This window comes from Macaca nemestrina, chromosome 13 (genome assembly GCF_043159975.1).
Source record: "Macaca nemestrina isolate mMacNem1 chromosome 13, mMacNem.hap1, whole genome shotgun sequence".
Classification (NCBI taxonomy): Eukaryota; Metazoa; Chordata; class Mammalia; order Primates; family Cercopithecidae; genus Macaca; species Macaca nemestrina.
In genome coordinates this window covers 114,156,006-114,300,184 of record NC_092137.1, presented here as the reverse complement: position 1 = coordinate 114,300,184, position 144,179 = coordinate 114,156,006, and the positions used below count along the sequence as shown (strand labels likewise).

At 40.7% G+C, this 144,179-nt stretch overlaps 2 long non-coding RNA genes, 1 other non-coding gene and 1 pseudogene across 4 annotated transcripts in view; 3 read left to right on the top strand and 1 right to left on the bottom strand.

Moving 5' to 3' along the window:
- LOC105490149 (uncharacterized) overlaps positions 1–575 on the top strand; it is a 57,757-nt gene extending 57,182 nt beyond the window's left edge. For both annotated transcript variants that reach the window (XR_011612080.1, XR_011612079.1), the window contains one exon: positions 1–575. This exon is cut by the window's left edge and continues 8,960 nt beyond it. This is a non-coding gene — a long non-coding RNA (uncharacterized lncRNA).
- A 41,383-nt stretch (positions 576–41,958) lies between these two features.
- LOC112428108 (small nucleolar RNA U3) lies at positions 41,959–42,166 on the top strand. Its single transcript, XR_003020002.2, has one exon. It is a non-coding gene; the product is annotated as a small nucleolar RNA U3 (small nucleolar RNA).
- Positions 42,167–78,889: 36,723 nt separating this feature from the next.
- Positions 78,890–79,982, top strand: LOC105490151 (glyceraldehyde-3-phosphate dehydrogenase pseudogene; annotated as a pseudogene).
- A 30,194-nt stretch (positions 79,983–110,176) lies between these two features.
- LOC139357964 (uncharacterized) lies at positions 110,177–119,965 on the bottom strand. The gene is made up of 3 exons (XR_011612078.1): positions 119,018–119,965; positions 111,306–111,531; positions 110,177–110,876 (listed from the first exon to the last, which is right to left on the bottom strand). It is a non-coding gene; the product is annotated as an uncharacterized lncRNA (long non-coding RNA).
- Positions 119,966–144,179: the final 24,214 nt, after the last annotated feature.

Genomic DNA, 144,179 nt, shown 5'->3' with positions numbered 1-144,179 from the left:
CACGGTGAAATCTCATCTCTACTAAAATTATAAAAAATAGCCAGGCATGGTGGCGGGCACGTGTAATCCCAGCTACTTGGGAGGCTGAGGCAGGGGAATTACTTGAACCCAAGAGGCAGAGTTTGCAGTAAGCCAACGTCAGGCCACTGCACTCCAGCCTTAGCAACAGAGCAAGACTCTGTCTCAAAAAATAATGATAATTAAAAAATTCAACGGCTACTGTCAATCTTGTAATAAATGTGTTTAATTTATAACATTTATTGTAATTTCTAATATATTTGGAACTAGTTTTACTGCAATTCTTTTCTTTGTACCTTTTTCTTTACTTCTAATGCTAATTCATTTGATAAAGCTTTATATATTTCTCTTTTAAATTAACCTCAGAATATTAACTACAAATGTTTCTGATAAGATCAATGGTTATTTGATGTCTCTATTTCCTTTCTGAAAAAGACAGGAGACTTAGCTCACGTTAACTATACACTGAACAGCAATCTGTTTTACATTAAACGGTGTTCTGACACACAAAGTGTGTTTGTCAATTACGTTATTGGTTTTATTATTTTTTTTTTCCATCCAACTCCTCTCAATTTTATTTTTCTTCTTGGAGAAGTCATTAGGAATTTTTTTCAATTAGGTCTGTAAGTATTAAACCCTATCTTCACACTTCTGAATTTTAAAAAATATTTCTCTTTTTATTTGTTAATAAATTAGCTGGTTATCGAATTTAGGGTTGATAGTACTGAAGAAATCCAACCATCGTCTTCTGGTATCATTTATTGCCAGTAAGAAGCTACCTGTTGAACTTAAGTTAAACTATCTTTCCTTCCTGGTGGTCTCTTTTATGTGATTCTGTTTCACTGTGATATCTCTAAATGAAGATTTATTTTCTCCTTATTTGAAAGTTTTTGGTTTTGTTTTTTTAAGGGCATTTTTAATCTAAGGACACATCTCTTTAATCAATGATGAAAAATTTTTAGCCATCATTTTATCTAATATTACTTCACCATTTCTTCTTTTTTCTTTTTCTGGAAGTCCTGTTTGACCTACTTTAGAGCCTTTTGACCTATCTTCTACAAGTTCATACATTTACATTTATATAAATATATATATTTTTTCTTCACAGTAAATTAATTATAGAAATAGAGAGAGAATATCTATCTACCTATATCTCTGTATGTATGTATATATATATACATGTATGGGTACATAGAAATAGATGATAGATAGAGAGATAGATAGATAGATAGATAGATAGATAATAGATGATACAAAGATAGGAGTAATCTGAATGAAATCCTCAGTACTATCTCTCAATTTTATATTCCCTTGTGAATGTGTCCAATATAGAATTTATTTCAATTTAGTATTTTTTGTGAATTACTACTTTTTTGCCCCAAGATTTCCAACTTATTTTACACAAATACATTTTGTTTAATTTCTGTCTTTTGCAATGTATTATTCTTGTTACACATGTTGTTCTTTTATTTATTTTACTTTGATTCATAAACATACTGAAATCTTTTCCAGCATTGTCCTATTATTTTGATTTTCATCTATAGTGAATTTATATTTGGATTGTTGGTATCTTGGCTCTCTTTCTTAGCACTAGGATTCTGGTTTTTTTCTGGTTTGTTTGTTGTTTTCTTGAGACAGGTCTCACTCTGTCACCCTGGATGGAGTGCAATTGTGCAATCACAGCTCACTGCAATCTTGATCTGCCAGACTTAAACGCTCCTCCCACCTCAGCCTCCCAAGTAGCTGGGACTACAGGTGCACACCACCATGCCAGACTACAATTTTATTTTTTATGGAGATGTGGTCTCACCATGTTGCCCAGACTGATCTCAAACTCTTGAGCTCAAACAGTCCTCAGTCCTTGGCTTCCCAAAATGCTAGGATTACAGGCATGAACCATTGTGCCTGGCCTAGAATTCTTTAACACAGTTTGAAATTTTGATTTGTAGATCATCTGTAAAATATTTGATTTTATTGTGTGCCGTTCACCCCTTTCCTGCTCTTTCTTAGGGCAGAACATTTTTTTGGTTTTGTTTTTTGTTTTTGGCATTCTAAGTGACATCCCTGGAACCTTGACTCCAGGACCAGTGTTACAGTGGTCAAAGGAGTTTCTTGCCTTGCAATGGTATTTGAAATACTCTTTTCAGGGAATGGCTGCTCCTGGTTCTTGATACTAGACTGGTGCCAATGTCTTCCTTCTTTTTGAGCATACAGCTTCACGTGACCATAGTCCCTGAGAGTAGCAGGGACCAGGTTTTCCCCTTTTATTTCACCAACCTGGGAGATCCACTCTAGACCTTTCTCAAGCAGTAATCCCAGTTTTCCGCCCCTCATTTGCTTGAAGTATCTTTGGGCCCTGTTATCTGCAGTAGCAAAATTTTGTTCATTCTTACACACTTCAGATGAGAAGTCCAATAGGAATCCCAATTAGCCGGAGAACTTTGCATTTACGTTTCTTTGCCGGTCTGCTAGAAGACTTACCTTGTTATTGAGCAATTTTCTCTTTGAGCTTTTTCTTTTTTTTTTCTATCACTGATAGACATTTGTTTGTGTGGCTTCAGCGACACTGAAGTTCAGAGTAGCAGCTCTGCAGTCAGGCTGTTTCAGTTCAAATCTCAGCTTAATCACACGCAACCTACATGAACCTGGGAAAATTACTCAATCTCTGTTTATCTCACCTTCCTCAACTATAAAATGGAAATAATTATTGCTGCAAGATTAAACGAGATCACACCTACAAAGCACTAAAACACCATAAGTGGTCATTGCATGCTAGCTGTGATATTGAGAACACAATTAGGCCACAGTCTTGACACAGAAGTTTGATAGCACAGAATTTCAGTCATAAAAAAGAGAGAAATCCCATCACTTGTGGCAACATGGACGAACCTGGAGGATGTTATGTTAAATGAAATAAGCCAGGCATAAAAAAAACCAAGTATACTATTTCATTCATAAGTGGAATCTAAAGAATTTGCTCTCATAGAAGTGGAGAGTAAGATGATGGTTACCAGAGGCTGGGAAGGATAAGGTGGAAGAGGGCATGGGGAGACATCGGCCAGTGGTACAAAGTTACAGTTAGAGAGGAAGAATAACTTCCGGTGTTCTATCAGTTCTATTGCACAGTAGGGTAGGGTGATGATAGTTAACAATAATGTATTGTATATTTCAAAATAGCTAAAAGAGAGGATTCATCACAAAGAAATAATAAATGTATGAGGTGATGGATATGTTAAGTACCCTGATTTGAATTTTTATACAGTATATACATGTACTGAAACATCACACTGCACCCCATAAATATGTACAATGATTATGTGTCAATTAAAAACAAAAATAAAAGAAGAATTTGTTAAGGAAAGCACAAAAGAAAGCAAGTACCAGAGAGAAAAAGATTACTTTTCTGATATTAATTTTTCCATTTTTTTCCTAATGCATATATCCCTACATAGTTTTTTTCTTCTATACTGCCAATGCTAGCAATTTGTATAGTTTGGTATATCATTTCGTAGATACTTTCTATGTAATCTGATTTTCTTTTTTAGCAATATATTATGAGCTTATTCCTAATAGATGAAAATAAGACTAAAATAACTGTTTTCGCTATTGTTAATAGCACTATTTGAATATTTGGCGACATACAATCAGGACATTTGAGGTAGTATTCTTTTGAAAGTGACATAACAGGATCTGTTTCAAGACGTATGAAACATACTGACAAAATTATCTTACAAAACATTTTTCACTTTATAATTCTACATTTCAACTTCCAATTCTCCCATCTCAAAATATCTTAAGATGAGAGTAAATCTTGAGATCAACAAAATGAAAATACAAGCAAAAGGCAAAATAGAACCCTGAGGAGTTAGCACTGTTGAAAATCAATAATGCTCTGTCCCGTTCCTGCCTATAGTTGCAGAAATACAACAGTGCTGGAGTAGTACTTGACAGCAATAAATCTGTTTTCACATGAAGGGGAAAAAATTGTTTCATAATTAATTAAGATGTGAAATTTCTCCACTTTTCAAATTAAGAATGTAGTGCGGCTTTGTCCAATAGAACTTTGTGTAATGATGGAACTGTTTTACATCTATGCTGTCTAGCATGGTAACCACATGTAGCTAGTGAGCAGTTAAGACATGGCCAATGCTATTAAATTGTTTATTATATTTAAGTTTAAAGAATTAAAATGTAATCAGCCACATGTGTCTAATGCCTACCATCACGAACAGCTCAGCAGACTCAGAGTGTTAATGAAACAAGCAAGAGATTAACATCAACAACAGGTAGAAGTCATTTTTGATAAGATAATAGAACTTTTAACGTATTTTAATAAATCAAATAAATAATCAAGTGATTTATGATATAAAACAATACTTAATCATTCTTCAATGTACCATGTCTCCCCAAAAAATACTTTCTCCCCCTAAAATACTACATAGCATTCATACTGGTGCTCTTTCTGACTTATATTTTTAGGAACAAGAAGAAAGTAATGAAAAAGCAAAATGATAGAGTGGATTTATTAAGAGATTACACATTTCATCCCATAGGTTACGTAATAATATGACTCCCAAGTCAGGATAAAACTCACTTTTAGTATAGTTGATTTATTATGGTAAATATGTATATACAATAGATTCACAGTTTACTTAGAGGTTAGGATTTTAGCCCAAGTGAAAACCAAGATAATCTAAAGAACATTGAAAAAATGTTCTTTACATCCACTATAAAATAATGTATGGTACTAACTCTCAATACATTTTCTACATTGACTAGAACTGGTTGGTTGTATATTATTTGACAAGAAGACTTGTGTTTTTATTTGAGGATGAGATAGTTTTTTTATTTTGAATTATTATTTGATTTTCTTCCCATATAATTCCATTTTAAACCAACAAGTAAGCAAATTGCCTTGTTTATTAATATTACCTAAAGACCTGGGTCCACTGTTTGTGTGTTTCTCCATTCCACCCATGCTGTTGACTTATCCCTTGTAAAACAATTTCACAATTCTCAACTGTTCTTTGTTTCTTCCAATTAGTGTTTGTGCTTTCCCATTTCTCTAGTGTGAGATTGCCATTGTACCATATTTGACACATGTTGCTTTCATTTCTCCTGTCATCATCCATGGTCTGAGAACTGATATATTCGAGAATTGCTTTTTTACTGTTTGCCTGCCTTCTTCCCACAAGTCTTCTGCAATATGACTTTCTCTCCCCTGCAGTCAGAATACAGTGAGTAATTGCAAAAGACCCTTCTGGAATCAGAACTGTTCCTGTCACCAATCCTCTGGAGAGTTTCTGGCTCTGAAGGAAACACCTGACTGCAATCCCAGTTTGTTCCGACCATCATATGGTCCACGCTTTTGTACACAGACTGAAGCTGCAGATGGGAGGACAAAGCTTCATATTAATATGGACCCTGTAGCAGTTTTTGAATCATGTTGAACATGTTTGGAAAGTCAAGTATACCTTTATTTCTAAGTCCTTTTTCCTAAGCACCCAAAATGTGTTTTGATGCATTACCATCTTTGTATCCTACTTTCCTAACGTTTCTTTTTGAAGGGAGAGTGAGGGGTAATATGTACTTGTGAATAACACATACATATTTGTGTATCCCACCTCAACTGAAAAACTTGCGATCATTTCTCTTCCACATCCCTTTTCTGTTGAAGTCATCTAGTAAAACGATTTTGCCACAGGAGGCCCCCAAAATTTGTCAGTTGATCCAATGGATACACTTTTGAATTCTCACTACAAACCAGGTCATGGAGATAAAACAGCACATGGTTACTGCATGAAGTCATTCACAGACATCTCGCAGGCTGGGAATGACACAAGGAATGCTGGAGTCAAAAACCACTATCAATGTTTTGCAGTATTAAAGGATCAAGAGTCAAGTCCATAGACATAACTTAGAGGGCGTCTACTAACCAATCCTCTCTCTCCCATACCTCTAAGCACTCAAGTTGATAAGGGTTCTAGGATCGTTAGAAGAAAATCAGTTGGAAAAGAATCCAAGTCCACAAATAGCATGGCTAGCTAAGCAAGCCCATCTTCCAAGTCCACAAATAGCATGGCTAGCTAGCTAAGTGTCCTTAGACCTTAGTATCTGTACCAAAAAAAAAAAAAAAAATGCAACCAAACCTTATATTTATATTATCACTGTTGCTCTTTCTGGGAATTACAGCTCAACCAAACAACTTCCTATCTCTGCAACCTCTGGTAATTTACTTTATCTCTCAGAATTGGTTTTCTCGTAGACTTGCTATAAGGATTAAATGAGATAGTCCTTATGATATGCCCAGAGTAAGAGCTTAATAAATGAGTATTGTTCTTGCTGATGCTGCTGATAATAGTGATGGTGGTTTGACATCTTCTACATGAGCAAAGGAACTCTGTGGGGTTCAACAGAAGTTGAAAAGTAGACACTGACAATGGGCTTGTTGTGCCTTATCACCAACAACACAGAAGAACTTGATGCTTTGCCTGGCAGCACAGAGGGTCAAACGTGAAACTGCGCCAGGAGCTGGAAGGCTCAGGTGGAGGTAGAAGAGGACCAGAAGGCAGATTTGGGCAAGGGAGTGTGATTTAAAGCCAGGTGAGGACGGCAGACTTCCCTAGAGATGACAGCGTCTCGGCTGGCTGATGGCATCTCCGCTTATACCCTGGTCCCCTAGAGCTCCTCACCAAAGCCTAGATCCCAGGCCCAAACTCAACCTGGGTGGTCAGAAGAGTGCAGGGCCTCTCCCTTCACTCCTTGGGCCCAAGAAGAGGGGAGGAGCCTTTACTGAGGCTGAGAAGAGTGCTGGTATCTTCTACCCAGATGTGAACTTTATAACAAATATGTTGTTTAGATTAGGTGGCTGAATGATTCTTGGTTTCCCTAGCTCCATGTTGAGAATGTGTCAGATCACTCATAACTGGCAGGTATCTGTGTAACAGTCCTCAAGAAGGAGCAGGTATTATTGTGCACATTGAGGAAAAGGGCTGTGAAGGGCAGCTGTGTTAAACCATTCACCTCTGGTCCTGCAATTAGTCCTCCACAGAGCTGGGTCTGGAATGAGGTCATCGTAAGTCCTTCTTCTGATCTTTCCTGTGGCGACTACTGTCACTTCTTCAATTAAAGCTTGCAATAATTTTTCCTAGCCTAACGATAAGCAAAACAATCATTCAAGAGCCAATAAAATAGGGAAAGGCAAGTCAAGAGGATGGTAACCATTTAAATATAAGCCATATTTAGATATTTTAAACCAAGTAATGTGCTAGCAAAACATTTCCTATGCATGCCTTAATTAAGCAAAGATGCAGGGAGGCCCTAAAATCCTATATCTTGCAGTCCACTTTTACTGGAATAAACAAAAAGCTCTTATTAGCCAAATTTCCTTAGTCAAGAAGCAGAAGCGTCATGTCAATGAAGTTAACTGTTAAGAACAAAGTATTTTAACCTCACATTGTCATTCAGGAAAGAATTTTGAGTACTCTTTTTAAAAAAAATTGGCAGTTGTCATTTAATATATGATGTGATCTAAAAGCATATTATTTTTTAATGTTACCTAGGAGATTTCATCAGCTTCATGACACTCTTAATCTTTGGTATAATTGTCTAAATTGATAGAACATCTTTTATTTAACTGATGGAGGCACTGCCTGCCCTTTTATAAGTCAAGTAAACAGGTCTCTGAGTTCTCACTTCCTTTGTCTCGCTTAAAAAAAAAAAAAAAAAAAAAAGCCTTCCCAAAACTCTCTGATAATGATAAAAAGTGGCATTGTTTTAAAAGATAAGAAGCACCCAAATTATTTTCTCTCTGACCTTTGTAGGTTCCAGGACAAGCAGCTTCTGTGAGTAAAATAGTTAAAGCTTTTTCTCAACAATGGATACCTGACATTGTTCCCTAAGAAAAGAATATATTGTTCCTGATAAGGAAAGTTATTAAGCCCTCATCTTTGCTCAAAAAACAATTTAACAAAAATAAAGTTGGGGAGTATTTTAAGATTTCTGAGGAAAAATTTGAAAGAAAGGAAGGAAAAATACCATAGATTACATTATCTGTAGGTGCTCATGGAGTTTTATATACTGTGCCTTATTGAAGCAATCTAAGATAGGTTTCAAGGATAATTCTTGGCAACCTTTTGACACAAGCAGAACATTTACATAGCTAAAGTTTAATGCGTTAAAAGTTTTGTGAAAAGAATTATTAGGAGAGTGAAACAGAAAAATCACAGTTTAAATTTTGTATACAATGTGTTACTCATGCTTCAACCTCTGAAACTGGCTATTTCTTAAATTGAGGAGCTCAGTTTCAGATGCCATCTCATTCTGAACTTAAATTTACATGTTTTTGGTTTAAAAAAAAAAAGTTACCAGCAGTTGTTCAGAGAGGCAGCATGCATTCAAAGGCTAATTCACTGGCCATGAGCTCCCATTATCATTTTTTTCTGGGGTTTCAAAACAAACAAGCATGATCTATGTATTCTTGCAGGTTGCAATGTCTGTAACAACAATATGACACTGTTGTCACCAATTCTTAAGGAACTATGAACTAAATAGCTGTGAAGGCAAAGCGATGATAATAAAACCTCTTCCCTTTACCAAAAAAGTTGGTATTGCTTTTGCGGTGGTTTTTGCCCCAGCTGGAGGTGCAGTCTATAGTCAGGGAAAAGGCCTGAAGTATATTAGAGCCACATAAAAGGAAGCACACATTGACAAATAATAAGATTCATTAAGGAAAATAATGGAAGAGGCAGTAATAGTCATTAGCTCTAGAATTCATAACTCTTCTGATTTCTCATTCACAACCAGCTTTGTGGTATGCCACAGTTTTTAATAGTCTAGCAGCTTTTTTTATTCTTCTTTTAAAAGATGATTGGCTTTGAATGCTAGAATATGCAAATATACATAAAAGACTGACTTTACTGACCATTTCTTTGTGTTTGGGTATATATTTCTGTATGGCATAATATTTCCACTTGCACTGGTTTCCTGGCATGAAAATGTTTATTGCGCTCATTAGCTAAGAGGGTATCGGCACCGGTCCAATGAACACAGATCTGCCTTCTGATTTCAGCCATTAAATTGCAATGGGATTCACAGGCTTAACATTGTGGGTGTGAGAATAATAAAATGGAACTCCATCTTTAGCCCAGTTACCATGGATGCAGTTAAAGGTCATAGTGGCAGCTGCTAACTAGTTGCCTTTTGAGCTGTGTTTCCCCTCCTGCTCTGTGTTTTCGAGCACTTTCCTTTCTATGGGTCTGCCGTGGAATACCTTCACCTACTTTGGTGACACACTAACCTCTTCTTTAAGACAACGGGCTCCTTCTTTTCAAGACAATGGTTGCCATGGACCTTCTCTTGTATCTATGTGTCATGGATATGATATAGAAGCAGCAGGCAAAAGCCTTAATAAAAATACAAATTGTGGTTCCTTCTGCATCCTGAATTACTTTCTCATTCTCTGCACACCGGTCTACATTCCCAACCAAAAAAAAAAAAAAAGTGTATAGTAAATTCCCATCTCCGTTTAAACTGGTAATGGGTTCAGGCACTGATGCATTCACAACGTGAAACATCAACTTCTTCTTCATTCGGCCCAAAGTCCTAGGAGTTAATTCCCTGTACTGCATGAGGTGTCAGGGTAATTACCGCTGATCAGCCCTATTTCTCCGCGCGCTGCCCGCTCCTCGGGCCCCCTGTTTACTGATGCACCACCACAGCAGCACGGAGCTTTCATTCAGGCACGCTTCTTAACCGAAAGGGTTTGGACAATGTCGGATTTTCAAAGAGAAGTGGGGGAAAAAAATTAAAAGTAGCCAAGCAAAATAAAGTGCATGGTAAGAAACCTGAAAGCAGTACAAAATATTTCCTGATGTCAACACTTCATTTCAATAGATCTTAAAACTCCTATTCATTTCCAGTGAAGGTACTGTGAGCCTTGCCATGAGCAACCTGACTGCGTGATCATATTTTGAAATATCTGGGGAACATATACCTTTAAAACGCCATTTTGGAAAAACATATTCTTTTTTGTTCTGTTTAGAAATAAGTCCCAACCATGTAGCTATATATGCCAGAACACAAAAAAAAAAAAAAGGAAAAAAAAAAAAAACTTACCAAAAAAACGTTGTGCCCCTCTGTTTTAAACATACATTTATATAACTTGTCATTTCATAAAAATAAATTAAGTATTATATGAGCCAAATGTTTCAATTCCACACAAGAGTGGTTTCTGGGACTCTTGGCAGGATGCCACTATATTCATTTTTATTTCAGACACAATGTGAAGTCTTTAATTTTAATATACTTTGTAACTATAATGGTTATAAGGCATATACTGTACTAATTCATCCTCATCCTTTCCTAGTCCTGGGGAGATTTCACTGAGGAACAGGAAGAGTTGTTGATTTCATGTCTCTTTCAGACTTTAAAATGTTGTAGAAGAGTGGCCTGGGGTTCAGGGAAAGCAGAAAGAGAGAGAACTGGTCATTGGGCACTCGGCTCGGTGCCCTAAATGCTGGATGTGGAGTTGGCTCTCCTCCTTCCTAGTCCCTGGTCTCTGAGTTCAAGTGATGGCCAAGTAGAAAGGCGAAGAGTGGAAGACTTTGCTGCCGCCTGGGGCTCTTCCCCAGCTCCTGAGTTCCTGCTCTGGCAACAATTCAGCTGAAACAAGAAGATTATTGGCGAGTCAGCTGACGGGAGCCTCTCTGACACTGCCCCATGTGATAGCAGCATGGGCACGGGCCAAATTCTTCTCCACAGCTCCTTTATTCTCTGAAACCCCACTGGCCAGGAGTCAGAGAACCAAGCAGGGACAAGAACACTGTAGGAGAATCTGGCCCCATTTAATCTGCAATACCCTGCCGGAAAAAAAAGGAGAGGCTGATCCCCAGTAAGAGGGAACAGAGTAAAACTGACAAATACATATGTAAATCAATTAATCCCCAGTGATCGTCCTGAGGTTTCCTGGTGACCTCGGAAGCAGAGTGGTATTTCTTCATTAAAGGGGCTGGGTGGAGGTGGCGAGAGAGAGAAGTAATTTTCATAGTCTGTACCACTGTATTATTGGGAACACCAGAATAACATGTTTCAAGCGATCACGGGGACTTCAGCTCTACTCTTCCTCTGCCACACTCCTAATCAGAGAATTTCTTCCTGTGCCTTGTTTACTGTTGATATTTTCTGGCTGATTGGAGAGGAATGACATTTTGACAATTTACTGTAGCAGTAAGCACTGTACAAACAAAAGGTGCTGATGAAAACTGGAACCCATTATTATGTAAATGATGGCTGAGTAACACAGACTCCATCTCCCAGTCACCATCATTGAGACCAGTTTTACTCAATGATAATAATTTTCATGATTGCAGACTTCAGAGTGATCAGAAATATGCTTTAGCTGTTGCATTTATCTACTGCTGGTACTTGACCCTTAATTAAATTCTGAAACTTTTTTATATAATAAAGTAAAATACAGCTGACACTTCTGTTCAAACAAAGAGGCTCAAACGCAGATCCACCAAATAAGATAAAGGTATTTCAGACTTACCTCGCAGTATTTATAGTAAACATGGATTGTACAGTGTATTTTGAAAGGGAGCTTAAAGTTTAAAATGCAGATGTGTGTTTTCAAGTAATTTCAATTCTGTACTTCGGCTCTGCTCTCCTTAAATGATGCTGAATCTCTGCGAGCTCATCTTGGACACGTCATAATAAAAAAAAATCTGCTTAAAAGACATTTAAATGTGCTCTGAAAATAAGTTCTGTGGGTTCTTTAAACCTTCCATCTTAATATCTAGACTATTCAAAGTGAGTCTTCAAAACTATGGCACTTATGAAGATCCACACAGCTTAGTAAGCTATTGCACCGAGTTTTGTAAAGGAATATTTTCGTCATAAATTTGTTCTTGTCTTAAAAAGAGAAAGCCAAGGCAAATTTTAAAGCAGCATTTTGACTTTAATGAAAAATTGATTGGCTAAAACAGATGTCAGACTGAAACTACAAAGAGGCCAGGCATTATGCAGGTATCAGCTGCTTTGTTAAGAATGGCTGACAGTGAGGAGACTTTGGCTAATGTGCTCTTATTCCCTTTAAACCCTGCCAATGCTCCAGAGCATTTATTTACCTTGGAGTTTCCTCCCTCTTTCAGGGCAGGAAGAAAGATCTTCATTTAGAATATATTAATAAATACAAGTCAGCTTAAAGGGGCAACAGTGTGAGCCCGGTTTTTAATATTTCCTTAGATATAACCCTTTCTAACCAGGCAGCTCACGGAGCCAATGAGCTAAGAAGGTAATTACTTAAGTGGATTTCATGAAGAGTAGAAAGATGATTGTGCCACATTAAATAACAATTGTGTCCTTAATGATGTGTTGGGCTATAAGGCAAACATCCCTCCACCATCACAGGCAGGCGCTCCAGCGTACCTTTCTAATGACTCCGGTGGCTCCCGTCCCCCTGCTAGGATGTGGGGCTTTCAGAGCCTATGTAAACACTAAGTGAGCTGGTATATTTTTTTAAACTGCAGTGCCTGCAGCTGCGTGGTCATTGATAAATTGGCTATGAATTGCTGAAATACTTCATATGAATATAAACATTGTTGTAGTTTTGTAGCTTTAAGAAAGACAGAAATGTACTTGACTTGAGAGAGAAGACGGCAGTTCCAGAGCACAGCCTTCCAGAAAGTTCCTTCTCTGTTGTGTGTGAAGGATCTATTTTCACAAAATCCAGCGAGGTGGACTCAAAAAGTGTGAGGGGGGTGAGAATGCGGTAGAGATAAATCATTATTTAAAAAAATTAAAGATTAAATAAAATGTAACTTAGCGTTTAAGTATCTATCTTAAACAGAAGCAGGAAATAATATTACAGCATATTAGATTTTATTGCTTCAGAATGTGTAGTATTCTGGATGTCCATGTCCACTCGACTTTGTGTAGAAACAGTAAAGAAAGACCACCGTAATAAATATATCCAGCACCCGAGTTAGGATTCACATTAGCTGCCACCTAACCTTAGAGGAAGAATTTTCACAGTGATGTAAACTTGAGACATGAAAAGGATAATTAATCCATGACTATAAATGTTCCTGTCTGCCCTTGGATGTTGTTATAATGACTATTTCCCCCAGAGCCCATAAGAGTACCTCTTTGTGGACATGCGTCCTGACTCTCTAGTCATTTACTCTCTGACGTTAACATTAACAAATTTGAATGTGAGAGACGTGATTCAAATAAAATGCACAGTCCAAATGTTGAGAAAGTACTTTCCACTAAATCCTAGCAAGTTCTTTAGTATCGTACCCATTTCAGAGAACAGAGAAATAACATACCTAAAATTGGAAAACTCTTCCGGTCCTTGACTGTAAGCTATATTGTGGGAATTGAAATGAACAAATCTCTTACCTCTTTGTTTTATTTAGGGAATGAAGACATTTGGAGAAGAAGCGATTACTGAAAGGAGACTCCTGGGCTGGAGGAAAACTGTGATCTATAGTTCATGTTGACAGATATTGTGTTTTTGGTCCTAGATCTGACTTTTGAAATGACTTCTCACAAATTCAAGTTTAGCAATCATGAGTAAAGTACCCAGGATGTGCTAAGCATCTAGCTTTGCAGATAGAAGAACACTTACTGTTTCTGAGCATGGGAGGGAATAGAAGTTCCTGGGTCCTGGCCTCACCTCATCAGGCACTGCAAATTTGACGCCTCCTTCCTGTTCACAGCAGACCTTTAGGATAGGGTGTTAGATGCCACCAAATAGCTGCATAACTCACCCACTTTGTCAGAGCCTGGGTCTAAGCCGGGTCTGACAGACTCCAAAGCAAGCCCCGTTTACAGCATGACTGGGATCCAGTGGGTAAGACCAACCTGTCAATGCCCAAGTACAGATGCAATAATAGCGCTTCAACAGATTGTTGCAAGCCCCTCGTGAAGTATGCCAAACTCCAGCGCAGATGGTAACAAAGGTTACTTTTCACCTCCAACCTCCAATATCCTTTCTTTTTTTCTTTTTCTTTTTCTTTTTCTTTTTTTTTTTTTTTTTTTTTTTTTTTTTTTTGAGATAGAGTCTCCTCTGTCGCCCAGGCTGGAGTGCAACGGTGCAATCCCAGCTCACTGCAACCTCCACCTCCTGGGTTCGAGCGATTCTCCCGCCTCAGCCTCCCGAGTAACTGGGATTACAGGCACCCACCATCATGCCCAGCTAATTTTTGTATTTTTGTAGAGATGGGGTTTCACCATGTTGGCCAGGCTGGTCTGGAACTCCTGGTCTCAGGTGATCTGCCTGCCTCGGCCTCCCAAAGTGCTGGGATTACAAGTGTGAGGCACCATGACCGGCCCCAATATTCTTTCATACTAGACACTGTGTAAGCTAATTATTCAGCAAGTATTTTGCACTGAACTCTAAATAGGCAAGTATTTTGTGTCCATTTTACAGACAAGAGGAATAAAATAGGTAAAGTATTTCCCCAAAGCTGTGATAAATGAATCCCATAGCTAGAAATGGCAGAAAACCCATGGACACTTGCATGGGTAGTGGATGTCTGCCTTACCTTGGCACAATGCCTGGTCCTCACATATCATTTCAGTGACATTGCCAAATGGGAGAAACCATGTCTGGTACATGGGACACAGGCTCCCTCAAACTATCTTGAATGCATTTTTTTCAGGGGAGAAAATCCATTTGAATAAGAACAGCTAGTTACAGCTTATTAAGTGCCAGACACTGTTCAAAGTGTTTGATGTATATTAACTTCTCAAAACCACTCTATAAGTTAGGTACGATGCTTTCCATCTCCATTTTACAGATGAGGAAACTGAGCCGTCAAAACTAAGTGACTTGCTTGAAGCCATACAGCTGGGGAGAAGAAGACCAGGATCTGAACTCAGCTGAACCTCCCAAGCCTGGGCCACTGAACCATTTCACCTCTTGGAAAAACTTAATGGTCAGAGTGGCCCACCCAGTTCATGGACAGCATGGAGGTAATGAGCTTTGATCCAAAAATTATTGTGCATTGACTGAGCATTTATTCTTTTAAGACAGTATATTTGGATGCCTTTGCATGTACAGAATTCAAATTAATAATAATGTCCACAAAAGTTGCCCTGTATTTTTATGCTGAAATACAATAAAATGTCAACTTGGTTCCAGTGACCTTTATACCGTACATATTATGTTTAATGTAGTTCTGTATTGTAGCTAAATGTATTATCTAACTCGTTGATGCCAATAAGCTGATGCATATGAAAGATACCTGGAAAAAAAATTATCTTATCAAAACACTTCAGAGGAAGCCACAAAAGTATGATGACAAAATATCAGAGGAAGATATAAAATTGGGGGTAGGTGAAGTCATGCTTTGCAGCATTTGCTCACGATATTTGAGAAAGTAACGTTTTCTGTCTTTTAAATGATTTCTGAATTTCTGTAACAGTGCTGCTGTTTTCTCGGTCAACCTTGCTGGATAGCCCGGTTTTCCTTTGCAGTTTGCAGAGCATGTGGCAGGACTATAGGCCTGTTTTATCTCTTTCTCACATAGCCCTCTGACAGAGAATCTGCAGAGGTCATCCCTCACCTCTAGAGCTGGTCTTGTCCCCAGCGCCCACGTGTGCTCTGTGGCTCAGAATGGTCTACAGGGCCTTCCAAATCCAAGGACAGGGTAAAGGTTTGCAGTTTATGTTTTTAATTTTTAGTCCATATTTACTGAGCTACCGAGGTGTGCCCAGCACTGTGCACACACTGATCCCTCCATGGAGCATGGTTGGAAATTTCCAGAGCAGCCCCTTTCTCTGAACACAGTGAGACAGCTCACTGGCTGATAGTCCCCCAAGGCAAACGTGACGATGGCCCCTTCAAGACTCTAACAAGAGCCCTGGGCTTCTGCATACATGACATTAAAGGCATTTTCTTTTTTTTCTTCTTTTTACTTTTTTTTTTTTTTTTTTTTTTTTTGAGGTGGAGTCTCACTCTGTTGCCCAGGCTGGAGTGCAGTGGTGCAATCTCAGCTCACTGCAACCTCCACCTCCTGGGTTGAAGCGATTCTCCTGCCTCAGCCTGCCAAGTAGCTGGGACTACAGGCACCTGCCACCACGCCCAGCTAATTTTTTGTATTTTTAGTAGAGACAGGTTTCACCATGTTAGCGAGGATGGTCTCGATCTCCTGACCTCGTGATCCGCCCGCCTCGGCCTCCCAAAGTGCTGGGATTACAGGCACCAGCCACTGCGACTGACCTATTTTCTTACACAATAGTTCTACTGGGGTTTCCCAGGCTGCAGACACAGAACCTGAGCTTATGGGGCAGGAGACTGAGTGAGGATACCTATGGGGACCCACATGGAGGAAGGAATGGGAACAAGGCAGGACTGGGAGGGAGAAGCCGGCCTCAAAAGAGTCCAGCTGACCTTGCGGAGCTCTGGAGATAAAGGCCCTTCAATGCGGTCCCCAGCTGAGACAAGGGGGTTAGGTCTTTATTCCCCTACACTAACCAAAGTCTGATATAGGATTCCTCAGGAAGAGGCGCTAGGCTGCTCTCTCCAGCCAGGGACCTGTTCAGGAGAGGCTGGCAGCTGATCTGCTACTGCCATGACCAGCAGCTGATGGAAGGAGTGTTTGAGTCCTAACAAGATGTGGAGAGCCCAACACAATATCCACTAAACGCTCCATGTCTTATCTTAAACCCAGAATCGTGTGCCATCTATATTATTAAATAGAAGGCAAAGAAATCCAGAGAACTAGCAACTCTCAAAAAAGACAAGATCTTAGAGGTATCCAAGTTTAGTGTCCCCAAAGGTAGAAATTACTCCTACAATGCCCTAGCAGTGAATCAGCTCTTTGTACACCTCTAGCGACAGGAGCTCACCATTGGGAACCTCTAGTTGTTATGTGGTTTTTACTTATATCTTCTAGGTGGAAATTGCACTTTGATAACAGTAACTGTATTGACAAATTACGGTCAACGTATTAAAACTGGGAAAGAGTTAGTATGGTTGTGCAAAATAATTTGGACCTCGGACTGAAATAATGGAGCAGATATTAATCATTTCCTTTAACTTATTTTACAAGATGTTTTCCACTAAGTAGTCAGAGTAATCTTTTTTAAATGAAAGTCAGATTAAATTTTTTTTAGACTCAAAGCTCTCCACAATTGGAAAGTAGCTCATACTACTCACCCTGGCTTACGAGCCCCTCTGGTCTGGAGCCTGACTCCGGGTCAGCCCTCATCTCACACCCACCACTCACCCTTCAGCCCCTTTGCCACCGCCACATGGGCCTTTCTGGTGCTCTCCAGATGCCCCCACCTCATTCTGCTACAGGACTTTGCACTTGATGGGAAGCCTGGCTTGGTGGTCTCCTTCAAGACCTTTGTAAGCTTCCATTCAAATGCCAAGTTTTCAGAAGGGCTTCCCTGCCACACCCCATCTCAGAAGAGCTCCTGAGTCTCTTGACCTCTCGTGCTGCTTGCTTTCTCTTCACAGCTCTTATTAATTTCTAATAAGAAAGATTTATGTGTGCATGTTTGAGTGCATGTGTGTTACATATATACACACATATATACATATACGCGTACATACATATACATACAGACATGTATAGATATACACACATATACATATATGTACATATTCACATATGTATGTGTATCTAGTTGACCTTTGAACAATGAAAAGGTTAGGGCCACTAACCCTCCTCAGTCCAAAAGCCATCTACAACTTTTTACTCTCCAAAAACTTAACTACTAATAGCCTATTGATGGCCAGAAGCCTTGCTAATAACATAGTCAATTAACACATATTTTGTGTGTCATATGTATTATATATTATATCTTACAGTAAAAAAAAAGCTACAGAAAAAATGTTATTAAGAAAATCATAAGGACGAGAAAATAACATTTACCATTCATTAAGTGGAAGTGGATCATCATAAAGGTCTTCATCCTTGTAGTCTTCACATTCAGTAGGCTGCTTGGGAGGAGGAAGAGGAGGAGTGGGTCTTGCTATCTCAGGAGCGGCAGAGGTGGAAGAAAGTCCATCTGTAAGTGGACCTGTGAACTTCAAACCTGTGATGCTCAAGGGTCAACTGTGTAATAAAAATGTGTGCATGTATGTTGAACACATACCATGTTCACCACTACATCTCTAAGCTTCTAGAACATTCCTGACACATAGTAGCATCAAATAAATATTTGTTGGGTGAAGACATTAATGAATGGCACCAGTGAACACATAGAAGTTTGCTTAAAATGTATGGATAACGCAGTTTGCAAGTTACCGATTTTTTTTTTTTTTTTTTTTTTTTTTTGAGGCAGAGTTTTGCTCTGTCGCCCCAGGCTAGAGTGCAGTGGCGTGATCTTGGCCCACTCAAGCTCCGCCTGCCAGGTTCACACCATTCTCCTGCCTCAGCCTCCCAAGTAGCTGGGACTACAGGTGCCCGCCACCATGCCTGGCTAATTTTTTGTATTTTTAGTAGAGACAGGGTTTCACCATGTTAGCCAGGATGGTCTCTATCTCCTGACCTCGTGATCCGCCTGCCTCGGCCTCCCAAAGTGCTGGGATTACAGGTGTGAGCCAGCACACCTGACCAAGTTACTGAAATTTTTAAGAAGGGGATGAGAATAAACATCAGCTAAAATAAAATAATCTAATGAATGGAAGCAAACATTATTTTTGTGCTGAGCTATAGTCCAGGAGAAGAGCATTTATATCACAGTTCCTTTCTAGGCACCTTGAAGACAGGGATCATGTTTCATTCCAGTTGCATTCTCCAAACCGCCAGCATGGCACCTTAAATTATTAGGCACCCACTAGCTGTTTGTTGAATTTAATTGATTTGGCCAGTTTAACCTCATGATCAAGACAGAAGACCACAGTCCCCTGATGCTGTTATGAATGCAGAAGGATAGTGTGTTCCAAGTGTCAGTATGTCTTTTTCTAGATTGTCTTTAATACTATTAGACTAGTGTACCAATTTTCCTCAGTATGTATAAGTAGACCCATGAAAAAAACCTTCAATATTGCATTGCTATTTAAGAGGATTTGCTAACTTTCATAGGAATGAAAGGCCCATTGAGTGGAACTCAGAAGGACTAGCCCATCAACAACATTTTATGGGGTGGACTCTTCTCAGCCCCATCGTGGACAGAGGTGTTGCTTTCATGCTTCAGAGGATGGCTCAGGACACACTTGACTGTTGGAGGGAGGCATGTGGGAGTCTGGCTGGGTTCCTTCATTTTAGTTTGGTGAACCAGCCACTCGACCTCCTTAGGAGAAGCTGGTATCATGTGTCTGGAAGCAAATAAATGACTGACTCTGACATTCCCCTTTTAGGATAAACTGCTTCCCTAGAAATCCTCTCCAGTATCCTTGCCTCCACGACTTTGGGACACGTTGACCATGAGGAGGAGCTGGTCAATGATGGACAGGAGTCCAGATTAGCAGAGATGTGGTAATAAGGATACCGACGCGTAAATACTTGAAATATCCAATAGGAAGCATTCCACCTTTGTGCAAATGTGAACCACATCTCACCAAGTTCAGGCCAAGGCTGCCACCAGTGACGTTTTGAAAGAGAAAAAAAAAAAAAAAGGTAGAGGAGAGAAACAGAGAAGCAAGGGTTGCAGAAGAGAGCAGAGGCCGCAAAAACAGCAGCAACGTGTCCCGTGTATTCTGTTTCCTTGTAAAGCTACGAAGCACGTTAAGGAGACACTTCATTTTTTGAGGATTCATGTTCTTGTTTATATTATAACAAACACGACGCATGTTCTTTCTAAAAATTTAGGCAATGCATTCATGCACATAAAAGTAAAACAAAATCACCTGTAATCCTACCACACACAGATCAGCACTTGTTCATCTTTTCACAGGGATCCTAAGAATATCCTTTTCTCTATAGAATATAGTTAATTTCTGTTACCTAATAACTAACTGGTAACCATTTTAAAATTGTTCAGTTTTACATTATGCTAGAAAAAAGGAGCCATCACTCTAGATGACATTTCTGTATATTGGTTCATTCATTCAATAAGGATGTTTTAAGTACCTACTATGTTCCAAGAAGTATGCTGTTTGCTGGTGTTACACAATGAAACACATCATTCTTGTTCTCATGCAGTTCAGTGAGAAAGGAAAGTGATTACAGTTCAGTGAATTATAATTCAGTGAGTAGGAGCATCTTGCTTAGCTAGAGACCAAGATTTTCAAAAGACATAATAAATGAACTTGGTACTGATGAGTAAAAGTCAGTTAATAAGAACAAAGTTGGGAGACAGGAACAGGGACGGGTTAAGAGTCAACATGGTGCATTTACGAACAGACAGGAGGTCCAGAGAGTTGGAGCTCAGGATGTGGGAAACAAAATAGTGGAGGTTGGCAGAGGGTGGTTCCTGCAAAAATACACAGACTGTGTCAGCCATGGGACTTGGAGTGCTGACAAGGCCTTATGGGCATTTGTTAAGAGGACTGTAGGTGCCGTGTAAAGGAGGGGTTGGGAAGCCCACATGGTCAGAAGCTCCTGGAGGACCCAGAATGGCAGGAAGCATGTCAGGAGCTCCACAGAGGTGAGAGTGAGGAACAAGAGGAGGCGAGAGCTGGCTGGGAAAGGGAAGGGTCAGCATCAGCTGTCGAGGTATGGGGTAGTCCAGGATACAGGACTCATCCTTCTGGGGAAAATGGCTGACAAGACTGGGAACGCCCAAGCACCAGCTCAGTGGAGAAGCAGACAACAAACTAAGGAAAGGAAGTCAGAATTTAGTCACCAGAACTGTGCTCTAGAACAGGAGTCAACAACAATGTGGGATTTGGTGGTTATGTAGAGGTTTGAGGCAAAACCAAGACAAATGAGACACCAGGCATATAGTAGCAAGCCTACTCCCCCACTCCTGACTTCCTTCTCAGAACGTCCACCTTCAGAAAACTACTTCACAGGTGCAGAGGACCCCAAGGTTTTCTTTGTTTCACTACTCGCACTTCACCTAAGTCCATCCAAGGTGTTTGCTCTTTTCCTGCCCTTTTCTCTCTCTTCCCCTCCTCCCTGTTCTTGCTCACTCTCTCTCTCTCTCTCACACACACACACATACTTAGAATGACTTTCTCCTCTCCTTCATGATGCCAGCTCCTGCCTAGATTTTGTAGAGAACAATCTTTTCCTATTCTCTATCTTCGTTTCACGTATATGCCACAGAGGAGTCTCACCCCTTTCTCCGGGAATGAGACCTGCTGTGATGCGTCTGTATCATGGAAGGCTATGGTAAGGACGACATGAGTTTGGAAGGGTCCCTGGAAATATTGCCAAAGCTACACATAGACACACATGTGCACACGTACACACAAGTCTTGGTCTGTGTTGCATCTTTTAAAATTAAACCTATGTTTCTACAAGCATCAGCATTTTAGACCAAACTTTTTAAAGGATCTGTTAGTCAATTTTATCACCTTATTATTTTTCTACTTGGTTTAACTTATCAGCATGGCAACCATGCTGACATTTGGCTTATTTCCTTAGTGTACCTAGCATTTCAGCAATGCAGTTGCTGTGTATTAAACAGACTTTCATAGGTTAAATCTAGACTGTAATGACAAGTTGTAATAAATTCCTTTGGAAAAATGTAATCTGAGATCCCAAGCAACGAACTTCAAATGAGCATATAGAAGTTACTTACTCATAATTGGGAGTTTCCTGAATAGAGAACAGATATAGATAGATGTAAATATATCTAGATAGAACTCTAAATGTGATAGAACTCTAAATATCGTTGTGTTGTAGCTAAAGATAATGTTCCACAGCAGGAAAAATGAGCACATTCATCAATTATCCACATGTTTAACATCAGTTACAAAAATCTAATCATTAGTTGAAGAAAACCTTATGTCTCAATCAGAAAAATGTCTATAGGAACACTGTTTACTGAATTTAGATTATTGGAATAAATGGCAAAAATAGAAGTCAAACCAGCTTGTGAATTCTAAACCTAATTTCATTTGCTGATGGCCACTTTCAACAGTGGAGTATCTGTAAGCGAAATTAAAGCTAACAAACAAAAATCAGAAGAAAGCACAATTAATTAATTTGCAAATTTGTTCTTTCCTGCCACAGATCAATTTTGAGGCATAAATACCACAAGCAGGAATTTAGAAAAACATGTCTCAAAATATATTCTTTAAAAGATTAGTGCCCTACAAGATATTAACAGTTGTTCTATTAAAAAGAAAGAAAAAAAAAAACTCAGCCAAGTAGATTTGGGCACGCCGAAAATCACAGTTAAACAGGTTTCCTTTCTCTAGAAATTCTCACAGGTTTTACTATACTGACATGCATTGTGAATTTCTGAGGAGTAACATTATTTCTCAGACTTCTTTGTGCCTCAACAACTAGTAGTAGTGCTTTATAACTCACATGGCAGGAAGGTTAGGCTCAGATTGGGAAGGTCTTTCAAAATAGGTGAAAATCCTGATTGGTTTAAACTGCACTATGGGCCAGAAATCAGTATCAGCATGCCCAGGTGTCCAGAAGGGATTCGCCAGAGCTTTGTTATAAATGCAAGTTCTGAAACAAGGGATACATACAGCCAGCAGTCATAATACCTATGCCTTCCAAACAAATGTATGGGGAAAAAAATTAAGAAAAGCTCCCCAGAGCTGCCATTTTTCAAAGCACTATGTTCGAGAAGTGGGAGGGCGGCTGGGGGACAGTAGGGAGGGATCTCTACAGCACCAAAGGTGACTAAGGGGACTGAACAGCAAACGTTAATATGCTTGTGTTCATGGGCACCTTGGAGGGATGGGTCAATCTAGCCCCAATTGTGGAAATCTCCTCAGACATTCAACGTAAACTGCTATGGCGATTGGTCTTTCCCTCTGAAGGCTAGACCCTTATTGCTTTATAATGACAGTACTTTATATTTTGAATCAATATTTAATTCATTTATGCTAACCCCAAAAGCTGAAAGTACTGTCGGAGTTGGCAAGGGGACTCTAAATTTATGTTCTAATTACCTGAACGTTTCATCAAAAAGTAGACACGGTGTCTGTGGTTTAGGACTTTGAAATAAACCCTATATAAAGAAAAAAATAAATGCCAGGTACATAGAGCTCATTCATGCCCGTGTTTATGGTCTCTCTACCTGCAAAAAGGAAAGATTCTGTGAAGATGTAGTGTGGAGAAATCGACGCAGTTCTCTTGTTCATCAGATTAAGCCAGTGCATATTTTATTCCACAAAACATAAAATTGGGGTGTGGCTCCTTGAATTTAGGAGGTTTTTCTTTTGGCATGCATAACTTTTCTGAATTGATAAGTGAAGATATCACATGGGAAAGAAAGTTTACAGAAGAAATTCAGTAGAAATTTTTTTTTACGTTTGTAAACTCAAGTATTATGAATTAAACTTTAAAAGGCACCACTTTTTAGAAAAGAAATGTAAAACTACTGCTAATGATGATATCATTAGTGTACAATCAGAATAGTTTTTCAGCGCTTTACTGTAACGATTCAGTGAAATCAATGAGATTATTCCTATTCCATCAAAACCTTGACTTCTTAATACCAAAGCCAGAAAATAGAAGTTAACCATAGTTTGGGTTCTCCTGGAGCCCTTACATTGGTCAATGTGTGGGACACATGGCTCAGCCTAAGCTGGTCACATGCCCAGCCTAGAGCACAACAACCCCAGGGACAGATGTGACAGGAAAGTGGAAGGTCGTTAACGGTTTCATCCCCATTATTGTAGGCCCAAAACCCACCCTTATGATGCACTCTGCTCTAAGAGGGCTAGAAAACCAGTATCTTTCATAGTAATGACTTCCAGTTTACAGCCTTCATTTGTTATATTTCCTCAATAGCTGTTGTGTTGAGATTAACTGCATAAATGGTCTGCAGCTGTCTGTTATGAATTAAGGGAGTTTAATCAAAGTATTTCTAATGTACAGCATAATGATAATACATGGGGGAAGTACTATTTAAGAGATAATGATGGCTTCAGAAGATCACTGTTGTAATGTTTAGTGCATATGCCTTCAGCATTGAATTTGTTGTTGTTCTGAATATGCTTAATGGATCACTGAAAAGCTGCCTAATGCGGGATTGTTTGATGGGGCTGACAGAGCTGGAATTAGCCCATTGCTGTTTACTGCATACAGCCATTAAGATTAATTGCTGCCAGATAATTTTGACTGTTTTTATCTTCTGGAAAAAGTGTCACTAATGGGTTTATAAATTGGTTCACTATTACTAATAGTAAGGCCAGTGTAACACAATAGAATGTCAGCTAATTCTAAAGATAAAGGTAAAAAAGTATAAAGTACTATATGGCTTGCTAGTTTTAAGGGATACTGTTATCTAATAACAGACAGACTGATATATGATGCTCATTAATGCTATTTCCTCAGCTTTGGGTTGAACCTAATAGATGCTAATAAAGTCTTATTTGATGTCCCATTAAAAAGCTCAGTCTGTTTTCTGCATTAATACCCAGTGCTGTTTATCACATCTTTGATGACTAAAACCCAAATTCCAATCTGTTTCATAACCAAGCTTTTTCTGAGAGTCTTTGTCCCTATTTTGGTTTTTCTATACCTGAAATGTATACAACCAAATCTGAGAAGAATTAATGAAGCATATAAATTTATAATGATGATATATAGTGTGTAAGTTACCTATGAAGTTTACAATTCAAGCATTTTTATATAATGTCTAGACAAGCTTCTAGAAATACTGTATTGTCTTTCTAACCATTGTTTAGGGATTATTTGCAATTGAATACAATTTTGAATATATAGGTAATTTAGCTTAGTGGTGATAAAAACACTTCACATACTTAAATCTTAACAGATTATAGGATTTAAAAATTCTAAGCATATTTCCCTCAAGGAAGTTTAATTGATATAATTATTTTTAAGTGATGCGATTCTGGTAGATTATCCATGGAGCCTTAGACATCACTGGGACGTAACCAACCCAACTTCTTGCATTGGTTTGTAGAAGATGTTTAACGTATCAATCTGAGTTTTGCCAGTTTACCACAATGTATCATAAAATTCCTTGTGCTTTGAGTTTCAAATATATTCTTTACTTCTGAGAGTGCTAAAAATAAACAGAAAAAATATGAACCAGACAGATAGACAGACAGTGAATATTTAACCATGTAGAAGAAAGCACTAATTCATGAGTACTGAAGGTGTTCTTTCCTCAAGAATGGATATTGTAAATTGTGAAGTGTTTCTTTTGTGAAATCAAAAAGCATATTTATATCTTTTACTTGAAGATGTTTTATATTGCACTGAAAAGTTTTACATTTAGGAATATCTGAACTCTTGAAGCATATGTAAAATAATATCTGACAGATTATTTTCCCCCCTTTTTCTTTGGTGGTATGGTGGAAGAGGAGGGAAGAAAACCTATGTATTGTAAGTCATATTCTTCTATGGAGTGAAGGCTAATGTAAGTTTTAAGAAAGTGCTTTTTTTTGCGGGAGGACGGAGTCTCGCTCTGTCGCCCAGGCTGGAGTGCAGTGGCCAGATCTCAGCTCACTACAAGCTCCATCTCCCGGGTTCACGCCATTCTCTTGCCTCAGCCTCCTGAGTAGCTGGGACTACAGACGCCCGCCACCTCGCCCGGCTAGTTTTTTGTATTTTTAGTAGAGACGGGGTTTCACCGTGTTAGCCAGAATGGTCTCGATCTCCTGACCTTGTGATCCGCCTGTCTCGGCCTCCCAAAGTGCTGGGATTACAGGCTTGAGCCACCATGCCCGGCCTAAGAAAGTGCTTTTTAAAAAAAAATCATTTTATTTTATGATCTTGCTCTAAAGGGAAGTAAAGTCAGATGCTGAATTGCACACATTTTTTTCTCTTTCATATTTTCAATATTGAACTTAATTTCAATATTTAACATAAAACAATAAGTACACTTTCTCCACATCAGTGATTTGGGTGGTGTTTGTGAGGAGCCTGCATTCTTTGGAAGGAAGACCTTTCGGATGACCCGACCAGTCCTCCTCTTCGGACTCTGGATGCTGGCGAAGCAGGTGAGTGACAGCCTGCCTCCCTCTGGGTGCCACACGGCCCTTGCTTAGAGCGCAGCATTGAGATATGGAAATGCCTGGGGTTTCTCAGCAGCATTTTAGCACACAAAGAGCTCCTTCATCAACTTTTAGCAGTGTCTAGTCATACATCCTGGCTATATATAAAGACATTTTCCACTCAAGAAAAACCTAGTTTTATTATTTAACCTAGTTTTATAATAATAAAACCTAGTTTTATTATTTATTATTATAAACCACCTCTGGATGGTTTCCTCAACCCACCCAAAATAGAAGATATTTCTGAGCTCCTTCACCTACGTGGGTACCCAGGGACTATGGCTGCAGAGAGTAGAATGATAGACATGGGAGACCTGGAAGAGAGGGAGTGCAGGGGGCAGACGATGAGGAATGACTTATTGAGTATAATATACATTATTTGGGTGATGAATATACTAAAAACTCAGACTTCATCACCATACAATATACTCCTGTAACAAAATTGCTTTGGTACCCCTTAAATTTATACAAAAAAAACCCACCAAAACATTGCAATGCATCTTTGTATCTTTGTGGTTACAGATGTTTTAAAAAGCATGTACATACCTCCTTCCCTGACTTCCCATCTCTTTCAGAGCCAAGAATGCCTGGCTTTGGGAAACCTTTTTTTAGAGAGAGATAGGGTCTCACGCCCTCCCAGGCTGATCTCAAACCGCTGACTCCCAGAGATCCTCCCACCTTGGCCTCTCAAATTGCTGAAATTAGGGCATGAGTCACTGAACCAGGCCTTGGGCCTTTCAAATGGAATAATAGTAACAAAAAAACTAACGTAAGCCTGAATATTTCCTTAGTTATTAGATGGTTTACATTTGTAGGTTTGACAAAATGAAAAACAACCCTCATGGTACTCTGTTGAAAGAAAGAAAGAAAGAAAGAAAGAAAGAAAGAAAGAAAGAAAGAAAGAAAGAAAGAAAGAAAGAAAGAAAGAAAGAAAGAAAGAAAGAAAGAAGGAAGGAAGGAAGGAAGGAAGGAAGGAAGGAAGGAAGGAAGGAAGGAAGGAAGGAAGGAAAGAGAAGGGAAGGGAAGGGAAGGGAAGGAAGGAAGGAAGGAAGGAAGGAAGGAAGGAAGGAAGGAAGGAAGGAAGGAAGGAAGGAAGGAAGGAGGGAGGGAGGGAGGGAAGGAAGGAAGAAAACAGAGGCAAGGGAGAAAGGAAACAGGGAGGGAGGGAGGGAAGGAAGGAAGGAGAGAAAGAAAGAAAAAGAAAGAAAAAGAAAGAGAAGAAAGAAAGATCAAGAGAGACAGAGAAAGAAACAGAAAGAAAGATAGAAGAAAGAGAAAGAAAGAAAGAAAGAAAGAGAAAGAAAGAAAGAAAGAAAGAAAGAAAGAAAGAAAGAAAGAAAGAAAGAAAGAAAGAAAGAAAAAGAGAGAGAGAGGGAGGGAGGGAGGGAGAAGGAAGGAAGGAAGGAAGGAAGGAAGGAGAGAAAGAAAGAAAAAGAAAGAAGAAGGAAAGATCAAGAGAGACAGAGAAAGAAAGAAACAGAAAGAAGAAAGAGAAAGGAGGAAAGAAAAAGAAAGAAAGAAAGAAAGAAAGAAAGAAAGAAAGAAAGAAAGAAAGAAAGAAAGAAAGAAAGAAAGAAAGAAAGAAAGAAAAAAGGAAGGAAGGAAACTGAATATTTCAAGATGGCTTCCCTTCTAGCGCAATGTGGATGGCACCCCATCAGGGTAAATGGAGGAGCAGAGTGAGGAGATGACAGGAGTGAGAAAGTGAATTAATTCTGAAAGTACATCCCTGTTGGGATCTGGGGGAGAAGAACAGGAGACTCTCCTGAATCTAATGATGGGGAAAATGCTGCTTCAATTTAGCCTCAGTAAGTCCCAAAGCTTAAAACTCCCTAAGTTTGTTCAACTCGACAACAGAGAGGAAAGTTGCACCAGCAGGTACTTAAGGACTCTTCCCAATGTGGAGGTGGAACCAGGATCCTGCGACTGTAGGCACACAATCACTGGTGCTGGGAAGTAGCTGTATCTGCAGCATCCCCTTGACATCTGCCTCATTTCAATAATTTCCAGCCATTGAACCTCTGTCTGAATGAGCATTAGGAAACAGGCATGTTTGGATACTAATTTGAGCCTCTTTCTCTCTCCAATCTCTCTCCAGTTTGAATTTTATGCTTGTGAAAGGGCTCTGTTGATGATTTTGATGTCTGCAGCTTTCCATCCGTATGACCAGACACATTCTCACCAGCTCCATATATCAAGATGAGGAGGGGAGACCTGGTAGCTTTTCCTTCTGTTAACTGCTGGCATCAGTAGAGTGATGCAGACATTTCTCTATTAAGAACTGAGCTGAGACTGAAGCTTCATTTTGTATGAGACTGTGCAGAGGTCATCTGAAGTCTCTCCCAGGTGAGGTTATTATGATCCTGGATTTGAAACTGTGACCTACTGGTTTGCCAGATGCCAAGAACAAATGCTCTGAAATTGATTTGCCATAAGACATGATGAGCTGCTCTAGCTTGCCTGGGAAGAGTGGAATATTAACCTGTGGGTGAGACTCCTTCTTGCTACCTATCAGCTTTGCCACTGCTCTGATCGAGAAACGTCTTGGGAGCAGAGTTGGTAAGAGTGAATCAGACTATCTGCCAGCATAGGACTCGTGGTACCTGCTTGTTCGATCCCTCATTTCCATCCCCTCTATCCTTTGCCTATTGTCAGTCATTGTGGTTGATCCATTCAGAAGAATCGTGAATATTCATAGCCATCTTAATTTACTAATATATATTCACTAATGTCAGAGATCTGTACATGTGATTCCTGAGCTTATTACAGTAACAAGTTTCTCCAATGCTACTGGGCATATTCTTCATGTCTTTCTTTCCAGACTACTGACTCAATTTAAGATTACATCCTTTGCTCCTTTGTGTGTATTGCATTTGCCCTGTAAAACTCATTCCCTTCATATTGTAGGACATCTAAAGACATGGGGGGCATTCCAAGAGTAGTCACAAGATGTGTCTGATGCTGTTCTTTTAACGTGATTCACTCTTCCTTTGATCTGTGAAACTTCCTAGCATTCTGTCATGGCTATTGGGGTCCTGGGAGAGAAAGTTGGAACCTGCTTAAGTATTAATTGGTGTAGGATGATTTTTCTCCGCATCACACTCAGGCTGCTACCTCTGCAGTACAGTGTGCACCACTTCTTGCTGCATCACTGAGGAAAGAAATAGTAAATTAAGTAGGTTTTTAAATTGCCCATTGAATTCACATCATTAAATAATGCTATAAGAAATTCTTAAGCGGAGACAAGTAGGAGAATTAAAATGCTATAAATTATGCCTGGGAGGGGCAGCGGGGTGTTAAACTCTTGTTTTGCCCTTTGTTCTGGCCACAAAGCACCCACAGCCAGGGATGGTTCTGCCCACTGCTTAACAATAAGTACCTGGGAGGAAGCGTGACCCCTGAGTGCCCCCAAAAGGGGGATTATTGTAACAGCATTTAGCTCATCTCCAGAAACTGGTGAAAAATACCTCTGCATCATTCAGGTTACACTTGTCCCCAGGGAGCCATTAAGGTTTCCTTCTTTCCCTCTTACTGCTGCCTGGTATTTTCCATTCCCCAGTTCCTTTCCTGTCCAGCAGCAAGGAAGTGGGAAAGGAACAGTGCTCATCTGGCATATAAGGTAATTCCCTGTATCATTCACCCTCAAATGTCAGGAAAGTTGCAGCTACACCTGGTCATTGGTATTTTTCTCTATCGTTATTCTTGATCGTGCCATCCTGTCTCTTTGGCTAATGTTTGTCCAAATATTCTCATTTTCCAACCAGTCTGTAAACGTTATAAAAACAAGGACAGTTCTGTTTTCAAAGCACTGTACTTCAGTACCTAAAACAGTGCCTGGCCCATAAATAGTGCTCTGGTTACCCAAGGCTGTGTGACAAATACCATAATGTAGTAGTTTTTTTTTTGTTTTTTGTTTTGAGACGGAGTCTCGCTCTGTCGCCCAGGCTGGAGTGCAGTGGCCGGATCTCAGCTCACTGCAAGCTCCGCCTCCCGGGTTCACGCCATTCTCCTGCCTCAGCCTCCCGAGTAGCTGGGACTACAGGCGCCCGCCACCTCGCCCAGCTAGTTTTTTTTTGTATTTTTTTTAGTAGAGACGGGGTTTCACCGTGTTAGCCAGGATGGTCTCGATCTCCCGACCTCGTGATCTGCCCGTCTCGGCCTCCCAAAGTGCTGGGATTACAGGCTTGAGCCACCGTGCCCGGCCAATGTAGTAGTTTTAACAACAGCAATCGTCTTATTGTCTTGAACAATTCCTATGGGTTAGGAACTAGAAAAGGCCTAATTTTTGACCCATAGTCTCAGTGGTTCTGCCTCAGGGTCTCTAATGCAACTGCTAGAGATATAACAGGGATTTTCTGAACATCTTCTCTGTTGCATAGTCTCCAGGTCTTTCATTGTGGTCCCTCTTCATGTGACTAGTTGAGCTTCCTTACAGCATGGCCACCTGACGGCAGGAGGACTATCTACATGACTGCTGAAGGCTTTGAGACCAAGCGTTTTAGCAGCAAAGTAGATGCTATGAAGCCTTTAGTGACCTGGCCTTGGAAGTCACACACCATAATTTTCACTGCAATCTCAAGTTACAAGTGAGTCACAAGCCTACCTAGATTCAAAGACGGGGGAATTCGACTTTAGTTCCTGATGTTCGTGTGGCAGGATTTTAGAAGCACATGGGTTACTGGAGATATTGTTGTGACCATCTTTGGAAAATACAAGAGTGTCCAACCTTGTTTGTTTAAAAAGTAAATAAATGCCTTCTGAATGATTTCTCCATCTCTCCTACTGCAGATTTCCTCTGACCTCAGTTTTCAAATAGCTGTATTTTCATTCCATTACTGGAAACTGCATTATATCCTTTTTTTGAATGGCCCTTTGTATTCTACCAATTCAGCTCTTTTATAGACTATCTTCATAAAATATCAGTTCTTGAAATTTTCTTCAAGCCATGTGCTTTCTCTCTCTGACTTACCTATATTCCTCTGTTGAGCTTAAATTTCTGTACTTTGTCTTAAGGATGAGTCTTGAAAATTCAATACACCCTCCTCACCTCAGTGATCATGTTACATCCCATCTCTACCATAATGAAAATCATTTCCTTTAAGATTTTAGAAATTTTCTCTTTGTTGATAATTTTCAGTTTTCTGTTTTCAAGTCTGAGCTCTCCTAAGGAAACAATTTGGTATCTCTGTTTACGTCTTCATAAGCTAACCAGACTCAATTAATTCCAATGTAGCGTAACTGCACTAAACTATTTTCTTCATAAACTTTTCTTCTTTCTCCACTTCTAAAGAAGGTTGCTTTGAATAAGAATTGTACAATTCCTTATACAGCCATGTTCAGAGCGGCATTATTCACAACTGCCAAAGGCAGAAGCATCCCAAGTATCCATCAATGGATGAATGGATAAACAAAATATAGTGTATATGGTGGAATGAAATACCATTCAGCTCTTAAAAGGAGGGAAATTTTGACACGTGCTACAACATGAAAGAACCTTAAGGATATTACACTAGTGAAATAAGCCAGTCACAAAAGTATAAATATTATATAATTCCATTTATACGAAGTACCTAGAATAGTCAAATTAATGGAGATAAAAATAGAACTATGACTGGCAGGGGCTGGTGGAGGGAAGAATGTGGGGCTATTATTTATTGAGAATAAAGTTTCAGTTTTGCAACATGAGGAAGTTCTGAAGATGGATGGTGATGATAGTCGTACAGCAAGATGAATGTAATCAACACTCCCGAACTGTACACTTAACAATGGCTAAGGTGGCGAATTTTATGTCATAGGTAATCTACCACAATTTTTTAAACTTCTTTTTTAAAAATTGCTCAGTTTTTTTTTTGTTGTTGTTTGTTTGTTTGTTTTACTTTTTCTAGCCAATATCTTTAAACCAAAATCAGTTCTACTGAAGCAGTCAGCCTACTTGTAAGAAACTTATTAGTGTAATAATTGGAATTGCTCAGATTTAAGGTAAAGAATAACAGAAGGTTTCAACTTTTCTAAGTAGAAAATATCTTTATTGGATAGCCTGTAATCATTCCTCTTACACACACACGAGCACATACACATATACACCCTTCACAGTGTAAGGCATATTTTGTTAAGGAAGGTCTTTGATTCAGGTATATGATTGGCTATGATTTTAGTAAGTATTTTGCGTATTGTATCCCATTAAATCCTCACATTAACCTTATAAGAAAAGTACTACTATGGTCTAATTTTATTTATTTTATCTTATTTTTTTGAGACAGGGTCTCACTCTGTCACCCAGGCTAGAAAGCAGTGACACAAACACATCTCACAGCAACCTTGAACTCCTGGCCTCAAGCAACCTTCTCACCTCAGCCTTCCTAAGTACCAGGATTATAGGCATGAGTCACCGCACCCAGTCGTATGATCTCATTTTAATAAGAGAAAGTGCAACTGAGAGTAACAAAGTTACTTAATACAGAGAAATTGAGGTTAGAGGTAGTATTTGAACCCAGGTACCCAGCCCCAGACCTTTCCCTTCTTGACATTCTACTTAAATGTCACCTGCTAACTATGAGATGTTCTATGTGGAAATGTGGAAATTGCTCTGAGGTTGGAAACAGGACACTCGGGCTCCAGTCCAGGCTCTGTCCCAAATGGCTAAATCACTTTGTGCTTGGCATTTAATGCTCAACTGAGACTCAGTTTCTCCATCCATAAAATGGTAAATCTATTTACTTTAAAACCTATTTTGAAAATCAAAATCAAAATTAAATAATATAAGTACTATATATTAAATAATATGAGTACTATGTATTTATATATATAAATACAAGTACTATATATGCTCATTATCAAGTGAGCAAATATGACCCATTGTTATCATGATGAGGTAAACAGTAGGTGATAAACAGATGAAACATCTCTAATCCAGACAGCATAATAGGGAGAAGAAGATGCCAGAAGTAAGAGACAGGGAAGAGGTTGTATTGCAGCTGATGGTCTGTTTAGTGAGAGTTACAAGATGGGATGTGTGTATATAAGTAATTCTTAAGGACAATGCATATCAGAGAAATTCCTGCAAGCTCTTCCTTCACAAATCTTGAAGCAAGAATGTAAAGAATATAAAATTGTGATCCTGCTTAGGAGGAGAAACAAATTTAGGTCGTCACACACACACACACACACACACACATATATATATATATATATATTCAGATCATTTTATATGCATCTGCATTTGCAAGCTCACCATGTCTTTTTAATAGCAAGGAGGGGGAGGAGGAAAGGCAAGTGACAAAGAGTTGGTTCCTAAAGTGAAGAAGTGGATCAATCCATGAATGTTTTCAAAAAATATTTCAATAAAATACATGAGTTCTGCTTCCACAATGGATGATTTTCAGCAACTTGTCCCTGAAACAGTCAGTTGGTGGGTCTTCATGAGTTCTCCCAGAAGCAGAAGCTGAGACAAGAATGTGAAAGCAAATTATTTACTAAGGGGTAATCTAGGAAGAACTGTCAGGACTAGGGGGAAGTGAAGCAGTCTAACACAGGGAACACTTGTGAGCAGGAGAACAATGTAGGATCTGAGTGGAAGTCTGCTGGAGACCTCAATGAATCTATATATAATACACCTCAGTTATTCCTTTTATCCACCTGGTCTTTTCTGCTGCCATTAATATCTGGAAGGTCTCACTATCTTCACTTGGTTCTCTGCTCTTCCAGTGTTTACATAGCCAATTCCCTTTATTAAATACCCTCTACTTAAAATACCTAGAATGGGACCAACTCGAGCAGTACCAACCCCTTCTCCACAGAGATGTTGACCCTGATTATCAACCTGCAGAACCAATGACAGCATCAGTCTCCCTCCAGACATCGTGAGAGATTTATTTACTTAATAAATTACTTTTTGTGTGTGTGAGAAAATTATTAATCTGCTTTATTCACTTAATCTGATATGATTGAGGATTTATTTTACTCATAAGGAACTATGTAATCAGTTCTTTCCATTCATTAATTTATTTACATATTTTTAGCATTTTGCATGATAGACTGTCCTCATCCAGTTCATTGACTGAGCAAGTATTTGCTTTCTAATGAGTCCTATACTATCCACCCATCGTGGAGTCTAGACTGTAAGAGAGATAGACATCTCAAGAGTTTATTTCTGCTTTTACTTTTCTTTGAAACAAACTGAGCTGTTGTGTTCCATGTAACTCCACACTGTCTTGGACCAGGTGCATGTTCCTCTTGTGTTGAATCACTGCAGCTCAAGAGCCAACTCAAGCCACACAAGCACATTTAAGGACTGCACCACATTCACTGACATTCAATTGGCCAATGTAAATTATGTGACCATACTCAACACAAATGGGGCTGAAAAGTATTTTGTTCACAAAGGGGTTGAAAAGTATTTTGTTCACAAAGGGAGAGGAAAGAATGTGCTAAAAAGTAATTCTCAAATTTTAACATGCATCAGAGTTCCCTGGGAGGCTTGCTAAACCAGATTGTGGGTCCCCATTCCCAAAGCTTCTCATTCAATAGGTTTGGAGTGGTACCCCACAATTTACATTTCTAACAAATTCCCTGTTGATGCTGATGCTGCTGGTCCAGGGACTAAACTTTGAGTATCATTGGCCTAACCTATCACTTTAGTCTTGATACCTATCACAGTAGGTATCTAGAGATGCCATGCAATATCCAAGAGAAAGTCGGGGACAAAAGAGTGTAAAATGTGACATAAACGAAAAACAAAAATGATTAGTCTTGTGAATAGTCCTTATGAAAAAATGCAAAAGGATCTTGGTTTAATTAGGCGAAAGTAGAGTAGAAAACCCAGTAACAGTCTTAAAGTGTGCATTAGAATATAAGCGGCTGTTTTTTGGAGGACAGGAATAGAGTTAAAATGCATCAAGATATTTAAGTTAGCCATGAGCACGAACAGCCCATTTGCAAGGCTGTTGACATGGCAGGTACACCAAAGAGACCTAGAATATCAGAATTAGATCATTTAAGGCATAAACAGTTACCATCGTGTTATTATTTGACTTTTGTCCTACCCTGGTGCAAAACTGGGATCATCTCTGAGGGTCACTTTGGTCCCATAATTTGGTAAAGCCGGGTATGAGGATGGGAGAAAATGCAGTTAAGAAGGAGACAGAGGGATCCTGAGGAATGAATGCCTTCTTTATTGGCAAATGTATTAAAAGATGTTACCAACAAAGTTTTCATAAAAGCAAACATTTCCTAATCGTGCTGTCACCCTTAAAGCATGATGAATCTTACCCCATCAGGGAGTCAACTTTTGTGGGGAGACTAGAAAAAGCATCAAACTGAATGTCACAAGACCTAGCATGAGCCTAGGTTCGGCCACATTTGTGTTGGTTGGTTAATTATCTTAATCTTTTGGAGTTTCGGGTTTCTTGTCGATAAAATGGATATAAGAATACCAACACTAATAAAAGAGAAAGAGTTTTGCAAACCATAAAGTGCTATTCGAATGCTGGCATTGGGATGGCTCAGAAGCAGTGACCAGGAGCAGACCCGTCCATCTCAGCATGCCTTGCGGGGCATTATGGGAGTGCTTTCCAAGTTGGAATTTCAAGTGTCACTGTGAGGACGGTTTGTGTTTTGAATATCAGACAGTAGGCCGGGCGCGGTGGCTCAAGCCTGTAATCCCAGCACTTTGGGAGGCCGAGACGGGTGGATCACGAGGTCAGGAGATCGAGACCATCTTGGCTAACACGGTGAAACCCCGTCTCTACTAAAAAATACAAAAAACTAGCCGGGCGAGGTGGCGGGCACCTGTAGTCCCAGCTACTCGGGAGGCTGAGGCAGGAGAATGGCGTAAACCCGGGAGGCAGAGCTTGCGGTGAGCTGAGATCCGGCCACTGCACTCCAGCCTGGGCGACAGAGCGAGACTCCATCTCAAAAAAAAAAAAGAATATCAGACAGTAAAAGTTCAGTTCAGTTCATTGCACTCTCAGTTCAGGACGTATTATGAAAATCGATAGGTACAAGACCTTCCTCTTGTCTAATCTCATGCTTTTTTCTTCAACTCCATTCCCAATCCCAGCTTCCCCTCCCCACTCTCACTCAGTTTGGTATACGTCTTTGCTATGCACACATGTTTGAAATAGAGAGAGCATGTATTTATTTATGTGTGGCGGAGATACCGCACTTTATATCTCACTCTGGGTTTTACTCAACACTGTGCTTTGGTTTCTTCTGTCTATCCATTTAACATTATGCACCTCTAGTGACTACTATACTGGTAATTCTTTTTTAATTAGATTCTTGACATATGGTAATAAACTTTTTATTTTGCCAATTAAGGATATAAGACAAACAAATGTCTATTATCTACTCTTCCTATCATTCCATCAAAAAGGGTATTTTAGCATCAAAAATTGGATAAGGATAAAATCTCAAACTAAAGGATAGTTTTTTATGGTGAATACTTCGGGACCATCTAGATTTGTGGGAAACCTCATCCATTTCTCTCATTTGTGGAACAGTGAAGCTTTATCATGGGCTGGAAATAGAAAAACATCAGAGGAAAATATTTCTGTACCGTGCCATATAGTCATAGTTTAGACGTTGTGGGCCCAGAGTCAGCTTCAAGGCCATGAGAACTATGCAGTTGCACAAAGCCCCACACTTTAGAAGGGCCGTTTGCTTGGTTGAATGTTCTACTGTTACTGTTTCAAAATTCTTAATAATTTATGAACTGGAGGCCCTGCATTTTCATTTTGTTCAGGGCCTCAGTTCTCTGTAGGTCAGATAACCTCTGCTACAACCACTCCTCTCTGCCACGGGAGCACAGACACAGCCATAGACAGCATGCAAACAAATGAGAGTGGCTACATTCCATCAAAATTTTACTTCCAAATATAGGCAGCGGGCTGGATCTGGCCTGTGAGCCACAGTTTGCTGGCCCCTGGCTTAGAGCACAGGCTGTGGAGTAAGCAGCCTAGATTCAAATACTGATGCCAGGACTGCGGCTGCGTGACACCTGGTCATTTACTTAACCTTCTCCAATTGCTACTTGCCCCATTTCTAACTGTGGGGTAATATTGTAAGTCTACCTCTGGGGCTGCTGTCAGAATTAGCCCAATGATGTATGTAAACCGCCTAGTACCCTCCAGTACAAACTTCCTAGAACTACTCTCATTTCTACTCTTACTGTCCTCCAGCATCACCTCTCTGCCAGTCCTGATGCTGGGTTATTTACATATTCCAACCCGTCTGTCTTTCTGGTAATCTTCCAAATTCCGTATCAGAGGAAGCCGAAAGTGTGTGGATCGTTCACCATTTCCTCCCTTTCCAAGTAGATGTTTTTGGCTAAAATTAGCAACAGTGTTCAATAAACCAGATGCGATCTCTCACCCAGGGTTCTGGAATTTGGTGCCGAGTACACACTTTCATCAGATGTCCCCAGTGCTGGGCTGGTCAGAGGTACAATCACTCCCTCTCTAAGTAAGTTGATTCTGCAACACATGCGCACTTTCAGCCTCAGGCATTCAGGTGTTCTCACACACTTGCCGTGGTATCAACCTTCTCTCTGTCCATCATTAAAAATAATACAAGTGACTGCTCAAGGAAATCAGAGAGGATGCAAACAAATGGAAAAACACTCCATGCTCATGGTTAGGAAGAATCAATATCATGAAGGTGGTCATACAACCCAAAGTAATTTAGATTCAGTAGTATTCCCATTAAATTACCATTGACATTCTTCACAGAACTAGAAAAAAAAGAACTTTAAAATCCATATGGAACCAAAAAAGAGCCCATATATCCAAGACAATCCTAAAAAAAGAACAAAGCTGGAGGCATCATGCCACCCAACTTCAAACCATACTACAAGGCTACAGTAACCAAAACAGCATAGTACTGGTACCAAAACAGACACATAGATCAATGGAACAGAGCAGAGCACTCAGAAATAAGACCACATGTCTACAACCATCTCATTTTTGACAAACCTGACAAAAACAAGCAATGGAGGAAGGATTCCCTATTTAATAAATGGTGTTGGGAGAACTGGCTAGTCATATGCAGAAAATTGAAACTAGACCCCTTCCTTGCACTTTATATAAAAATACCTCAAGATGGTTTGAAGGCTTAAATGTAAAACCAAAAACTATAAAATCCCTAGAAGAAAATCTAGGCAATACTATTCAGGACATAGGCAAGGGCAAATATTTCATGATGAAGATGCCAAAAGGAATTGCAACAAAAGCTAAAATTGACAAATTTGATCTAATTAAACTAAAGAGCCTCGACACAGCAAAAGAAACTATCATCACAGTGAGCAGACAACTCACAGAATGAAAGAAAATTGTTACAATCTATCCATCTAACAAAGGTCTAATACCCAGAATCTACAAGGAATTTAAACAAACTTACTAGAAAAAAAAAACCAAACAAACTCATTAAAAAGTGGGCAAAGGACATGAACAGACACTTCTCAAAAGAAGAAATTTATGTGGCCAGCAAACATATGAAAAAAGCTCAACATCACGGATCATTAGAGAAATGCAAATCAAACCACAATGAGATACCATCTCACACCAGACAGAATAGGTGATTATTAAAAAGTCAAGAAACAACAGATGCTGGCAAGGCTGCAGAGAAATAGGAACACTTTTACACTGTTGGTGGGAATGTAAATTAGTTCAACCATTGTGGAAGACAGTGTGGAGATTCTTCAAAGACCTAGAACCAGAAATGCCATTTGACCCAGCAATTCCATTACTGGATATATACCCAAAGGAATATAAATCATTCTATCATAATGATACATGGACACGTATGTTCATTGCAGCACTATTCACAATAGCAAATACATGGGATCCATCTAAATGCCCATCAATGATAGACTGGATAAGAAAAACGTGGTACATATACACCATGGAATACTATACAGCCATAAAAAGAAATGAGATCATATCCTTTGCAGGAACATGGATGGAGCTCGAAGCCATTATCTTCAGCAGACTAACGCAGGAATAGAAAACCAAACACTGCATGTTCTCACTTATGAGTGGGAGCTGAACGATGTGAATACATGGACATAGGGAGGGCAACAACACACAGTGGGGTAAGCATCTTCCTGTGTGCTTGTTAACCACTTGGGTATGTTCTTTGGAGAAATGTCTATTTGGATGTTTTTTCAAATAGCAAATAACTCTAAAAGAGAATGAGGATCTGTATCATAATGTAGTTGAAAGGTTATTTGGGAGGGTGGTTGCGGGGAGGTGGGAGAGCATCAGGAAAAATAGCTAATGTATGCTGGGGTTAATACCTAGATGATGGATTGATAGGTACAGCAAACCACCATCACACGTTTACCTATGGAGCAAACCTGCACATCCTGCACATGTATCTCCATACGTAAAATAAAATAAAATTTTTAAAATAAAATTAAAACAATATAAGTGACTTCTTACCTAGAGTAGGCTCTACAGTAAGTATGTTTTTGGAGTTTTTTTCTCCCTTATCTTCTTTACCGAGTTAAGGCCACACATCTTAGGCTTTGAGTCACATATACCTAAAATCTAAACAAAATTGAAAATATTCCCCAAAGTGGAAAAACTGCACTTGTACACACACACACACACACACACACACACACACACACATATGCACACATTTTTTTACCTAAAATTTCAGGGGCTTAAAGATTCTCTGAGGATCAGTCACAACCACTAAAGATCTGTCTATGAAAACAGATGAATCCCTATCCGGGGGAATTTCAACACTTTACTTGTTGAGGTATCAGAATCACGAGTTGTATCTATGCTCGCTAGAGTACCTGACAGGGAAGAAGTACATTCATAAAAGTGTGAATTAACTAAGGTGAATTCCTAGGCATCTTGAAATCCTTTTAGGACCTAGGGATGATGAATGAATGGCTTGTGGAAAAGCAGCACGTCAGCCATCCATTAGGATAGCTTTGCGTTCCCTTGGTGAGCACATCTATACGGATGGTTCTTCCGGTTACTTTCAGGGTAGTGAGTTTTGCTTTGGAAAATGTGATTGATGTGGCTGTGCCTCCATGCACACATCATTAGTCTGTGGCGGGTAAGCTCAGATGGTCAGAGCACTGTGCTAATGAGGCGAAGGTTAGGGGTTCAGTGCCCATGTGGGCTACTTAGCTTTTGTCTCATTCATGTCCCCAGACTACTCCCAACATAGGCCACCTGTCTTGAAGATGTGTATCTGTAGTCAGGGGGAGGAGCCATGTGCAAGCATTTGGCTGGATCACTACAAATCTATCATGACTCTGGGAAATCAACCGCTGCATGAGATCTCGGCAGTTGGTGAGGGAACTCACCTTCATTTAAAAGGGACAGGAAGCATAATTCTCAACGCACACATGGTCTCAATGCAGTGGATTTTGTGAATAACATGTTAAACTGTCACTTAATTTTACATCCCTAGAAAATAGGTAACCAAGTGACATGATGTTTGACAAAAGAGTGGTGAGGTGCCCCTGACTTCACGAAATGTGGATATTTACTTACATATAGAGGGGTGTGCAGTAGCACTCATGCTGCAGAAAATTCATTTCACAAAAACAACTACAGATGCTCTTGAATTATTTAATAGGCTAATCTTCAATTAAGTGTTATCAAAATAATAGTTGAATTCAACAAAACTTTTCATCTTCATATTTCTTTAATAGAACGAGGCACATGTTTGCATCCGAAACTTCCTCACTTACCCTCAGTTTGGGTAAAAGCACTATGATCTGACACCAGCCAGGGGTCAGGAAGTAACCCTTAGGTCCTCCCTGACCCTCAGGCTCTTTGTCTCCCAGAACTACAGGAAGCCAAGAGGTTTTGTTTTAACTCCTTCGTGGCTCTCGTGTCTATCCCTCCCTCATTCTTACTATCATGATTTCAGCTCAAACCCTGGTTACTTCCTTACTGGACCACTAGAGCACACAGCTAACTAATCTTTCGTCTTCCCTTATCACTGAGGATAATTTCTGAGGGCGAGCTTTACAATCCGACTACCTGTGTTCCAACCCAAAATCTACCATTTACTCTCTATGTGACTTTTAGCCTGTGCCTTTGTTTTTGTTCACCTGTAAATTGGGGACAAAAATAACAACAGGCTCATGGGATTTTTGTGATGATGTAAATTGGTTAATTTTATAAAAGGTGCTTAGAAAACTGCCTGGAATATAATATGCACTTAATAAATGTTATCTGCTATTATTATTGCTAATTAATTAATCATTATCATCATTTCTATATGTACTACAGGGACTGACTCAAGGTGTACTGTTCTAAATCCCACCGTAAGGCTTCCTCATCAAGTTACCTACCTTCTAATTGAGTATCCTCATCAGCTGAAATGTTTACTCACATAGAGGTAATGACAGTGTCTGCATTAGAGGATTTGGTCAAGATTAAATTAGCTATTGCAATGGAGTGCTGAGGACAACAGCTGGCACGTTTAAAATGCTTGCTAAATGTATACAAGTGCACAAGTTCTGTTTTATTAATATAAACCAACACCTATGTCACTCTCTTGTTTCCAGTTATGTGATGTAAGGTAAGACTATTCTTCTAGGGATCATTTCTTTGTTTTTTATTTTGTTTTGAGATGGAGTCTTGCTCTGTCCCCCAGGCTGGAGTGCAGTGGTGCGATCTCGGCTCACTGCAACCTCCGCTCCCGGGTTCACGCCATTCTCCTGCCTCAGTTGGAACTACAGGTGCCCGCCACCACAACCCGGCTACTTTTTTTTTTTTTTTTTTTTTTTTTTTTTTTTTAGTAGAGATGAGGTTTCACCGTGTTAGCCAGGATGGTCTCAATCTCCTGACCTCATGATCCGCCCGCCTCGGTCTCCCAAAGTGCTGGGATTACAGGTGTGAGCCACCGTGCCCGGCCAGGATCATTTCTGTAGTTCAGTACCAGAGACGTTTCTCTGACAGTGTGGAGCACCAGAAACCACAAGAAGGAGGCACAGCAATCTCTCCTGAGCGTGGAGCCTGCTCTAAGTGTTGTTTTGTTGCAGCTGCTGTTTGCCATTGATGATAGTTCTCTTCTTTCAGGAGAGTAAGAAGGAGAGGATGCAGCCTGAGTGGTTTCCATTAGGACTTTGAAAAAAAAAATCATATAATATTTCCTCATTGAATATAGACATTGTTCCCAACATGTTAGAAGCTAAGAAACCCTTTGTCACGTAACAAATTTCAAGTAGCTGTAAATGCTCTAAATACCTATGTGAGACTTCAGCAACATAGCAGACCCAGCTAATGTAGAGAAGTCCACCTCTTGATATAAATGTATAAATACATTTAAAACAAGTAACACTGCACAAGCAAATTCAAAAGACAAAAAGAACCCTGCCAGTACTAGAATCTCAAAGCTCATGCAAAGCTAGAGCAGAGGCCACCACTGCTCACAAAACTATCTTCCCTGATAACAGACCCTAGGGCTTGGGGCTGTGACTTTAACCACACTGGAACAGGTGAGAAAACTTCTCACTTGAACTAGGTGGAGAGCTGGAATAACTTTTATTTTTTTTCTTTTTCTTTTTTTTTTTTAGGCAGAGTTTCACTCTTGTTGCCCAGGCTGGCCCTTCCTTCCTTCCTTTCTTCCTTCCCTCCTCCCTCCCTTCCTTCCTTCCTTCCTTCCTTCCTTCCTTCCTTCCTTCCTTCCTTCCTTCCTTCCTTCCTTCCTTCCTTCCTTCCTTCCTTTCTTTTTGCCCTCCCTCCCTCCCTTCCTTTCTTCCTTTCTTTTTGATGGACTATGGCTCTTGTCACCAGGCTGGAGTGCCATGGCATGATCCTGGGTCACTGCAACTTCGGCCTCCCAGGTTCAAGTGCTTCTCCTGCCTCAGCCTCCCAAGTAGATGGGATTACAGGCATGCACCACCACGCCTGACTAATTCCTTGTATTTAGTAGAGACGGGGTTTCACCATGTTGGTCAGGCTGGTCTCAAACTCCTGACCTCAGGTGATCCACCCACCTCGGCCTCCCAAAGTGCTGGGATTACAGGTGTGCGCCATGGCGTCTAGCCCTGGAATAGCTATTTTTATAAAGCCAAGACAGTCCAGGTCACACAAAGAGAAATTAACTCCACTCACCAACCTAGGGAAACAGCAATGTAACTTTCTCCCTGCTGACAGCTATAAAAGAGAAAAAGGTCTCCTGCAAGAAATCAGAACACCAATTTTGTGCCATGAGTGCATGGGAAGATCAAATTTATATTATTATCCAGGTGTATGGGAGCCTTAAGTGGGATTTTATCTGTAATATGAAATTCCAATAAATCTAAAAAAAGAAAAGGAAAGCTGCTTTGTACAGACAACTATGCAACTGGGGTGGTGGCATATGACTCCTCCCACACAAAATAACCCACCAGATACAAATCATAACCACAGAACAAGAAATATGCAAAAAAGCTGGCACTTTTAATAACAAATTTTAAAACCATCTAGAAACTAAAATTATGGTCATTAATATGTTTAAAAACATTGGATAGGTTAAGCAGCAGATTAGATAAAGCTGACAAAAGACTCAATAAACTGGAACACAATTCTGAGAAAAATCCCTCAAAATGCAGCACAAATAAATACAAAATGTAAAGTGTCAAAAGAGTTAAGCAACAGAAATAATGTCTCATATTCATCTAATAAATCCACCAAGTAAAAGAATATTTGAAGAAAAAATTATTGATAATTTTGCAGAACTGAAAAAAATCAGATTAGAGAAGTGCCCCAATTCCCAAACAAGTAAAAATAAATCTATACCTAGACACGTCGAAATGAAATTAGAAAAAATAAAAACAAAGGAAATATCTTGAAGAGAATTAGAAAAAAATAGAAATTACTCACAAAGGAAGCACATGGTGCTGACTACAGGTATCTCTTCATCTATCATAAAGGCCAGAAAAAAGTAGAAGAACTTGTTAACCTACAGGCAGTTAAACTGTTATTTACAAGTAAAAGTAAAATAAAGATTTAGAGAGTATAGCATTCATAGACTGTGATTCAAGAAACACTAAAAAAAGATATTGAACAGAAACTGAATAGGCTGGACACAATGGTTCATGACTGTAATCCGAGCACTTTGAGAGGCCAAGGTGAGTGGATCACCTGGGGTCACGAGTTCTAGACCAGCATGGCCAACATGGTGAAATCCCATCTCTACTAAAAATACAAAAAAATTAGCTGGGCATGGTGGCACACACCTGTAATCCCAGCTACTCAGGAAGCTGAGGCAGGAGAATCGCTTGGGCCTGGGAGGCAAAGGTTGCAATGACCCGGGATCATGCCACTGCACTCCAGCCTGGGTGACAAGAGCAAAACTCCAAAGAAAGAAAGGAAGGAAGAAAGAAAGAAAGAAAGGAAAGAAAGGAAAGAAAAGAAAAAGAAAAGAAGGAAGGAAAGAAGGAAAGAAGGAAGGAAGGAAGGAAGGAAGGAAGGAAGGAAGGAAGGAAGGAAGGAAGGAAGGAAGGAAGGAGGGAAGGAAGGAAAAGTGAATTGCAAGAGACTGATGATTTTGAAAATTTATAAACATAAATGAATCTAAACTGACTTATTAAGAAAAATTAAGTGACATGTATCTGTAGTCCCAGCTACTCGGGAGGCTGAGGCAGGAGAATCGCTTGAACCGAGGAGGCGAAGGTTGCAGTGAGCCGAGATGGTGCCACTGCACTCCGGCCTGGAGACAGAGCAAGACTCTGTCAAAAAAAAAGAAAAGAAAAGAAAGAAAAAGAAAAATTAAAGGTATATCTAAACTTGGAAAGCTTAAAAACAAGGACTCAAAATCCCATTCAACAATAGCATAGAAAAAAAAGAGGGGACAATAAGAACTAAAGGATTTAGTTCCTCTTGGAGAGAGCAGAAATGTTGATAAGCTTAGACTCTCCACATCAAAAGTGCTTGTTAAAGTGTAAGGGTATTGGCTGGGCGTGGTGGCTCACACCTGTAATCCCAGCACTTTGGGAGACCTAGGCGGGTGGATCACCTAAGGTCAGGAGTTCAAGACCAGTCTGGCCAACATGGCAAAACCCTATCTCTACTAAAAGGACAAAAAAATAATTAGCTGGGCGTGGGCACCTGTAATCCCAGCTACTCAGGAGCCTGAGACAGGAGAATCACTTGAACCTAGGAGGCAGAGGTTGCAGTGAGCCGAGATTGAGCCACTGCATCCAGCCTAGACAACCGAGTGAGACTCCATCTCAATACTACTACTACTACTACTACTACTAATAATAATAATATAAAGGTATTGCAGAACCAGGATTTGGGGGACCTGAATCTTATATAATCTGGGGAACTTACATTATTTTCTCTTAAGGAAAGAATAAAAAACTATTTTAAAATTTTCAAATTTTACAAAAACATCTGAGCCACATTGCTATGTCTTAGAGGAGGACCATGTATGTAAGGGGCCAGAAGGCTATATACTTCCTTAGCTAAATCTAGCTGTAGTGCAACTTTTAGAAAAACCAAAATAAAATGCTTAAACCATGTTCCAATCCAAGAAGGAGGTGAGAGGATAAAAATAAAGAAATGCTATCAAACTAATAAATTTTTTTTTAAAAAAAGAAAAAGTAAACAAAGTCACTGAAAATTGAAAACATAAAATAACATAGTATAAAATGTCCAAATAAACCAGTAATTCTAATAAAAAATTAATGAGCTAAATGTTCAACTTAATAAGTTAGAAAAATTATAAAAGAAGTCCAAAGAAATAGAAGGAAAAAATAAAAAGATAACAGATATTAATGAACTAGAAAATACAGAAATAATAATGAGGATGAAGAAAACTGAGATTAGTAACTATTCTTTCTAAGTAAATTCCTGACATTTAAGGAGAATTGGATAATTTTCACAAACAAGGCCTCTCACTTCCTGGGTTGCCAAAACATTAAGAAGAGTTTGTTAAGTTTGAAATTCTTCTAATTTTTTCTTCCCTCATGGATCTCATATCTTACAACTCTTGTCACACAGGCAAATTTGCAAATTTCAGTCAACCAACCATAAAAATCGTTTCTACTTGTTTCCATTGAGTGATACTTTCAGGCCTCACATCAGTCCAAAATCCTGAGGTCTGGGTTACCTTTTATCTTTTTGATGAGCCCTGGGTAGAAGAAGCAGGTACTTTTTAGACTGGGCAATAAGAAACTGGAAGTCACAGCTGTGTAGGGGGCATTGTATTTTTATTGCCTGCTCCCCAGGGCTGTGTTTCACAGCTACCCAGAATAGAGGTGTGACACTTAAATAACAAATTTTTGATTAGAAAGAACAGGAGCAAGCTTCTCAGCCTGACTGTTCGCATTTCTTTTGCTTCTTCTTCATTTTCTTTTATTTTCTGTTTATCATCTGTCTTGTGTTTAATCAGATGGGTATACGCATAAATCACAGGATACAGTTTGGCACTAAATGGCCTCTGAAAGGATCATAGCTACGCCTTCAAACTGATTCATATCTAAAGTGCCCCCAAAAAGTTGCCAGTGTGCTCCACCCTGAATTCTAAAATAGAGGCACTCCTTGGAAAAGGGGAATCTCTTTCACTGCCTAGTCATTTCAGTCTGAGGAGAGACAGCCCCCAGTGGACCACAAGCCAGGAACTGTATGCAGCACATTAAGAAAATCCTCCAAAATGCAAACCAAAAAAAAAAATATTTTTTCATCATCAGAAAAAAAAGTGAAAGAAGGAATTAGATGGGGAAAAATGGATCTTCCTCTCTCAGCCTCAGAATGTCAGTTGAAGCTCGGAAGTACTCTTTTATTACACAGATAATTCAAAGCAAGAAATCTCCTGTCAGGATAAGGACAGCCGCTGGGCTGAACAGGGCAACAAGTTTGGGTCACCTCCACGGCCTTGCTGCTCCACAGGTGAATGTGGCCTGAAATAAAGGTATAAATTATCAGCATGGCGCATGGGACTTAGCCTTCCAATGCCCCTCCATTAACCTTCCACCCTCCTCCTGCCTGCAATCACCCTGTGGAAAAAAAGGTCCCCGTGTGACCTGGCAGAAGGTAACACAAATGTTTCACTGACTTTCGAATTAAGAAAGGTAAAAAAAAAAAAAAAAAAAAAAAATCCTAACTGTGGCATATAAAAGACACAGCAATTTAGGGTTTGGTTGTTTCCTATGGAAGGTGTGTGATTTTTTCACTCCCCTTCTATTTTTTGCTTTAAAAAAAATAATTGTTAAGTTTTTCAACATTGTGGCCTTAGGAGGTAATTTGCTAAATAGGACAAAATTAGCTGATTTTTGGACCATTTAAAAGAACATTTCTTTTGAAAGCATATAAAATGTATTAAAGCAATCTTCGGAGTCTTTACCCCTGCTTGAGATTTTAATTTACTCCGAGCTAATAAATTATCCCCCCTCTCAGAAGCTATTGAAAATTTTCAGTTAAATCCTTTTTAAATTTTAATGTGTTCAATTGAATCCTGGGCAATTTAGACATACACACTCACAGCTTGGGGTGGTCAGCTCACCAAGGCAAGACTGAAAAGGGGTCAGATTAACGTGAACCCCTCTGCCCCCTGGGATTACCAAGGTGATATGAACGAATGCGATTTCCCCCCACACATACAGGTCTGATGGTTGGATAATTACTTCTCCACAACAGCGTTTAACAAATGCCCCTATTTGAAGGCCAAGACCATTTTCTCTGCAGCTGGAGGAAGCTGCAGCACAGGCAGGAGGAGGTGGAAGCCAGGAGGGGTGGATGGAAGTGGGGAGGGAAGAAGAAGGGAGCAGGAAGCCGGGTGGCTCTAATCAGAGAAGGCAACGGCAGCGCCGGGATCTGGGTCACTTTGGTCGTAGGGTTTGCTGAAGCACAAAGGCTCACTTCATCTCAGGCAGGGCTCTGCGTTACCTCTGCACACTTATCAGAAATATTTTTTCAGGCTATCAATTATTATATTTGAACATTGCATCCCGGCTCTGGGGAGCCCTTAGCAAGCTGTAGCAAAAATCAATCCAGTTTTACAACTTTTACCTTGGCAGAGCTCCAGCCCTTTATCTACGTTACCCATAATTTAAAGATGCCATATCTCTTTCCGTGGCACAGATATATTCCCAAGTATGACATGTCCTTGATAAACAACAATAATTTTTTAAAGTTTGTACTAGTTAGTCTGGGTAGGGTTAACTTTCATGGAAGTTGCAGGCATCACCATGGTCATTCCTTCTTGTCAATAATAATCATTACAGCAGTGGTTAGCAATACTAATTGCTTTGTCTTCCTTTGCTTCTCCTTTCCATAATCTCTGGTATATATGACTCTGGCCATGAGCACTGATGTGATTGATCATATTGAAGAACCCCTTGCATTAAAAAAAAAAAAAAAACTCACCAATTGGAAACAGAATCTGAGTCTTACTTGGAAAAATATTTGAAGGCTTCCATACGGTTGTGAACACATGACCTTGACCTTGCCTCTTTCCTTGATGCATGGGGGAGGTGGCACTGAGGACAGAGAGAATATACTCTCTTGTTAGCTGGGGGTACTTATGTGTGGACTAAGGGGATTGGCCATGTGGCTGGCACCTTGAGAGAGGTTATGTATCAAATCCAGAGTGGCAAGATTGAAGAAGACATGGTGCTTCTCAGGGAAAAATTTACTACCTTTCGTAAGGTGAGAAGTTAGAGCTGAGGTTGCTGTTCTCACATGTGGCCAAGTTTGTGTAGGTGGCAAAAATGATCATCTAGTCTGGCCTTCAGAGGATCCGTATAGAAAAAAAGAAGAAAATAAGAAGGTTTACCTTAGAGCCACATTTTGAAAAGATTTTTTTAATGTGAGTGTATTTTAGATGTCACCAGTATCTCAATCTCTTTGGTAAATCTTCATGTATAGATAAACCAGTGATCAGATAGGTTGGTTTTCAGATTACTTATTTTGTACTTGTGCTAGTTCCAAATGTGTTTTATGTGCTTTTTGTGCATCTCATTTCTGCAAGTTCCCTTAGAGCATTTAGCCAGAGGCTGATACAATCCTCTTTCTATCTTTGAGTAGTTCTCCACCAAATGTTTTGATAACTGTAGCTGCTGTGAAATCAAAGTAGAACAGACATCAAATGAAAAATAAATGTTCAGAACCCACAATTTTAAAAACCGGCAAATTAAGAACTTAATGTTTCTCCCATCAGTCCATCAATCTATCCATCCATCATTCATTTAGCCATTCTGGTTCTCAGATGAGAAAAGAAAGCTCATATATGAAATTTCCACTTATAGATTCTCAGGAAGTTTCAAAATAGTACAGAGAAGTCTCATATACCCTTCATCCAGTTTCCTCCAATGGTTACATCTTATATAATTATACCACAATATCAAAACCAGGAAATTCACCATGGCACAACATAAATGTATGATTCTATGTCATTTTTTCATAGTACTCATGATATTCATGTAACCACAATCAAGATATAAACTATTCCATCACCACCAACCTCTTTCCTCTTTACAGTCATATCAGCCCCTGTCACTCATTAACAACCACTAATATTTGTTTTGTTTTGTTTTCAATTTTGTATATCATTATTTTTGTGTATTTCCTATACAAAGTTGGATTGTATTTTTATTCAGTCTCCAACCTCTGTCTTTTAGTTTGTGTATTTAGAGCATTTACATCTAATGTATTTGTTGATACAGTAAAGCTTAAGTCTGCTGTTTTCTGTTTGTTCCCTGTTTGTTTTTTTCCTGCTTTCCTGTGGATCACTTGAACGTTTTTAGAATTCCATTTTGGTTTATCTATAGTGTTTTTGGGTATACAGCTTTGTAATTTTCTAGTAGTTGCTTTAGATATTTCCACGTTTATAACTCATCAAAGTCTAATGGCGTCAACTATTTCTTCTCTTCTGGGACTTCAGTGACACAAATGTTAGTTTTTTACTACGGTTGCACATTTTCCTGAGGCTCTGGGACACCCCACTCTCCACCTCCCTCCCCCCAACCAACCCCAGACAGTCTCTTTTATCTGTATTTTTCAGCTTGGGTAATATCTAGTTATCTATCTATCTTTAAGCTCAACAGACTCATCTGTCTTCTTCATCAGCTGTTGAGTTCATTCATTGAGTTTTTAAATTTCAGTTTGTATATTTTTCAATTCCAAAATATCCATTTTCTTCTTCTGTATATTTCTATTTTTTCTGCTGATACTTTCTCATTTTCATTTGTTCCAAGCATGTTTGTAATTCCTCACTGAAGAAGTTTTATATGGCTGTTTTTAAACCTTTGTCAAATAATTCTAGAATTTGTGTCATCTCCACATTAGTAAATGCTCATTTTCTTTTCTCTTTCAATTTATAATCTTTCTAATACTTTTCTATGTGACCTTCTATTAAAACCTGGAAACATTAGGTATCATATTATATGACTTCCTCTTTTATTTGAATTTTGTGTTTTAGCAGGCCTCCTTGACATGGCTCTGGCTGAGCACAGGGGAGCACTGCCTTGTTACTACCAGGAGGATTGAAAGTCTAGGCTCACCAGTTGGCCTCCTTTGACACCTGAAAGGAAGGGACTTCTTTTTAGTACTGGGAAGGGTGTTAATGCTGAGAGATCTACCCATTAGCCTATCTTGACCCTATCCTGGCTAGGAGGGACAAAGTTACCTGTTTACTACTCCCCAAGTATCCCTCACTGACACCAAAGTGGGCGGAAGGATCACCTTGCTGCTCATCAAGCAGTGAGAGCCTTGATGTTCGGTCGCATCTTCCCTGACACTACCCCAGGGAAGGGGAAGAGGCGTCCCCTTTCTGGGTGGGAGTGCTCCCTGAGTAGTCTCCACTGACAGCACATGGGTTGGGAGTGGGTCATTTTCCCTTGGGGTGAGTGGGATTCATTACCACCAGTGGGATGAAATTTCAAGTTCCCTTGGCCTTGTCTGATGCAGCCAGAGTTGAGTGAGGAGCGGACATCTTACCACAGCCTTGTGAAGGTGGAAGTCTAGACTCCCCTCACTCAGACTCTGCTGGTAGGAGGAGTGGGGCACCAGCTTCCCTGAGGTGCTTTCTGGAGCAGAACCTTTATTGTCTAAAGGTTTTCTGTTTGACTAGGCTAGGCTGCCCTTTTCTTGGTCTTTTAGCTTTTCTTGGGACTTTTTTGGTCTATCCCCACTCTTGTTTCCAGGTTGCTGGCTTCTCCAGTATCCAGGCTGGGATATCGTAGGCAAAAAGAAAACTCAGATAACTCACTGACATGTCATTTCTTGGTTTCCATAGTCCTGGGCCACTCTGACCTCTGTCCACCTTGCAGAGTTCTTGTGTTTGTTTCTTCCACGGTGTCCATGGCTTTTAGTGGCTCTCAGCAGAGGACAAGGGGAAAGGACATCTACTCCATCTCCCCGGAAGTGAAAGTTTTTTTAATGTCTTCTTAAATTAATATATGGTATAAAAGAAGACTTTTACCCATGACGGTTCTATGGCTAGATGTATCAGTAGGCAAATGAGTCATTTTTCTCAGGTATTGAACTTTACCACATAAGTAGCATTTGTGTTCATTAAAATTTGAAAGCAAATATCAACAACAAAGTTCTGATGATAACTGCCTCATTTTAATATTTATGTAGAACTTGCTGCATTATAAATGTTGAGTTATGCTATTATCCCTGTCTATCCTGGCTTTTAATAAACGTAAAATCTGGCAAATATTACCACATCTATTCCTTATTTACCTTTGAACTTAAGAATAGAGAAGGTATTTCCTCATTAAAGCTTGAAACATGTCTATTTTGTGAGTAGAATCTCTACAGAATCTATTTACCTATCTCTCTCCCACTACCAAAATATTCTCCCTGACCTGTTCTGTCTTCATCATTTTTGTAAATGCAGATAAAAATAAAATTATTCACATACTCATAGCTATGAAAAAGCAATGAAATAAAGAGTTGTTTTTTATCTGCTTTTAATTATATGAAAAAGAGAAGCTAAAAGAAAGAATTTCTTTTTAAGTGAGGGTAAGTCTGAGGGATAGATGGCAAGGGAAGAAAAAGAACAAGAAGGAAAAGGAGAGGTCATCAGAGAAGTTATGGAAGATTTGCTGTGAGGCCATGTTAAAATATTTCTTCATGATAAGACCTAGAATTTCACATATTAAGACACTTCCAAATCTAGCGTTTCAAATGATGAATTCCTTTTTAGCTAATAACTCCTAGTTAAATTCAGACTCGACTTAGGTGCCTTTATTTGAGAACCTAGTATATTCATTGGGACCGTGTCATCATTGGGCACCTGGCACACTGATGCATGTATTTGACTGGAGAATGAAATCCAGCAGAGGGGATGCCACCCATGATGGGACCCTGAAGTAAACACTTTCTGAAGGGCATCACTCTATGGAGATTCCAGGAGAAAATACACCCTTACTTAGATACACACACACAGCATTCCCAACATACATGTTCACATGTAGTTATTCTAATCAGAAGTTTAGGTATAATATTTCAAACTTCTCTCAAATAAGTGGGTCAAAGAATGGCAAGAGTAATATCTGAGAACTGTAGAAGTGGCAAATCCATTTCAATTCACAGGTGAGTGGCAACCGTTCGATAGAGGCTACTGGGTGTGCTACTTTCAGGATTCTGAGGCAAGAACAGGAAAAATATGCTATTGCCTAGATGTTTAAATCCCCTGCCCCCAAATTTCTATGTTGAAATCCTAACCCCCAAAGTGATGGTATTAGGAGGTGGGGCCTTTGGGGGCTGATTAACTCATGGAAGTGGAACCCTAACGAATGGGATTAGTACCCTTATACAAGAGGCCCCAAAGATCTCCCTCACCCCTGCTGCCATGTGAGGACACAGCAAGAAGGCACCACCTATGAACCGGGAAAATGATCCTCACTAGACACCATACGGGCCAGCACCTTGATCTTGGACTTCCAGGTTCCAGAACCGTGAGAAATATTTTTTGTGTGTGATGGGGGCGGGGGATCGAGACGGAGTCTTGCTCTGTCGCCCAGGCTGGAGTGCAGAGGCGCAATCTCAGCTCACCACAACCTCCACCTCCCAGGCTCAAGCGATTCTCCTGCCTCAACGCACCAATTAGCTGGGATTACAAGTGCGCATCACTACTGCCTGGCTAATTTTTGTATTATTAGTAGAGATGGGGTTTCACCATGTTGGCCAGGCTGGTCTTGAACTCCAGACCTCAAATGATCCACCTGCCTTGGTCTCTCAAAGTGTCGGGATTACAGGCATGGGCCACCATGCCCAGCCATAGTGTTTTTGTTATAGTAGCCTAAACAGACTAAGATGGGGTATCATGGGAGGGGCAGGTGGAACCATGGATGCTGTGGCATGTCATAACGTAAAGTATTTGAAATGAGGAGAGCCGTAACTTGCTGAGTATAAAAAGGAGGCCTGAGGCTGGGCTCGGTGGCTCACGCCTGTAATCCCTGCACTTTGGGAGGCCAAGGCGGGCAGATCACCTGAGGTCAGGAGGGCCTTCAAAACTAGCCTGGCCAACATGGCAAAAACCCGTCTCTACTAAAAATACAAAAATTAGCCGGGCATGGTGGAAGGCACCTGTAATCACAGCTACTCGGGAGCCTGAGGCAGGAGAATAACTTGAACCCCGGAGGCGGAGGTTACAGTGAGCCGAGATCATGCCATTGCACTCCAGCCTGGGTGACAGAGCGAGACTCTCTCAAAAAAGAAAAAAGAAAAAAAACGAGGCCTGGCACACTCACACTCTGATTGCTCTGATACCCTGGTGAAGGCAGCCTGGTGTGGTGCTCAGTGGTCTGGCTGTGGAGCCAAACTACATAGGCGTTCAAGTCTGGACCCCACCATTTACACAGCGTGTGACTGTGGGCAAGACCTAACCTCTCCAGGCCTCCTTGTTCTGAAGGGTAACAGAGAATGATGATAATGATAATTTTCTCCAAACATTGTGAGAATTGAACAACTTAAGTGGATACAGCACTGACATATAATAAGGATGACGTAAATACACATTTTTAGAATGTCTATTATGACTTTGAGTAGTTTCCTAAAATGTTCATTATGTCTTTTAGCAAGAGAAATAATGCTAGGATTGAAATTTGAATTTTTCAGAAAATAGAGAGAATGGTGAACAAAGAGCTGTGACATAGCTCTCTCCTCCTGGAGACGGGCCTCACCCAGCCACAGCCCACCAACCGCACGAGTGTTTCTTGTAGAGGAACCAACTGGAGAGGCTGAAGATGAGATGACCGAACAGGAGAAGCAGTAGGTGTCGCCGTCGGCAATGGGGGAATGGAGAGGGCTGGTGGGATGTGTCTTGCCCCACCTCTGGTTGCTGCTCCAGGACAGTGCTAAGGAGAAAGAAACAGCAGTGCTGCAAAGCCCCCGGCCTCTACTTCTCCTGGGCTCTCCCAAGGGCAGGATGCCTGGCGTCCCTGCACCTGTGAAACGGAGTATGAGAGGAGCCACTCACCTCCAACAATGGCGGGCCACAGTCTTCTGCTGGTTTTCCTTACAGCATTGAACACCAAGACCTAGCATCATAAATGACAAACAAGTCCATTGGATGGAGCACGGTGCTGCCAAGGCCAAGCAGAGTCTTTGGTTCACAGATACTTCAATGAGCTCTGCACCGTCAGCCAACTGTTCCACAGACCCTGCCAGCCTCTTTACAAGTGTGTTAAGGATAATCTATTACCATTGCCAGAAAGACCCTTGGGAGCGCAGACTCAGGACCACTACTTGTAGAGAGAAGGGTATGAATGACACTGTGACTTAGGCCTCTGTTGTCCTGCAGTATGTAACAGCTATCTGTTCTATCACTGACTACAGCACACTTGGCATTAGTCTTTTCGCTCAAATTTTTAAAAATATTTTCTACTTTTATTTTAGAGTCTCAAAATTCACTGAATACCAGTTACATATAGAACACAATGCTGCTTCTCTCGAGAACAACAAAATCATGTAAGAAAAAGTGAAGAGAGGAGGGGAGGAGAGGGAGGGAAGAGGGGAGAGAAATGGCTAATGGAAAGAGAGGAATGAGGTATCAGGGAAAGAAAAGAGGAAAAGAAAGAGTGAAAGAGGCAGAGAACGTTTGCTACCTACTGTGTGACAGTTGCTGCATTTTTCTTTTTTTTTTTGAGAAGGAGTCTTGCTCTGTTGCCCAGGCTGGAGTGCGGTGGCACAATCTCGGCTCACTGCAAGCTCTGCCTCCTGGGTTCATGCCATTCTCCTGCCTCAGCTTCTCAAGTAGCTGGGACTACAGGCATCCACCACCATGCCTGGCTAATTTTTTGTACTTTTTAGTAGAGACAAGGTTTCAACATGTTAGCCAGGATGGTCTCGATCTCCTGACCTCATGATCCTCCCACCTCGGCCTCCCAAAGTGCTGGGATTACAGGCGTGAGCCACCACGCCTGGCCTTTTTTTTGTTTTTTAACATGCCATTTCTTTTCATCCTTGCACCAACTGTATGGGTACAAAGTGCTCTAACAATTTACATGTGAGAGAGGCGGATGCTCAGATGAAAAAGAGGGGAATGATGAACATGCGCAAAACTGTAAATGGGCATTTTCCACCTGTGGGGCTTGAGGCAGAGATGGAAAGCACCTGGGTCGGGGTCAGTAGCCGGGTTCTGGTGGGCTGTCTGGTAGATGAGCTGGGTAAGGCTGGCAAGTCAAGGGATGGCCCTTGGCCTCTGTTCCTTGTGGATTCGTCTACCAGGTGGACAGACGAGAGGCCCTTTTCCTCGGCTACCGTGACATATTAGAACAAACTGCATCCAACTGCCCTAGGTACAACCTGCAACACATGAGGCACAGAATGGCCACCACCACCTGCCGTCCCCGTACCTCCTGAAGATGCATAGGTCTGCAGCCTCTGGACAGGCTGAGTCCTTCCGGATCCAACAGTTTGGTAGACAGACTCCAAATGACAGCTTTTCTCCCTAATACATACACCAAATCCATTTGCCCTCAGACCCTGAAGTACTCACTTCATTCTGAATGGAGCATCTGAAATAATTTAACCCCCAAAGCCTTCCCGAAGACTCTTTAACTTCCTGTGCTAATACACCAAGTATTCAGCTCTTTCAAAGAGGCATGTAAACAAGCTCAAGTCTTCCGATAGACCTCCAGGAAACTGGGTTAGATAAAACTAAGGGTTTAAAAAAAGGTAGACATCTGACCTCAAGTTAAGAAAAGGGCCCAGAGCTACACCCCTGTGATGTTGAGTACAGGCTGAGGTTTCTGTGGAAACTGAAGACATTCCGGGGTGATATTGATGCTGCGTTCAATCAGGTGAATTGAGTCTGTGGCATTCAAAAGTGGTAGAACCTTTCTATAACGTGATGACACTAACAGACAAAAAAGGAATCAATTCTCAGAATATGCCTGCAATTTTCTTCCCCCTTTTCTTTTTCCCCTTTGAGAAATGAGATGAACTTTGTTCACTTATGAGAAAACGTTGGCTGGGTGCCGTGGCTCATGCCTGTAATCCCAGAACTTCGGGAGGCCAAGGTGGGCGGATCACCTGAAGTCAGGAGTTTGAGACCAGCCAGGCCAATAGGGTGAAACACTGTCTTTACTGAAAATACAAAAATTAGCCGGGCATGGTGGCGGACACCTGTAATCCCAGCTGCTCGGGAGGCTGAGGCAGGAGAATTGCTGGAGCCCGGGAGACAGAGGTTGCTGCGAGCTGAGATCGTGCCACTACACTCCAGCCTGGGCAACAGAGCGAGACTGTCTCAAAAAAGAAAAAAAAGGAAAAAGAAAAAGTTGTCAGCCCAAGTCCACGTGCCATCTCGGAAGGGCTGTGTGCCCAATCCTATGCCATCTTCTCATCCCTGGTACCCACTACACAGACCACAGTCCCTCCTCTGCAAGGATTTGGGTGGAGCAGCCTGGGCTCCAGGCAGAAGTGTGGCTGCGGGAAGCAGAGGCCTGGAGCCTGTCCACTGCACCTGGAAAGTTCTCACTGGGCGGCACTTCATGTTTGTGCTGTGACTAGTCCAGAGCAGAGAGCTGCAAATGTGGGCACTTAGCACTTCAAAGTGCTACAGGCTTAGTTCTTAAATTTGGGACTCTGGGGAAAGTGGTGGGAGAAAAATAAACAACGGTGCGCAGGAGCTGGGATTTTTGGACAGCCAGGTATGTGGCCCAAGGCAGAGAAGGGAAGGCAGGGGCTGAGGTAGCCCACAGGAGCCCTCACCAGGCAGAACGGGAGATGGTCCCATTGGCTGTCACCCTAAGAAGCTGAATGCTTCAAGAAGAGAAAGGTAAAGTGCTGGTCACTTTTGTTATGGAGCTGGTGGTGAGTGCTGTGCTGATGGAAAGAGGCCCCAGAGTCTAAGGGGTGCCCATGTGGCCAAGGTGACTCTTTGAACTATTCCAGACCATTGACAAGGCTCTCAGGCTCCCAGCGGCCGCAGGCAGCCTGCACTCCCACTCCATCCGTCTTTCTCTCTCCCATTCTTAGACAGCTCTCTTCTCCCTCCATTTAGCTTTGTTCTCCCAAGACAAGTGCATAGCATGGGGGTTCTGTGATTCCTCACATGGGCAAGTTGAGTCCCTCAAACAGAAGGAACACAGTGACGTGATTTCAGGGACTAAATGGCCTTTGGGGAAGAAAAACATCTAAACAATAATCGTACTGGATTTGTGCTACAATCAAAAGGTAAAGAATCTTTCTTAAAATCCATCAGAAACCCTTAGCACACCTAGACTGAATGACACAGCACCCGGTACATACAGGAAGGCAAGGGTGAAAATCCAGATGTTTGTCACTGATGTCAAACACCTGTGTTTGGCCATTGAAGTAATTGATCAAATTTTTATCTGAGTATTTGATCTCATGAAAATAAAGCATAAAGCAAACTATAAGAAAATTACATATTCAAATTCTAAAATTTTTTCTCATTGATTATTTTGTAGAAACTTAGGCAGAGGCCGGGCGCGGTGGCTCAAGCCTGTAATCCCAGCACTTTGGGAGGCCGAGACGGGCGGATCACAAGGTCAGGAGATCGAGACCATCCTGGCTAACACGGTGAAACCCCGTCTCTACTAAAAAATACAAAAACCTAGCCGGGCGAGGTGGCGGGCGCCTGTAGTCCCAGCTACTCAGGAGGCTGAGGCAGGAGAATGGCGTGAACCCGGGAGGCGGAGCTTGCAGTGAGCTGAGATCCGGCCACTGCACTCCAGGCTGGGCGACAAAGCAAGACTCTGTCTCAACAAAAAAAAAAAAAAAAAAAAAAAAAAAAAGAAACTTAGGCAGAGTAAGAATGCATTACAGAAGTTCTAAAAATTTTAGTAATTTAGATTTTTCTTAATAATAAAATTATGTTGGGGGAATTCCAAATTTTCCTTACTCAAGAAGACACATTAAAATTTCTATCCAAAAGTTATAATATTGAGCTTAAATTCAAAAAGCATATCTCTTGTGCCCCACACAAAATTTCCAGCCAGGAGAACAGTGCAATTGATATCACCCCTTATCATGCTTTGAAATCATCAGTGAGATGTTAGCAGTAAAAATGAGTTATTTGGCATTGTAAAATGTATATTGAGAGTTAAATGAATGCAAAGTAGAAATCATTTATCATTATCAAATAGTATTTTGTTTAACCTCTTTGCCACCTTACACCTTCAAAGTTAACCTATGTTTATTAAACAAATACATTATTGACACCAAAAAAAAAGTTTAAAGGGATTTGTATCATGACAAATATAATTCAAGCATTTCTGGGACCCAGGAATGTGGGGGCATTTGTTAATGACAGCGACATCATCCTTAATTGAATTTTCAAGCTTTTCTTATCATAATATCACTATCAAATATAAAAGAAACTCAAAATTTTTCTAAGCTTTTACATTTGTGGTCTATGAGAGAAAAATTAAGGGTGTATGTTCAATTAAACGTAAGGAAAAGCAAAGTTTTGATCTGATTATATTGTTTATTCAAAAAATGCATTTAATCAACAAGCATGCATTTAAACAGATAAAAAATCCAAGTTGTCTTCTTTCAAATCTCCAGAGTTGTAATTGTATATACCATTCTTCCATGGTGGCACAGTAAGTGCCATACATTTTCTTTAAGATCAAGGTATATTCTTGTCTGGTTTTACTCAATATTTGACCAGAGGAAGTAAATTTATTTTTATGGAGAATAGCCCGTGATAAACCTCTCCTAATAACCCTAGACCTTTCTTTTCTTAGAAGGGGTTTTCCTGCCGGTTCTCCACAACTAGACTACCCCGTCAGCAATCCTGAAGGACGGGAGACCACCGAGTGGATGGAGGTTAAGAACAGAAGAAACTGGGACAGCCGTTGCCTTGTGCCAATCCCTATGCACCTGCTAAATAGGCTGACATGTTTGGACGAAGCAGCCCAATTTGCATTTGTCACCAGAGTGAGACATTAGCAGTGTGAATATTGAGAGGGACAGATGTGCCCCAGCAGGACTGCCACCTCAGACAGCCTGCTGTGCTCCCAACACAGGAGGCTGCCAGCCCAGGGGACGCCCCCTTGCCTCCGAGGAGCCCATGGCACTGCCAGACACAGCAGAAGAATAGGACATATGTCCTTCTTCAAGGTCCTGGGGTCCTGGCTAATGGATGGGGGACAAATTAGCTGGTGCCCCATTGTGTGCTAAATCCACGGTCCTTGGGGATTGCTTTCTATCTTTTAAATATCATGCCCCTCATCCTTTCTAACTCCCCATCCCTACCCTTCCTGTGTTCTTGAGAGATGCACCAGACTTGACTCTTCTCAGTTTCTGAGTTTCTTGTAAATCTTAAAAAAAAAAAAATGCAGCCCAATTAAGTACAGTATTGAGTGGCTGGTATTATTCCCTGGTAGATTCTTAGATACTACATCTGATTTTCTCTGTAAGTACATTTTCATTATAAGACAAGAATTTTACACTAAACTGAATTAGGATTCCTAATCTGTAATATTTTTTATGCAACCTTATGATTTAAGGCAGGGATCAGCAAACTTTCTCCAGAGGGCCAGTGGTAAATTGTTAGGCTTTGTATGTCTCCTTCACAACGATTCAACTCTGCTGCTGTATTGAGATGGCATCAGTGAATGGGCATGCTGTGTGCCAACAAAACTTTATTTACAGAGACAGGCAGTGGGCCAGATTTCTCCCACCAGCCAGTTTGTTGAACCCTGGTTTAGGACGAAAAGATTACCCAGAAGCTAAATGCACAGTTTTCAGAATGTTGTCCTGGTTTGAAGACACAGATGACACAGCACGTCATATAGCAGAAAAACAAGGGTTTACACCTCTGGGTCTGACCTCTGTTCCTTCCCTCATAGATGAATGACTTTGGCAAAGGCACTCACCCTCTCCACAATTATAAAATGAGGTTGTGGCCTTCTCCCAGGTGCTGGCTTGCTGTCAGGATAAATGAAATGGTGTTTTACAAGTTTGGTGCAGTGTAAGAAAACAGGAAATACACAGTAAACATTAGTCCCTCCAAACTCTCTGAGAGATTTTTCACTGTCCCCCACCCTGATCCTAAAACCCTTCCCTGCACCCTCCAAGTCTCCTCCTCCTTTCCTGACTACTCCATCAGTCTCTTCCAAGTTTTCTAATTTCTTCTCCTCTGGACAAGGTTTGTGAGTATTCTCAAAGGTTCTGGCCTCAGCCCTTCTCTTTCTCCTTAGGTGAAGATACCATTGGGAAGGAAAATCTTTACTTTCTCAGTTTAAGTACTCAGGGACTGTGAATTAAACTGACCAAACAAAAGTTAGCAAGAAAAAAGATTTGTATTCATGTACAAACGGACATGAGAGTTCACAAAAAAGTGTGAGAGAGTTAACAGTAGTGCCTACTCTTGGGCCAGGTGGCACTGAGGGCCTCACTCTCAGCAGCCCATTGTTCCCTCCCCAGGCATCGTACTGACAGTGCTCAGGAAGGGAAGGATGAAATGTGTGACTGCATGTGCAGGCAGGTTGTAAAAACTAGAAAGATGGGGTGAAAAAACATGAATTTTGGTGACCTTTTGCGGCCCAGATCAGACGACTTGTCATGAGATCTGTTTACTCAAAAGGGATAAATCAGGCCGGGCATGGTGGCTCACGTCTGTAATCCCAGCTCTTTGGGAGGCTGAGGCAGGCAGATCGCTTGAGCTCAGAAATTCAAGACCGGCCTGGGCAACATGGAGAAACCCCATCTCTACAAAAAATACAAAACCAGCTGGGCGTGGTGGCATGAGCCTGTAGTCTCAACTACCTGGGAGGCAGAGGCAGGACAGTCGCCTGGGCCCAAGAGGTGGAGGTGGCAGTGAGCCAAGATAGCACCATTGCATTCCAGCTTGGGCAATAGAGTGAGACCCTGTGTCAAAAAGGAGAAAGAGAAGAAGAAGAAGAAGAAGAAGAAGAAGAAGAAGAAGAAGAAGAAGAAGAAGAAGAAGAAGGAGAAGGAGAAGGAGAAGGAGAAGGAGAAGGAGAAGGAGAAGGAGAAGGAGAAGGAGGAGGAGGAGGAGGAGGAGGAGGAGGAGGAGGAGGAGGAGAAGGAGAAGGAGAAGGAGAAGGAGAGGAAGAGGAAGAAGGAGGAGGAGGAGGAGGAGGGAGGAGGAGGAGGAGGAGGGAGGAGGGAGGGGAGGGGGAGGGAGGGGGATGGAGGGAAGGGGGAGGGGGAGGAGGGGAAGGGGAAGGGGAAGGAGAGGAGAAGGAGAAGGAAGAAAGAAGAAGGAAGAAGAAGCAGGAGGAGGAGGGGAGGAGGAAGAGGAGGAGGAGGAGGAGGAGAAGGAGGAAGAAATAATCAAGATTACAGTTTGTAGTAGGGATCTCCACCAAAAAAAGTATATAAAGGTCTCAGCTCTCAGCACTGTTGCATTAAGGATTAAGCTTCCAACATAAGAACTTTGGGGGACACATTTAAACCATAGTATTTCACCCATGGACCCCAATATTCATGCTTTTCTCACATGCAAAGAACATTCATGTCAGCCCAGTAGTCCCAAATGTCTTAACTCTCTCCAGTATCAACTCAAAGGTCCACAGTCTCATCTAAATTAAATGTGGATAAGACTCAAGGCACAATTCACCCCGAGGCAAATTCCTGTCCACCGGTGAGCCTGTGAAATTAGCAAGTCATGTGCTTGCAAAATACAACGGTAGGCAAAGCATAGGATACATTCCCATTCCAAAAGAGGGAAATCAGCAAGAAGAAAGGGGTAGCTGGTCCGAAGTAAGTCTAAAATCCAACAGGGAAAACAATATTAAGTCTCAAAGCTGGAGAATAATCTCCATTGACTCTCTGTCTCAAATCCTGGGCACATTGGACTTTCCTGGGTTCAGTCCACCCTGAAGTTCTCATGGGTTGGACCCTCATGTCTGCAACTCTCCAAGGCTGATGCCACAGCTGGTAGCTCTGCAGTTCTGCTCTTCCCTCCATTATAAATTCCGTCTTTACGTCTCGTTTCTCCTACATCTTACTGCATGTGGTTAAAAGCAGCCATGGAGTTCCTTCAATATTTTGCTTGGAAATATCTTCTGCCACACATCCTAGTCCATTGCTCTTAAATTCCCCCTTTCTAAACCCCAGGACACAGACACAATTCCACCAAATGCTTTCCTACATTATAGCAAAAATGGCCTTGACTCCGGTTTCCAATACCTTGTTCCTCAGTTCCGTCCGAGATCTCTTCAGAATAGCCTTTACCATCTGTATATCTACCAACATTCTCATCGTGACCACTTGAGGAATCTCTAAGAAGTTCTAGACTTTCCCTACATATCTTATGTTCTGAGCTATCCCCAGAATTGCCTTTAATGCTCCATTCACCACAGTCGGCTTTTTCACACCTGCTTCTCCATATTCTTCCAGTCTCTGCCCCATTACCCAGTTAAAAAGCTACTTCCATGTTTTCAGGTATTTATTATAGCAACAGCCCTACTTCTTGGTACCAGTTTTCTGTCTTAGTCCATTTTGTATTGCTATAACAGAATACCTGAGACTGGGGAATGTGTAAAGAACGGGGATTTATTTATTGCAGTTCTGGAGGCTGGGGAGCCCAAGGTCAAGCGACTCCCAATCTAATAAAGCCTTCTTGCTGCGTCATCCCATGCTGGCAGGTGGAAGGGCAAGAGTGCATGTATGCAAGAAGGGAAGGGATTTAGACTCACCCTTGTATCAGGGACCCACTCCTATGATAACAAGCCCACTACCAAGATAACGAATTAATCCATTCATGAGGGTAGAACCCTCACTACTTAATTACCTCTTAAAGTTCCCACCTCTCAACACCGTTGCACTGGGGATTAAGTCTCCAACACATGAACTTTAGGGGACATGTTCAAACCATAGCAGGAGCCATCGGCAAACCAGAAAGTAGTCCCTCATGAGACACCAGATCTGCCCATATCTTGTTCTTGGACTTCCAGCTTCCAGAACTATGAGAATAAATGTTCACTGTTTAAGCCATCCAGTCTAGGGTACTCTCGTTACAGCAGCCCAAGCTAAGGCAAAAATTGGTTTCATTCTCTGAACTGAGATTTGTGAAGCCACGGGGTCTTCAGTCCCCCTCATAGCTTCATCCCACTTATAGAAAATGCAGAAAGGGTACCACAGAAAGCAAGGTGTCCCCAAAGTTGCCAGGGACTCTGTGGTTCATGAACCTACACTTCAGGGAGCCTGAGACCTGCTGCCTTTTGACCATTTGGGGAAGGCGTGACTGAGACTGGACATGAGCAAACCCAGGGATGCTTTCAGAGAAGCCCCGACCATTTGCCTCACACAGGCTTAGCACAAGGAATCAGTCAGTGTGTGCTGTACAGTGTTATCCACACAGGTGAGAACATCTGGGAAATCCCAGAAATCTCATGTCTTACTCACATGCCCAGCAACAAGTATAGAAAAGGTAACCCTGGTCAGACACTATAGGGGAGAAAGATGTTTCTCAGAGAAACTCAAAAAGAAAGTACCCCTCCAGATAGGTTTTACTGAAAAAAAAAAAAAATACTTGATGGAAAAAAAAAAAAAGTAGTTATCTCCATGGGAATTTCTGAAGAGAATAAAGGATTTCACACTTCTCTATGGTTTGAACCTTTTGCTGTAGCCCTGAGATCTGCACTGTGGTTGTGGGCCCATTCTTGGATTTTTTTTTTTAGGTCGAATTGCCCAGGCTGGAGTGCAGTGGCACAATTTTGGTCTCCCGCCCCCTGGGTTCAAGAAATTCTCCTGCCTCAGCCTCCCAAGTAGCTGGGATTACAGGTATGCGCCACCATGCCCTGCTAATTTACTAATTTTTAGTAGAGACGGGCTTTCACCATGTTGGCCGGGCTGATCTCAAACTCCTGACCTCAGGTGATCGGCCCACCTCAGCCTCCCAAAGTGTGGGATTACAGGCATGAGCCACCACCACCACGCCAGGCCACATTATTGGATTTGATTAACCTCTTTGATATGTAAAAAAGTTGAAACCTTTCTTGTAAACACTAAAGAGGAGAGGCAAAGGGTAACCAGGGAGGTCTGTGTGAGCCCTTCCACTGAGACACATTTTGCCTACAAGTCTGAATGGTTACAAATGAAAGAACAACGTATTTGGAAACAGAGAAAAAAAATATTTTTAAAGGGAATTAAGTGAAAAACAAGAGATAATCAGGTTTCATTGAATGAACGCTTCTAATCACCTAGAACCTAGTAGACTCAAGCAAAAGCAATCTTGCAGAGACTGGTAAGCAGCAATACTATAATAACTGAATGACTTACTGACCAACTCTCGTGGAATCTTTTTGGTATACGGATGATATAAAACCTTATCTTGCCGGATGCAGTAGCTCATGCCTGTAATCCCAGCACTCTGGGAGGCTGAGGCGGGTGGATCGCCTGAGGTCAGGAGTTCGAGACCAGCCTGGCCAACATGGCAAAACCCCATCTCTACCAAAAGATACAAAATTTAGCTGGGCATGGTGGCACACTTCTGTAACCCCAGCTACATAGGAGGTTGAGACTGGAGAACTGCTCGAACCTGGGAGGCGGAGGTTGCAGTGAGCAAAGATCACACCACTGCACTCCAGCCTGGGCAATAGAGTAAGACTCCGTCTCCTTGTCTTTAAAGGGAATTTGATTTAATTAGTGAATCCAGACTAACACAAGAAGGAAAAGGCATAAATAAAACTCTTTAGTCTGCAAATAGAGGGAAACACATTAACAGCATTGAATGTCTATGTAGGCAAATCCCTGAAGACATATAAGAAGAAAATTGAGAAATATCAACCCAGACTCCTCTGAAGGTGGAGGAGTGGACAAGATTCTTCTCAAAATCTCTCCCAGGTGTGCAGAGCTAATGACTTGAGGGCTCAGGCACCTGAGAAATTCGGAGGGTTCAGGATAGGCGAACTCTGTTTTAAAACCTTAATATGTGAAAGGTCAGGTGTAGTTAAAAAGATTAACTAGTGAATATTCACTCAACAGTAAGATTTCACTTTAAAAAAGCATGAATACAGAATCACTTTTAAAACCCTCAAGTGCATTTAAAATATGATCCAATTTCCAGAAATTGGAGAACATATTCTTTCAGTAAAGGAATCTATTCATGTGTATAAATTACAGATACTGTTTCTGCATAGATGCTATTTTTAACAAGCATGCAAAAAAAAATCCTACATAGGACAATAATTTTCCTTCTTGTGCTGCTTTGGTGTGTTTATATGAGTGAATGAGCAACTGAATAAACTTGGCTTTCGTAAGTATAGATTTAAATATTAGTGATTCATATTGGACCCTATATTCAGTTATTACTACTGTCATGGAAGATGTATTCCTACTCCAGGAGGGAAAGCAAGCTCTAAAATAAAGTGCCTGGAAAATAAAGTGTCTACTTCTCTCTGTGATTTTTTTCCTCCAAATAGCCAGGAACAGAAGCTGAAGGATTTGAGTAGTCTTTCTTCTACTTCCTTTCTTTTTTCCTGAAACCATTTGATGAAAAAGACTAAGCTGAAATCATTGTAAATTGCATTGTTCACGAAGAAGCTATCACTCTTTTTTACTGGCATGGGAAGCCAACCTACCAAAGCTTCCAACAGCAATCTGGAGAATAATTCAAACACGGGAACTGCCAGTGGAGATGTACCTGCCTATGGTTTTGTCCACAAATGAAGAGAAATGGTGAGGTGGGTGATTACCCAACAATCTGAATTCCAGAAAACAGTCCAGGTTCTTCACATGCAGACCATCAGCTTTGCTAATCAACAAAATTGCATGACCTAAAAAAATCAGCTTAATCACGGCTTTGTCTCCTCTCTGTCTGCCTGCAAAAACCCAAACTTCATATTCAAGGATTCCTGAATACATTACCCTAGCCCAAAAAAGTCAAGTTGGTATTAAGCAGAACCCACATTTACAGAATTCTTGCAGCTCCCCAATGAAATGAGTGCTGAGTCTCACAGCGGTAGCTTTCAGAATGCCAAAAATTTTGCATAATAAGAATTCATTTTTGGTGCTCACACTGAGTGGTAAACCTGAAAAGAAGGAACTCAACTATTTTGAAAGCTCAAACATTGTTCAGAAATATGTAGCTTTTCAAACTTGGGAACTGAGCCTGAAATGCTTAGGAGAAAATGGGAGGTGAAGGACAAAGACCTTGGGTAGAGGGTTAGGCTCATAGAGAGGTAGAATTCCTGACATCCCACGGTCTCGGCATGCTCTCGTGGGTTTACACCATATGGCACATGCATATACATGCCACATCTGATGCTGACTGTTGTGCACATACATGCGCATTTGTGTGTACTCTGCACATGAGTGTTATTGTATGTGCATGCATATACTACATATGTAAACTTTGCTGTTGTTTCAATGTTTTCCACTTAAGACAATATGACATGCTTCGGTAACCCTGACTCCTTTTGGGATGTGAAGAACTGTGACTTCAGTTAAAGTCATAGAGAGTGATAACGTGGCATGCCAGGAAAACAGCAGCATTGGCCCTGAGGTCATCCCTTTCAAAAATGCCCAAGCAACGGAAAACGTGGCATCTCATTTCCTGGGCATATGGCATTAGTACTCATGAGCAAAATGTAATGCTTTATTTGAAGATATCAGTGGATTTTGAGGCAATGTTTCTCTTTTGCAATTGCTTGCTTATAGGTGCTTCCCTGAGAGCCAGGGATCTCCAAGGAAAACATAATTAAGGATAAAAAAATCAATTCTCCCGCTTTCCAATGCTATCTTACATTCATAAAGCATTGATATCAGATCTGACTAACATGCTTTGGGTTTTAGTTCCATTTATTCTTGCTAATTTTCTAATTTCTAGGAGAAATAAAGCATTTTAAACAGATCCAGGGCATCCCATGAAACTCTACGGTTAAATATAAATGAATTGAGGGCTCACGGTCATATCTGCCTATAAATCACTGCACGTAGTCAAAAAAGAGAATAAGACTTTATGGGCAAAGCAGGTGAAAAAATTATTGAAGATATCTAATATTTACATTTTTACTCGCTAGCAATTAGTTTTTAGGATCCAATAATGCTTAAATGATATCCTTTTGCTAACTGAACACTGATTTATGAAAGGACTTTTTAAACATGTGTAAGATTTTTTTCATGGTATCTTTTGGAATATTGTTTTGTTTATTTGTATGATGATTGCTTTGTTTTTGTTTGTTGGCTTAGAAAGGAACTGAGAGCCCACATATAATTTCCAGGTTATATCTATTAATTCAAAAGTGATCTGTGTAGTATTAATTACATTTTGTATCTTAATATGTTTAGTGACTTTTTTAAATAGATCAAAGATGCAAAAATTTTAGCAAACTAGTGCCCTCATTAAAACTGAGTTATTTATAGGGTTCTATACATCATCAAAAGACAGTCTCGTTTCAGAGTCAAAGTGGACTATGGGACAAGAGAAGACCTTCCCTTTCCTGGATCCAATGTGTGCACATGTGAAGCCACAAGAACTCTGGGAATGCCCAAAGCCTAAGGCTCTTCACAGTCTACATCTTTGTTCTTTTTTGGAATTTTGTGTAAGGACAAACACTTCAAAATGGGAGGCACAAAACCAAACAAGGATTTTCCCTGGGATTTTAGATCAAACAGACAGGGACTCATCTCTGTTTTAAAACACAAGTGGCCAAATTTTAAAATAAGTATGCATGAGTCTATTTGCGTATGTGAATTTGCCTGCCCTGTTTTGTGCGATGCATGACATCCTCTCTGGATGCAAAGAGCAACAGACACCATAGGAACCCTTCTGTTCCCTGAGCCCTGACTCTGAACATTGAGTCCCATCCCTTCAGGAATGCCCAACTGCGATTATTTCTGGAAACTTTTCTTTTGCCTATTTACCTCTCTGGCAAATCAAGGCTACCAGCTGCTAAATTTCAAATAAATAAATAAATTGCCTGATTGTGGACTAGCAGGAACCTGAGAATATCCACTGTAATCACAGAGTCCCAGAAGTATAGTTTGATCGGCATGGTTTTAGATACTTTAAGAAACAGCGCTTTCATCATCAACCGGCAGGTAAGTTACCCCAATTTACACAATGCCAATGAATGAGCCTGAGTAATGAACAGAGTTGACCATGGTCAAGCTCTGTTTGAATAACTGTTGCAAGACTTTTGTTGCAAGACTTTAATTTGAGCTACATTCCTGCCATCTAATGGCATTTACTTAGAGATGCCAAATTTTGTAACCTACCACCATATACCTTCAAAACCTATTTCAAGGCTGATTTAGCCTTAAATTTTATTCCTAACTGCATGCTTTTAGCTTATAATTAGCAGAATGGCTCTTCTTCAGCTTTGATATTTACTCACAGATACCTAAATCATTATCGGTACCTAAATCATGGTCACTAAAGCATGCTTCCGTATGCGATCAATCATTACCAGACAAAATCTGCATATCACCCGACCCTGGTCACTGTCCCAAATGCACTGGAGATTTCCATAACTAAATAGAAAATATCAAATATCTAAATCCAGGAGTAGTAAAACATTCTTCACAGAAGAAAATTCTAAATATAGTTTCTACCCCATTTCATTTGTGAACTTCATGTCTATTACGTATTTCAGTACATTTATTATTGCTAGACAGTGCCACCTAAAAAAAACCAGATGATCCACAGTGGCTTACATAGTGCATTTAATCACCTGAATACCTCAATGAAAAACACAAACTGAGATTGGTTTTTCATAGTCATTTAATATTTAAGTATTGTTGATTCTCAAGCAAGCTCACAATTCTAGTAATCTCCTCCAACTATCTCCAGCTACCTCCAGCATTTCTCATTTAAACTTCAAAGTTCCCCTCCTTTATCTCTACAACTCATTAGCTACCATCATTCTAATGTTTTGCACTTGTATTACCCCTTTTGCCCAAATGTTTTATAAGCATCATCCCATTTATCCTCACAAATGCTCCTTTTAACAAAATCCAACATTAGCAATGTATGATGAAGAATTATAATAAATAATCAACATTAAATACCTTCTTGTCAAAATAAGTGGAAAAGGACATTTTGCAGTTCAGGACTCCTGATTTTTATTGTTTATTCATGTACTCACTAATTTGCAAAATTCTGTAATCCACAATGGGTTCCCCTGTCATTAGTGCTAATTAGCGGAATTCTACTGTACTAATAAATCAACATTATCCAAACATGGTGCTTGGAGATGTGGTTATAATACATTCTTGCATATGAATTTTTAAAATTAGGGCCAGGCGTGGTGGCTCACGCCTGTATTCCCAGCACTTTGGAAGGCCAAAGCGGGTGGATTACAAGATCAGGAGTTCAAGACCAACCTGGCCAATATGGTGAAATCCCGCGTCTACTAAAAAAAAATACAAAAATTAGCTGGGCGTGGTGGCACGTGCCCATAGTCCCAGGCTGAGGCAGGAGCAGGTTGAGATTACGCCATTGCGCTCTAGTCTGGGACAGAGTGAGACTCTGTCTCAAAAAAAAAAAAAAAAAAGAAAGAAAGAAAAGAAAAAAAAAAAACTAGATGGTCACCACTGCAGTCCTGATTTTTACTGATAAGATTTGTATGTAGATCCTTCTACAGCTGGGTTTTTATAGAGAGAGCTTGCGTGTCTTTAATGATTGCATATTCATTCCAAGTCAGACACATTCTGTATAAGGAATAACGGGACTTAGGGCAGAAAGGGACAGCTAGTATCACATTGTTGAGTAGTAAAGGAACTTCCTCAAAGTCACACTGTTAGTGTGAAAGCCCTGCTGGAACTCAGGTGTTCTCACACTCACTCAGATCTCCTTCCAACACATCAAATTGGCCACCTGTGTCAAAAGTGTGAACACACAACTTCAGTAAAGTCTTATTTTTCATATGCTTGCACATGCCCATGATCCCCCTCTGGGTCCATTCATTTCTGTCTTCCATCCCATAATCTTTAATAGTCCCCATCCTACCAACCTCATACCCTCTGCAACATTGGTTGCTCAACCCTTTGGTTGCTCAGGTGTGAACTGTGTGCTTCCTTTTCATATAATATTGCATGTATTTTTTTCTGGTAAGAACGTTAAGTTGATTACATTAGATCTCATGTTTGGTATGTACCTCAGCTCTCCTAGGCATTTGTCTGACCTAGGATCCATTTATTGAACAGTATACCTTTCTTTTAACCTCACATCATCATTTAATTACAATAGACAAAAATGGTTTTCTTCATCAGTCAGCATGATGGAAGGTTATATGGTCACTGACCCACATCTGTACAGCTGTTTCTGTGCTCTTTGCAATGCCTAGCTCCCTATCTGTCCAGTAATGGCCCATAACCAATCAGTGCAAATGCTTTTTGACTGTGTAGTTATTCTACAATAAATAAAATGTAACAGTAGCCATGAGAGACCTGGTATTTTTCTCCCTCTTTACAAGAGAATGAGTGTCACAGGAATGTTCCTAGATCACAACAGTAGCAGATCATTCAATGCCAGAGAACCAATCGAGAGGTCAGTGGCTCTTCCTCACCGGATAATCTAAAATCAGGGGACGGTTTTCCCTTTGAAATGGGAGTGAAAATTTTCTAGGTGATCTTCCAAGGTCCTTTTTTTTTTTTTTTTTTTTTTTTTTTTTGAGACGGAGTCTCGCTCTGTCGCCCAGGCTGGAGTGCAGTGGCTGGATCTCAGCTCACTGCAAGCTCCGCTTCCCGGGTTCACGCCATTCTCCTGCCTCAGCCTCCCGAGTAGCTGGGACTACAGGCGCCCGCCACCTCGCCCGGCTAGTTTTTTGTATTTTTAGTAGAGACGGGGTTTCACCATGTTAGCCAGGATGGTCTCGATCTCCTGACCTTGTGATCCGCCCATCTCGGCCTCCCAAAGTGCTGGGATTACAGGCTTGAGCCACCGCGCCCGGCCCCAAGGTCCTTTTAAGTTCTGTGATTCTTTGATTCCCTCAGCAGTTCCTTTGAATTGTAATTTCTCCCAAATTTTTGTGATCTCAAAACTGAACGTACATTTATATTCATGAATGAATATTCAACGTATCTGTGCACAGTGCATTGAAAAAAAATAGTGTATAATTTTAGTATCCCTATACTATACAAAGGGTACTCAGAATCTTACTAATAAAGGCATTGGCATCCTTCACTACTCTGTAATCTAAGATGGAAGAACTGTCTGGTTTCTGTTAAGGCTGTATAAATTTAAAAAGATGGCAAGATTGCATTTGGGCAAGTACCCTGAAGTTTGGCTGCTTATTCAAATCTTGTGCAAATTTCTATAAGCTGCTAAATTGGTCTGGAGCGAGGAATTAGCCTGCAAATATTATGGACCTTGGCAAGCTGTTTTCATCTGCTGTTTTTCTTATGAGATTATAAGATAAATATTAAGGTGGCTCAATGAAATGAGAAAGTGCTGGGAGACTCACCCATGGCCAGGTAGAAGAAATGATTGATTCAAAATTGGTCATATTTGATTTCGAATTAAATATATTGTAGTGGATATGCCAAATATAAAACTTTATCTTGGAAAGTATGGTATGTTTCTCAAATTATTTAATATTGAAGAGGTGGGGATGATTTTGCAGAAGGAAATTCTTGATTAGAGAAAGGTTCTGATAGGCTTTAAGATTTCATCTGAAACTTCTAAAATCTACTAAAGAGTCCTAATGTGTGTCTGTGTGAGTGCTGGGTTGTGGGGTCTTGGAGAATTGGGTATGGTTTGTTGTGTCTTTTCATCGTGGGTTTTGACATATCAATATTCTTCCTAATGTTGACTACCTAAGCTGAAAGTAGCTAGAAAATGATATAAAAGAGAAGGATTCCATTGGTGTACTTATAGCACATTTTTAAAGAAGTTATTGTATTAAATGAATTTGACCATAGACTTACTCTTATTTATAGAAATAATGGCCCAGCCTTATTTTGGCAATGAGAAACATAACAAATATAATATCTCAAATATTTATCAACCACTGCACTTCATCTGGCTTTCTTCTTGTTTCATAAAGTGACAATTCTATCACTAGATATCAATTATAACTTGTGCCATTATCAACAAAGTCGTATAGAAAAATTCATTCTCTGAAGATGAATACCTAGGTAAAGCAAACTGTCGTGGAGAATAATCGCACTAAATTTTCCCAGGCGACTTGTGTAAATTCCAAAAATTCATATTGATTTCACCTACTCCTTGAACAATGAAAAGCACAGACAGCTGGTTGCAGAGATTCGGAACATAATTACAATTAGTAATTACTATGTTGTTTCTAAACAGGAAGTTCAAGGGGAAGATCTTGGATGCTCACAGTATTTAGCTACAAGATTTTTTTTCATCATTTTAAGTCGTGAAAAAAGTCATTGATGGATTGCCTCGTGAAAACCAAAACTGCATCTCATTGCAAAAGAAGACATAACTCCAGCTCCGAATCTCCTGCAGAAGGAAGCAAAAAGGAAGCATTGCAAACAGAAAACTGTGTGTTGGAGTGTGCACAGGAGCCTGAATTTCTAAAAGATAAACACTTTGAATTTTCTAGGAGGTTTATCAATTGCAACTATAATATGTAATGTATGGCTCACTAGATGCAATTCAGCCCTGACTGCTTACCATGCGGAAATATTGCAAATAAATCCTTTACTAGCTATCCTCTATCATTGTGCTGCTATAAATATTGTTTGTCCAGCCGTGCATGTTACAATGGAAAATACTGTATTTCAGCAAGTTGACCTAGGGCAGTGGTCCTCAACAAGGGTCAGTTTTGCCCCCTGCGTGACAATTGTCAATGTCTGGAAACATTTTTGTTTGTAGTGACTGGTGGGGAAGGAGAGGGGACACCAGCACCCAGCAGTTAGAGACCAGGTGTGCTGCTGAACATCCTACAAGGCACTGGACAGTCTCCACAACCAAGAATCGCTGGCCCAACACATCAAGGATGCCAAATTTCAGGAACCCTGAGTTAGAGTGAACCGGGACAGTTGCCAGTGTCTGCTAATACATTTCTCAGGTGTCAATAGTCCAAATAAAAGTCTGTCACCTGGATGCTGAAAGACAGCATTCTGAAGGCATGACCAGTGAGAGAGTCTCGGGGGTCCCTTACAGTGGGGTGCAGCTGGATGGAAATTGGCCTGAAGCACAAATCCCTTTTGTCTCTCCCTATTTATCATCATCATCATTACTTTTTTACTTTGGTTAGCAGATGTTTCTTTAGTGCTCTGACATCCTTTTTAATTTGCACATTTATTAATTTGGCTGGCTGAGAGCAGAGTTCTCTACCTGCTGCATCGTCCCTGTACCTTGGAGATGGTGGCATCCACATAAAGTGTTGCCCCGGCCCACCGTCCATCACTAGGAAGCAGTTTTAACCCATAGCATCTTTACATGGGATCACCTGATGACCAGTGCAATTTTGGCTTTTCTGCTATCTCACACTCCCAGTGAAAGGAACTGATTGCTCTTGAGTCCATTTACTCGTCCACTCTAGGGGGAATTGTTTGGATTCTAGCATATACCCTCCCGACATCCCATTTATAGCTGTGACAAAGAGGTAAGCAATTAATCAGACATCCCTCCTAACAATACTGACCTGCCAGCATTCAAATGCTTTAATTAAAATCGCCTCACAATATATGCCAGGGGTAACAGGCGAGCACTGTCTCCACCAGGCAGGATGCTGCTCTCCTCATCAGCCCTGAAGCAAGCACGGCATTACGGATGACCCTCGCACGGGACCTTCAGTGAGAAAGGAAGGAAGTCTCCTGGGACGGCTTGTGCCTGCTGCGGCTCACCTTCAAAAGTAGACTCTGTTCCTATCATGTTTTCAGAGGCTTTAGTATAAAAGGATGCACCCAGTGCAGAAATTTCCTCCACCCTTTCATTCTCGTCTTTTTTCTCTTTCTTTCTTTTCTGAAACTTGCACAGTGATGAGCCAGATTGCCCCCAGCAGTGTTAGGCTGAAATCACCTTTGCCGCTTTAAAAATAAAATGCCAGTGCCACTTCGGGATCTAAAATTTTTAAATATCAGTAAGCACGGAAAAAGCTGGATTTTTTTTTTCCCTTTCAGTGTTAACTCACCCTTGTGACAGGTTTTAGCCTCTTGATATTCATGCCTGCTCCCCAGTAGTTCTGTTCTAGCTTTCTTGTATACAGTAATATCAGGATTTTACAATCAATGAGGGTGCATTGAATTTATAGAGTTAGACTGGTTTGGAGAATTTGGAAAGATGGTCGACCATTCATTTTTATTACACTTAAATAATTTTTAGAGGTTAGTGTATAATTTCATTGAAAGGTGTCAGCATTGTTTGAAACACACACCATGCCCAGTATTCTCTCCTTGATTAACAGTACTTCTGTATTTATCCTTTGCCTCCATTGCCTATTTTTTAACTGTTAATATGGGCATGAAGATTACTTCTCAACATCCACATAAGCCAAGTAACTTAAAAGGATTCGAATTCTGCATGTCCCTCGCTCACTGTCCTCCACCTTGAGTTTAAGTATTATTTCCTCTTTCACTTCTATCCAAAATTCGCTTAACACATCCTTATGCAAAGTCTGTTTAAAGAGTTAGTCTTATTTCCAAATGCTCCACTACAGCAGCTGCCTGGCAGTGTTAATATTGGACTTTCAGTTGATTTTCAACACCTCACGTGCCTTTTTCTATAAATCTAAATCCTTAATGTCTTTTTTCTCATTTCTCCCCCAAGGCGCCCTCAAAACTTGTGATCTTTGTGAATCCAATAAAAAGTGCTTTCATAGTTTATCCTTCTTTCCACATGTGACCCCTCCATATTTGGGGCATCTGTGGAGAGGTGGCTATGTCCCTGGTGCCCTCAAGAATGGAGTGCTGTCTGTACTCACCTTCCCCAGACACCCGGTCTGAGTCCTCTCTAGCCTCCAGGAAGGGAAGCCTCCCCTCACTTTGTTTATCCACCCCTCTCTCAGGGCTCTGCATATGGTGAACTTCCGCCTCCACTCAACAGCCCATCACACCCTTTCTTTTTCATATCCTGTCCCCTTTCAAGTTTGTGTTCTTTTTCCTTTGAAGGACACTGATACTTCCCACGATGGTTTTCAAGTTGGAAAGATGAAACTTAAAACTTTCCTTCATTTCCCCCCCTCACCCTCTCTACTTCCCTTCTGTGTATATTAAAATAATCTCTTTCTGTCTGCCTACCTCTCTCTCTCTCACACACACACACACACACACACACACACACACACACACACGCAAGTAATTCCTGCCAGGAGGTAAGGTTCAGAGAGAAGGACAACTGTCTTTTCATCACATCAGCCTGATTATCGTAATAAGACCGTGGGCAACCTCAACAGAGAGTACATAGATCCAGTAGGCCACAGCCAAATATAATTTAATTATTTCTAACAGGAAATAAGAATCTCAACAAGACTGTTTGACACAGAGAAATCATGTCCTTCTCCAAAGTTTTATTTTTCTCTTCACTCTCTCCATTATTTCCTCCTAATTCTCTTTAGTCCAATATGCTCTTAAAATGTTTTCTAGAAGGTATTTGTGATAGTCAGGCTTCTCCAGAGAAACAGTACAAATAGGACATGTATATATAAAGAGATTTATTTTAAAGAATTCGCTTGCATGATTATGGAAGTGTAGGACTTTCTCCTTAGCTCAGCTGAAAATGGAGCCCTTTCACACAACCATGAAAAATCCTAGGCTCGCAGACACTTTGAAGGATGAGAAAAACGGAATTTATTGGGAAAAAAGGAAAAAAAGGGAAACAAGGACTCTCTACAAAGCCAGAGTACTGCTAGTGCACTTTCCACCTCACAGATTGAATCCCAGGTACTACCGGGGGAAGAGGAGGGTCAGGCTCCTCCTCCCTGCAAAGGTGTGAACTGCCCCAGGCTGCACCCCAGTGCGTGTTCCTCCCAGTTCCCAGGCTGGTCAGAGGTTATCCAGGGACCCCTTTATACTTGGCTGTCTCAGAAGCTTGATAAATCTAAAGTCTGCAGGGTAGGTTGGCAGGCTGGAGACCCAGTGAAGAGCTATCTCTACTAAAAATACAAAAATTAGTCGGGCGTGGTGGTGGGCGCCTGTAATACCAGTTACTCAAGAGGCTGAGACAAGGGAGTCACTTGAACGCAGGAGGCGGAGGTTGCAGTGAGCTGAGATCGTGCCTACTGCACTCCAGCCTGGGTGACAGAGCAAGACTCTCTCTCAAAAAAAAAAAAGAAAAGCAAAAAAGGAAAAAGAAAAGAAAAAAAAAGAGTAAAACAATTAAATTCATGGACATAGAGAGTAGAAGGACAGTTACCACAGGCTGGGAAGGTTAGTAGCTGGGAGGTAGGGATAGTTAGTGGGTACAAGGAAATAGAAACAATGAATAAGACTTAGTATTCGATAGCATAACAGGGTGACTACAGTCAAAAATAATTTAATTGTACATTTTAAAATAACTAAAAGTATAATTGGATTGTTTATAACACAAAGGATAAATGCTTGAGGGGATGGATACCCCATTTACCCTGATGGGATTATAACTCCTTGCATGCCTGTATCAAAGTATCTCATGGACTCCCTAAATATACACACCTACTATGTATCTACATGATTTTTTAATAAAAAGTAATGCTAAAAGAAAAGTGAAAATAAAATAAACAACAACAAAAATGTACATACTTTAATTTAAAAATACGTCATTGCTAAAAGAATCGGAAAATTGGTGCCAATAGACTTGATTGACACAAGGTTGCCACAAACCTCAGATTTGTCAAAAACACAGCATCTGCACAGCACAATAAAGTGAAGCGCGCTAAAACAGGGTGTGCCTGTGATTTGCTTGAGATGCAGCCTTTTTAATCCATGACCCCAAGCCACAAAATGTTAGGACCATCATTTATTTTATCCATCCCATAGAAGCACATTTACTTTAGGTTTTATAAAATATGATTGGAAAGTTCTTAAGCCTACCTATGGGGTAACAGAAAGTCTTGGTTTTCAACACCTTACCTCTATCAGCATACAGAGCCAGAACTGATTGGAGTGCTTTCAGGCTATAAAATTTTCCTAAGTGGTACTTTGTTGAAAAAAGAAAGTGATTGAGAAGGCACCCAGTAGAAAACAAACAAAACAGCATGAGTTGAGTAGCTGTGACAGAGACCACATGACTAGCAAAACCTAAAATATTTACCATCTGGCCCTTAACAGAGAAGTCTGCGGCCCCCAGGCTGTGATAAAGTGGGCACTCCGGGATGGCCACCTTGATGGGCAGGCTCTGTCCACACCCCATGCCAGTGCTCCTTTGGGAATCCTTGTGAAGACACCCCATGTCCATTTAGCACTGATTTTTTAAAAAACATCCTATTGACTTTTGTGGAGTAATACTCACTTCTCCTTATCTTACCTAGGAAGACTACTGAGAAAATTATCTTTAAATTGCTTTGGTATTTTCAGAAAAGGGAAAAAAAAGATTACACTTACCAGGATAAAAACAGGTTTGACCTACAGGAGATCTTTAAGTAAAAACATCTTAAGTTCTGAAGAGTGGGAGTTGATATGAAACCTTAATTTGGACGCAGAAAGCCCTGGCAGGGGGAGCCACTGACCAGGTGCAACCCCTGAGAGCAGGTGCTGCTGCTTCCGAGAACAATCCTGATCTGTAGCGCAGTGCTGAGAACACCTACCTTCCCAGGGCTTTTGTGAGGATTAAAATGCCTGGCACGAACCAATGTGGTGGGTCAAATCAGTCAGTCCAGCATTTTGGGAGGCTGAGGCAAGAGATCACTTGAGGCCGGGAGTTTGAGACCTGCCTGGGCAACACAGTGAGATCCCACCTCTAAAAGTAACTAAATAAAATAAAAACAAAAATTAAAATGTCTCGGCCGGAATAAAAATGAAACAAACCGCATCAAAACTGAGAGGCTAAGAACAATGTGGAATTTCTGACAATTGCATGGGTTTCTGGATAGTTCAGTTGGCCTCATCTGAGCTCATATGGACCTCTTCAGTCAATTTCAGTGGGCTGGGGACCCCGCCCACTGATTGCTCAGCCTCTCTCCTGGTTATTTATCCTGGGTTTTGCTGCCACAAGGCGACCTCCAGGCATGCATTTACCAAGCTGCCACTTGTGCCCACTTCACAGTGTCCTGGAAATCCAAGCAAGCCCCATGGTCAAGCCCTGAGGCAATGTGGAGGCAACTTAGCCTCTGACTCTTGGTGGGAAGAGGGGCAAAGGGTTTTTGGCCATACCCAAGGCTCCGCTTTTGCTCAGGATGATGCCTCATAAAAGACAGAATTCTGTGTTTTCTCCACCTACAGCATCGTTGGTTTTTTTCTACCGTACCACAACCACCTTCCAAATGCCAGGGATGTTTTCATATGCTAGCATGATTCCCTTGCTGGCTGTCAGACACTGCACTCTACCCTATCAATAGGTGTGACTACCATGCTGTTGCTATTCTCATCTTTCAGACTTAAGAAAGCTATAGGTTCTCTGCTCCTCCTGTTCGACAGTCAGCCACGTTTTCTCGTGCATCGCCAGCGCATCCCTGAGACACCATGGGGAAGGTGAAGGTTGGAGTCAATGGATTTGGTCGTATTGGGCGCCTGGTCACCAGGGCTGCTTTTAACTCTGGTAAAGTGGATATTGTTGCCATCAATGACCCCTTCATTGACTTCAACTACATGGTTTACATGTTCCAGTATGATTCCACCCATGGCAAATTCCATGGCACCGTCAAGGCTGAGAACGGGAAGCTTGACATCAATGGAAATCCCATCACCATCTTCCAGGAGCGAGATCCCTCCAAAATCGAGTGTGGTGATGCTGACACTGAGTACGTCGTGGAGTCCACTGGTGTCATCACCACTACGGAGAAGGCTGGGGTTCATTTGCAGGGGGAAGCCAAAAGGGTCATCATCTCCGCCTCCTCTGCTGAAGCCCCCATGTTCATCATGGGTGTGAATCATGAGAAGTATGACAACAGCCTCAAGATAGTCAGCAATGCCTCCTGCACCACCAACTGCTTAGCGCCCCTGGCCAAGGTCATCCATGACGACTTTGGTATCATGGAAGGACTCATGACCACAGTCCACGCCATCACTGCCAGTTTTCCTCCGGGAAACTGTGGTGTGATGGCCACGGGGCTCTCCAGAACATCATCCCTGCCTCTACTGGCGCTGCCAAGGCTGTGGGCAAGGTCATCCCTGAGCTGAACGGGAAGCTCACTGGCATGGCCTTCCGTGTTCCCACTGCCAACATGTCAGTGGTGGACCTGACCTGCCGTCTGGAAAAACCTGCCAAATACAATGACATCAAGAAGGTGGTGAAGCAGGCGTCGGAGGGCCCCCTCAAGGGCATCCTGGGCTACACTGAGCACCAGGTGGTCTCCTCCGACTTCAACAGCAACACCCAGTCTTCCACCTTCGATGCTGGGGCTGGTATTGCCCTCAACGACCACTTAATCAAGCTCATTTCCTGGTATGACAACTAGTTTGGCTACAGCAGCAGGGTGGTGGACCTCATGGCCCACATGGCCTCCAAGGAGTAAGACCCCTGGACCACCAGCCCCAGCGAGAGCACAAGAGGAAGAGAGGCCCTCACGGCTGGGGATTCCCTGCCACACTCACTCCCCCACCACACTGAGTCTCCCCTCACAGTTTCCATGTAGACCCCCTGAAGAGGGAAAGGGCTTAGGGAGTCCCACCTTGTCGTGTACCATCAATAAAGTACCCTGTGCTCAGGAAAAAAAAAAAAAAAAAGAAAGCTATAGAACTTGCCCACGATTAAGACTGCAAAGGAGTGGAGCAGAATTACAAGATGAGCGGTCTCTGGATCCTACGCCTGTCCCAGCCAACACTGCAGCCTCTGCAACCACTTATATCTCACAAGGGTCAGACTGAGCTTGGTAAATATCCCTCCACCAGAGAGCTCATCTGCCGTGCAACAGCATTGAGTGTGGGCCCTGGAACTCAGAACAACTGTGACTGTGCAGACCTGCCAGGAGTCAGGTATGAAGCCATTCCCCTCTCATGACTGCCTGTCAGGCCCAGAACTGGACAATCCAACAGCCTGGAAGTTGTTCTCTTCAAGCAAATTGAGTTAGCCCAGGTGCTCAGAGGGGGAGCTAATGGATGTGGGCTAAGCATGAAATTGAGCCCATCTATCAGGTTGGTGCAAAAGTAATCGTGGCTTTTGCCATTACTTTTGATTGCAAAAACCGCAATTACTTTTGCACCCACCTCATAGTGTGGCATAATTTCATGGTTAGCTTTTATCCATTAGCTCCCCTTCTCCGCAAAAGCCAAAGCCAGAACGACGTTAAAGTGGTGAAGGCGAATGTTATACAGGATCACAACAGGCGAAAAGAGATCCCACTGTAGAACTGGGCTCCATTCTGAATACAACAGGGAGAAGGGATTTATCACCAAGGAGCAGGGGTCGGAGGATGGAAAAATACTAAGAGAAAATTGCACCAAGTCTGGGGAGAATACCGGCTGAACAGACCTGACAGGATTCCTGCTGAAGGCAGGCCAAGGTGATCAGACGGCAAAACTGTGAAAAATTTTAATCAGGTGTCGAAGGTCGGGCATTCTTGTTAAAATGACTTAGTAAGGTTTTTGCTAAAACTGGATTTCACATGGAAGAGCACAGATGGGTATTTACAGTCTGCCTAACGCTTGGACAAGCAAAGAATCTTTGTTACTAGTTCCCTTTCAGAGAATCAGAACTCCCAGTAAGCCTAATTAACTAGTTATAACTAGCCCTTCCTTGTTCTGGACTCTCTCAGTTTCAGCTGTGAAAGTTCTCCTGGGGACCCCACTCAGTCCTGGACAAACGGGAATAGTTGGTCACCCGGTTACTAGAGTCTCAGATAACATTTGGTCCCTGAACAACTAATGGAATGAGAAAAGTCTTCCTTGACCGATTTTGTTCGCCACTCTGATGTCAGAGTCCAGTATGGAGCTTGGCACCAAGTGAGAGATCATAAAACACTTGTTGAGGGCCGGGCCTGGTGGCTCACACCTGTAATCCCAGCACTTTGGGAGGCTGAGGTGGGTGGATCATGAGGTCAGGAGTTCAAGGCCAGCCTGACCAACATGGTGAAATCCTGTCTCTACTAAAAATACAAAAATTAGCTGGGCATGGTGGCGTGTGCCTATATTCCCAGGTACTCAGGAAGCTGAGACAGGAGAATTGCTTGAACCCAGGAGGCAGAGGTTGCAGTGAGCTGAGATCACACCACTGCACTCCAGCCTGGGCAATAGAGCTAGACTCTATCTCAAAACAAACAAACAAACAAACAAACAAAAAAACTTGTTGAATAAATGAGCATGTGAATGCATGAGTAAATGAATCTAATTCAGAAGAGGTGGCCCTGATTCCTACCTCCCAAGTGGGTGGGCAAAGCTATGGAAGCCCAGAAATACCAGAAATATGGCCCAGCATTTGCCCTTAGTGTACACTGAGGAGATATATGCCCTTCTGTTTGTTTCTAAAACAAGAAGGACCCGACAAACTGACCGATATAAAAGACTCCTGAATGTCTAATTCAAATAACTCAAGTTTCACTGACATAAACAGTGTCTTCTAAAATCTCGTACAATCCTCTTGAAGTTATGGTTAGTAAAATTCTTACTCAACATTTTCATGAACCAAGAAAAAAAGATCATGTTTTATGTGACCGAACTACTTTAACTTAGACTTTCTGAATTATTACACATCAGGGAAGGAACTAAATAAATGAGTAGTTATTTTAGTCTCAATTAAAGCGCTGAGTAAATCAAAAGAGATTCATGAAGGTGAAGGGCAGTGCTTTGGACTACACATTTATGTGTCCCCAAAATTCACATGTGAAACTCTAATCCCTAAGAGGATGGTATCGGGGGAAGGTCCTTTGGGGAGTGATTAGGTCATGAGGGTGGCGCCCTCACGGATGAGATTAGTGCCTTTATGAGACCCCAGAGAGCTTCTTTGTCCCTTCCACTAGGTGAGGACACAGCGAGAGGATAACTGGGGTTTTTTGTTAGTTTTTTTGGTTTGTTTGTTTTTGGGTTTTTATTTATTTATTTTGAGATGCAGTCTCACTCTGTCACCCAGGCTGGAGTACAGTGGCGCGATCTCAGCTCACTGCAACTTCTGCCTGCCAGGTTCAAGCAACTCTCCTGCCTCATCTTCCCGAGTAGCTGGGACTACAGGTGTGCACCACCACACCAGGCTAATTTTTATATATATATATATTTATATATATATATATATATATATATAATTTATATATATATATTTATTTATTTATTTTAAGTAGACAAGGGGTTTCACCATGTTGGCCAGGGTGGTCTTGAACTCCTGACCTCAGGTGATCCACCTGCCTCAGCCTCCCAAAGTGCTAGGATTACAGGTATAAGCCACCACACCTGGTCGAGGATAACTGTTTATAAGCCAGCAAGAGTGACCTCACCAGGAACTAAATTGGCCAGCACCTTGATCATGAACCTCCCAGCCTTCAGAACTGTGAGAAAAAAATTTCTGTTGTTTAAGCCTCCAGCCTGTAGTCTTCTGTTCAGAAGCCTGAGTTTACTACGACAGGCAGTAAAGTCCAGCAGTTAAAGGCAAGCACAATGAAGTGGAGCTAACTTGCATTTGAATTCTGACTTGGACGCATTCTAGCAGTGTGACATTGGGCATAGCATTTGACACTAAGCCTTTTGTTTCCTCGCATACAAAATAGACATAGCATTGCCTGTCTTTTGGAATTGTGGTAAGAATTAAACATACCATATCCTACTGAGCCTAAGGATAGTTGTGGAATAATTATTCGTAGGTCCACATTCACTCTCAAAGTTTTCCTGGTTTGCATGAAATACTATACACCCACCCAATACTGAAAGTACTTAGCTTCAGGTCTCACACACAGCTATGAAGTACCACAGCTTAATGTGCTAACGTTTTCCTAAACTTTGCATTAATTTTTTTTTTTTTTTTTTTTGAGACAGAGTCTCGCTCTGTCGCCCAGGCTGGAGTGCAGTGGCCAGATCTCAGCTCACTGCAAGCTCCGCCTCCCGGGTTCACGCCATTCTCCTACCTCAGCCTCCCGAGTAGCTGGGACTACAGGCGCCCGCCACCTCGCCCGGCTAGTTTTTTGTTTTTTTTTAGTAGAGACGGGGTTTCACCGTGTTAGCCAGGATGGTCTCGATCTCCTGACCTCGTGATCCACCCGTCTCGGCCTCCCAAAGTGCTGGGATTACAGGCTTGAGCCACCGCGCCCGGCCGCATTAATTTTTAAGAAATGTGTACATTTTGAAATTATTTTTAGCATAGTGCCAAAAAAAAGATATCACAAAAAAGTTAAAGAATATGCCATGCTGTCATGCCATTTGGGCACCAGAGCCTGTGAAATAAAATGTCATTTTGGAAAAGAAAAGCACCCATAACACCATCTTCATTTGTGTGGTAATGATGGAATACTAACGCCTACATTGGGCTTTCTATGTGCCAGGAGCTGTTCAAAGTGTTCAACACTTATTAACACTTCCTAGTTCTCACGCAACTCTCTAAGGGAGGCACTTGAATCGTCATCATTTTATGGAAAGGGAAACTGAGGCACCTAGGTCATCCATGTCAGCAGCAGAGCTAAGACTGGAACACGATCCGTCTGACTCCGAAGTCTGTGCTTTTGACTCTGCTGAATATGTTAACAAGGAAACTCTTACCCCGTTGGTTGTAACATTTCTTATCTGTCAAGGGCTGGGAAACCAGGTAAAATTAGGCACTCTTCAATAGGAGAAAAACGCTTCTATGGAGCTCAGACTTTGCAACATCATTTTGACCCCTCGGGGTCTCTTTTTGTTGTTTCTTTCCAAGTACTCAACTGTGTTCTAAGTCAGTTAGGTTCTGGATAGGTAGAGTGAGTGGCTGGAAGAAGGGATTAACTTTCCCTCTCAAAAAATCAACATTTTTACCCAAGGGAGGATTCAGAATATCCACCTCTCCATAAGGCTGATCATTTTTCTAATAACTACCTGGGTTTTTTTTTTTTTTTCTCCAATCACACCTAGAGAAGACATGAGCTCTACTCTAAGATAATAGGAATGGCTCAGATTCTACTCATTAATATAATGATTCCATAACACAATGACAGATAAAAGAACTCTCTTTTTATTCTACTCAAGGCTGGTTTTACATAAAAATAGACCATAACTCAGAGTCTGTAATGTCTATGAAAAGGTTATACTCGTTACCATCCAAATAGGCTGAGCTAATAAAAATTATATTTGTTACAATCCAAATAGATTAACCGGCCTTAAGGGCTTAGCTATGTATTACACTTTTCAATTTTCTTATAATTAAATTAACATAAAATAGTCTTCACAAATAAATGGCTGTTTCAGAAATAGTGAAGCTCTGTTTAACAAAAATAGCCATTCTGTTTACATGTGCAGCCACTGAGGTAGACCTGAGAAGTGGAAGAGGTTCTTCTCTGTGGAGTGGACTCATGATCAAAAGATTAATAGACAGATCCCCTCTCACATGTCCTGCTGACGCCTCAGGCACCCCCAGAAGATGGCCCAAGGAGAAACCCAGGCTCCTCTCACATTCTCTTCTGGACTGAGGGCCTCCTGGACCACCCGCCTGTTCTTCCCTGGGTGCTCCCAGCCATGCACCACAGGGTGGAGCCTCAACTGGCTCACCTGTTAAATGGGAGACCCATGGCGGGTCTCCTCATTCCTAGTGCTCGGTTTCCTGCCAGCCTCGAAGCTCATGAATAAAGGTTCTGCTGAAATTTTCTCAGCTCATCCCCCACTTTCCTTCTCCGGAAGCCTGGTCTCTGGGTATTTGCCTTCCAGCTGGAAATCCTGTTGAAATGTTGCTTCCGTTTGTAAAATTCATGATTCAAAATGTTGATGTTTTTGTTGAGGTGCCATTTTGTAATTCTGTCCCAGAAGCATGGTGAACATTGAATAAAGAACGACTTAAGTCTCTCAGCTGAAGTGTTGAACAAAAGAATTGATGCCTTTAAATTAGTTGAATTCCTTAAATGTCATCATGCTTGAAAAACTAATTAGTTGTCGATCAGCTTTTGTTTTTTTCTATAAATGTCTTAAAGAATGGAAAGAAGTGGAACAAGTTATTGTATCTGTTGCCATTTGAAACAATCAGAAGCTTGAGTTTCCTCAGTTCCTAAAGTCAAGAGGGAGAACACTCACAAGGAAGAGACGGGAGCTCATGCTGGCTGTGAGCTCAGATGTCAGACATGGGGCTGGGTGCTGTGTTGAACAACTTTAATTGCTTCATCTCATTTAATCTACTCATCATCCTGAGAATTAGGGAAACTTACTCAATTTTGAAAGGAGGAAATAAAGGTCACAGAGCCAGTGTGAGTCAGAACAAGTCGTACAAATGCAGAAGCAAGGAGACAGATTGGTAGAGGTGGGAAGCCCAGTGCATGGAGAAGCCCCATCAGAGTATTACTAAAACCAGAAGCAGAGTGTCCATCCAAGATCTCATCATATACAGGGGTTCTACAGATAGCCTAAGCTTGACAGTATGGTCAGTTCCCATCACTCTTGAATGTTCTTCTTTGACCTCAGTGGCTCAACTTTATCAATAGTAAAATGTAGTCTCATTGAGCTATGTGATAATATAATGTAAACCCTCACACCAGCAGCCCTTTGTTTATCATTGTGATTATTTCCTTGGAAGTAAATAGAACTTAGAGGATATCTTGATGGCATTGGGGCAGATGGCAGCTCTGTCAATCTCTGTGAGCCCTCAGCAGCTGCCCACATTTTGGACAATCTAGTCCTTCCTCTTTGGCATCTCCACAAAAGGTTGAGCAAGAAAAATAAAGATGAGGCTCAAATGAGTCCATTTTGCTGCATGTCACCAGCTTTTATTGAAGCTATGATAAGGGAGGAGGTCAAAAGTAAAGATGCAATAAGATGCCTAAATTATCTGGGGATCACTCATTTATGGCACCCCTATTCCTCATCATCATGGATGAACAAGACCTGGATGCACGTTTAATAAGATTATAATGCTTCCATTCAAAGCGTTCCTGTGAAGCAAGTAGGTGAGAAACATTGCAATCTGCATTTTGTAGCCTTTCCGCTCTCTTGCTGTAGACAGTAGTAAAGTTACTCATCTTTACCTCCCAAGTGCGTAGCCCAGAGTAGATTCTCAACAAATGTTATTTTGAAAGCACAGGTTTGTGATGTTGTGTACAGGTTCTCAATGTTGGCTGCACATTGCTGTCCCCTAGGGAGCTTTCCTTGGAGATCCCCAGGAGACCATAACATGCAGCAAAGTTGGAGAACAATGAGAATTACCTGTGTTGCTGGAGGGCAGCTGTGACAGAGCGTCAGGGCTCAACTGCAGGGTCACATGCCTGTTACCCTTTCCCTATAAGGATCAGGAAACAGCACCCAACTGACAAGGCAGTTAGCTAGTGGGTGGGTTAAAAAATAAAACACCTGGGCCGGGCGCGGTGGCTCAAGCCTGTAATCCCAACACTTTGGGAGGCCAAGACGGGCGGATCACGAGGTCAGGAGATCGAGACCATCCTAGCTAACGCGGTGAAACCCCGTCTCTACTAAAAAAATTTAAAAAAAAAAACAAAAAAACAAAAAACTAGCCGGGCGAGGTGGCGGGCGCCTGTAGTCCCAGCTACTCGGGAGGCTGAGGCAGGAGAATGGCATGAACCCGGGAGGCGGAGCTTGCAGTGAGCCGAGATCCCGCCACTGCACTCCAGCCTGGGCGACGGAGCGAGACTCTGTCTCAAAATAAATAAATAAATAAATAAATAAATAAATAAAAATAAAACACCTGGTACACTAAGACAAGAAAAGGGAGTGAGATAAAACTTACTTCAGAGGCTGAAGGCCAAGCTTTGTGCTGTTTCTGATGGACCTCAACGCCCTCAGCATAGAACAGGTGCCTCCTAAGTGACAAGATTAGCCTCACCCTGGAGCACTGGAATGGATAAGTAGAAAGTGCAGGGGCTTTAAAGACCAAGCCGTACTCCAATTCCACCCCTACTCTGCAAGCCTCGTGGCCTCAATGGGCTTATCTTTGAGATGGGGTCTCTCAGGGTTGTGGTGAGGTGGACTGAAGGGTCAGTCTGCATGAGGAACAGACACACAGTGGGCACCTGGTCTGATACATGTAAAAACACAGCACGTACATGTGCGTGCACACACACACACACACACACGTGTGTCCTTCCCAAGCTTGTGCTGGCAAAAAAATAAAAACCTCAAGAGATCATTTTGGCAGAAGTCATCCTTGCCAAAACTCCTTCCTTTTTCTACACATAAGCCAGTGTAAAAATGTCTCCTGCAGGATCTCCAGGGGAATAGTTGGGAAGGAGCTGTTGCTGTGATCCCCGACAAAAGCAACCTCCTCACTGCCATCCTTGCACTTCTTAGCTCCTGCTGGCCCCAGCACATACCCTCAGGGCACTGGGACGGCAAAGCCCCTAGGAGTCCACTCTGAGCAGCTCCAGCCACGCCTGGTAGGAGCCCTCCCTTCCCATCACCCACTTTCCCTCTCAGCTTTTCTTCCACTCGCTTGCTGTGTGGTCCTTTCAGCCCATGCAGGGCTGACAGACAGGTCCCTGGCCTAAAGCATCTCAGTTTATCCCACTTATCAAAAGCTAAATGACTCACCCCTGGCTGGGCATTTTGTTTTTTGACTTTTTTTCCTTTTTTAACAGATTCAGTAATTCTCCATTTCACCAGAGACCAAGCTCTCTGGGCAATTCAGCATCAGTCTCCTCATTCCCATAGCTGAGATCGATGTGTCCACCCTGTCCTATTTTAAATGCACAACGTTCCTCGTGAGAATTACCGTGTGCCACAGACCCGCTCCTCACATGAAATTAGGCCACGCTGAAAACAAACAGCGTCACAGACAGCGTGGGAGGAAAACAGTGGCCTATATATTAAGAAACACTCGGAGCCTTCAATTTGAGATCTAAGCAGGATGAAATCCCTCCCCACACACCTGTGACATTTATCCTACGAATACTTGGTAAAAATCGATTGACAGAGTTAAAAAAGGCCCTTGGGATGACCTAGCCCAGGGATTATTAAGTCGGGACAGACATCAAAATCACCTGAGGAGGTTTTTCAACCTGAGCAAGAGATTCTGATTCACTAATTCGAGTTGGATTTTAAAGGCATTAAAATGTTGCCAGCAGATGCTGTATTTTGCATTCACTATTTGGGTGGGTGGCGGAAGGAGGTTATTTTTATCATTGTCATTTTCTGCAAAGGGAAAAAGCACAAATTGTTCATGAATGATGGTTGCTCCTTTCACTTTTATTTTGTCATATGAATTCCCTGCACCCTCACAATCTTCGATTAAGTAAAGGAGCCAGAAAGTGGAAGAATGGTGGGCACTCATATAGGAACAAAGGAAAGCCAACGAAGTTGAAATATTTGATCGTTTCCCCAGGTCTTTGATAGAGGCCCTGTAACATTTCCTCTCCTGCCGCTTCAATGGCTCATTCATGTCATTTCTTTGCTTCATTTGCCTTTCTCATCTTATAGATTTTTCCCCTTTACGGACTTCTTTTGGTCCCATTTCCCTCTCACCTTCCCATTCCCCTACTCAAATCCGCCTGGATAAAAATGAAAATGACTGCCTCATGTCAGACACTTGGTATTTCATGATGTAGGACAAGGATCCACCCTTCAGGAAACTCAAAAATGTGACTTTGTCCTGAGGTCCCCTCCAGGCCACTCCCTGTATAAAGTATAGCTTGGTGGTTCTCAAACTTCTGTAAGCTTGAAAAAAGTCACCTTGGATAGCTTGTAGAAATGCAGACCCCCAGGCTTCACGGACAGAATTTGACTCAGTGAGTATAAGTTGATGCCCAAAGGTTTAAAGAACACAAAGGGATTATAATGCAAGTAGCCTGAGGAAGAAACATCAAAGAAGGCTGATGTGGTCCCAGAGCCCTCGGGTTCCTGTTTGCAACCTTAGTACCAAAAGCTCAACCACTGGCTCTGAGCTCTTAATGTCTGCTTTGGTCCAGTGAGGATTCCTGCCACACCCACCTCACGGGGCCAGGATACCGACTAGATGAGAGCATCATATAAAGCACCCACATAAGGCCTGGCCTGAACAGGCAGCCGCTTTATTATCATCTCAGCTGTTCCACACACATTCTCGAAAATCAAGCAATTGCTTCTGAGGAGTGTGATTTCAAGAGAAAATATACTCTTAAGAAAAACTTTTGCCTTAACGTCTATGATGTTCTTCCATGCCGTGCCAGACCTGAAACTCGGGAACTTTAAATGAGGGAAATGGTTTCCTTTAAGGCCTTCCTACCTCCAACATCACTTTTCTCTGTCAACTCTTCCGTGTGCGAAAGAGTCATCTTTGTTAAAGACAATAATATATTTGCATGTGGCCTTTAGTTCCGATCTTCTTCATCCGTTAAGGAATAAAGTCCAGGAAATGACCTCAATTCATCTGGCTAAGCTCCATTCCCCACCCCCCACCACCTGTCTCCTTCCCAGATGCATTTCCCTTTGTGCTCAATGCCCAGCTCAAATATCTTGTGTAGATATCATCTCTAGCTCTTTTCCCCACAATTTTATATAACTTTGAGTTCCATTGTGGTTTTCACACATTCTCTAGTCTTTTGCTTTTCTTTTTTTTTTTTTTTTTTCTCAATGTACATATCCATCTCATCCCCTGGGCCTAGCATACTCTCTCTGTACTCTCTGGACAGGAAACACATCCACGGGAGCCCTCAACCCCCAGCTCCTGACCCACAGCATGATGGGCATTAGACCCTCAGTGATGTGTAAACAGGACCTGAACTTCTGACTCCTTAGGATCAGAAGTGAGAAATGAAAAAAGGACTGGAGAAATACCTAACATTTGGATGAGGGCACCTGATACATAAAGCAAAAACAACACAACTCTTCTTTCATGGTTTTAGCCACATCTCCTCCCACTTCAGTCGTTGCAATGCTTAATTACAAATGCATGCTTGACTCTTCCCAGAGTTACAGTACAGATTGAGAAGAATCAAGCTCTTCAATGACTCAGAAAATGAAAGGTAGAAACAACTTCCCCAGATGTAGCTAGGCCTAATGGGTCCCTGTTTTTTTGTGCGTTTGTTTTTCTGTTTGTTTGTTTGTTGTTCTTGTTTTTGAGACGGAGTCTTACTCTGTCGCCCAGGCTGGAGTGCAGTGGCACAATCTCGGCTCACTGCAACCTCTGCCTCTCAGGTTCAAGTGGTTTTCCTGCTCAGCCTCCCAAGCAGCTGGGATTACAGACACCTGCCACCACACCTGGCTAATTTTTGTATTTTTAGTAGAGACAGGGTTTCACCGTATTCACCAGGCTGGTCTTGAACTCATGACCTCAGGTGATCTGCCCGCCTCGGCCTCCCAAAGTGCTGGGATTACAGGCATGAGCCACCATGCCTGGCCTATGTCCCTGTTATACATAATTTCACTGCCCAGGATATTGCTTAGCACACCATGGGTACCCAGTAGGTATTTATAAAATGAATAACCATGCATATTTGTCATTTTATTAGTATCCTTCCAACCCACAGTCATTGGTGACATGGTGTTGTTTGGGAACTTTTGCAATATGGCAGGCAATTAATTTATGCAAAATTTTATATATTGATTCCAAGTATAAATAACTTGCGTTTGTGGTTTATTTAACTCTTGAACATTCTATCTGTTTCCCGGGGCTGCCGTCATGAATTACCACAAGCTGGGTGGTCTAAAACAACAGAAAGGTATTCTGCATGGTTCTGGAAGCTGGAAGTCTGAAATTAAAATGCAGGGGGGGGCCATGCTGTCTCTGAGGTCTCTAGGAAAGAGTACTTCTTGGATGCTTCTAGCTTCTGGTAGTTGCCAGGAATCCCTAGTGGCTGGCTTGTAGATGCAACGCTTCAATCGACATCTCCAATCTTCACGTGGCCTCCTCTCCTGTGTGTCTGTGTCCAAATTTCCTTCTTCTTAGAACTCCAGTCATATTGGAATAGGGCACACCTTGGGCCCTACAGGAAGTAGGGCCCTGCGCTTATGATCCCATTTAACCTGAATTACCTCCTAAAACCCTTGTCTCCAAATACATCTCTTCTTAGCTTGATTACATCTGCAAGACCCTATTTCCCAATAAGGTCATATTCACAGGTTCCCAGTGAACATGAAGTTTGAGGGACACTGTAACACTATTAAACCCACTACAGACATCTTCTTGACCTGAGAACTGTGAATATGTAGTACACTGAAATTTTCCTCAGCCAGTCCTTTTATGGGGAAAAGCAGTTTTATTGCCTTGACCTTAACAGTTAATTGGAGGAAGGTGTTAGGGTAGGAGATGAATGAGATGACCATTCAAGAGTGTGTCCATCTGCACTGGGAGGAGGGTCTCATCACAGAGAGAAGACCCTCAAGTCATGGAGCCAAGACAGTCAGGGAAAGGGACAGGATAGAAAGGGTTAGGTCTCTACACCCTGGTGACCACCTTTAAAATTTCAGAGTTGGAAGGTTGCCATAACAAACTACCATAGGCCACATGGCTTAAATAATGAAAACTTATTTTCTCAATATTTCTGAGGGCTGGAAGGACAAGACCAGGGTGCCGGAATGGTTATTTCTGGTGAGGCTCCTCTCCTTTGCCGTAGACGGTGCCCTTCTTGCTGTGTCCTCACATGGCCTTTGCTCTGTGAGTGCCCATCCCTGGTATCTCTCTTCTTTTAGGAACACTAGTGCTCTAGGATCAGAGCCCTGCCTTTCTGATCCCATTTAACCTGAATTACCTCCTAAAAGCCCTGTCTCCAAATACAGTCACAATGGGGATTAGGACTTCAACATATGGGTTTAGGGACGATGCAGTTCAGTCACAGCAGACAGAACCTGGAAGTCATTGCACAGATGAGGACCGTTCTGCCAGGTCCAGAGATTTGATAAAGGTCTCTCCGGTTGGAAAGGGCCTCATGTTCCTGATGCTCTTCCATTCTGCTAGAGCCTCGAGTTGAGTCTTTTGACTTTCCTTTTTGCTTTAGTCTTCTCAAAACACAGAAAAATAAGTAAATCTCTCTTAAATAAGCAAACATTGATGGCAACCCCTTCATTTTGACGTATGCCTAAAGACGATGCATAGGAGTTTGAGCTAAAGTCTCCTTTGAGGCAGAAACCAAACAAAATGCGTAACCCACGTTGGATTCCTCATGAACCCAGCACTGGTCTTACACATAGTAGGCATGCATTAAGTACAGATACTAACAAAAAAATTGTATTTAGTACTTATACTAAGTACTTTACATATATTAAGTCATTTAATCCTCTCTAGAATTTAATAGGTAGGTTCTAGTATCAGTGGCATTTTGCAGATAGAAAAATCAAGGAGGCCAGGCTTGGTGGTTCACGCCTGTAATCCCAGCACTTTGGGAGGCCAACGTGGGCAGATCACGAGGTCAGGAGATGGAGACCATCCTGGCTAACATAGTGAAACCCTGTCTCTACTAAAAATACATTAAAAAAAAATTAGCCAGGCATGGTGGCAGGTGCCTGTAGTCCCAGCTACTGGGGAGGCTGAGGCAGGAGAATGGCATGAACCCGGGAGGCAGAGCTTGCAGTGAGCCGAGATCACGCCACTGCACTCCAGCCTGGGTGACAGAGCAAGACTCTGTCTCAAAAAAAATAAATAAATAAAAATAAAAAATAAAAAATAAATCAAGGCACAGGGAGGTTTATTAATTTATTCAAGTTTCATTAATGTATAAATGAGTGAATGGATCAAGGTATTTAAAGACTGTTCTAAGTTCTATGCTTCAATGCTGCATAGCCATATCTTTTATTTTATTTGTGATATTTGGATATAGATTTTTTTATGTGTTTAGGAGGTGTGCTCAGGAAGGGGATGTTATTGTTTGATTACTGTTAAAGGTAAAAGAATACCAGGCAAATCACACTAATAATAAAGTCACTAACTATAAATATTCAACTCTTTATGTCAGTGTATTTATATCATGACCCAGTATACATACTTACTTATACTAAGTTTCCCGAAAATAATATTTAGCCTCACTATATACAGTAATGTCTTCTGCTATTTTCTCTTGTATCCTATTTTAGTCTATTTAGTTTGACTATTCAATGTCTTTTTTTAATGCAGATCATGACCAACCAAGTAGATTCCAAGAGCCACAATCCAGTCACAGTCAGCTGTTTGAAAAACAGCACTACTATGTATATACAGCATCAATGTATCTCATATATAGCATCTATATTATATATTTATATACATATTACATTTTTCTCAACATACATGTGCATATATACACCTAATAAGTAGATTTTTCTTTTTCCCTCAGTTGCTGAAGTTCAGGAGTATAAAGATGTTATAATAGGTGTACATTTTAAAGCTTTCAGAATGTTAAAAAAAAAATGCTTTGTTGTTACCCTGAAGTAAAAGGGACTAACATATTTCAGAGGTTTAGGCTTTGGAAAGTCATTTAATTTTTCCTCAGTCCTCTCTCACAGTATGTTTCCTTTTGTGGGATGTGACTTTCCTAATAGGAACATATTTTATAGTTAAACAATTCAGGTCAGACATCAGATTGTGTCTCCATTTAAGTACTAAATTGCATCAGACACCAAAATGCCTCCTAAGATTCTGGTGGTGAATCCGAGTTTCTGTGAATGTTCAGAACCGCAGAAAACCCTGTTTACTTAACATGAAATCGGTTACGTAATGAACTTCTGCAGAGGGTAAGATCCAAAGCTGAAAAAGTGATGTGGTTTGATACATTGTCAGAAGCAATAGTGCGACATGGAAGATTTGAACTTCCAGTGCTGTGGAGAAAAGAATAAATAAAGGAATAAATTAAGATGTGTCTTGGAATGGTGTGCTCAGGAAGGGGATATATTAACAGGCAGGTATAGAACAGTAATAGCGTAGGAAGAGCTAATATATTAAAAGGGACGATAAAGAGATAGGTTTGAAGTCTTCCCTATTTATATATTATTTTTAAATATGCCAAAGACAAAGAACCAGTGCACACCCAGTTGAACTGAAATGTTGTTTCCTGAAAATATTCAGATCTTATTTAGAGTAGTAAATGTTTTAAGAAGACCAGAGGCATACAAGCAAGCATATCACCACAGAATTTAAAAGTTGTGAGAACTCCTTTTGAAAGAGTCCTATCTATAGCAGTTTCCTTTCCCTCAAAAAAAAAACACGTTAGTTCCCTTGCCCTTTTTTCTTCCTAAAGCAAGTTACAGTTGTCTTTGGATGAGACATGCCGAGAGAGGCTTCTATCGGCAATGGGTCATCCAACACGTTACTTGTACGCAGCACTGAGTCCACTTCATCAGAACAGTGCTCCTAAAGCTGGCAAATTTGTGCACTCCACTCCCTGAGGATCCTCCTGGAAGCCTGGGGTAAGTCAGGGAGGGGCCGACAAAAGATGCTAATACTGCAAATAGATCACCTGTTTGTGGTTTATCAAGACTTTAGTCCATTGATTCTCAAACTTGAACCGGCATCAGAAACACCTAGAGGGCTTGTGAAACCCCGGACTGTTGAGCCCATCCCCAGGCTTCCGATTCAGTGGGTCTGGGGTGGGACCAGAGACTTTGCATATTCAACAGGTACCAGGTGCTGCCCGCTGTGCTCTGGAACACACTTGGAGAATCACTGCTCTGGTCCCAATCTGTGGAGTTAGGACACTTAATATCAAATTAAGGTGTAGCGCCTCCCTGATTTTTTTAGAGACACCAGCTACAAGCTGGTGATCCAATTGACTGAAGGCCAAAGATCACAGATGAAAATGACCGGCAAATAAGTACAAAAGGCAACTATTATAATCACAAAAATGCTGAGGTTCTCAGGGTTGTATCTTTCAAGAAAGGAAGGGAAAAGAAAGTTGTATGAGACTTAATGACCATACAAGTACATGGTGCGGACTTCATTCTCCCTTTTCAATAAATAGCTGACATATCCTCGTGTCACCAAAGAGCAAGAGAGGTGGCACACGGATCATACAAGCAAAGTGTAATTTATCTGCAGCTAAAAATAAAGATTCAGAGTACAAGTGCTGTGAAACACAGGAGATGTTAAAATAGAAAGAGAAAGAGAGATAAGGAGAGAAAAAGCGAGAGAAAGAAAGGGAAGTGGAGCAGGGTCATTGAGAGAAGCAGTCCTCTGGTGAAGACAGCCCTGTCTGTCTGAAATAGTTTATCAGCTGATTTGGGGGCAGGAGACTGACTTGCAGCAAGCTTCGATGTGATTCCATTTCCCACAATGCCGCAGGGTGGTTCACACAGAACAAAGCTCCGCTTCTTTACCTAAGAGTGCCAGGTAAGCCGTCGGAAACAGCCACCGTCAGTGGGAGGAAAGCAGATTGCTTTAAGAGAAAAAGGCTTTATTAAAATTCAAAGAAAAAAAATAAGCTGAGATGATTTAGAAAGCATTATGCATTTATTGAACAAACACTGCTAAAGACATTTCAGCAAACTGTGTGTTTAAAAAGTAATAAATAGCTATTGTGCTTACTTCATAAACTTGTCAGACTGTCTTCATTTTATTTTCCTGAACAAACTGAATTTCTGTACTGCTCATCCCCAGTCAGTTAATAAATACATCACCCTAAAAAGTGCTGTGGTATTAAATTTACAGCAGATAAAATATGGATGAAGTTGCTGTGCCTCAGGTACGTCAAGTGTGATTTAATATCTCACACTCCTCTTATGAGGAGTAAAAGATTATTCGGCTGCCTCAACCGCCGGAGAGCGAGGTGACCTTTGCCCCCCAAGTAACAGCCACTCAGCAAATAGCACCAAATGAAGACGGAGAATAACACATACATTTGCCGTAAGAAAAAATTGATCTAAATCCATATATCAAATCTGCTGATCAGAGCTCTAGAGAAATGCTTCACAATCCTTAGCAAGCACTTGCAGGAACTTTGAGCAGAAAGAAGACCTTCCTGAAGGTGTATAAGATATTTTGGTTTTTCAAATTTTTACTTTATTACTAGTATCCTTATTGGTCTTTCATATCATTGGAATAAAATCTCCTTAGAAGAAAATGCTCTTTGACTTAATGTCTTAGTGGTGAGTATTTTCTTCTCTCTGGAGAAACTGTAACCTCTTTGAGCATTTCAGAAATCCAGAGAATCTTATAAATGAAGGCGTTGTTCCCCAGCGAAATTTCTCAACAATCTGATTTAATTTATATCTTTTTTAAAAGTTCCATCTAAAATGATAAAAAAAAATCTCCAAGGAAAACATTTGTTAGCACAGAAAATAAATTCTTATCATTAACATTCTGCCATCCAAAAAGGCTGGTGACTGAGAGAATTCTCTACACTTCAAAGGTAGGAGAGGAATGAGTTTTAAAATAAGGGTAAAAAAAAAAAAAAGAAGCAAATTACTGCTGAGCTATTTTTATTTCAAATATATAAAAGTAGAGTTGGTAAGTGCCATGTATAAATCTTCAAAGTGCGGATTGCCAAGGGTCTTCCTCTAAAGACTGCTGTGAAAAAATAAACTTCGGCAATTAAAGCGGCTTTTTCCTTTCGCCATGAAGTGAGGGAAGTGGCCGGGTGTCCCAGGGGCTCTCGGTATCCTCTATGTTCCCAGGCAGCGGTGAGCCTTTGCTAATTTCAAAAATCTCTTCAGCTCTGGGCCTTTGCAAATAAAAGCTTCTGTTGCCTCCCCTAAAATGTGACTGCACCACGGTTTGAGGTTTTGTGTTTGTTTATTTGTTTTTCACTGGGCACTTTTGTGCTCAGTTGGTAATTGGTTTTACTGAGCCAGAGGGGGCTGGGGACAAGGCTGTTTATTTCAACTTCCTTCAATGGTGAATAGTGAGGCATTGGCACTAGCGGATAGGTTCACACAAAAGCTATGATTCTTAAAATACATGAGTTTGGAGGGAAATCGTCCAAAAACAGGTAAGAGAGGGGATTGAGTAGGGTGGTTTGGTTCGGGGGTGGAGAGGGAGGTGTGTATTTGTGTTTGTGTGTAAGAACCTATTTATAACAGAAGCTTTCCTACCATAAGTGAACATTCTCTTGAAAGCAGATGTGCTGCACGAGCCTGCATCCCTTTCCCAGACTGGCCCAGATGTCAACAGCTGTTCATCTCTGCACCTTTCCAAATAAGTGCTTTCCCCATTCCAACTGTACAATGGATTGGTCAAGGCAGGGTGACATTTCTTGAGTGACAGATGTGCCTACTGCCATGGCAGCACCGGCCCTCCCACTTGCTGGCGATCTCTGGTTCCAGGAGGAGCAGTAATGTCTCCTTTGTTTGCCTCTGTGGGGAGAGGTGAACACGGCTGGCTCAGGGTGGGGTTTAAGAGAAACCACTGGGAAGAGAGGAAAAGAGAGACCGCCTCCTTATGCCAGGGATTATTTTCTTTTTAAAATATATATGTGCAAATTGCAAACATAGAAGAATTCAAGCCAACTGGCAAGGATCTAGAGGTTGTGCAGGGCTGGGAAGCTTTTAAAGGCATGCAGCTTCAAATCCCATGACAGAAAGCCTCCTCATGTCAGTCTTTTTCAAATTGACCAGACAGGGAAGGAAAATTGCAATGGGACCACCGATGAAAGGCAAATGATGTCCTGATTTCTAAATATCAAAACAGACTCCAAAGGCTAATTTCTCCTTTTCAAGCTGCTATTTTATTTTTATTTTTTGTTTCCCTCCTGTCCCCAGCTTATATTAATAAATCATCTTGTCAACTGTTTCTCAGTGTGGAATGTGTTCCTCAAAAATCTTCTGGGAAATCAGCCTCCCAGGGGATTTACATGCACCTTGTGCTGTGATGACCAGCAAGAGCCCGGCCTGAGTAGGTCCTGCAGGGAGTCTCTTCAATTAAGGGTCTTCCTTTTTCTTTTCATATAGGTTGAATAGATCTACATGTGAGCAATATTGACTGAGGTTCTGCCCTGTATTTGCAAAACTAGCTTTGGGAGGAATAAACTTGACTAACTGGAAATGATCCCATGGTACTTAATTAGCATTTCAAAACCAAAGTGGCCATTTATTTTCTAATTTTTTAAAAAAGCTAACAATACCATTAATTATTCCTTTTATGAGTCTTGATAATGGCTGTTTACTTCCAATAAATTAATATTACACTGACAGGGACATAACACTCTTGCATATCATAGCATTGTTGCTTTCAACAGGCCACAACATCCATTTCTGAAGTTCTATCCTGAGAAACCCGAATACAGGTGTCACACAAAATCTTGCAACTCCTGGTGCTTCAGGTCAGAGGCACCAGTTTTGATTTTTGCCTACCTCTCCTCTGCTAAGGCCCTTCCCTGGAATGTGCCCTCTTCGCATCAACCTGTGACCGATAAGACATGATCTCAGCACTTAACGTTTCTAATCCAAAAACCTACTCCGGTCCTACTGTCAAATGAAGTTGCAACTAATCGTTTATTGTTTACAGTTTTGCTTTGTTTTTAATTCAACTTAAAACCCAGGTCACTTGCTGGTGTACTTTTTAGTAGATTTTATTTTTTAGAAAAGAACTTTAGAGTCTTCCTGGTACATTTTTAATATTGTCTTTAGATTTGTTTTGTCATTCAATCAATGTCACTGAATATATTTAGAAATTATAAATCATGACTTTTGAGCTGTATGGACGAGAATTTGCAGTCCTGAAGCAATGATGAAGGAAAAAATATCATTCAGAATTGTAACGATGCTATGATTAAAATATATATATATGAAAAGCTAAAGAAAAGAACAGACATAGAAATAAAGATCCTTAAAATTTATAAAGAAACTACATTATTCAATGTTGTCCTTAGGGGGAAAAAAACCTTATAGATAAAATTAGTGGATGAAAAGGAAAAAGTATTTTTACAGTATTTACTATATGTGTATACACACACATCTACTGGCCCCTCTAAACTGTTGTACCAAATAATACTCTTCGTATCCATTTAGGAGAGAACACCCACTTTCACAAATATGAAAAATGCTGATTATTCTCATTCTTTTAAATTTGTAATAATTTGTATCACGCTTTATGTTGTAATTAACTGATTTCTGATGTTTGAAGTTTTTTGCATGTATTTTTCTCTAGTGACCTTCTTCATGACCTTATTTGTCTGTTGGGATATTCCTTTTCTTCTTATTGATGTAGAAAAGCTGCTTTATATTTAAGAATGAATGTTAACTTTTGTCATTTAATTACAAGAATGTTCTCCAAGTTTGTTATTTGCCTTCTATTTTTAAATTAATTTTGCTTTGTTAGTTGTTATTGTAATATAGAAACTAGGGGCGGGAGTTGCTTAATTTTCGTGAATTATAATATGGTAGAATATATTAGACTTTCCTTTACACTTTCCGTCTCTAGTGTAATTCAGTGTAGGTTCTCCCATCCACTTCAATATTATGTATTCACCTTGTATTAGTCAGGGTTCTCCAGAGGGACAGAACTAATGGAATACATATATAATCACAGCACTTTGGGAGGCTGAGGCAGGTGGATCACAAGGTCAGGAGATAGAGACCATCCTGGCTAACACAGTGAAACCCATCTCTACTAAAATACAAAAAAATTAGCCAGGCGTGGTGGCAGGTGCCTGTAGTCCCAGCTACTCGGGAGGCTGAAGCAGGAGAATAGCTTGAACCCGGGAGGCGGAGCCTGCAGTGAGCTGAGATCGTGCCACTGCACTCCAGCCTGGGCGACAGACCGAGACTCCATCTTAAAAATAAATAAATAAATAAATAAATAAATAAATAAATAAATAAATATGTATGTGTGTATATATATAAAGGGGAGTTTACTAAGTATTGACTCACACAATTATAAGGTCCCACAATAGTCTGTCTGCAGGCTGAGGAGCAAGGAGAGCCAGTCTGAGTTTCAAAACTGAAGAACTTGGAGTCTGATGTTCAAGGGGAGGAAGCATCCAGCACAGGAGAAAGATGTAGGCTGGGAGGCTAGGCTAGTCTCTCTCTTTTCACATTTTTCTGCCTGCTTTTATTCTAGCTGCACTGGCAGTCGATTAGGTGGTGCCCACCCAGATTACAGGTGGGTCTGCCTTTCCTAGCCCACTGACTCAAATATTAATCTCCTTTGGCAACACTCTCACAGACACATCCAGGATCAATACTTTGTATCCTTCAATCCAATCAAGTTGACACTCAGTATCAACCATCACAAGTCCACCCCTTGTCAACTTGAACCATATACATCTCCTGAGATCATACATAATCTTCAAATAAAGACAATAATAAGGTCATAATTATACCTAACATAATACAGCTATGCTTTGTACAACCAGAAACATACCAATCCCCAACCCAAATATTATTACATAAAGTTAACAATACTTAAATGCTGATGTGAACTCAATAAATTTTGTATCACATAATAAAGAAGAAAGGAAATAAAATATTTTCCTAGTCCAAGTGTATATATGCACAAACATATTTTTAACAAAAGAAGGAAGAAATACTCCTGACAATTACAGTCCTCACTTCTGCACTGGGTCACGCAGTCGTAGCTGGTATTGATGACTACCTTCTTCTTCTACCCATTCTGTATTCCCTTTGCCTTCAGCAAGCATCTCAGCATGTCATGGTTTTTTTCCTGGTGGGGTGACCCAAACCTTCATTCCTGAGGGGTCTGGGTCATTTGTAGTCCTGCTGGATTGGGATGTTGTAGTTCCCCGTTGACCTTAATCACAGGGCATGGTAATACTAAGAGATGCCCTAATGGATCTCCTGTATTCAATGCATACCCTTCCTTATCTCTGTTATGGAGTAGTAGACTGATTTCATCTTGATAGTCGGGTTGATCACCCCAACCAATACCATAACTCCCTACTTAGCCTGTTGACTTAAAGGTAGGAGGAACCCAAAGCATCCAGGTGGTAATCTTATCTTCCAGTTTAATGAAATCGTTTTGTGTCTCCTGGTAGCAATGTTCATCCCTCTGGAACTAAGACGTCTAGGCCAGCAGAATGTAATGTTGTGGAAACAGGAAGCAAAAATTTGCTAGTGGATCACTAGGGGTGATGGTGAGTGGTGCCACTTCCACTTCTACCCCTTGATTTCTGGACCTCTGAATCCTGGCTATGAGAGAAACAGTACCATATATTGGACACTGATTCAGAGCATACGTGGCCTTCTGGAGAACTTTGTCCCAGCCCTGAAAAGTATCATTACCTAGTTGGCATTGTAATTGTGACTTCAAAAGGCTATTCCACTGTTCTAGCAATCCAGCTGCTTCAGGATGATGGGGAACATGGTAAGACCAGTGAATTCCATGAGCATGAGCCCACTGCTGCACTTCTTTAGCTATAAAGTCAGTGCCTTGGTCAGAGGCAATGCTGTGTGGAATACCATCACCATGGATAAGGCATTCCGTGAGTCCACAGACGGTAGTCTTGGCAGAAACATTGCATGCAGGATATGCAAACCCATATCCAGAGTAAGTATCTATTCCAGTGAGGACAAGTATCTGCCCTTTCCATGACGGAGGAGGTCCAATATAATCAACCTGCCACAAGGTAGCTGGCTGATCACCCTGAGGAATGGTGCCGTACCAAGGGCTCAGTGTTGGTCTCTGCTGCGGGCAAACTGAACACTCAGCAGTGGCCATAACCAGGTTAGCTTTGGTGAGTGGATGTCCATTTTGCTGAGCCCATGTGTAACCTCCATCCCTGCTACCATGGCCACTTTGTTCATGGGCCCACTGGGGGATGACAAGGGTGGCTGGGGAAAGAGGTTGAGTGGTGTCCACAGAATGGTTCATCCTATCCACTTGATTATTAAAATCCTCCCCTGCTGAGGTCACCCACTTGTGAGCACTCACATGGGATACAAATATCTTCAGAGTTTTTGACCTCTCAGAGAGGTCCATCCACATACCTCTTCCCCAGATTTCTTTGTCACCAATTTTCCAATCATGCTTCTTCCAAGTCCCTGACCACCCAGCCAAACCATTGGCTACAGCCCATGAATCAATATATAATCGCTCATCTGGCCATTTCTCCTTTCATACAAAGTGCATAACCAGGTGCACCGCATGAAATTCTGCCCACTGGAAAAATTTCCCTTCCCCACTGCCCTTCAGGGATGTCCTAGAAAGGGGCTGTAGTGTTGCAGCTGTCCACTTTTGGGTGGTGCCTGCCTATCGTGCAGAACCATCTGTGAACCAGGCCCTAGCCTTCTCTTCCTCTGTTGACTGATCATACAGAACTACCATTGAGGCCATTGGTGCAGGCTGGGGGAGAGAAGGCAGGGTGGCAGGAGTGGAGACCATGGGCATCTGAGCCATTTCATCATGTAGCTTACTTGTGCCTTTGGGACTTGCTGGAGGCTGATCACATATATACCACCTCCATTTGTGATGGAATGCTGCTGTGCATGACCCACTTTATGGCTAGATGGGTCAGAAGGCACCCAGTTCATGACAGGCAGTTTAGGTCGCATGGTGACTTGATGACCCATAGTCAAATGTTCAGTTTCCACTAAAGCCCAGTAACAGGCCAAGCGCTGTCTCTCAAAAGGAGAGCAGTTATCTGCAGAAGACAGCAGGGCCTTGCTGCAAAATCCTAGAGGCCTAGGCTGTGATTCACCTATGGGAGCCTGCCAAAGGCTCCAAACAACATCCCTATCTGCCACTGACACCTCAAGCACCATTGGATCTGTTGGGTCATATGGTCCAAGTGGCAGAGCAGCTTGCGCAGCAGCCTGGACCTGTTTCAGAGCCTTCTCCTGCTCTGGACCCCACTCAAAACTGGCAATGTTTCAGGTTCCTTGATAAATGAGCTGGAGCAACACACCCAGATTAGGAATGTGCTGCCTCCAAAGTCCAAATAGGCCCACCAGGCATTGTGCCTCTTTCTTGGTTGTAAGAGGGGCCAAATGCAGCAACTTATCCTTCACCTTAGAAGGAATATCTCAACAGGCCCCACACCACTGGATGCCTAGAAATTTTACTGAGGTAGAAGGCCCCTGAATTTTAGTTGGATTTATTTCCCATCCTCCGACACACAAATGTCTCACCAATAAGTCCAGTGTGTTTGCTACTTCTTGCTCACTGGATCCAATCAGCATAATGTCATCAACGTAATGGACCCGTGTGATATTTTGTGGAAGCGAAAAGCAATCAAGTCCTCTCCGAAAAAGATTATGACACAAAGCCAGAGAGTTAATATACCCCTGAGGTAGGGCAGTCAAGGCATATTGCTGGCCTTGCCAGCTGAAGGCAAATTGCTTCTGGTGGGCCTTATGGACAGAAATGCAGAAAAAGGCATTTGCCAAGTCAATGGCTGCACACCAGGTCCCAGGAGATGTGTTAATTTACTCAAGCAATGAAACCACTTCTCGTACAGCAGCTGCAATTGGAGTCAAAGCTTGGTTAACCTTACAATAATCCACAGTCATTCTTCAAGATCCATCTATCTTCTACACAGGCCAAATGGGACAGCTGAATGGGGATGTGGTGGGAATCACCACCCTTGTATCTTTCAAGTCCTTGATGGTGGCACTAATCTCCATAATCCCTCCAGGGATGCAATATTGTTTTTGATTTACTATTTTTCTAGGTAGAGGCAGCTCTAATGGCTTCCTTTTGGCCTTTCTCACCATAATAGACCTCACCCTACCAGTCAGGGAGCCAATGTGGTGGTTCTGCCAGCTGCTAAGTATGTCTATGCCAATTATGCATTCTGGCAGTGGGGAAATGACCACAGGATGAATCCAGGGACACACTGGACCCACTGTAAGTCAGACCTGAGCTAAAATTCCATTAATTAACTCAGCCTCATAAGCCCCTACTTTAACTCGGGGACCCCAATGATGTTTTGGGTTCCCCGGAATCAATGACTGCTCAGAGTCAGTGTCCAGTAGTCCCCAAAATATCTGATAATTTTCCTTTCCCCAAAGCACAGATGCCCTGGTAAAAGGCCAAAGGTCTCCTTGGGGAAGGATGGGAGAAAGATTAAATGCATAAATTGTGGGCAATGTAGTGGGGTCCTTCCTCAAGGAGACCTGGCCTCCCCTTCATTCAAAGGGTTCTAGCTCAAGTCTGGAAATTGATTGAGGGTCTGTGATTCTCTGTCATTATAATTTGAATTAGTCTTTTGTCCATTCAACCTAGAAGTTTTCTGCTTGTATAAATTAAGTAGGATTGCAGTAGACTTCTTATTGATTTCAGTTCTAAGAACACCATGATTAATTAGCCAGTGCCAGAGTTATACATGAGTCAGACTATTCTGATTATTCTGATTGCCACTTTGCTTCTGCTGTCCATTATGGTAGCTACGCCCACCTTGCCTTTGATGGCTAAGTGCTGCCACTTGGCCCCTGCTACTTCAAGATCCAATTATTCCCATTGTATTTAAATTATACAGTTGAGTGACTGTGGTTCCCACTGTTAGATCTAACATACAGAGAAGAGCAATTACAGGGCTCTTCAAAGATGCATGTTCTGCCCTCGCAAATCTATTTTGCAAGGCATTGGGATGAGTAGCTCTAAAGTGACTAATCCACTCCACCATCCCAATCTCCCTAAGCCTTTGGATCCCTTCCTCTACATTAAATGAAGGGAGATAAGGCATTTCCAGCTCCCTCACAGTGGGCCACAATTTAATACATATTTCAGCTAACCAAGCAAATAAACTATTAGAACCTTTTTTTTTTAACTCCCCAAGCTGCAACATTAAATGCAGAGTCCCTACTTGGTGGGCCCAAATCAATAAATTCAGCCTGATCCAACTATATGTTCCTTCCACCATTATCCCAGATCCTTAATATCTATTCCCATGACTGTTCTCCGGATTTCTGTTCATATAAATTAGAAAACTCAAGCAGTTCTTATTCAGTGTAGCACACTTCCTCATGCATCACACTCTCATCCTCACCTCTAGGGGCCCACCAGGACTTTAGCCTAGTTATAGGTCTAGAAGCAAATAAGGGTGCTGTGGGTGGCTCCCGAGGAGAATCAACATTATCTTGCCTGGAAACTGCCTCAGGGGAGGCCATCATTGTTGCCTCAGGCAGCACAGGGTTGATCTCCTCAGACAAAGTTGTAAAGGCTGATGGCATCATGGTTCAGGGAGGGGATGTTGCCAATACTGGAGATGGGGAAGCTGTTCCTTCTTGCAAAAAGTGTTCCTCAGAGTTTACAAACTCAGTGTCCCCAGCTTCATCCGGGTCCTCCCACACATCTGCATTGCAAGTTGCAGGGTTCCATTCTTTTCCAATCAATGCCCTAACTTTAACAGTAGACACCTGGTGGGGCTGTGCATGAACCTTTTGTTGCAGGTTAGCCACTGGCATGATAAGAGTTTGTGTCTGTTTTTCCACAATTTCAGTTCTTTCTCTATAGGAGATAGGACTCTCACTCAGGGGCAATCTTAGCAGATTTGAGGCTTAGTATCTGCTTCTGAAGCCAGAAGATAGAATTCCTGAGTTCATCATTTTCTGTCATCAATTTGTCCACTGAACTTAGGAACAACCAACCAGCTTCATTATGTTCCTTGGTTCTCCACATATGGTCAAAGGCATTATGTACAGTCACTAAACTCCTTGCTTCTCATGAGTGATGAATCAGGAGTGTCAAATGCATCTATTCTGCATAACTCTCTGAACAGTTCATGCCAAGGACTATCAGTGTTCTCCATACTATTAGAAGTAGAGTCCTTAGCATTTGGGGGTCTACTTATATTAAGCAGCCATATCCAGAAACCCAAAAACCAACAAAATAACTCCATGCTTAATATTCTATTCCTCTAGAACCACTTCTGGTACCAAAATCTGTATTAGTCAGGGTTCTCTAGAGAGATAGAACTGATGGAATACATACATACATACATATATATATACACACATATATATATACACACACACACACATACACACACACACACACACACATTCATACAGGGGAGTTTATTAAGTATTAACTCTCATGATCACAGGGTCCCAGAATAGGCCATCTGCAGGCTGAGGAGCAAGGAGAGCCACTCCAAGTTCCAAAACTGAAGAACTTGGAGTCCAATGTTCCAGGGCAGGAAGCAACCCTCACAGGAGAAAGATGTAGGCTGGGAGGCTAGGCCAGTCTCTCTTTTCACATTTTTCTGCCTGCTTTTTTTCTAGCTGCATTGGCAGATGATTAGATGGTGCCCACCCAGATTAACGGTGGGTCTGCCTTTCCCAGCCCACTGACTCAAATGTTAATCTCCTTTGGTAACACGCTCACAGACACATCCAGGATCAATACTTTGTATCTTTCAATCCCATCAAGTTGACACTCAGTATTGCCCATCACACACCTATATTTTCTTCTCATATTTGGTTGCAATAATCTGAATATTTTAGTGCCATTGTCATGCTGTTTTCATCCCTGTGGTATATTTTGATATCTGTTAAAGCAAATTTTTCCTCATGTATATTTTCAAGATTTCCTTTGCATTCTGGAGTATTTAGTCTTACAACTGGATGATTTAGAATAATGTTAGATTCCAAATTCTGATTGACAGTTTTACTAAAATTTTATGAAATTTGTTTTTTTACTCGAAAAATGTTAATGTTTTTGCCATTACTGGGTCTTCCCATCCAGGACACTGAAATCTTTTTATTCATGCTGGCCTTTTTATCATATTATTCATTAGAGTTTTCATATCTTATTATCAGTCTAGTACTTTACTTTCCGAACATACTCCTGACTACAGGGTTTTATACTATTTTTAAAGAATTATTGTAATGATATTAACAGGGCACAGTGGTGTGCACCTATAGTCCCAGCTACTTGGGAGGCAGAGAAGGGAGGATTCCTTGAGCCCAAAATTTAGAACCTGCAGTGAGCTGTGATCACACCACTGCCCTCCAACCTGGGTAACAAAGCAAGACCTTATCTCTAAAGAAATTAATTTTTTTAAAGAATTACTGTAATTATGGGAGAAAGTTATCACTTTTTGTATTTATTTTCTTGCTAGCTGAAGTTTCTTTTTATTATTCCACATAGCTGTTCAGCTGCATCCTTTTTATTTCACAGGTCCATAGTCATATCATCTACAAATAATAATTTCATCTCTCTGTTCTTAATATTTACATACCATATTTTGCATTCTTATCTAATTGCATTGGCTGGCTTTTTCTGAAAAAAATAAATTTTAAAATGAATTGAATAAATTTAAAAATTAAATAACAAGGTGTGTGTGTGCTTGCTTGCTTCTGCATTTAAAGAAATACTTTCACTATTTCACTGTAAAATAGGATGCTGTTTTTTGGTTTGAGATATTCTATATCCATTTTGCTATAAGTTATAATCAAGAATGGAGGTTAAATATTGCTTAAATATTCATTAACTTCAGTGAGATACTGTTTCTTTTTTTCTATAGAGAAAATGAATGATACTAATAGATTTGAAGACATCTTTACATTTCTGAGATAAACTTTAATTGTGCAGGATGGATTAAAATGAGTAAATACTGCTGAATTCAAGTGGCATCAATCAATGGTTTCCTCTTTTCTGTTCAGTTCTTGGCAAGATTTGTTATCAGAATTTCTCTACCTTGATAAAAAATGTTGCAAAATGTGCTTTATTTTTATCCTATACAACAGTTTATATAATTTGAAAAATAATTGTTTCTTGAAGTTTTAAAGAGTCCCTCTGAGCCTAGAACCAGCTTTTTCCAAATGAATACTATTGGCATCATGACTGGATTTCTCATGTTTCCCAGACCTTGCTATATAATTTTTCTTCTGGGAATTTTATCCCGACTTACTATGATTCCATTATTATGTCTTTCTTCTTTTAGACTTTATAATATTTGTATTCCCTTGATCAAATCAGCAATTGTTGCTTACTGACTGATTTAAATGTTAATGTGGTGTGTATATTTGTCCCCTTCAAATCTCATGTTGAAATGTAATCCCCAGTGTTGAAAGTGGGGCCGAGTGGGAGGTATTTGGACCATGGGGGCAGACTCCTCATGAATGACTTGATGACTTCCTCACAGTTATGAGGTCACAGGAGAGCTGGTTGTTTAAAAGAGCCTGACACCTCCCACTTCCCTCTCTTGCTCCGTCTCCCACCATGTGATGTACCAGCCCCACTTCAACTTCTGCCATGATTGTAAGCTTCCTGAGGTCTCACCAGAAGCCAGCATATTCTGGCACCATGCTTGCACAACCCACAAAACCATGAGTCAAATAAACCTCTTTTCTTTGTAAATTCCTCAGTCTCAGGTATTCCTTTATACTAACACAAATGGACTAACACAAAAGGTACTATGCTCACTACTGATTCTTTTACATTTAGACTTCCCAGCTCACGAGTTTCAAAACGCATTGTTCACTTAGTAACTCAATTGAGTTTATTATATCTGTAAATATATTTTTCAGAAATGAAACATTATTGCTTAATTTCCTCCTTGGCTCCTTCTACCTCTGATATCTTTCTGTGGTTTTCAGACATAAACATCATCTGCTTGGTATAGAATTTAAGGGACGTATCACTTTTTCCCCAAACTCTATAAATAATGCCTTATTGTTTTCTGGCGTGTAGTTTGTGTAAAACACAATGGCTAGCTTGAGTTTGTAAATATTTTTTCAAACCTGTATTTTAATCATATTTTACATTTTTGCCTGCCTGAGAGATTTGTATAGACTTAAAATTCAACTGTTTGAGCAAGATATTTCCAAATATTGGTGTTTACTTGATACCCAGAGAGTCTTTTTAATCAGGGTGACTAAAGAACAAAGAAGAGAAATCATAGCCCTTAGGAAATTCCAATGCCTTTTCTATCATTACAGTTCTGTTCTTATCATTAGATTCTTTTTAGGCATCTGTGTATTGTCTCATCTGGAGGAAAATGTATACTGTGGAAAAAAAATGTTTTACCTTCGTTTTCCAACTATAACTTTGAATAGTGTTTCTCTTCCAATTCTCCCATTTATTCTGCCACATTTCTTGTTTTGCCTTTTTATACGTAAGTTGGTTCTTTATTGCCTAGCTTCCATGTGCATTATTTTGTTTTATTATTTATTCTGTTTTGAGATGGAGTGTTGCTCTGTCACTCAGGCTGGAGTGCAGTGGCACAATCTCAGCTCACCGCAACCTCCATCTCCCAGGTTGAAGCAATTCTCCTGCCTCAGCCTCCTGAGTAGCTGGGATTACAGCCATATGCCACCATGCCTGGCTAATTTTTGCATTTTTAGTAGAGACGGGGTTTCACCATGTTGGCCAGGCTGGTCTTGAATTCCTGACCTCAGGTGATCCACTCACCTTGGCCTCCCAGAATGCTGGGATTACAGGTGTGAGCCACTGCATCCAGCCACCCATGTGTGTTATACTTATTGTTTTCACCTGATTGTTCTTTACCTCTGAATTTTAAGAAATTTTCTCAAATTCATCTTCCAGAAGACTGATCGATTTTCTGCAATATCAATATTCTTTTTAACTCTTCTACATTCTACCATGGCAGAAAATTTTTCTTATTTTTTCTTAAATATTTTCTTTATCTCACTGGTATTGATTTTTATTTCAGTTTTTAAAATTACCCCATCTTTCGTTTCCTGTTTCATAGAACTATCATTTTGAATTGGCTGTTGCTATCCAAATTATACCTCTGTTTCTTGGAATAATACTTTTTCCCTCAAAAACCTTCCATTTAGCTATCTCTTGCATATTCTATTATATTTTTCTTTAAGGTTGCAGAACTTAAAAAAATCTAATTACTCATCTGCAATATCTTTTTTCTCATACCACTTCTGACACTAAATATGCGATTATTTTCAGACACCGAATACTTGTCATTTTCTACACCAGTTCTCCAATTCTCTGACACCAACTTGATGTTCAACAATTTAATTCAATTCAATTCTGACAGTAACCAATAGAGTTAGCACAAACGTAACAGGTAAAGGGCTCAGTCTCTCAAGATTGCCCTAACTTCAGATGATAGCTGGATATCCCAGGAGCTACCCATCCTTCTGACTGACTGCCTATAGATTTCTCAGGTTTGGTAATCCAGTAGAACAACTAACAGAACTCAGAAAGCATTTTACTTATTATTAGTGCATCATTCTAAAGGATACAAGTCAGGAAGAAACCAATGGAAGAGATGCATGGGTCAAGGTATGGGAGAGGGGAGAAACAGAGTTTCCATGCCCTCGCTGGGTGCACCACCCTCTCAGCACCTCTATGTGTTCATCAACCAAAACGATCTCCAAATCCCATCATTTTGGGGTTTTTATGGGGGTTTCATTTTGTAGGCATGATTGAAACTATCATTGGCCACTGGTGATTAAACTCAATCTCCAGCCCCACTCCCCTCTTCAAAGGTAGGAGACTGAGGTTGAAAGCTCCAATCCTCTGTCATGGCTTGGTCTTTCTGGTGACCAACCCCCATTCTGAGGTCCTCAGCCAAGAGTCATCTCATTAGCATACAAAAGATACTCCTCACTCAGGAGATTCCAAGGGTTTCAGAAGCTCTGTGCCAGGAACCCTGAACAAAGATCAGATATATATGACATATGTAAATCATAGATAGCTATATTTCTTATTAATAAATACACATATAAAATGTATGTAATATACAAATATTACATATAAATGTATAATATGGATAAACAGTGTATAAATAATAAATACACGAATTTATTTTACACTACATCATCTTTAAATAAGAAATGTTTATTCTTATCCTCCTAGTTTCTAAAAATCAATATGGTTAGATTCTCCTGGGTCTCCCTTCTTGTTCAGCAGCAGTCTCCAACCTTTTTGGCACCAGGGACCAATTTCGTGGAAGACAATTTTTCCACAGACTGGATAGGGAGGATGGTTTCAGGATGATTCAAACACATTACATTTATTGTGCATTTTATTTCTATTATTATTACATTGTAATATATAAGGAAATAATTATACAACTCACCATAATGTAGAATCGGTGGGAGCCCTGAGCTTGTTTTCCTGCAACTAGGCAGTCCCATCTGGGGATGAGGGGAGACAGTGACAGATCATCAGGCATTAGATTCTCATAAACAGCATGCAACCTAGGTCCTTCAAATGCGCAGTTCACAGTAGGGTTTGCACTCTTATGAGAATGCTGATCTGACAGGAGGCAGAGCTCAGGCAGTGGTGTGAGTGATGAAGAGCAGCTGTAAATAGAGATAAAGCTTCGCTTAGTCAGCTGCCCACTGCTCACCTCCTGCTCTGCAGCCTGGTGCCTAACAGACCACAGAGCAGTACTGGTCCATGGCCCAGGGGTTGGGGATTCCTGTTGTGCAGGATTACTCTCTTAACATTTGTATTTAAGGGCTAAAAGGGAGAATTTCTGTTTTCAATTAGCACTTTCCCCAGCTGGCAGCTGGAGAACAGTAACTGTGAAAGCTGGTCACCAGATAGACCCTGCCAGCGTCAGAGTTAACTGGTCCCCATGAACTGCCATCACTAACAGGTTGCAATCTTCAGTTTGGGAACACCAGCTTAAAAAGTAGAAGTCACAGAATCTGGTAACTGCTTGAATATGAAAAATATAAAGAAAGAAAAAATTAAAATTAGGATTTCTAGCTTGGGCATCTGGATGATGAAGGATGTCTTTAACCAAAATAGGAACAGATAAATAACTGGGAGTAGATACATTTTGATTTGTCGGTGTAGAAAAGTCTTATTTTGTGCACACTGCATTTGGAGTTACAGTGAGAGTTGAAAATGTTGGGTTTAGAGACCAGGAGGGAGGGAGAGGCTGGAGAAAGAGAACTTTTCGTGCTTAATGCAGTAGAAATGGAGGCTGTGGGATCAGGTGAGGTCAACCCACAAGAACACTTAAGGTGAGATGAGAAGAGCACCAAAGACAGGATCGAGATAACGCAAAGCTGTTAAGAAGACTGAAAAAGATGGGCAGAAAGTTAAAAGGAAAAGTAGAAATAGGCATGAATACTATTAATAACACTGGCTGATATTTAAAGAAATGGAGCAACTATGTGCCAGGCACTCTGTGACGCCTTTTAAATTTATTATCTCATTTAAACCTCTCGACTTAAGAAGTAAGTATTATTATGCCCATTTTGAAAATGAAGAAATAGAGGTTCAGAAAAGCTATGAGTCATTTCCACAGTTACACAACAACCTAGCAAAGAAGCCAGGATTCAAACGCTTTTAGCCTTAACTTGGAACTGTGACAGCTGTGCTTGAAACGGAAAGACTTTATATGGTTTCTGTACAGCAGAGGCCCATCCCAGTGTGTGAACTGCTCAGAGTGCAGCATGAGCCCTAGTGGAATGGACTAGTATGGAGAAGGATGAAAAGCAGAGCCTGAGGCAAGTATCTCAGAGCAAGCAGTTTATTTGAGAGGTGCGAGAAACATGGGTCGGGGAATGGGGAAATGAGACAGAGAAGGGAAGGCAGCCAATATATTGTGCAATAACAGGCAAGCTATTACTGTGGGCAAATAAAACTTAACCCAGCATGAAAACTCTGGAAAATGAAATGCTTCAGAGTTACTCCAACAGGGTAAGGGAGCTGGGGTATTTATACAGCCCTTCCAGTCAGTTACTGTTTGAGGGCTGTTTCCATGGATTTTAATTCACTGGACTTCTGAGTAGAGAAGCCAACCATAACATGAGGAAAGCATTCTGGTAGAATGTGATGTTGACAATTACAATAGAAGTCATCAGTGACACACCATGGCCATAACGCATGCCAGAGGGATGAGAGTGGGCACCTGAAAAAGTCTGCTAATGAAAGTACCTATCAGATCTGCTGACTGTAGTAACTAAGACAAGAAAAGAGGGCCACGTACATAACCAAGATAAGAAACGAGGGCCAGGTACAATGGCTCACACTTGTAATCCCTACCCTTTGAGAGGCCAAGGCAAGAGGATCACTTGAGGGCAGAAGTTTGAGACCAGCCTGGGCAACGTAACAAAACTCTATCTCTACAAAAATAAATAAAAGCAGAGAATTAGCAGGCGTGGTGGTGTGCGCTTGTAGTCCTGGCTACCCAGGAGGCTGCGGTGGGAGGATCCCTTGAGTCCATGAGTTCAAGATTACAGTGAACTGTGATCCAACCTAAATGACAGAGCAAGACCCAGTCTCTAAAAAGAAAATTAAAAAACAAACAAACAACAACAACAAAAATAAAACAGAAAGAAAGAAAGGAAGATAAGACAGCGTGCAGTCGTTTGACACTACATCTCACTTGACAAAAGCAACCAAAGTTCTCAAACTTAAGTATACCTGAGAAAAAATTTTAAATGATATGGGGCTTCTGCTTGGAAAGATGGAATAAATGCATTTTCTTTATTTTTTCTGCCAAGTACAACTAAAAGCCCTTGATGTAAAACCAATCTCAGAAAAGTCTGAGAATTGCAGAAAGAATGCAGAATGGCAAGTGAACTTAGGACCAGAGGAAAGACATGATGATAGTCCTCTGGATTTTCTTTGTGCCTCATATACCCCAGACTTGGAGCTGAAGAAATTGGAAAAAAGGAAAAGTCAATAGATACAAACAAAATCCCCAAGAAAAGCCTGTTCTTTCTAGTCAAAATGACCAGAAAAGGTGAAAACTATCAAGACTAAATTTTAGACAATAATCACTCTATTCCAGCCAAATACCACAAAAGAAACTATATCCCCAGGCCTATCCACACCAGCAAATGCTGAATGGGGAGTCTAGCCTTCCACCCTCAACAGGCTGTAATGAATGCCCTAAATCTTCTGCCAGGGTGATATCAGAGAAGGCCAGTAAGGAGCTGGGCCTTTAAACCCTGCCAGCAAGTAACAGGGCACCTCTTCCTGCGGAGTCAGTGGTGACTACTTAGGGAGCCTGAACTTCTACACCTACCTGGTTGTAATGAGGCACCTTTCCCTTGTCTCACTGGGGTGATATTAGAGGAGGCCTGATGGAGAGTCAGGACTTCTATTAGTACCCAGCAGTAATAGGTCACTGCCCGTAGCAGTATCAGTAGAGAGAACACATGGGGAGCCAGAAATTTCAACCATAACCAGCAGTGACAAGGATGTCACCTTTGAGGATCAATAGAGGTCACATGAATAACCTGGATTTCTGCCTCCATCTGTAAGTAACAAAACTGCATATTCCTTTCTCCCCACTTTTTGTTGCCAGAGTAATATTCAAGAACATCAAGTAAAACAGAATATTTAAATAGGATCCAGAATCTCATAATCTGACATGAACTAAGAATGAGGGTCTCAAATGAATGAAAAGAACACCATCAATAGGCACCAAAACCAAGAATGGGAAAGATGTTAGAGTTGTCTGACAATGATTTTAAAGCAGCTATATAACAGTGCTTTGAAGAGCAAATATGAGCATAATTGAAACAAATTCTTAAAAATAGAAACTCTCAGTAAGAAAGTAGAAGGCATGAAGAACCAAATGGATTTTTTTCCTTTTTTTTTTTTTTTTTTTGGAGATAAGATATCTCACTCTGTTGCCCAGGCTGGAGTGCAGTGGCTCAGTCATAGCTCACTGTAGCCTTGAACTTCTGGGTTCAAGAAATCCTCAATCCTCCTACCTCAGCCATTCAAGTAGCTAGGACTATAAGCATGTGGCACCACATCTGGCTAGTTTTTTCTGGTTTTTTGTTTGTCTGCTGTTGGTTTCTTTTTTTGTTTTGTTTTGTTTTTTGTTTTTTGCAAAAATGGGGTCTCACTATCTTGCCCAGACTGGTCTCAAACTTCCGGTCTCAAGCAGCCCTCCCACCTTGATCTCCCTAAGCACTGGGACTACAGGTGTGAGCCACTGAATCCAGTCCAAATTATAAAACTGAAAAACACAACAGCTGAAATAAAAGCCCAGTGAATGAGCTCAACAGCAGAATGGAAGGGACAGAGGAAAGAACCAGCGAATTAGAAAAAAAAAAATGTCTGATCTGGAAGATAGAGAGAAAATAGACTGAAAAAATAAGAGAAATTTAAGAATCTGTGGGAGTATAACAAAGGTTCTAACATTTGTGTCATTAGAGTTCTAGAAGAGTATAAGGCTGAAAAGTCTGTGAAGAAATAATGGCAGAAAATCCAAAATTTGCCAAGAGCCATTTGCCTACAGATTCCAGAAGCTGAGTGAAATCCAAACAGAAGAAACCCAAAGAAATCTACACTAAGGTAAATCATAATTAAATTTCTGAAAACTAAAGACATAGGAAAAGTGTTGAGACACATTTCTCAATAGAAACCACAGAGGCTGAAAGAAGTGCATGATATTTTTCGGGTACTACAAGAAAAGAACTGTTAACCCAGAATTCTATGTTCAGCAAAAATATCCTTCAGGAATGAAGAAGAAACCAAAATATCTTGGATGACAAAAAACTAAGATAATTTGTCACCAGCCAGACTCTCATAAAAGGATAACCAAAGGAAAATTCCTGCACAGAAAAGGAAAGATAAAAGAAGGAAATTTGGAACATTGAGAAGGAACAAAATATGGTAAAGCAAAATGTGAGTAAATACAATAGGCTTTCCTTCTCCCTGTGAGTTTTCTAGGTAGTTTTTAACAGTAGAAACAAACATTATGATATTATCTGATTTTGTTCTATATATATGTGAGGGAAATATTTAAGTATATTATATAATAAATGGGGAGAGAAAAGAAACAAAAGTGAGTTAAGATTTCTATAGTTTATTAAAAACCGACAAAATGATGACAAGAGTAATGTGTGATAAGTTATATATATAACATAAGACCTAAAACAACCACTAACAAAGGTATATGAAGAGATACAGGCATACCTAGTTTTACTGTGCCTCATTTTATTGTACTTTGCAGATATTGCATTTTCTACAAATTAAAGGTTTGTGGCAATCCTGTGTCAAGCAAATCTATCAGTACTATCTTTTCCAACAACATACACTCATTCAAGTCTCTGTTTACATTTTGGTAATTCTCATAATATTTAAAACTTTATTATATTATTATAACTATTGTGGAGATCTGCTGTCAGTAATCTTTGATGTTATTAATGTAATTGTTTTACATTACCACAAATGCACCCATATAAGATGGCAAACAATCTACAAATGTGTGTTCTGACTGCTCCCCTGGTTGACCATTACCCTCTCTCTCCTCTCTCTTTCCCTCTCTCTCCTCTCTCTCTCCCTCTCTCTCCCTCTCTCTCTCTCTCTCTCCCCCTCTCTCTCCTCTCTCTCTCTCCTGTCTCTCTCCTTCTCTCTTCTCTCTTCTCTCTCTCCCTCTCTCTCTCTCATTTCACTGTTCCTTGAGAAACAATAATTTTAACATTAGGCCAATATATAACCCTACAATGACCTCTATGGGTTCAAGTAAAAGAAAGGGTTACACATTCCTCATTTTAAATCAAAAGCTAAAAATTATTATGTTTAGTGAGAAAGGCATGTCAAAAGCTGAGATAAGTCAAAAGCTAGGCCTCTTGCACCAAACAGTCTCTTAGGTTGTGAATGCAAGGTGAAACAGCAAGTGGTGATGTAGAAGCTGCAGCAACTTATCCAGAAGATTTAGCTAAGATCATTGATGAAGGTGGCTACATATTCTTAATGCAGACAAAGCAGTCTTATTTTGGAAGAAGAGGCCATCTAAAACTGTCATAGCTAGAGAAGAGAAGTCAGTGCCTAGCTTCAAAGCTTCAAAAACACAGGCTTGACTCTCTTGTTAGAGGGTAATGTAGCTGATGTAGCTCTAAGATGAGCCAAGGCTCATTTGCCTTTCCAAAAATCCTAAGGCCCTTAATAATTATGCTAAATCTACTCTGCTTGTGCTCTATAGATGGTACCACAAAGCCTGGATGATAGCACATTTATTTATAGTGTGGTTCACTGAATATTTGAAGTCCACTCTTGAGACCTGCTGCTCAGGGAAACAGATTCCTTGCAAAATATCACTGTTCACTGACAATGCACCTGGTCACCTAAGAACTATGATGGAGATGTACAAAAAGATTAATGTTGTTATTACTTCTGTTAATAGAATGTCATGCATTCTGTAGCCTGTGTATCAAACAGCAATCTTGACTTTTATGTGTTATTATTTAAGAAATACGGCTGTGGCTTTCATAAGGCTGTGGCTGCCATAGATAGTGATTCCTCTGGTGGATCTGGGTGGATGTAGTGGAAAGAGCAATAGAACTAGAATTACGCCAGGCACAGTGGCTCACGCTTGTGATCCCAGCTCTTTGGGAGGCCGAGGTGGGCAGATCATTTGAAGTCAGGAGTCTGAGACCATCCTGACCAACATGGTGAAACCCCATCTCTACTAAAATAGAAAAATTAGCTTGGCATGGTGGTAGGAGCCTGTAATCCCAGCTACATGGGAGGCTGAGGCAGGAGAATTGCTTGAACCTAAGAGGTGGAGGTTGCAGTGAGCAGAAATGTCACCAATGCACTCCAGCTTAGGCAACAGAGTAAGACTCCCTCTCAAAAAACAAAACAGAGCAAAACAAAAAAACTGAAATTAGAAATGGAGCCTGAAGGTGTGACTGAATTGCTGCAATCTCATGATAAAACTTGAACAGATAAGAAGTTGCTTCATAGGGATGAGCAAAGAAAGTGGTTTTTTTAAGATAAAATCTACTCCTGGTGAAGATGCCATGAACATTGTTGAAATTCCAACGAAGGATTTCAACTATTACATAAATTTATTTGATAAAGCAGCAGGAAGTTTTGGAGAATTGACTCCAATTTTGAAAGAAGTTTTACCATGGATAAAATGCTATCAAACAGCATCACATGCTACAGATAAATCTTTCTTGAACAATGACAAACAACATGTCAAACTTCAAACTTCATTGTTTCCTTATTTTAAGAAATTACTGGCCAGGCACATGGCTCACACCTGTAATCCCAGCACTTTGGGAGACTGAGGCAGGTGGACCACCTGAGGTCAGGAGCTTGAGACCAGCCTGACTAACATGGTGAAACCCCATCTCTACTAAAAATACAAAAAAAAATTAGCTAGACGTGGTGGTGGGCACGTGTAATCCCAGCTACTCAAGAGGCTAAGGCAGAAGAATCACTTGAACCTGGGAGGCACAAGTTGCAGTGAGCCGAGATCGTGCCACTACACTCCAGCCTGGGTGGCAGAGTGAGACTTCATCTCAAAAAAAGAAAAAAAGAAAAGAAAAGAAAAAGAAAAAGAAAGAAAGAAAAAGAAAAGAAAAGAATAAGAAATTAACACAGCCACTTTCAAACTTCAGTGTCCACCAACTGAACAGTCAGCAGCTATCAACATGAAGGCAAAATCCTCCACCAACAAAAAGATTATGACTGATGAAGATTCAGATAATTATCAGCATTTTTAATGATAAAGTATTTTTAAATGGTTATGTACCTTTTTTAAGACATACTGCTATTGCACACTTAATAGACTAAGGTATGGTGTAGACATAACTTTTCTGTGCTCTGGGAAACCAAAAATTTTTCTGACTCATTTTATTGCAATAGTCACTTTTTTTGTGGATTGGAACTGAACCTCCAGTATCTTTGAGGTATGCTGTACACTCAGAAACACTATAAATAAATCAAAATGGAAATCTAGAAGTATTCAGTTAATTCATAGGAAAGCAGGAAAAGGTAAATAGAAAAATGAAAAACAGAACAAAAGAAAACGAAAAACAAAATGGCAGACTTAAGTCCGAACATACTAGAAATTACCATATGTGGGCCAGTTGTAGCGCTTTGGGAGACCGTGGCAGGCAGATCACTTGAGGTCAGGAGTTGGAGACCAGCCTGGCCATCATGGTGAAAACTCTTCTCCAACTACATGCTATCTACAATAAACTTATTTCAAATATAACAAAATAGGCAAACTGGAAGTTAAAACGTGTGAAAAAAGTTATGCCAACACTATTGAAGGAAAGCAGAAATGAATATATGAATATCAGATAATGTGAACTTCAGAGCAAAGAAAATTACAAGGACCAGAAAAAAATACTAAATAATGATAAAAGGTCAGTCCACACAGAAGACACAGCAATCCTAAGTGTGTATGCCCCAAACAAAATATCTGCAAAATATGTAAAGCAAAACCTGGTAAAACTATAGGGAAATACATACAAATCCACTGTAAGAGTTGGAGACTTTTTAACACCTTATTCTCAATAATTGACATAAAAGTATACAGAAAATCACAAGAACATAGAACTCAAAAAACCAAAAACAAAAACACGTACACACATCAACCACCAGGGTAGAAATATCATTTATAGAACACTACAATGAATAACAGCAGGCAGGCAGCACATTCTTTTCAAGTGCCTGTGGAATGGAAAATATACCAAGATACAACGTATCTTGGGTGACAAAACAAACCTCAATAAATTTAAAAGAATTGAAATCATACAGTGTACTCTTTGACAACAATGTTCTCAAACTAAAATCAATAACAGAAAGATAGCAGGAAAAATCTCCAGACACTTGAAAATTAAACAATATACTTCTAAATAATCCATGGGTCAAAGTGAAAGTCTCAAGGAAAATTTTTAAAATACAAGAAACTACTTCCCTTCCAAGATGGCCGAATAGGAACAGCTCCAATCTGCAGCTCCCAGTGTGATCGACACAGAAGATGGGTGATTTCTGCTTTTCCAACTGAGGTACATGGTTTATCTCATTGGGACTTGTTGGACCGTGGGTGTAGCCCACGGAGGGCAAGCTGAAGCAGGGTGGGGCGTTGCCTTACCCAGGAAGTGCAAGTGGTCAGGGCATTTCCCTTTCCCAGCCAAGGGAAGCTGTGACAGACTGTACCTGGAACACTGGGACACTCCCGCCCAAATACTGTGCTTTTCCAATGGTCTTAGCAAACGGCACACCACGAGATTATATCCTGCGTCTGGCTTGGCAGGTCCCACACCCACTGAGCCTTGCTCACTGCTAGTGCAGCAGTCTGAGATCAAATAGCAAGGCGGCAGCCTGCCTGGGGAAGGGACGTCCACCATTGCTGAGGCTTGTGTAGGTAAACAAAGCAGCCAGGGAAGCTCGAACTGGGTGGAGCCCACCGCAGTTCAGGAAGGACTGTTGCCTCTGTACATTCTGCCTCTGGGGACAGGGCATAGCTGAACAAAAGGCAGCAGAAATTCTGCAGACCTAACTGTCTGTGTCTGACAGCTCTGAAGAGAGCAGTGGTTCTCCCAGTACAGTGTTTGAGCTCTGAGAATAGACAGACTGCCTCCTCAAGTGGGTCCCTGACCCCCATGTAGCCTAACTGGGAGACACCTCCCAGTAGGGGCTGCCTGACACCTCATACAGGCAGGTTCCCCTCTGGGACAAACTTCCAGAGGAAGGATCAGGCAGCAATATTTGCTGTTCTGCAATATTTGCTGTTATGCAGTCTCCACTGGTGATACCCAGGCAAACAGGGTCTGGAGTGGACCTCCAGCAAACTCCAACACGCCTGCAGTTGAGGGACCTGACTGTTAGACGGAAAACTAAGAAACAGAAAGGAATAGCACCAACATCAACAAAAAGGACGCCCATACCAAAACCCCATCTGTAGGTCACCAAAATCAAAGACCAAAGGTAGATAAATCCACAAAGATGGGGAGAAACCAGAGCAGAAAAGCTGAAAATTCTAAAAACCAGAGCACCTTTTCTCCTCCAAAAGGTCACAGCTCCTCGCCAGCAATGGAACAAAGCTGGATAGAGAATGACTTTGACAAGCTGACAGAAGTAGGTTTCAGAAGGTTGGTAATAACAAACTTCTCTGAGCTAATGGAGGATGTTCGAACCCATCTCAAGGAAGATAAAAGCCTTGAAAAAAGATTAGACGAATGACTAACTAGAATAAACAGTGTAGAGAAGACTTTAAATGCCCTGATGGAGCTGAAAACCATGGCATGAGAACTACATGACACATGCAAAAGCTTCAATAGCTGATTCAATTGAGTCAAAGAAAGGGTATCAGTGATTGAAGATCAAATTAATGAAATAAAGTGAGAAGACAAGTTTAAAGAAAAAAGTCTGAAAAGAAAGGAGCAAAGCCTCCAAGAAATATGAGACTATGTGAAAAGACCAAATCTACATTTGATTGGTGTACCTAAAAGTGACAGGGAGAATGGAACCAAGTTGGAAAACATTCTTCAGGATATTATCCAGGAGAACTTCCCCAACCTAGCAAGACACCCCAACTTTCAAATTCCAGAAATACAGAGAACACCACAAAGATATTCCTCGAGAAGAGCAACCCCAAGACATATAATCGTCAGATTCACCAAGGTTGAAATGAAGGAAAAAATGTTAAGGGCAGCCAGAGAGAAAGGTTATGTTACCCACAAAGGAAAGCCCATCAGACTAACAATGGATCTCTCAGCAGAAACCCTACAAGCCAGAAGAGAGTCGGGACTAATATTCAACATTCTTAAAGAAAAGAGTGTTCAACCCAGAATTTCATATCCAGCGAAACTAAGCTTCATAAGTGAAAGAGAAATAAAATCCTTTACAGACAAGCAAATGCTGAGAGATTTTTGTCACCAACAGGCCTGCCTTACAAGAGCTCCTGAAGGAAGCACTAAACGTGGAAAGGAGCAAACAGTACCAGCCACTGCAAAAACATGCCAGATTGTAAAGACCATTGATGCTAGAAAGAAACTGCGTCAACTAATGGGCAAAATAATCAGCTAACATTGTAATGATAGGATCAAATTCACACATAACAATATTAACCTTAAATGTAAATGGGCTAAATGCCCCAGTTAAAAGACACAGACTGGCAAATTGGATAAAGAGTCAAGACCCATCAGTGTTCTGTATTCAGGAGACCCATCTCACATGCAGAGACACACAAGGGCTCAAAATAAAGGGATGAAGGAAGATCTACCAAGCAAATGAAATGCAAAAAAAAGGCAGGGGTTGCAATCCTAGTCTCTGATAAAACAGACTTTAAACCAACAACGATCAAAAGAGACAGAGAAGGCCATTACATAATGGTAAAGGGATCAATTCAACAAAAAGAGCTAACTATCCTAAATATATACGCACCCAATACAAGAGCACCCAGATTCATAAAGCAAGTCCTTAGAGATCTACAAAGAGACTTAGACTCCCACACAATAATAGTGGGAGATTTTAGCACCCCACTGTCAACATTAGACAGATCAGTGAGACAGAAGGTTAACAAGGATATCCAGGACTTGAAAAATACAAGAAATTGAAATAAAAAATATGTAGCAAAATTTATAGAATAAAGGTAAAGTACTTTTCAAAAAGAAATTTATAGTATTAATTGCATACATTAAGAAAGATATATATTTCTCAAATCAATAATTCAACTTCTCACTGCAAGAACCTTGGAAAAAGAGAGCAAAGTAAATCCAAAGCAAGCAGTAGGAAGAAAAAATAAAGATTAAAGCAGAAATCAATGAGACTGAAAACAGAAAAACAATAAAAAGAATCAATGAAACAAAGAGCAGGTTAATTGAAAAGATCAATACAATTAAACTTCTAACAAGGCTGACAAAAACAAAGAGAGAAGATACAAATTACTAGTATTAAGAATAAAATGTAATATCACTACAGAGACTGCCATATAAAAAGGACAATGTGGGAACAGTAAGAAAAACTGTACATATGTAAATTTGACAATTTAGATGAAATTGAACAGTTCTTCAAAAATTACATATTATCACAACTTGCCTACATAATATACATAATTTTAAAAACATTATACTTTTCAAGAAAATTAATTTTGTATGTTAAATTCTGTAAAAAGAAATCTCTAGGCCCACATGATTTCACTGAGGATTTTGTTTCAAATATTTAAAGAATTAACACTGGGCACAGTGGCTCACACCTATAATCCCAACACTTTGGGATGCCAAGGTAGGAGGATCACTTGAACCTGGGAGTTTGAGACCAGCCTGGGCAACATAGTGAGAATCCCATCTCTACAAAAAAAAAAAAAGTTTTTTAAAATGCCAGGCATGGTGGTGCACACCTGGGAGGTTGCGACTGGAGGATCTCTTGAGCCTGGGAGATTGAGGCTTCAGGGAGTCATTGCACTCCAGCCTGGGCAATAAAGTAAGGCCCTATCTCAAAAATAATAATAATAATAATGAATATTGATTTTGCACAATTTCTTCCAGAAAATAGAATTGGAGCAAATGCTTCTTAATTCACTTTTTGAAACTAATATTACTCTGATAACCAATCCAGATAAAGACAGTACCAAAAAAAAGACAAACCAAAAAATTATAGACCAACATTCCTTATGAATGTAGATGCAGAAGTTCTTAATAAAATGTTAACAAATAATTAGCAAACAAAATATTAACTAATCTTAACAAATATTAACAAACAATATTTGTTAATATTGTAAAAGGCAATTAAATGGGTTTATTTCAGGGATGCAAGGCTAGTTTAGTATTTGAATATTAATCAATGTAATCTACCGCATATTAACAGGGTAAAGAAGAAAAACCACATGATCACACCAATTGATATAGAAAAAATATTCAACAAAACTGAATATCCACCCATGATAAAATCTCTCAGAAAAAAATAGAAATAGATGAGGATTTCCTAAGCCAAGTAAAAAGCATCTACAAAATACCTATGGTTAATATTATACTTTAGGTGAAAGACTGAATTATTTCTGCAAAGACTGGAAACACAGCAAGGATGTGTCTAACCGTTGCTATTGAACATAATGTTGAAAGATCTAAACAGTGCAGTACAGCATGAAAAGGAAATAGTGGGCATGTTGATCAGAAAAGAAGAAATAAAACTGTCTCTATATGCAGAAACATGGTTGCCTGTGTAGACTACCCCAAGGAATCCACCCTCAAAAAACTTCTAGAACTGATAAGTGAACTAAGCTTGGTCACAGAATACAAGATAAATACCAGAAATCATTGTATTTTCATCCACTAGCAATAAATACTAAAAATGGAAGTTAAAAATGTAAGACCATTTGTGATTACTTAAAATGAAATACTTAGGTATAAACCTAACAAAACATGTATAGATCTTGCAAGCTGAAAACTGCAAATGCTGATAACGGGAAACAAAGAAGACCTACATAAAATGGAGAGATATACTTTGTTCACGATTGGAAGACTCAACCAGGTGAAGATATCAATTCTTTCCAAATTGATACACGGGCATAATAGTTGGATAGGGCTGTCATAACAAAACATCACAGGTTGGATAGCATAAACCATAGAAATTGATTTTCTCAGAGTTTTGAAGACTAAAAATTCAAGATCAAGGTGCCAACAGGGTTGGATTCCTCTGACGCCTCTCTCCTTGGTTTGCAGATGGCCACCCTCTTCCTACCTTTTCACATGGTCATTCATTTGTTTGTGTTCATCCCTGATGTCTCCTCCTCTTATGAAGGCACCAGTCATATTGGATTAGGGCCCCACCCTAACAGCATCATTTTAACTTAATTGCCCTTTAAATATCTTATCTCGAAGTATGATTCCATTCTGAGGTACTAGGGGATCATAGAGTTAAATGTCACACGTGAAAATATAAAACTTTTAGTAAAAAGATAAGAGGAAACCTTTAGGATCCAGGACTAGGCAAAATGTTCTTAGACTGGACATCAAAATCACAAGCTAAGAAAGAAAAATTGGAAAAATTGGATTTCATCAAAATGTATAACTTTTGCTCTGTGAGAGGTTTTTTAAGAAGATAAAAAGATAAACTACAGAGTGGGTGAAACTGTTTGCAAACCACATACATAACAAAAAATAAACATCTAGAAGTTTTTTTTAAAAAAACCCTCAAAACTCAACAAGTTAAAAAAGACAGATCGAGACCATCCTGGCTAACACGGTGAAACCCCGTCTCTACTAAAAAAAATACAAAAAAAACACAAAAAACTAGCCGGGCGAGGTGGCGGGCACCTGTAGTCCCAGCTACTCGGGAGGCTGAGGCAGGAGAATGGCGTAAACCCAGGAGGCGGAGCTTGCAGTGAGCTGCGATCCGGCCGCCGCACTCCAGCCCCGGCAACAGAGGGAGACTCCGTCTCAAACAAACAAAAAAAAAAACCAAAAAAAAAAAAAAAAAACCAAAAAAACAAAAACAAAAAAGACAATTAGGTCATGAACAAAAGACATGAAAAGACATTTTACCAAAGAAGATACAGTCATGTGTTGCATAAAGATGTTTGGGGCAATGTTGGATCACATATATGATGGTGCTCCCATACGAGTATAATATGAATATTATGTTCCTAATTTTTGCCATTAAAAATAATGGCAAAACCCGCAATTATTTTTGCACCAATCTATACCATATTTTTGCTGTATGTTTCCTATGTTTAGATTCACAAATAGCATTGTGTTACAACTGTTTACAGTATTCAGTAGAGTAACAGGATATATGGGTTTGTAGCCTAGGACCAATTAGACTGTACCAGACTTGTAGCCTAGGTATGTAGTAAGCTATACCATGTAGGTTTGTGTAAGTACGCTATAATAATCCCATAATGACAAAATCACCTAACGATGCATTCCTCAGAATGTATCTGTGTTGTTAAGTAACTCATGACTGTATACAGATGGCAAATAAGCACATTAAAGTATCTTCAATATCATTAATTATTAAGGAAATGCCAATTAAAACCACAATAAGATACCACACTATACAGCTATCAGAATGGCTAAAACAAAAAATAGTGACAACACCAAGTGCTGATGAAGATACAGAGAAACTGGATCATAAATACATTGCTTAGTTTGCCTTAGTTTCGTGGATGCCAGTATAAGACATGAGATTCCTGAGTCAGCAACAAAGGGCAATGTGCTACTCACAGCTGTAGAAGTAGCCAGATTATCAGCATTTGGATAGATTCTCTAAGCCTCAATTTCTACAACGTAACACCTGTATGCATCATGGACTGTGCTACAAGAGAGAACCTCTGAGCTTAGGGAATGTAAATCTTTTTTTAACAGGCACTGAGCCTGCCTGTCCTTTGCTCCACAGTAAGACATGATCTTCATTATACTACCCACATCCGCGAAACTATGGCAAACTAACTCGTTAGCTTACAAGTAAGGTAAAATCTCCTTTCCTCTCTCTGTCTTCCAGAGCTGCTTTGCTATCCAATGTCCTTGAAAAGATGGTGCAGAACAAAAGCAGCCAGTGCCTCTGCTCACAAGATGCTTAGAAGCATGAGAGGCCTGTGGAGAACTGATCCTAACACTGGTATTCTGAATACAGAAACTTTCTTGTGCTCTGAAACATTGTTCAAATTATTTACCTTTTATGGGTGGAGAGGTATTTTTTGTTGTTGTTGTTATTGTGGTTGCTTAAAAAAAAAGAAAGAGAAAGAAAGCAAGAGAAAGAAAGAAAGAAGAGAAAAAGAAAGAAAGAAGAGAAAAAGAAAGAAAGAAGAGAAAAAGAAGGAAAGAAAGAAAAGAAAAGAAAAGAGAAAAGAAAAAAAAGAAGAGGAAAAAGACAGCCCAGGAAAATAACCACTTCAGTTTTTTTGTTTGTTTATTTGTTTAGCTTTTGAGAATACATAAGATAGAAATTTAATGATGTTTTCAAAGGAAAATAGGAAAAACTTTATACATCCCTATTCTAGTTATCTATGGCTGCCTATCACATCACCCAAAACTTAATGATTTCAAACAATAATATATTATGCTGTCTCATGGAGCTTGGCTTGGCTGGCTGGGTGTTGCTCGAGGTCTCTCCTGTGGCTGCTATTACATAGTGGCAAAGCCTGAGTTTTCTGGAAGCGTCTTCACCACCATTTCTGACACCTGGCCTGGGATGGCTGGAACAGCTGAGGCCTGTCAGCCACTTCTATCTGTGACCACTGAAGTGGCTGGGCTTCCTCCCAGCATGGTAATCTCAGTGTGGTCAAACTTCTGAATGGTAGCTGACTCACTAAACAGTGAGAGTTCCATAGGACCAAGGCCCAACCTGCCAAGTATCCTTAGATTTTGGCCTAGATTCTAAGAAAAGTCACATGGCATTACTTCCATCTCCTTTGATTAGTGACAGAGGGCAGCCCAATTCTTGGTAAGAGGAAGCTGCAGAGCGTTGGGAAGGGATAGGTCATAATCCTGAAAGACACGATCCTGAACATCATAATCCCAAATTTTGCACTCTTGACAACAAAATCCTGAAAATCAAAATTACGAAAGATCAAAATCCCAAAAATATAATTCTGGAAGAAATAATTTTTAAAATTCTTTAAAAGATGTGTATTTACATTTTAAAAGTGGATTTACTTGAGAAACATAAAAACACAACAGAACACTTTATAAGCCACTTAACACAATGAAACAGGCAGTAATAACATACTAATAACAGTTAAAAGATTGATCCAAAATGAAGTAGGTCACCACTGCATACGTAAGTTGTCCAGAAGTCCGAGTTTTTGAGAAATTTTAATTTTCACAAATGCAAATGTACAAAAAGGATATCTCTTCATTTATTGGGGAAATTTCAACATTTTTACGTACACACACAAAACACTTACATACAAAGTCAACATTGTGATAATGTACTTTGCGGAGTCAAGTTTGCAAAAAAAATACATAAAACGAACTAGAACTCTAAAAGTCTCTATATAATTTGTACCTCTAGTATTGGAAATGATGACAAAATGCAATATATGGGACAGTGAATTGTAAAAAATAATGTTGATAATTTAAAATACTGGGGAAAAAAGAGAAAAAAAAACGAACAAGAAAAAGAAAATTGAACATATGAAAGAGTATGTTACGGGGATAGATTACGGGCAATTGCATGGAGATAGTCCATAAGAGCTGGCTGACTCTCACTACCATCAACTGCATTTTGAAGTTTTGTATCTTGATGAAGAGCTGCCATTTTTTTTTTTTTTTTTTTTTTTTTTTTGAGACGGAACCTTGCTCTGTCACCCAGGCTGGAGTGAAAGATTCTCGACTCACTGCAACCTCGGCTTCCTCGGTTCAAGCAATTCTCCTGCCTCAGCTTCCCGAGTAGCTGGTACTACAGGTACATGCCACCACCCACAGCTAATTTTTTTGTATTTTTAGTAGAGATGGGGTTTGTCATGTTGGTCAGGCTAGTCTTGAACTCCTGACCTCAGGTGATCCACCCACCTCGGCCTCCTAAAGTGCTGGGATTACAGGAGTGAGCCACCATGCCCGGCCAGCTGCTTTTTATTTTTTACTTTTAGGATATGGCTCTCCTTGGAGAATATGTTCACATTCACTTTCTATGTGGCTCTGCTCTTGCTGAAATTCTTTTATGATTCAATATACACCAACATGAGCATTCTCTATTAAATTTTCCTATCTTCTGTGCCATGCGTCTAAGTTGTTTTGGGCATGCAGAGACCCATTTTGCATGCACGCCTGTGTAGACCACAAATTTAGCAGAAACAATCCTCGTGATTGAAAAGCACCACCGTTACTTAAGTGTCCTTTTATCCTACCATGCCCATAATTATTTTTGAACCAGTCAATAACTTCTCTGGCTTCTTCAAGCAACTGCAGCTTTAATTTATTAGAAGGTCTGGAATTTCAGCAGGTGGAAGGAACGCCAATGTAGACAAATGATGAATGTTTAAAGTGAAGTTTCATCATTGCTGTATCTTGTGACTAAGCCACTCATCTGAATTTTCCACCAAATGCATAGGACTGAATGGAAAAAAAAAACAAACTTCGTTGGTGGCAACTAGAAATTCACTTTTAGAAACCTTGATCACGCCTAATTCCAAATCTGTCATTGTAGTTTGGGATTCAGCTGGACGTTACAGATTTTAGACTGTAGACTTTAGGGATTTTGATCTTTAGGAGTTTTAGCATTTGGGATTTTGGCTTCCGGGATTGTATCTTTCAGGTTTCTGATTGGTACCACGGCACAGGAGTGTGAGTGACGTTGTCCACTGGGGCCTTCACTTTTGAATCTGCCACTTTAATAACAGAGGCTTTATCACTGTGTATATATACACATTTACATTTGTATACTTCATGTTAAACATGTAGAAGAGAAAAATTGGTGATCTGGAATCATAAGCTCCAAGTCTGAATCTTGAATTTTTACACTTAATGATTGTGTAATCGCAAACAAGTCATTTGTCTTCAAGCAAAGATAATATTACCCACTCACACCAGTAGACAGTGAAGGATGCTTAAGATGACATCAAAGTACTTTGAAAACCCAGCAGAAATATACGTGCTAATTCCCTAGCTTTATCCAGACCAAATTCTCTCACCTTGCCTATTTCTGAAATTTTGACTTTTCTTTTACAAAATGGAACACGCTTCTCTACTCAAATCACCCAAATGTAGTATGGAGAGTGCAAGTAAACGTGAATCTTGGTTACATTTCACAGGGTTTCAAATCTTTTTCAGGCTCACTGTATCTGCATCCAAGCGGGATACACGGTGCCCCACTGGACAGGTGATATGGCGCCTCTGTGTGTCACAGGGTGACCAAAGTGGGTGGTAGAATACAGGGGAAGGTGGCTTGCTCCCAAGTTGTGCTATTCAATTACAGTCTGTCCAAGGAGAGTGATCTCTTGTTTTGGCAGCAAGTACTAATTCTGGAAACTATAAAAAGCCCAAGCATTCAAAAATAGGCTGTCACATAGAAAACCATAAATTACTGCAGCCAAGTAGTCCATCACTCTCATTCATGCTGCTACCTTAAGCTAAGAAGAGTGGTCTGCCTGAGGGGGAAAAACACAAAACCAAACCTTCTTTCTGTTATCTTTTGATTCCCTTTCTTGCCCATTTCAGGAGAAGCTAGAAGACAGCTTTATTTAATTATGTAATACCTTTTTTTAGTTTTATATGTTTAAAGGCTTCATGGAGCTGCTCGGCATAGAAAAAGGAATCTATTCCAGGAGCAAGAGTGAGATCATCATTCTTAGATGCCATACAGCTGAAAATGTCACAATAGTAAGGGATTCGTATGTCAAGCAAAATATAGAGAGACAAATATATTCTCACCTTGATTTCCATTATAATTTCTGATTTGAATACTTATGGGAAATTGATCTGAAATGCAATACAAATCACTTTTTAGAATAGTGCTGTCTATTCCAAGGCATGCTTTGCCTTTATGGACATTTGCTCTGTGTACAAGGAAGTCCCCTCGGGCCACCTCTCCTAGAAGAGCTGGTCAAAGAAACACATGACCATCAGATTTTGACACACTCACTAAATGTAACATATATTTTCATGTATCCCTCAGTGAATAACCATTTGTTTGGAAGGTCTTAAATACTCTATCAGTCTTACGTGTACAAGTACACAGCAGCCACACCATTGCTCCAGATATTCAATCACATGGAGGCTGCTTTGGACTGAACGTAGGCTAGACCACCTTGTTTTTATCACACAGTCATTAAAAAACCAGGACGGAATGGAAGTGTCTCACCATCTGGTTACCAGGATATTTCCTTTAAGTGTTTTCTATAGCAGAACCCATTCATGTAGAAGTTAATTACAATGGCCTTTCTAAGGTGAAGAAAGACAAGAGACGGGGAAGTAAACTGAAAGATCATTTCTATAATTTTTCAAAGTTTATCTGCAACAAGGAGAAAAGTCAAGATAACTATCAGATTGCACTACAATATAGATAGATGATAGATAGATACATAGATAGATACATAGATACATAGATAGACAGAGATAACAGGTAGAAATAGGTACGTGGAAGAACTTTCATTGTTCTTAACTACACAAAATAGAAGTTGTCCTAAGTCGAAATGCACAGATCAAGGTGGACTTATACCAATGAGAAAGGAACTTGTCAGTTGCCAGAGTTTAATTCTAGTGACCCTGGCATTCACCCATACATTCATTTATTTGTCACACATTTATTGTGTCAGAAACTGAAGAGGAATTCAGGGATGTAAGGCTTAGTACCTGTCTTCAAGTAGCTCGCGATCCAGAATGGGAGAAAGACATACAAGCGTATAATTATTTTGCAATGTGGTAAGCATGATGATGGCCACAGTGAGACGGTGGGTCCTGGGAGTGAGACTCACGTGGAGCATGAGGGGAGTGAGAATCAGAGAAGGTGGATTGCTAGGGAGATGAAGGTGAGTTATTAAAAAACCTCTCTCAGCCTAAAAGCATAGCATGGCAAAGTCGCAGAGTTCTGAAACAGCCTGAGGTCGTTCTGCAGATAGTTCAGGAAGACATAGACAGTGGGTGGGGGCTGGGGAAACATGATAGAAGAAGGATGACCAGATAGGAGACTCGGGCCGGGCGCAGTGGCTCACACCTGTAATCCCAGCACTTTGGGAGGCTGAGGCAGGTGGATCACCTGAGGTCAGGAGTTTGAGATTAGCCTGGCCAACATGATGAAACCCCGTCTCTACTAAAAATACAAAATATTAGCAGGGCATGGTGGCGGGCTAGTAGTTCCAGCTACTTGGGAGGCTGAGGCAGGAAATCGCTTGAACCTGGGAGGTGGAGGTTGCAGTGAGCCAAGGTCGCACAGCTGCACTCCAGCCTGGTCAGCAGAGCAAGATTCTGACTCAAAAAAAAAAAAAAAAAAAAAAAAAAACCAGGGAGACTGGATGACGAGCCACGCCCAGCACACCAGTTGCCTCCTGGGCTCTGCCGTGGACTTGAGGCTTGAGCCTAACAATAATAGGAAGCCACTCATTGAGCAAACCCATCAAATGCCCCAAACAGAGCCTTCACCACTATTTGGACAAATAAGCTCTGATTTTAAAAAGCAATACTTTTTGAAGACCAAAAATTCCATCACGACCCTGGCCATGAAGCTCGCAGGCTCACAGACCTGACTGTCAGAGGGCAGGGTAAAAGAATGTGAGAGTCAGCACAGTGAGCACCGTTCCTGGCTGGTGGAAAATGACAGGGGTCCTCAAACTGCATGTGCTCTCAACTTTGAGGGGACATCAACTTTGTAGGTGAAGAAAAAGGCAAAATCATTGTCTTTTGTGGAGTAACTTCTTTTAAACATGGGAAAACAGAACACTCAAAGTGTTGAAACAATATTTAAACATGATAAACTCCTTATGTATTAATATTTTGTGAGAGTTCCTCCGGCCAATAGAGGGAAACAGTTTGTGTGTTGCATATGGCATTAATTCCATCAGAAAACTGCACAAAGAGCATGGAAGTCATTAATATGATGTGAAAATCCTAGAGTCTTTATTAGAGGCGTTAGTCCATTATATTAATCTCTTACACAGTTCCGTTCTATCAAATCAGATTAACAAATTTGGTTTAAACTAGTGTGCTATAAAAATCTTATCATTTGTATCAAGTATGAGAAAATTGTGGGGTTTTTTAATATTGAATGGTTGATCTAATTTATCCCTCTATGTCAGATTAATGATAAAGCAGACATTTGGTGGCCTGTGTTCCCTGTCTCTTAGTAATGAAGTCAAGAATGTTATTACTCTTGGAGCAACTTTGGATTAATACAAAGGGATGGTCCAGGCATGCTGGCACTTGCCTGTAATCCTAACACTTTGGGAGGCTGAGGCAAGAGAATCACTTGAGGCCAGGATTTCAAGACCAGCCTGGGCAATACAGCAAGACCCCATCTGCACAAAAAATAGTCAAGCACAGTAGCACGTGCTTGTAGTCCCAGCTACGAGTAGGCCCAGGTACTTGGGAGGCTGAGGTGGGACGATTGCTTAAGCCCAGGAGGTTGAGGCTGCAGTGAGCTCTGATCATTCCACTGCACTCCAGGCTGGGCAATAGAGTGAGACCTGGTCTCAATAAAAACAACATCAAACAAACAAAACAAACAAAGAAATGATAACGGGACACTTACATGAACACTACAAGTTAGAGAAAGGAGTTTATGACTTTCCATTTTGTTTACTGTCCAGCTTCAAGCCAAACAAAGTATCGGTGCCTGTCATCATCTGAAGAATGTTACATGGTGATTCAGCCCATGGCAATCCCTAAGACATGTCATTTCCATTGAATTAAGACACAAAAAGTTGCTTGGTGGCTCTTCTCACCATGCTAACTGGAACGCCTGAGAAGAAAATCACTGCAGCCGGCACTCCCTACTTCCCCATCCTCACCCTTACCCCAGGACTGTGCCTCCTGCTTCCCTGAGAAAACTGAAGCTGTCAGAAGAGAACTTCCACAAATTCCCACCACCGTAGATGCTCTCCAGATGGTTAAATCCAACTATACTTGGTGTAACTGCGTGGAGCGCAGTGGATCACTCACTCCTCCTTGATACACGTGCTTCCCTGCCCTCTCTTGGGTTTCCACTTCCCTGTGGCTCTTTCTCAGTCCACACGATTTCTTCATCTCTTTTCCCAGATGACTCTGTGTGTGACTTCCCCAGGCACAGTCCTTTCCCTTTTTCTGCTGCTACTCTCACTTCTTGGGTGACCTGGGCGGCACTTGCCACCTGCTGCCCTATCACATGTGACATCAACTCTGTCCTCCCAACTGCTCAACTCTTAGCTATCCTTGACCCTTCCCTTTCTCTCACACCCACATCCAACCCATCAGGGATTCTGCCACACTGCCTTTAAAATGTATTCATGACCCAGTTTCTCATAGCTTCCATGGCTGCCCCCCTGGCAGAGCTGCCCCATGCTTACCCACGTCACCACATCGGGCTTCCTGCTAGACAGCCAGTGTCTGTCCCTGCCACTGCCACCTGAAAGCCCCTCAATGACCGCAGGAAGCCTTTAAAAGCAGAAGTCAATGATCTATTCAAAACTCTTTCCTGGTTCCTGTTTCCATTCAGAGTAAAAACCAAAGTACTTGCAATGGCCGCCAAAGCTTGCTAATGCCCGTCCCAGGCCCCTGCAAGGGTCTCTCTGATCTTGTCTACTACACTGTCCATCACTCACTCTGCACTACCCCTCCCGGCCTCCCTGTTGCCCCCGCACTGCAACCCCTTGTCCGAGGGCTTTTGCTCTGGAAGTTCTTTCTGGCAGTAAAAAGAGGTCCTTTTCCCCAGGTATCCACATGGTTAATTTCCTCACCGGCAAATCATTGCGCCTATGTCACTTTCCCAGTGAGGCCAGTTGCAATCACTTAACACCTCAACCTCTCTCCCTTACCCCCACACCCCTGCTTTATTTGATTTTTGATCCTTCTTATCCTATTTTTCTTTTTACTATAACACTCTTATCCTAACATACTATATAACTCACTAATTTGATATGCCTAGTGTTATTTTTCTGTCTCCCACTGCTACCATATAAGCCCCACATTGGTTGGGGGTGCGGTGGGGGGGCTTTATTTTGTTCATTGACAAACCCTAAGCATATGGAACAATGTCTGATATATAATGGAAGTGAATAAACGTTTAATAATAAATTCTTACACTAAGCATTTCACCATCCATAAAAATTATTTGTAAATATGAAACTTTTATTTGGTATTTTCCTGACACTTAAAGTAATACAAACCCATTCGGAAAACGCATCACACATTAATGGAAAGAAGATATAAATAAAAATCATCAATAAGTTCACCAATCAGTTTAAAAAGTTATATTTTCATCCATTTTTCTATAAATGTTTAGATCATATTGTAGGCACAATTATGTACATTACTTTTTTGTTAAATACTATATCAGAATCATTTCCATTACATGAAGAATGTATCAAAACATCTTTTCCAAATAGCTGTATAATATCCCATCGTGCATATTACCATGTTTCATTTAACTACGGTCATTTAGATTGCTTTTATGTATTTCATATTATTTGCCATTGCAATGAACATTGTTGTATAGAGTCCTTATTCACAAATATGATTTTCCTTTGTGACTAATTCATTGAGAAGAGAGCCAATGACATAAATAGTTTTAAGGATATTTATCTATGCAGCCAATTTGCCTTTCAGAAAAGGGATGCCAATTTATACTTCCACCAGAAGCATATCTGTACCAATGAGAGGTTATGATAGAATTAAACATCATAAAATTATTTTTTCTCAAAAAATTATAAATAGATTTTCCATATATTCCAATAATCCCACTTCTAGGTATATATCCAAAAGAATTGAAAGCAGTATCTCCAAGAGATATATGCATAACCATGTTCACAGCATCATTATTCACAATAGTCAAGAGGTGAAAGTAACCATATGTCCACTGATGGATAAGAAGATAAACCAAATGTGATACACGCCTGCAATGGACTATTATTCAGCCTTAAAAAGGAAGAAAAATCTCTCAGATGCAACAACATAGATGAACATCAATGACATTATGCTAAGTGAAATAGGCCAATCCACAAAAAGACAAATACTGTATTATTCCGCTTATGTGAGGCACCTAAAATACTGAAATTCATAGGAGCAGACATTAGAATAGTGATTACCAGAAGCTGGGGGAGAGGAGATGGGAGAGCTGTTTAATGGGTATAGTGTTTCTGTCTTGCAAGATGAAAATGTTCTGGAGATCTGTTCCACAAAAAAAAATGTCAATATACTTAACACTACTGATCAATTACTGATTAAGATGATCAATTTTATGTGCTTTTACTATATTTACAAGTAAATTTTTAAAAAATATTCCATAGGATGGGCATGGTGGCTCACACTTGTAATCCCAGTACTTTGGGAGGCTGAAATGGGAGGATTGCTTGAGGTCAGGAGTTCAAGACTAGCATAGACAACCAAGTGACCTCATCTCTACATAAAAATTTAAAAATTAGCCATGGAAACAGTGCATGCTCGTAGTCCCAGATACTCCAGAGGCTGAGTCAGGAGGATTGCTTGATCCCAGGAGTTTGAGATTTCACTGAGTATGATCCCACCACTGCACTCCAGCCTGGGCAAGAGTGAGGCCCTATCTCTTAAAAAAGAAATTATTTAATCTTTACTAATTTTGCTAACTTTAGATAATTAAAACCGTAATCTCATGATTGCCTGATTGCCAGTAAAACTGAACATTGCTTGCTGTTAACTATTTATATTTTTCTTTTGAGTGTTATCTTTCCATTTTCTTTGCCAATCATCTATTGAAGTTTTCTTTTTTCTTTTATTTCAATGAGCTCTTCATATATTAGAGGTACTAATCTTTCACCTTTTATATTTGTTTCAAAGATTTGCCAGTGTTTTCTTTTCTTCAGATATATTTTTGCCATGCAATTATTCAATCTTTATGTAGCTAAATTTATTAATATTTTCCTTAGTGATCCTTTTTGTTTTTAAGCCCTTCTCCATTCAAAGGTCAAGTAGATGTTCATAATGATATTTGTATAAGTTTCACTCTTTAATTCCTCTAGAATTTGTCTGTTGATATAATGTGAGTTGAGACTTCAATGTGACTTTTCCCAAAAAACTACCTAATTGTCTTAGTATCTTTTTTTATATACATATATTATACTTTAAGTTCTGGGATACATGCATGAATGTGCAGGTTTCTTACATAGGTATACACGTGCCATGGTAGTTTGCTGTACCCATCAACCCATCATCTACATTAGGTATTTCTCCTAATACTATCCCTCCCTTAGGACCCCATCCACTGACACACCCCACTATGTGATGTTCCCCTCCCTGTGTCCAAGTGTTCTTGTTGTTCAACTCTCACTTATGAGTGAGAACATGCAGTGTTTGGTTTTCTATTCCTGGGTTAGTTTGCTGAGAATGATGATTTCCAGCTTCAACCATGTCCCTGCAAAGGACATGAACTCACCCTTTTAAATGGCTGCATGGTATTCAGTGGTGTATATGTGCCACATTTTCTTTAACCTGTCTATCTTTGATGAGCATTTGGATTAGTTCCAAGTCTTTGCTATTGTGAACAGTGCTGCAATAAACACACGTGTGCATGTGTCTTTATAGTAGAATGATTTATAATCTTTTGGGTATATACCCCGTAATGGGATTACTGGGTCAAGTGGTATTTCTGGTTCTGGATCCTTGAGGAATCGCCACACTGTCTTCCACAATGGTTGAACTAATTTACACTTCCACCAACAGTGTAAAAGCATTCCTATTTCTCCACATCCTCTCCAGCATCTGTTGTTTCCTAACGTTTTAATGATTGTCATTCTAACTGGCATGAGATGGTATCTCATTGTGGTTTTGATTTGCATTTCTCTAATGACCAGTGATGATGAGCTTTTTTTCATATGTTTGTTGGCCATATAAATGTCTTCTTTTGAGAAGTGTCTGTTCCTATCCTTTACCCAATTTTGTTGGGATTTTTTGTTTTTTTCTTACTTGTAAATTTGTTTAAGTTCTTTGTAGAGTCTGAATATTAGCCCTTTGTCAGATGGATAGATTGCAAAAATTTTCTCCCATTCTGTAGGTTGCCTGTTCACTCTGATGATAGTTTCTTTTGCTGTGCAGAAGCTCTTTAGTTTAATTAGATCCCATTTGTCTATTCTGGCTTTTGTTGCAATTGATTTTGGTGTTTTAGTCATGAAATCTTTGCCCATGCCTATGTCCTGAATGGTATTGCCTAGGTTTTCTTCTAGGCTTTTTATGGTTTTAGGTCTTAAGTTTAAATCTTTAACCCATCTTGAATTAATTTTTGTATAAGGTGTAAGGAAGGAGTCTAGTTTCATTTTTCTGCATATGGCTAGCCAGTTTTGCCAGCACCATTTATTAAATAGAGAATCCTTTCCCCATTGCTTGTTTTTTCAGGTTTGTCAAAGATCAGATGGTTGCAGATGTGTGGTATTATTTCTGGGGCCTCTGTTCTGTTCCATTGGTCTATATATCTGTTTTGGTACAAGTACCATGCTGTTTTGGTTACTGTAGTCTTGTAGTATAGTTTGAAGTCAGGTAGCATGATGCCTCCAGCTTTGTTCTTCTTGACCAGGATTGTCTTGGCTGTACAGGCTCTTTTTTGATTCCATATGAAATTTAAAGTAGTTCTTTCTAATTCTATGAAGAAAATGAGTGGTAGCTTGATGGGGATAGCACTGAATCTATAAATTACTTTGGGAAGAATGGCCATTTTCACGGTATTGATTATTCCTATCCATGAGTATGGAATGTTTTTCTATTTGTTTGTGTTCTCTCTTATTTCCTTGAGCAGTGGTTTGTAGTTCTTCTTGAAGAGGTCCTTCACATCTCTTGTAAGATGTATTCCTAGGTATTTTACTCTCTTTGTGGCATTTGTGAATGGGAGTTCACTCATGATTTGGCTCTCTGTTTGTCTATTATTGGTATATAGGAATGCCTGTGATTTTTGCACAATGATTTTTGTATCCTGAGACTTTGCTGAAGTTGCTTACCAGCTTAAGTAGATTTTGGGATGAAATGATGGGATTTTCTAAATATACAATAATGTCATCTGCAAACAGAGATAATTTAACTTCCTCTCTTCCTATTTAAATACCTTTATTTCTTTCTCTTGCTTGATTGCCCTGGTCAGAACTTCCAATACTATGTTGAATAGGAGTGGTGAGAGACGGCATCCTTGTCTTTTGCCAGTTTCCAAAGGGAATGCTTCCAGCTTTTGCCAATTCAGTGTGATATTGGTCATGGGTTTGTCATAAATTGCTCTTATTATTTTGAGATACATTCCATCAATACCTAGTTTATTGAGAGTTTTTAGCATGAAGAAGTGTAGAATTTTATTGAAGGCCTTTTCTGCATCTGTTGAGATAATCATGTGGTTTTTGTCATTGGTTCTGTTTATGTGGTGGATTATGTTTATTGATTTGTGTATGTTGAACCAGGCTTGCATCCCAGGGATGAAACTGACTTGATCATGGCAGATAAGCTTTTTGATGTCCTACTGGATTCGGTTTGCCAGTATTTTATCGAGGATTTTCGCATTGATGTTCATCAGAGATGTTGGCCTGAAGTTTTCTTTTCTTGTTGTGTCTCTGCCAGGTTTTTGTATCGGGATGATACTGGTCTCATAAAATGAGTTAGGGAGGAGTCTCTTTTTTTGTATTGTTTGGAATAGTTTCAGAAGGAATAGTACCAACTTCTTTTTGTACCTCTGGGAGAATTCGGCTGTGAATCCGTCTGGTCCTGGGCTTTTTTTGGTTGGTAGGCTAGTAATTACTGCCTCAATTTCAGAACTTGTTATTGGTCTATTCAGAAATTCAGCTGCTTTGTGGTTTAGTCTTGGGAGGTGTTTGTGTCCAGGAATTTATCTATTTCTTGTAGATTCTCTAGTTTATTTGCGTAGAGGTATTTATAGTATTCTCTGATGGTAGTTTATATTTCTGTGGGATCAGTGGTGATATCCCCTTTATCACTTTTTATTGTGTCTATTGGATTCTTCTCTGTTTTCTTCTTTATTTGTCTGGCTGGCAGTCTATTTTGTTAATTTTTTCAAAAAACCACCTCCTGGATTCATTGATTTTTTGAAGGGTTTTTTGTCTCTATCTCCTCAGTTCTGCTCTAATCTTAGTTATGTCTTCTGCTAGCTTTTGAATTTGTTTGCTCTTGCTTCTCTAGTTCTCTTAATTGTGATGTTAGAGGGTGTTGATTTTAGATCTTTCCCACTTTCTCCAGTGGGCATTTAGTGCTGTAAATTTCCCTCTAAATACTACTTTAGCTGTGTCCCAGAGATTCTGGTATGTTGTGTCTTTGTTCTCATTGGTTTCAAAGAACTTATTTATTTCTGCCTTCATTTCTTTATTTACCCAGTAGTCATTCAGGAGCAGGTTGTTCAGTTTCCATGTAGTTGTGCAATTTTGAATGAGTTTCTTAATCCTGAGTTCTAATGTGATTGCACTGTGGTCTGAGAGACCGTTTGTTATGATTTCCATTCGTTTGCATTTGCTGAGGAGTGTTTTACTTGCAATTATGTGGTCAATTTTATAGTAAGTGTGATGTGGTACTGAGAAGAATGTATATTCTGTTGATTTGGGGTAGAGAATTCTGTAGATGTCTATTAGGTCAGGTTGGTCCAGAGCTGAGTTCAGATCCTGAATATCTTTGTTAATTTTCTGTTTCATTCATCTGTCTAATATTGACAGTTGGGGTCTTAAAGTCTCCCACTATTATTGTGAGGGAGTCTAAGTCTTTTTGTAGGTCTCTAAGAGCTTGCTTTATAAATCTGGATGCTCCTGTGTTGGGTGTATATATATTTAGGATAGTTAGCTCTTCTTGTCGCATTGGTCCCTATACAATTATGTAATGCCCTTCTTTGTCTTTTTTTATCTTTGTTGGTTTAAAGTTGGTTTGGGGTTGCAACCCCTTCTTTTTTTTTTTTTTTTCTTTCCATTTGCTTGGTACATATTCCTCCATCCCTTTATTTTCAGCCTCTGTGTGTCTTTGCACATGAGATAGGCCTCCTGAATACAGCACACCAATAGGTCTTAACTCCATCCAATTTGCTAGTCTGTGTCTTTTAATTGGGGCATTTAGCCCATTTACATTTAAGGTTAATATTGTTGTGTGTGAATTTGATCCTGTCATTATGATGTTAGCTGGTTATTTTGCCTGTTAGTTGGTGCAGTTTCTTCATAGTGCTGATGGTCTTTACAATTTGGTGTGTTTTTGCAGTGGCTGGTACCTGTTGTTCCTTCTCATGTATAGTGCTTCCTTCAGGTCTTGTAAGGCAGGCCTGGTGGTGACAAAATCTCTCAGCATTTGCTTGTCTGTAAAGGATTTTATTTCTCCTTCACTTATGAAGCTTAGTTTGGCTGGATATGAAATTCTGGGTTGAAAATTCATTTCTTTAAGAATGTTGAATATTGGCCGCCACTCTCTTCTGCCATAGGGTTTCTGCAGAGAGATCCACTGTTAGTCTGATGGGCTTACCTTTGTGGGTAACCTGACCTTTCTCTCTGACTGCCCTTAACATTTTTTCCTTCATTTCAACCTTGGTGAATCTGATGATTATGTGTCTTGGGGTTGCTCTTCTCAAGGCATATCTTTGTGGTGTTCTCTGTATTTCCTGAATTTGAATGTTGGGCTGTCTTGCTAGGTTGGGGAAGTTCTCCTGGATGATATCCTGAAGAGTGTTTTCCAGCTTGGTTCCGTTTTCCCTGTCACTTTCAGGTACACCAATCAAACATAGGTTTGGTCTTTTCACATAGTCCCATATTTCTTGGAGGCTTTGTTCATTCCTTTTCATTTTTTTTCTCTAATCTTGTCTTCACGCTTTATTTCATTAAGTTGATCTTCAGTCTCTGATATCCTTTCTTCCACTTGATCAATTCGGCTATTGATGCTTGTGTATGCTTCACAAAGTTCTTTTGCTGTGCTTTTTAGCTCCATCAGGTCATTCATGTTCTTCTCTAAACTGGTTATTCTAGTGAGCAATTTGTCTAACCTTTTTTCAAGGTTCTTAGCTTCCTTGCATTGGGTTAGAACATGCTCCTTTAGCTTAGAAGAGCTTGTTATTATCCACCTTCTGAAGCCTACTTCTGTCAATTTGTCAAACTCATTCTCTGTCCAGTTTTGTTCCCTTGCTGGTGTGGAGTTGTGATCCTTTAGAGCAAAAGAGGCATTCTGATTTTTGGAATTTTCAACTTTTTTGCACTGGTTTTTCCTCATCTTCAGGATTTATCTACCTGTGATCTTTGATGTTGGTGACCTTCAGATGGGGTTTCTGTGTGGACGTCCTTTTTGTTGATGTTGATGCTATTCCTTTCTGTTTGTTAGTTTTCCTTTCAGTATTCAGGCCCCTGTGCTGCAGGTCTGCTGGAGTTTGATAGAGGTCCACTCCAGACCCTATTTTCCTGGGTATCACCATTGGAGGCTGCAAAACAGCAAAGATTGCTGCCTGTTCCTTCCTCTGGAAGCTGCATCCCAGAGGAACACCCACCAGGTGCAAGCCAGAGCTCTCCTGTATGAGGTGTCTGTGAACCACTGTGGGGAGATGTCTCCCAGTCAGGAGGCACAGGGGTCAGGGACCCACTTGAGGAGGCAGTCTGTCCCTTAGCAGAGCTCAAGCCCTGAGCACTGTGCTGGGAGTTCTGCTGTTCTCTTCAGAGCCAGTAGGCAGGAATGTGTAAGCTGCACCCACAGCCACCCCTTCCCCCAGGTGCTCTGTCCCAGGGAGATGGGAGTTGTATCTATAAGCCCCTGACTGGGGCTGCTGCCTTTCTTTCAGAGGTACCCTGCCCAGAGAGGGGGAATCTAGAGAGGCAGTCTGGGTACAGCAGCTTTGCCAAGCTGTAGTGGGCTCTGTCCAGTTCCAACTTTCCGGTGGCTTTGTTTACACTGTGAGGGGAAACTTGCCTACTCAAGTCTCAGTAATGGTGGACTCCCCTCCCCCCACCAAGCTAGAGCATCCCAGGTTGACTTCAGACTGCTGGGCTGGCAGTGAGAATTTCAAGCCAGTAGATCTTAGTTTGCTGGGCTCCATGGGGTTAGGATCTACTGAACTAGACCACTTGGCTTCCTGGCTTCAGTCCCTTTTCCAAGGGACTGAACAGTTCTGTCTTCCAAGTGCCACTGGGGTATGAAAAAAAAACTCCTGCAGCTAGCTCAGTGTCTGCCCAAACAGCCACTCACCCCCTTTTTGTGCTTGAAATCCAGGGCCCTGATGGCATAGGCTCCTGAGAGAATCTCCTGATCTGTGCATTGTGAAGAAAAGCATAGTATCTGGACTAGAGTGCACCGTTCCTCATGGCACTGTCCTTTATGGCTTCCCTTGGGTAGGGAAGGGAGTTCCCTGACTCCTTGCACTTCCCAGGTGCACCCTGCTTCTGCTTGCCCTCTGTGGGATGCACCCACTGTCTAACCAGTCCCAGTGTGATTAGCCACGTACCTTTGTTGGAAAGGCAGAAATCACCCACTTTCTACCTTGATCTCGCTGGGAGCTGCAGACTGGAGCTGTTCCTATTTGGCCATCTTCCTAGTATCTTTTATTAACCTTCCTTTCTCCTTGACTCAGAAGACCATCTTTGTCACTTATCAGATCTTTATATGTAAATGTCACCTTAATGGCTGCATGATTTGCCATCCTATCGTCGTTATATCAGATGTTACCTTAGCATTTTTACCTGATTTCTACCACAGCATTTGTTGTTCTGTATTATAACCATTTGCTTTTTCTTGGTCTCCTATTAGATTCTGAGCTTTCTGATTTTCTTTTTGTTCTGTATCCATTATGGTGGTTGATCTGCAGCAGCTGGTAAACAGAATTTTGGTGACTAGGTGACAATTCTAGACTCCACTGACAAAGAGCCAGGTAGACTGGATGAGGTGGGAGAATCAAAACCTTCCAGCTTTTCTGTCCTTGGGGGCTATAGAATGGGTTTCAGAAGCAAAACCATAGCATCTCAAGTTGGGAAGAAAATTAAGAAAAGTAGGAGACTTTCCACAGAGCAAATATTAGGAGGAGGTGTAATATTCAGAGTTTAGGAAAGCTGTCTGGATCCAAAATAAAATTTTTAGTGTCTAAGTTTCAAATGTCTAAACTTCTACAGCTACATATACATTCCTTTGACTTTAGACTTTAACCTGGGCAAAAGCCATCTGCCTATTTAACTAGCTCTATCCCTTCTAGACTGCAAGTCACCATAAGACTGGCAGAAACCCTGACTGCCTTGTGTATTGTTGTATTCTGATAGTGATTCACATGTGATTAACACCTGGCAGACAATAAATAAAATTTTTCCTAGTGACACAACAAAGGAATAGAGATCAAAGCAATAAGCCTAAGCAACCATTTGACTTAATATGAATAAGTCTGTAGTACACTTTTTTCAGAAACAGATAAAATCAAAATAAACCTAACAAATTAATGATCTGAGGATGGAGAGGAGAAACTCAGTCAGCTGGAGAAAAATAGCACAGAAGAGCAGGAATGAGGGCTGGCTGTCACCTTAGGTCATGAGCACTGTATCCAAGTGACCCCAGGCAAGATAAATTATGCTAACTATTTGAGTCAGATATTGTTTCTCATATTCATAATCTCCAGATAATGATATTTTACACTCCCAAGAGAATTTTTCCAAGTTTTAAAAGTACCTACTATTCCAGTTATCTATCATCGTATAACTAATCAACACAAAATT